This window comes from Hibiscus syriacus, unplaced genomic scaffold, assembly GCF_006381635.1.
Source record: "Hibiscus syriacus cultivar Baekdansim isolate YM2019G1 unplaced genomic scaffold, ASM638163v2 tig00001120_pilon, whole genome shotgun sequence".
Classification (NCBI taxonomy): Eukaryota; Viridiplantae; Streptophyta; class Magnoliopsida; order Malvales; family Malvaceae; genus Hibiscus; species Hibiscus syriacus.
The window spans coordinates 11257-124155 of NW_024061845.1; the positions used below are offsets into that span (position 1 = coordinate 11257).

The 112899-nt window shown below is 34.1% G+C and overlaps 4 protein-coding genes, 2 long non-coding RNA genes and 8 pseudogenes across 6 annotated transcripts; 9 read left to right on the forward strand and 5 right to left on the reverse strand.

Annotated features, from left to right (window-relative positions):
• Window positions 1–14920: 14920 nt before the first annotated feature.
• Window positions 14921–17549, forward strand: LOC120120966 (splicing factor 3B subunit 4-like). Its single transcript, XM_039140457.1, has 2 exons — window positions 14921–15692; window positions 17355–17549. Exons 1-2 carry the CDS (start codon window positions 15294–15296, stop codon window positions 17547–17549), a joined length of 594 nt encoding a protein of 197 aa, XP_038996388.1. The 5' UTR covers window positions 14921–15293.
• A 2721-nt stretch (window positions 17550–20270) lies between these two features.
• Window positions 20271–21913, forward strand: LOC120120974 (annotated as a pseudogene).
• A 4318-nt stretch (window positions 21914–26231) lies between these two features.
• Window positions 26232–39676, reverse strand: LOC120120984 (DNA mismatch repair protein MLH1-like). Its single transcript, XM_039140475.1, has 16 exons — window positions 39356–39676; window positions 39043–39215; window positions 38877–38949; window positions 38059–38193; window positions 37742–37952; window positions 36286–36434; window positions 35534–35635; window positions 34595–34664; window positions 34367–34502; window positions 33983–34077; window positions 33793–33901; window positions 31881–32046; window positions 28374–28535; window positions 28031–28205; window positions 26946–27109; window positions 26232–26503 (listed from the first exon to the last, which is right to left on the reverse strand). Exons 1-16 carry the CDS (start codon window positions 39581–39583, stop codon window positions 26459–26461), a joined length of 2193 nt encoding a protein of 730 aa, XP_038996406.1. The 5' UTR covers window positions 39584–39676; the 3' UTR covers window positions 26232–26458.
• A 765-nt stretch (window positions 39677–40441) lies between these two features.
• LOC120120994 lies at window positions 40442–41768 on the forward strand (annotated as a pseudogene).
• Window positions 41769–49508: 7740 nt separating this feature from the next.
• LOC120121025 lies at window positions 49509–51856 on the reverse strand (annotated as a pseudogene).
• Window positions 51857–57435: 5579 nt separating this feature from the next.
• Window positions 57436–59130, forward strand: LOC120120101 (annotated as a pseudogene).
• Window positions 59131–60132: 1002 nt separating this feature from the next.
• LOC120121035 lies at window positions 60133–63449 on the reverse strand (annotated as a pseudogene).
• Window positions 63450–70734: 7285 nt separating this feature from the next.
• Window positions 70735–73621, forward strand: LOC120121015 (pentatricopeptide repeat-containing protein At3g13880-like). Its single transcript, XM_039140498.1, has 2 exons — window positions 70735–72460; window positions 72895–73621. Exons 1-2 carry the CDS (start codon window positions 70767–70769, stop codon window positions 73256–73258), a joined length of 2058 nt encoding a protein of 685 aa, XP_038996429.1. The 5' UTR covers window positions 70735–70766; the 3' UTR covers window positions 73259–73621.
• A 465-nt stretch (window positions 73622–74086) lies between these two features.
• On the reverse strand, window positions 74087–74677 carry LOC120121044. The gene is made up of 3 exons (XM_039140521.1): window positions 74578–74677; window positions 74373–74499; window positions 74087–74294 (listed from the first exon to the last, which is right to left on the reverse strand). Exons 1-3 carry the CDS (start codon window positions 74656–74658, stop codon window positions 74107–74109), a joined length of 396 nt encoding a protein of 131 aa, XP_038996452.1. The 5' UTR covers window positions 74659–74677; the 3' UTR covers window positions 74087–74106.
• A 2074-nt stretch (window positions 74678–76751) lies between these two features.
• LOC120121081 lies at window positions 76752–99195 on the forward strand. The gene is made up of 4 exons (XR_005515957.1): window positions 76752–76764; window positions 86298–86305; window positions 97227–97239; window positions 99020–99195. It is a non-coding gene; the product is annotated as an uncharacterized LOC120121081 (long non-coding RNA).
• LOC120121074 lies at window positions 87193–87763 on the forward strand. The gene is made up of 4 exons (XR_005515956.1): window positions 87193–87276; window positions 87362–87403; window positions 87521–87566; window positions 87689–87763. It is a non-coding gene; the product is annotated as an uncharacterized LOC120121074 (long non-coding RNA).
• Window positions 95516–96131, forward strand: LOC120121064 (annotated as a pseudogene).
• On the reverse strand, window positions 97578–104684 carry LOC120121054 (annotated as a pseudogene).
• A 5636-nt stretch (window positions 104685–110320) lies between these two features.
• Window positions 110321–111469, forward strand: LOC120121127 (annotated as a pseudogene).
• The last annotated feature ends 1430 nt before the right edge of the window (window positions 111470–112899 follow it).

Here is a 112899-nt window from a genome sequence, read left to right on the forward strand (position 1 = left end):
CAAAGAACACTTCCAGAAGATGCTATGTTCTTCTAACCAGATCAGATAACTCAAAGAACACTTCCAGAAGATGCTATGTTCTGTCCAACCAGATCAGAACTCAAAGAACACTTCCAGAAGATGCTATGTTCTTCTAACCAGATCAGATAACTCAAAGAACACTTCCAGAAGATGCTATGTTCTGTCCAACCAGATCAGATAACTCAAAGAACACTTCCAGAAGATGCTATGTTCTTCTAACCAGATCAGATAACTCAAAGAACACTTCCAGAAGATGCTATGTTCTGTCCAACCAGATCAGATAACTCAAAGAACTTCCAGAGATGCTATGTTCTTCTAACCAGATCAGATAACTCAAAGAACACTTCCAGAAGATGCTATGTTCTTCTAACCAGATCAGATAACTCAAAGACACTTCCAGAAGATGCTATGTTCTTCTAACCAGATCAGATAACTCAAAGAACACTTCCAGAAGATGCTATGTTCTTCAACCAGATCAGATAACTCAAGAACGCTTCCAGAAGATGCTATGTTCTTCTAACCAGATCAGATAACTCAAAGAACACTTCCAGAAGATGCTATGTTCTTCTAACCAGATCAATACTCAAGAACACTTCCAGAAGATGATGTTCTTCTAACCAGATCAGATAACTCAAAGAACACTTCCAGAAGATGCTATGTTCTTCTAACCAGATCAGATAACTCAAAGAACGCTTCCAGAAGATGCTATGTTCTTCTAACCAGATCAGATAACTCAAAGAACACTTCCAGAAGATGCTATGTTCTTCTAACCAGATCAGATAACTCAAAGAACACTTCCAAGATGCTATTGAGCACATATAAAAGGTTGAATTGTTATAAACATGTTCAGGAAGTGTCGAATTGACAGAAAGGGTCTGTAAGGCTTCTGAAGCCTATGACAATGAGCCACCTTCGAGTATCCAGAAGTATGTTCTTGATGAGTTCTGAAAATGGAATCTAGTATGGGTTTGAAGGAATAAAGTTACTCCATTTGAACTGATGAGGTGGAAATGCTTCTAGGTTTCCTTAAAAACCATATACAAGGATTTGTATAGAAACATTTTCCTAGTGATATCAATGTTTTTTCTTTTTGCTGGAATCAATACTACAAAGATCATCTTCTACTGTTTAGTATCTTTGAAAACAGATGTGCAAGAACTGAATGGTGATCGGTTGGAGCAATTGATGAGTAGATTGGCGGATACGACCTTGTTGTTGGTTATATCTAGCATAACACCCTTATGTTCAAGATGGTGATGATTTGCTTATTTTGTATTCCATGTATTTAAAAGTATTAACATAAAGTGATATTCAGAAATCTTTAATTTATTTCAAAATTATGTTAATTCAATAGAAAAGAATAAATTGAATTTCCAAAAATAAATTGAATCTCAAATAAATTGAACTTGAAATAGATAGAATTGTATTCAAAGTTCTGGCAATCATAAGAATAATAAAAATTCAAATGTCTCAACAAATTATAAGCATAAGTATTTCTAAATTAATCAAGTTGACACAACTTAGAGTAATGATGTAAGCCTTTGTCTGGAAGATCTCAAACGTTGTTGAAATGCTTGTAGATGTGAAGTTTCTTCCAAACTACCAAAATCTTAAGAGAATTCAATTGCCGGATGCCTAATATCAACCTGCATTTGAGCCGCCTTTTCAGGTTTTCAACTCAAATCCTTCCTTTGTTTACAAGATGCCCTTTGCGGGTTTTCACCTTGACCCCTCTTTTTTCTTTTTTTCCTTTTCTTTTTTTTTCTTTTCTTTTTTTCTTTTTTCTTTTTCTTTTTTCTCTTTTTTTCTTCTTCAAGCATAATATTTCTTGACAGAATCTGAGTTTATTGGATTTTTCAGAATTTTTCCATCCATTTCTGCCAAGATCAACGCTCCTCCGGAAAAGGCTTTTTTCACAACGTATGGCCCTTCCCAATTAGGCATCCATTTCCCACGGAAATCCTTATGTATAGGCAAGATCTTTTTTAATACTAGATCACCCTCTTGGAATTCTCTTGGATGTACTTTCTTATCATGAGACTTCATCATCCGTTTCTGATACATCTGTCCATGGCAAATAGCTTTCAATCTTTTCTCCTCAATAAGGTTTAATTGATCAACTCTAGCTTGGATCCATTCAGATTCATCCAATTTTATTTCTCTCAATATTCGGAGCGATGGAATCTCAACTTCAATTGGTAAGACTGCTTCCATCCCGTAGACTAAAGAAAAAGGCGTTGCCCCAGTAGATGTTCGAACAGTAGTTCGGTATGCATATAGAGCAAAAGATAACTTCTCGTGCCAATCTTTGTAAGTTTCAGTGGTCTTTGTAATGATTCTCTTGATGTTTCTTATTTGCTGCTTCAACTGCCCCATTCATCTTTGGACGATATGCCACTGAATTTGCATGTTTGATCTTAAACTGTGCACAAAGTCGGTCATCATTTTATTGTTCAGGTTCAGAGCATTATCTGTAATGATCCTTTCTGGTAGACCATACCGGCAAATCTCTTTCTTTATGAACTTGCAGACTGTGGATCTCTTAATATTGGTGTATGAAGCAGCTTCAACCCATTTGGTAAAATAATCAATTGCCACAAGGATGAAGCTGTCCATTTGATGCTTTTGGTGTGATTGCCCCAATGACATCTATTCCCCACATAGAAATGGCCAAGGCGCAGTCATTACATGTAAAGGAGATGGGGGTACATGAATCTTGTCTGCATATATCTGGCATTTATGACATTTCCTTGCGTAATCAATGCAATCTGTGTACATGGTAGCCCAATAATATCCATATCTCATTATTTTTCTGGCCATGGAAAGACCATTTGCATGTTCCACATATTCCACTGTGTACTTCTTCAACGACATTTCGAGCTTCATTGGTATTTAAACATCTCAACAGCATTTGATCACTGCTTCTTCTATACATAATCTCTTCATCAAGAAAATATCCAGCAGCCATTCTTCTCAAGGTTCTTTTATCAAATTTCTGATGCATTGGTGGATAACTTTGATTTTTGATATATTGCAGGATATCATGATACCATGGTTTACCATCTACCTCTTCTTCCACACTATAACAATGTGCAGGAATTCATATACTTGCATTTTGATTGGCATCATATCAACCTCTTAGTTGCCTGAAATAGCAGCTAATGTAGCCAAAGCATCTGCCATTTGATTTTCTTCTCGAGGGATAATTGAAGGTAACTCTCTCAAATTCTTTCACTAATTCGAGTGTAAAATTTCGGTATTCCAATAATTTGGGATCTTTTGTTTCCCATTCTCCTCGCAATTGATACACCACTAACGATGAATCTCCATATATCTTGAGAAATTTGATTTTTCTTTCTATAGCTGCTTTCAATCCCATGACACAAGCTTCATATTCCGCCATATTATTGGTACAAAAGAACTCCAGTCTGCTTGTAAAGGGATAATAAACATTTTCAGGAGAAATTAACACTGCCCCGATTCCTCGTCCCAAAGCATTAGATGCTCCATCAAAATAAAGCTTCCAAGTTGCAAATTCATCATTTATTCTGACTTCTTCATTCATGGATATGCACAACAAATCTTCATCGGGAAAATTGAAGTTCAAAGGCTGATAATCATTTGATACACGACTGGCGAGAAAATCAGCTATGACACTTCCTTTTATCGCTTTTTGGTTGACATAGATAATATCAAACTCAGATAATAACATCTGCCATCTAGCCATTCTGCCTGTCAAAGCTGGTGATTCCATTAAGAACTTTAAAGGATCAAGTTTTGATATCAACCAAGTAGTATGGTATAACATATATTGTCTGAGTCTTCGAGTAGTCCACACCAAAGCACAACATAATTTTTGTATTGGTGGATATCGAACTTCACAATCGGTAAATTTCTTGCTCAGATAATAAATAGCTTTTTCTTTTCTTCCTGATCATCATGCTGTCCTAGTACACATCCCATCGAATTTTCGAAGACCGTCAAATAGAGAATTAATGGTCTATCAGGCATCGGTGATACTAAATGGGGGCATTGGATAAATATTTCTTAATAATATCCAAAGTTTCCTGACATTCTTCATTCCAGACTTCAGGATTGTTCTTTCGAAGTAATTTGAACACTGGATCACATTGTCAGTCAATTGAGAAATGAACCGAGATATAATTTAATCTTCCCAAAAGCCTCGAACTTCTTTTTTTGTATTGGGTGGTGGAAGATCTTGAATTGCTTTTACTTTATCTGGATCAATCTCGATTCCTTTTTTGCTGACCACAATCCCAAAAGTTTTCCGGAAGTTACCCCAAAAGTGCATTTAGCAGGGTTAAGCTTTAATTGATACTTCCTCAATCTCTGGAAAAGCTTCTCAAATTTTGAATATGTTCTTCTTCCGTTCTGGATTTGGCAATCATGTCATCTACATATACTTCAATCTCTTTGTGCATCATGTCATGAAACAAAGTTACCATAGCTCTTTGATATGTTGCCCCTGCATTTTCAATCCAAATGGCATCACTTTATACAGAATGTGCCCACATGGTTATAAATGTCGTCTTTTCCATGTCTTCAGGATTCATTTTTATCTGATTATATCCTGAAAAACCATCCATAAATGAAAACCATGCATGCCCTGCAGTATTGTCCACCAGTGTGTCTATGTGGGGTAATGGAAAGCTATCTTTCGGACTAGCTTTGTTGATCTCTGTAATCCACGCACATTCGAACTTTTCCATTTTTCTTTGGTACGGGAACAATGTTGGCTACCCATTCTGGGTATTTAGATGCCTGTAGGAACCCTGCATTGATTTGTTTCATTACTTCTTCTTTGATTTGTAACAACATTTCTGGCCTCATTCTTCTGAGCTTTTGTTGGATTGGTTTATATTCCGGATTGATTGGAAGCTTGTGTATCACTATATCTGTGCTCAAACCAGGCATATCTTGATAAGACCAGGCAAAGATATCTTTGAACTCTTGAAGGAGATTTATCAATTCTTGTTTTATCTGGACTGTCAGAGTGGTACCAATTTTCCCTCTTTTCTTTCTTCATCTGTTCCCAATTCACAGTCTTAACCTCTTCTTGTGGGTAGAATTTGTTTGTCTTCTTTTTCTACCAATCTTAATAGTTCAGTAGGAACACATTCCAGTTCATCCTCACAACCATTGATTTTCTTCCAGACATATAGGCTGCTCTAAATTTATCACTGGATTAAATCTAGGAATAAACATGCTATTAACACGGTGACACCTGCAAATTTAAGTCGGAACATTTCCGAAAGAATATAGTAAATTTATGAAAAAATGTAAGAAAATGTAAAGAATGATTGTTATCTGAAAATTTTAAAGAAAGTTCCTTATATTTAACATAATTTCTTTTACAAGATAACAAAAAGTTTTCATATTTTTGATCTAAACATAAAGATTAGTTCTGAATATTACTCTGCATTAATATTAAAAACTATAGGAAGATCTTCAGTGGTCCAATTGGTGAGTGTTTCTCCAGGAAGGCATGGTCGAATCATATCCAAGTACTTGCCAGTCTTGTTGTTATTCGCGATCATGTTGATAAATAATCCATTCATAGCTTCTTCAACTATGTCTTGGTCTTTCATCAACTTTTCTTCTTTAAAGGCTTCAACAAGTTGCTGTTCCACATTAATTGTTCCCCCTGATCTGAATGTTGTCCTTAACTGTGGGAAAGACATGTGTTTCCAAAGGATTTCTCCTCCTTTCAATTTTGCCTTTCTGTCTTCACATCTTCTTTTCATCTCTTTGTTCTTCTGCTGAAGATTGGGCTTAAACCCCAGCCCAAAACGGTCTTTTTTCATCTTTATATTGATGGGAAATGAAATCCCTTGAAGATTCTTTCCTAGACCTCTCCCAGTTTTAGCTCCAATGCCTAAAGTTTGTTGTACCGTCATCTTGGTGCAATCAGACAATCTGGGATATGGAATTTTCCTTCCTTCTGCAACAAAGGTTGTATTTACAAATTCAAGAGCTCGAAAAGAGCATTCAAGAGCTTCATCATTGGTGTCGATATATGGAACATTGCTTGTTATAGACGCAATGATTTCTTCTTCAGCACTGACACATATTAGTTGTCCATCCACAACAAATTTCAATTTCTGATGTAATGAAGAAGGAACGGCTCCTGCTGAATGAATCCATGGCCTCCCTAATAGACAATTATATGTGGGGTGGATATCCATCACCACAAAGTCAATATTGTACACTACTGGGCCGATTAACAAAGGTATTTCCATTTTCCCAAGCACTTCTTTTTGAGTACCATCAAATGCTCGTACCACATTCTGATAACTCTTCATGTGTGATTGATCCAGAGGCATTCTTTGAAGTGTAACTAGAGGCATCAAATTGAGGGCAGACCCATCAATCAATACTCCTGGCAACACATGACCATGACAATGTGTCGTGATGTTTAAAGCTTTTACTGATCCCATTCCGCCTTCTGGTATTTCATCATCTGTGAAGGTTATGTAATTGTCGGCGGCTATATGTCCCACAATTCTGTCAAGTTTATTGAGGGATATATCTTCGGGGATAAATGTTTGATTGAGGATTTTCATCAAAGCATTTCTATGTGCTTCTGAATTCATCAAGAGATCAAGAATAGAAATTCTCGCCTGTTGTTTGTGTAGTTGTTCAACCACACTATACTCACTATGTTTCAAGAACTTCAAAAATTCTTGAGCTTGCTTTTCTGTCACAGGTTCATTAAATGCTGGAAGGGATTCATCCTCAAATACCTTCTGAGGTATTGCCATGGCTTTTCCTTTTGCTTTCACTTGTTCTGAAGCATTAGATGTTTCGGGAGAGTAACATCTCCCACTTCTCGTAAAGAAACCGACTTCGCTCACTGCTTCAGATGTCGATGTTGTACTCAAACTCTGTTTTTCTCTTCTGTTTTATCTAGAGAATCAGATCCTCCTACCATTGAAACATTGGTAGTATAATTCCAAGGTACCCTGCGGGTATCTTTGTATGGAAATGGTAGAGGAGTGGTAATGACTACTTTTGGCCTTATTGGTGCCGGAATCACCGTGGATGATTTCACATTAATGATCACAGGATCATTTATTCTTTGATTTGGTTTAGAATCCTCTGATGAGCAAACATCATCTTCTTTTTTCCCGGGTTCTTCTTCAAAGAATTGTATTTCTCTGTTGTTCATCAATTTTTGCACCAAGTTCCTAAACTCAAGACATAATTGAATTTTATGCCCTTGCTCCTGATGATATTCACAATAATTCTTACCTTCATTCGGCTTTGGCCTGAATTGTTGTGGAATTATACCGGCTACAGAGAGTTGTTGGAATACCCAAACAAAAGGAGATTTAATTTCAGAAATGTCAGTCTTTGCTTTCTTTCTGTTCTCTTCCTGAATTGCATTCACGTTTTTATCTCCATGATTTGGCAATGGATGACTTGATGCGGATGGTGTATTGAATTCCAACTTCCCAGTGTTGATCAAATTTTGAACCACCCTTTTGAATGCTAGACAGTTTTCAATAGAATGTCCTGTAATTCCTTCATGGTAAACACAGTGTGCCTTTGTATCATACCAAGGAGGGAATGGTGGTTGCATGGGAACCAAAGGATAGGGCCTTATAACATCTGCTTTTAACAGCGAATCATAGATCTCTGCATATGGTACTGGTAAAGGTGTAAAAGATAACCTTTCATTTTCCTTTCGAGATCCTCTGGAATCTGCTCGATTAGTGTTTGTTTCCTCTTTCTTAACCCTTGGCTGGGTTATTGTAACACTTTTCGATGAATCCTTGCTGTAAGAATTGCATTGTTGACTTCATTCTCCTTTTCCGGTACGTAGGTCTTTGGAACTAGACCCATCATTTGATTCAATCTTGCCACTTTTCAAGACATTTTCAATTAATTCTCCAGAAATGACCAAATCTGCAAAATTTCTGGTTGCATTCCCCATTAAATGGTTTAAATAAGGAGCCTTCAATGTATGGACAAACATTACTGTGGCCTCTTTTTCTGACAAAGGTGGTTGAACTTGAGCCGCATGTCACGCCATCTCTGAGCATACTGTCTGAATGTTTCATTATTCTTTTCTCCAAGTTTTGGAGAGTCCATCTATCAGGGACCATGTCTGTCACATGGCGATACTGCTCTAAAAATGCTTTAGCCAAATCTTTCCAGGATCTAATGTTGGCTTTGGTCAATTGAGTATACCATTTTAAATCCGGTCCTGTCAAACTATCCTGGAAGCAGTGAATTAACAATTTCTCGTCCTTCACATATCCTGCCATTCTTCGACAAAACATAGTGATGTGGGATGAAGGGCATGTAGTACCATCATATTTATCAAATTCGGGAGCTTTAAACTTAATGGGAAGAATTAAGTCTGGAACCAACTCAACTCACTAGCATCAAACCCATAGAACGATTCAGTTATTTCCACGGATTCATTCGTTCTTCTAAGCTCTTGATCTGTCTGGTCAGTTCTTCATTTACTTTTTTTTCATTCAGCTCATTTAAATCTGGGATCAACTGATCAGTATTAAGATCCCCTACTTTCATATCTGATATAAGCGGATTTTTGCTTGAAGATGGATCCACTTGTTGATCTTCATGTGGTTTAGCTTCTTGTAATGCAGATGTACGAGCATTGATTTGTATAGGGGTAATACCAGAGTGATAAATTGGTTCTGGTGAAAAACCTAGAGGATATATGGGTTCTTGGTCGAAAGATACAGGATTTTCATGCATTTTTCCACTGGTAGCCTGCCTTTTAAACATGTCCTCTATCTTCTTCATCATACTGTCTTGAATTTGCAATGCTGGCTTCAATTTTTTCCAACTTCATTCTCATTTCTTCTTGTTCTTTATGATGTTGTTCCTCAATAGCTGTATTTTATCCTCCATAATTCTTTTAGTAGCTTGTCTAGTACCGTAGGATGTAGTATTTCTCTTTTGGCCAGAGTAACTGCGATTGAAAAATCTTTTAATATTATTTTTTCAAATTTAATTAATGAATTTTAACTTAATAAATAAATGATTCATAGCGAAAATTATGAAATGAATGATGAATGTATGCAAAATGCATGTATGTAAAAAAACATTGATCCCAAAAGTTAACTGTCATAGAACAACTTCCATCGGCATACAAAGTTCTTTATAATATTTCAAACTACAGATAAGGCATAGCTTTCCTATTAAGCTCTATAATTTCCTTCATTAACCATGACACCTTCTTTCCACACTTAGAAACTGGATCAACGTGATGCTCAATTATTTCGGCTTCAACAGCTAGTTCCCCAACATATCTGGCAACCTCGCTCATTTGCACATGGCCTCGAACACCATATTGCTTCTTTCTTCACTTCTTTCGACATAGAACTCAGTTGACTTTGCCATCGTTCAGTTGTTCCTTCAAGAGTTTGCTCTAACTCAGTGATTCTGACTTGACAATTGTGCAGAATTTTTTCAAGATCTCTAATGCGTCTTCGCAGTGAAGCATTTTCCTCATTACTTTCTTTGAGATCATTAGGTCCTAGACGAACCTTTTCTTGAAACAATGATTCTTCCAGTTGCAAAATGTAAGCATTAAACTCTGAGTTTTTGTTTCTAGACTGATCCAAATCCTCTTCAAGTTTTGTTCGTGCTTCTTGCGTTCTTTGATTAAGCTTCTGGATCTGAACATCTTTGTTTCTGCATCTTTGCATCCAATTGCTAGCCATCTCCTGTTCTACCTCAAGTCTGGTATTGAAATTTTTCCTTTCCAGCTCCCATTTTTCTTTTTCAACATTGGATTCTTCCATCTTTTGGCCTCTGATTTCAAGTTCAGCAATCAACTGGTTCATCTCAGATTCAAATCCCTTGAACATGCTATTTTTCTCGCCTTCAAATTTACAAAGATGTCATTCTTCATCTCTTCTAAATCTTTGGCTCGATCTCTTTCTCTTTGCATTTCATTCATGATCTCACGGTGTTCAGCCTTGTGTTTTATAATTCGCTCTCTCCTGTCAACCTCGAAATCTTCCATTTTTGCTTTCCTTTTTCCAGGTTTTTGAGTAGACAACTATTCTTTCCTTTCAACTCTTCAACTCGTCTTTTCTCAATATTCAATTCTCTGGTCATCTGTACCGTCGATTGGCTGGGTCCTGATGCTTTTCGGGATTTATAACTCCTGGTAATCTTTCTGTAAGGCTCTGTACTCATCCTCACCTTTTTCTTTATCTTTTCTCAATATTGCACATTGTGACGAATGAAAGTCAATGTCAACCCCCAACATAGCTTTATCTTGTCTCATTTGCTCTAATTCTTTCGACCAGCCATCTCTTTCTGCTTCAAACTCAGCTCTCAGGATTTCAATCTCTGATGGAACCACCTTGATGCGATCATCCATAGAAATATCCTCATTTTGATCTGGTAGAGGAATATTTTCATTTTTCCTGACAAATCTCCATTCTTCATAATCAGGAGTTAGCATTTCTTTTGCTGCTTTAGCTCGGATACAAAAAGTGTTTTCCAAGCTGTAACGGCTTCCATGATTTCTTTATAATTTTTGCTGTGGAATGCAAACTCAGATGACTGTAGTCCAGCAGTGACAGGTACAAATTGACGACCTTCATACTGCCTTATAACCAGCAGTGGTGCATATCCAATTCCTCCCCATAATCCGAGCAGCATTATCCAGTTGTAATCACCACATTTGTAAAAGAATTCCCTTTGTATTTGCCACGGGGCTCGCCAAACAATGTCATTGCTTTGCAGATTTCTAAAGGCATTAATCCACATATCCTTCTTAATTTCTTTCGGCCATTCCTGCTCTAGAAATTCTTTTAATGGTGAGTAATCCGTATTGAAGCGTCGGTATGAAACCTTTTCCGTCCTCCAGAAATGACTACGGATCCAAACATATAACAACTGGTACACCCTGAGAATCGTCCACCTCCTAGCCTTCTGCAAGCATTTAACGATCTGAAGGTCTCTGCTAGGATGGCAGAAACAGGGTTAATCTTCTTTGGCAGTTGTTCAAACAAGTCTACTACTGCAGCTTCAATATATCCCAATGCTTTTGGGAAGATGACCATACCATATATACCCAGAGCAAATAGATCGAATCGTACTTTAGCGTCTGGATGACTCTGAATAAGCTCTCTGATGTTGGTCCAAGCAATGCCTTCGCTTTCGCCTTTTTGGTTTGTACGGGATGCTACCCATTCTTCTCGTACCCCAGCAATCTTTGCTAATTTAACTCGAAAGGGCTGAGTTTTAATTGACTTTGAATATATTCGACTCTCCAAAGCACCTTCAAAATGTAACAAAGTTGTATATTCTTCAATAGTAGGGACCAAGTCCTCCTTATTGAAAGTGAAGCAATTGTACCCTGGATTCCAGAATTGAACTAGGGCTCTGAGTAATTCATCATCAACTTCAACATAGAGCAAATATGGGATGTCTCCGTAAGTCTGATAAAACTGCAATTTTTTGTTTGAATCCCAACTTTCCCAAATACCTCGCAAATCTTGCAGATCATTTCTTTTTAGTGAAACTGAAGCATAACTGGCCAAGTCAGATACATAATCATCTGGCAGACTATCTCCTTCTTGTCTTTGTAAATCTTCAGCCCACTGTCTTACTTCTGAGTTTAGAATTACTTGACTTGAACCCTTTTTATCCATGGATGAAGGTTTTCCAATGAGACTATTAACACAAGGATCAATGTCTTTTATCCTGTATGATGCTATGCAAACAGAAAAATAAAGAACACACAAAAAGAAAATAAGTTAGTTTAAAGGATAATAACATTTATTTAATTTAAACATGCTTTTCTAAATAATTTAAATAAACATGTAAAATAAATTAACAGGAAAGACATAATTCATTTCTCCTGTGTGTACACCTATTTTGGACAAAATTTCGGCATGACTTCTGATTGGAAGAGTTTCTAAGGTTTTTTATGCAGGGTTTCAGAACTAGGAGTAAAGGTACCCAAATTGTCCTTGTTAGTGCCCCCTTGGGTTGCTAACCCTCAATCCTAGTCCATTACAGACTAAAGTGAATCGAGTTCAATTCGAGGGGATACATTTCTCTATGCCTGACACGGAGAATAAATTCTCACGAAGACAGAGAGCATATGAACCCCGAAAGTTACTTGCTAGGTCTGACACGGAGAATAAATTCTCACGAAGACGTTGCTTTCACTTTCACTTAAAAGGGACAACTCAATTATAGAGCTTTATGTTATGCAATGCAAGTGTTGTGTGTGAGGAGAAATGTTAAACTTTTGACATAAAAATAAATACTGAAATAAAATACTTGCAAATAAAACATATAAATATTATAAAAATAATAATATAATAAAAAAAATTTGAAAAGAAAGAATTAAAAATTAAATATATAAATTTTTAATTTTTAATAGAGACAATTTATAATTAATTTTTAAAAGTTTGATCAGTCCCCAGCGGAGTCGCCAAGCTGTCGTAACCGGTTTTCGTCCGGGAACAAAATATTAAAATTTGGCGGGGAATTTAATAAATAATTTTGAAAATAATTTGTGAGTCGCCATCGATCTTTTGGATTAGGTAGGTCGAATACCTAAAAATTTTCTTTTAAAATAGTTTTTAAGAAAACCATATTTAAAAGATGAACTGATCTGCGTTTTATAACCAAAAATTCGTTCTTTTTAATAATAAAAAGGGATTCGTGGTCGGTTACGTTTAGGGAAGGATTAGCACCCCTACAACGCCCAAAATTGGTACTTTTTAATTATAAATTGTCTCTATTAAATGCAAAAATATATTAATTTATATTCTATTAAAAAAATATTAATTAAAAATATCCGAAAAGAACTTCTAGGTACCTTAAGACAGCTCTTTTCTTTGATATTGATAAATATTAATTTAAATAATATTGTTTACTTTTTAATTTTAAAATATCAGAATAGGACATCCAGTTGTATTAAGACTGTCCTTTTCTTCGATATTAAAAAAAACAAATATTTAAAAAAATTTATATGTATATTTATGAATATATATAAAAATATTTAACAGTATAAAATAAAAATACCACTAAAACAATATATTTTAAGCAATAAAATGAAAACATATAAAATAAATAACTAAATTATGAATAAGATAAAACTAAATCTAATTCCTAATTAATTGAAATCATAGGGATTAAATATATATTTTTTCTAATTTAATAATTTAATGACCAAAATAAAATTATCTAAAATTCAAATTTTATAATAAAATAAATTAAAAGTATGAACTAGGGACTAAAAAATTATTTATTAAAATTAAGGGATTAAATCTGTCATTTATCCTAAATATATTATTTTAATTAAAAAGACTAAAATGAATAAAATTAAAATTCAAAGACCGAATTAAAATTCTTATAAATTCAGTTTAGTGACCAAAATGTAAAGTTTACAAATATGAAGGACTGCGGAAGGGATTTAACTATTTTGTAATTACGCGCATAGTCCTTCCCGAAACGACGTCGTTCGGGAAGGACTATAAATGTCCAAATCGGCTGGCCCGAAGGGCCAACCATTTCATTCCTCATTTCCTTCTCTCTCTCTAAACCGAGAGAGTTTTAAACTCTCTGCCTTCTCTCTAGCTTCCCTCACCGGAGGGAAGCCGGTCACCGGTCGGCCACCGTGTGCCACCGTGAATGTCATCGCCGGCCACCGCATCCGGTGGCCGGAAAAAATTATTCTTATACTAATAGATAGATCGGACCGTCCTAAGGACGGTTCCGATGTTCTTTTTCCTTAAATGGCTCCCAATCGGAGCAGATCTGTAAATATACCTTCGGTATTTTTGGTTCTCCGGCGATGTTCAATGTTTCCGGCGACGGTCAAGGCTTCCTTGGTAAGTCTCTTCTTCCTTTTTCTTTCTCTTTTTTTTTTCCTTCTGGTTCTTTGCTGCTGAGATCGTTGGTATAGTTTGTTTTTCTCTGTATATTTTTTTTGTTTCTGTCTCTTCTTTTTGTCTCTCCGTCTCTGTCTCTTTTTTTTTCAGGTGGGTGGTGGCTTTTATAGCCACCACCGGTGTTCGTCTCGGACCGGTCCGAAGAGGGGGCTCGGTGAGTCACGGACTACCAGTGGTGACTCACCCTGTAGCCTTGCATGGACGGCTGGCGTTGATCTTCTGGAAGCATCATTCGGGACGTGGCAGCGGCGGAGGCGGTGAGGGCTTCTGGAAGCAGCAGCAGCGGCGGCCGCGTGGCCCTAGGGTATCATACCCTAGGGTTTGTGCTGGATGAGTGTGGGCCGTTGGATCTCTCAGATCCAACGGCTGTGATGATGAGGCGGCTGGGATTAGGTTTAGGAAACCCTAACTGGAAATCTACACATTTAGGGTTTCTAGTTAGTTTTGGACCGGTTCTGGTTGGTTTGTAACTGGACCGGTCCAGTTGTAATTGGGCCTGTAAATATTATTATGTATTTAATATATTTAATATAAATTAATAATAATAATAATAATGATAATAATAATAATAATAATGATAATAATAATAATAATAATAATAATAATAATAATAATATTAATAATGATAATAATAATAATAATAATAATAATATGGATAAAAAATTTAGTATCTTCACAGAACATCATAGCTAGATGAAGGTTGCAGCCATGGACACCATTGTTCCTTTGATGCCATACTTTCTCCACTTGGTAGATGTATACTCGTCTGTCGTTGTCATTTACTTGGTTTACAAACCAATTATAGAAAAGTCGTTCCACGTAACTCAGAAAGCTCCAAAGCTAGACTTGTTAACATTGAAGTCTTTGTCTTCTTATAAGGACTACTTGGTGAAGCTTCAGCCATCTTCAAAGTTCAAACACGACTATTTATGTATTAACAGACACTGGCAATCTACTGGAAAAAAAAAAGGCAATCCTTTGCGTAGATAGAGAGAGATGGCTACATTATCCAACGAAATCCTACAGCATTTTACCCATTGTCTCCATCCGTTAACACAAGTATCGGCCAACACGGAGTTCCTCTGCAAAGGTTGCCGGACTCCAGGTTCCGGCACAAGGTATCGATGTGAACCATGCGATTTAAATCTCCATCATCACTGTGCTGACTGCCCTATGGAACTCTCTTCTTTTATGCACCAACATGGTCTCGAACTAGTTGGTCGCAAGCCAGACCATGTGTGCTAATTGTGTGACGACCCTGTCGAAGGACTTTTCTATAGGTGCGAGCTATGTGATTTCGATGTGCACCCTATTTGTACACAACTACCTGAATATACAACGCATGCGATGCATAAGGATCATCTTTTGTGGCTGGAAATATCGGTGCCCATCGAGTGCATGGTCTGTAAAGATATGTGCTCGTCGTGGCGTTATAGATGTAAGGATTGCAGCTTCCATCTTTGCCTTGGCTGTATTTTAGCACCTTGTGAGGAGGAAACAACGATGTCAAGGACTCGATCGTTAGGAACACCAGCTCCACCACCACCATCAGCTTGGCTGCCTGTTTTCGATGCTTATAATTGTGGTTATGGTTATGGGGCCATACCTTATCCTCTTCAGTACATTGCACAAACTTCTTTTCCTCCTCATGTTCATGGCTATGGGGGCATAGCTCCTCCTCCTCCTCAATACTTTGCACCACCTCCATTTCCTCCTCATGTTCATGGCTATTGGGGCATACCTCCTGCTCAGTCATTTGTGTTGGAAGCGTAGATAGTACTCGGTAATTTATAACACTCGAACTTTTATTTATACGAGGCAAAATACGTTACAACGACGTTACCCCAATATTACAATAATACAACACTACAACATTAGCTGTGGCTAGTTTACAAACACAACCTCAATATTCTAAGCTTTGTTAAGCTTGACCTTTTCTCTCATAGCTTTGCTAAGCTATCTCTCATTTTTTGCTTTCTTAGCATTTATTTTTCTCACTTGTATTGCATATTAAACTAAAGTAGAACACCGGTATCTATAGATGTAATAAACCGCCTTGAACTACTCTGGATGCTTCTCAATTTCTCTATGCCGTCTTAATACTTGCTTGCCCTGAATGAATTTGTGCTGCCAATTTTGACTTTGTTGGGACTTCGTCATTTTGCTGCTGTCATTTCTCATGTGCTTAATGATTAAGCATACACATCTTAGTTTCTTTTGTTGACACGTTTTTTCCCTTACTTTTTAAGCATACATGTTGCTTAATAATTAAGCATATTCTTTTAGCCATTTTTTTTTTACTTTTCAAACTTCTAGAATTAAGTTTGATTTCCAACACTCCCCCTTAAACTTGATTTTCCATTCCAAGTTTTTCTCCACTTGTCATCTTCAATTATTTCTTCATTTCTTGGCAAGTGCACGCTGCTGCGGCTATGTATTCTTCTTTGTTTTTTCGACACCTTGTAGAGATTTTTGCAAAATCTCCCACGCTTGTTTTGCGATTTTCGCATCAGAAATTTTTTCAATGGTAGATTCGTCTAGATCTTGAAAAATAAAGAACAACGCTCTTTTATCTCTTTCCGGGATTCCTTCAATACCTTCTTTTCTTCATTGGTCAGGACTGCTTTTGTTGCTGCATTTTCAAGCTCGGTGTAACCATCCTCGATGATATCCCAACAATCTTGGGAGCCTAGTAACACCTTCATTTGAATGCTCCAATTTCCGTAATTTGTCTTTGTCAATCTCAGAATTTGAGGTTGAATCATGTTGGCCATATTCTCCACCACGTTGAACTCGAACCAAGCTCTGATCCTACTTGTTGGAAGCGTAGATGGGCACTCGGTAATTTATTACACTCGAACTTTTATTTATACGAGGTAAAATACGTTACAACGGCGTTACCCCAATATTACAATAATACAACACTACAACACTAGCTGTGGCTAGTTTACAAACACAATCTCAATATTCTAAGCTTTATTAAACTTTACCCTCTCTCTAATAGCTTTGCTAAGCTATTATTCATTTTTGTTTTTCTAAGCTTTCATTTTTCTCACTTGTGTTGCATATTAACTTGTGGTGCATGTTAAACTAAAGTAGAACACCCGTATATATAGATGTAATAAACCGCCTTGAACTACTTTGGATGTTTCTCAATTTCTCTATGCCGCCTTAATACTTGCTTGCCCTGGATGAATTTGTGCTGCCAACTTTGACTTTGTTGGGACTTTGTCATTTTGCTGCTGCCATTTCCCATGTGCTTAATGATTAAGCATACACATCTTAGTTGCTTTTGTTGACACGTTTTTTCCCTTAATTTTTAAACATGCATGTTGCTTAATAATTAAGCATATTCTTTTAGCTATATTTTTTTTGACTTTTCAAACTTCTAGAATTAAATTTGATTTCCAACAATTTGCACAACCTTCATTTCCTCCACATGATCATGGCTATGGAACCCCCTCTAACTATCATGCTCAAAGCAGTGGTAGTCAAGTTGAGGGACATGGTGGATTTGGAAAGGTTGGAAAGAGAATGTACGCGATTGTTCAGAGTTTGGCTCTTAGTGTGGTTGGCAACTTGATAACTGGAACCTTGATCTAATGAATAATGATCATTGGGCTCAAGGTAGCATAAGAGGTTTCAGTTGTTTTTCTTTGTGGTTTACTTTTCTTTCACGGTAAAAAAAATTCAGCTATCAGAAAGAAAAAAACTGAACTTTTTTTTTTGGAATTATAATATATTATTGCCATATACACGAAACAAATACGTTCATGGCTATCATAAGTAAAATATAATAGCGAACAACCAGTGACAGCCTGATGAACAAAAATGTTAACAATTAAGGCAACGACATACAAAAATGGATTACACCAACTAGACATAAAGAAGGAAAACCAAGAGACTATTCAAAGCGAACTAATTAAAAATGAGTCATCCTTTAACCGCAATCCCATCCCACACATAGCCCCTAAAACCAACAAAAAATCATATATAAACAAATGGAGAAACCATGCATCGAAAAAAGCAATAAAGAAATCCTAAAAAACCATACACCAAGAAGAAAACCAATAAAAGAAATCTACACCGATAATCATGAAATCATTTACTAAAAAATGGGTAAATAAACATCATTTTTATAAATACATTAAAATATAACCAAAAATTAACAAAATTGAACTACAATCAATTAAAAAAATAAAAATGACATAAAAGTGATCGAAAGAAGTCACCACCACAGTCCTTGACGAAAAACTTGTTGGTAACTTCCGATTTCCAAGTAACTGCAATAGAGATTTTTTTTTACTCGTTTGGTTTAATTTCAATTCACAATGCATGCTGTGTCTTGATTTTTTTTTATATATTTTTTAATTTTTATTAATAAAATGATCTCTTGATTATATGACGTTGTTTTGTTAATATTTAGTGCAAATTTTCTCCTTCATACGAAAAACATGTGTATTAACAATAAATTAAGTACAATTCCTTTGATTTAATTTTGCTAGTTTTTTTTTAAATGAAACATTCTTCTGTTATGTTGCTAGCGTATTTTAGTTAATATTTAGGGCAAATTTTCTCCTTCATAAGATTTTTTAATCTCTGGTAGAAGGAGATTCTTTAGCGAGGCTCGGATTTTTTTTAATTAAATCCACTGATAAAAGTAGATTGATGTAATAGATTATTTTTAGGTTAAAGTACACAAATGATCTCTGATTATATGACGTTGTTTTGTTGAGTTCTTTACTTAAAAATTATAAGATAGTCTCCGATTATAAAGTGTTGCTTTGTTGAGTCTATCAACTATTAAGAGTTATAAAATAATTATTTGACTATTCATATATTCTAAACTTGTATTTTTTGTTAAAAATTTGACAATAATCTGAACTAGACGTTAACTTGCTAATTGGGATATGATAAAATATGCTCTCAGAATCTCAAACGACTATCACATCCTAGTTAACAAGTTAATGTCCAATTCATTTTGTTGTCAATTTTTTTTAACGAAAATGACGAGTTTAGAACATATAAATAGTTCGATGACCATTTTGTAACTTTTAATAGTCGAGTGACTAAACAAAATAACATCATATAGTTGGAAGATTGTTTTATACTTTTAATAGTCTGGAGACTCAAAAAGTGCCCTATAATCATGGGGCTATTTATGTACTTTACTCTTTATTTTAAAATTTGTTGTTTTTTTATATTAAGTATAGAAATATTATACTTATAAGGTAAATGTTAAAATTTAAACTCACACTGAGATAATATAAATATTCTTGATTGTTTAATTAATTAATGAATCTTAAAATTAATTATTTTATATTTAGAATAATATAAAATTAATTAAGACGATGTACTATTTGATCAACATAATATGGAAAGTTATCCATACGATTTATGTGAATTGTTTTTTTCCCCGAAAGAAATTCTACAAAAGCATTTTCTAATGACTTGATTTGTTTTTCTTATTTTTTTCCTTTTATCTATTTCCATCTTGTTAGCTGGTGGGTTCTACAAATTAGTTCATTTATTATAAAGAAGAGTAATTTCTTTTTAATCTTTTAAATTATTTGTATCATATATCACTTTTTTAAATATCATTACTTGAAAAATATTATTAAAATAAATTTTTTATTATATATATATTATTAATAACATTTAATGAATTAAAATATAATTTTTTAACCAATTGAGTGGCATCGGTGTTAAAAAGAAATGATATTCTCTAAACAATTTAGATTTGAGTAATTGTGTATAAAGGGTGTGTATGTGTTGTAAGCGGTTAGGAAAGACTCTAAACATATATCATCTTATAAACATCCTAGACTATTAAAAAAAATACGAATAATTTTTTATCTTTAATATAGATAAATTTATAACAAAAAAAGTATTAAGATTTTAATTTTAAAGATATTAATTTTTATTTAAATATTCGAATTACGAATAAATTTAAATATTCGAATTACGAATAAATTTAGAATAATTGATTTCTTCGATGCCTCTACTCAAACTAGCTGAGTATAAAAGAAATTTAATCAATAACTATATATTAAAAACAATGTTAACAATGAATTAAAATATTAAATCTTTGTATATACACAGCTAGTTTGAGTAGAGGCATCGAAGAAATCAAAAATTAGGATCGTTGATGGGAATATTATATTAGGAAGATTTCCATTAAAAACCCGAGCCCAGATTCCAAACTTTGATGGAGTTTGAACTTGTTATCGTCCGTGACAAAAACGGGGATCGGTTATCCCTTCGGCGACTGATTATGATGAGTATAAATATACATGGCCACCAAATGTCACATGCATATCCACTAACAGTTTGAAGAACATCATAGCAAGATGAAGGTTGCAGCCATGGGCGCCATTGATTTTTTGATGCCATACTTTCTCCACTTGGTAGTTCTATACGTGTCCGTCGTCATCATTTACTTGCTTTACAAATACAAATCCAGCGCCACCCTCAATCTTCCTCCCGGTAGAAAGGGTCTTCCATACATCGGTGAGACTTTGGATTATGTGTTGGCGTCCAGATGGGGGACTCCCGAGAAGTTCATAACCGATAGAACTACCAAATATTCACCCGATGTGTTCCGCACATCTTTGCTCGGAGAAGACATGGCCATCTTTTGCGGCGCTGCCGGTAACAAGTTCCTTTTTTCCGGCCAAAATAAATGTCACTTCATGGTGGCCCGATTCCATCAAGAAAGCTCTCATGGATCCGGCCAGTGTCGACAATTCTTCCAAGGAAGAATCCACCAAACTTCGAGCCTATTTGCCTCCTTTTCTCAAGCCCGAGTCTTTGCAGCACTATACCAGTGATGGATACAATGGCTAAAGAGCACCTGAATCAACACTGGTTCCCCTATAATGAAGTCCAAGTTTTCCCGCTCTCAAAGAAGTACACGTTTGCACTTGCCTGTCGTCTTTTCATGAGCGTCACGGATCCAGATGAGATCGAAAACTTCGCAAAGCCTTTTTCTCTGGCAACTGCGGGTCTCATATCGGTGCCCATTGATCTTCCGGGTACAACATTCAACCGAGCGGTGAAAGCCGGGAGGCAGATTCGGCAGCAGCTTTTAGCCCTCATTACGAAGAAGAAAAAGGAGATATCAGAGAAACGAAAAACAGAGGCATCAGACTTGGTGGATAGCATGTTGATGGATGGAATGACGGAGGTTGAGATCGGCAACAAGATTGTTGGCTTCTTCATTGCCAGCCATGACACAACAAGCACTGCCATCACCTTCACTGTCAGCTATCTTTCGGATCATCCTGACGTATATAACAGGGTCCTTGAAGGTACCTATTTTTGATTTGGATTATAATCATTATGCACTGCAATCCTTGACACTACTTGTTGGGCAAGTGCAGAGCAAATGGAAGTGTTAAGAGGGAAAGAGGGAGGGGATGAGGCGTTGAGATGGGAAGATATACAGAAGATGAAGTATACGTGGTGCGTGGCATGCGAAGTAATGAGGCTGGCTCCACCTGCTAATGGTTCTTTTAGAGAGGCCATTACCGACTTCACTTATGCTGGTTATACCATTCCCAAGGGATGGAAGGTAATTAACGCCCAATACGTGTCTGATGTATGGACTACTAAATAAAGATTATTATATACACGGTGTTATTAATGGTTATTTGGAAGTGGTTCAGGCGTTTTGGACGGTACATACAACGAACAAGAATCCGAAATACTTTCCGGATCCAGAAAGATTCGATCCATCGAGGTTTGAAGGGAATGGTCCAGCGCCCTACACATTTGTACCATTCGGGGGAGGGCCTAGAATGTGCCCAGGAAAAGAGTATGCTCGACTCGAAATCCTCACTTTCATTCACAACCTCGTCACCTCTTACAAATGGCTCAAAAGCAATCCTAACGAGAAGATTTCTTACATTCCTTCACCCATTCCTGAGGAGGGCCTTCCCATCAAGATCCAAACGATACCAAATTAATTGTCATCACCAATACATGGATATTGGAGTTAAAAACCTCAGTTGTGCCACTTTTATTATTAATTGTTTTCTCCCCTTCTTTTTTCTTTTACTATACCTAAAGACGTGTTACCTAGTTAACACATCTTAGTTTCAAACTCCTTCTAAAATTCCCACAATAGTTATGCGATAATATCTTTTTAATTAATTATTTAATAAATCATTTTAAGTTTTGTTGTTTTATGACTCCGTGTTATAACAAATTCTGAAGAGCAATAATCCTAAAGCAATTACAAAGCCAGAATGATGAAATGAAGAAGAGGGCATAGGGTACCAAAAATGCCAAAACTTTGGCGTCTCCTTGGAACAGACTGATCCATTTATAAAAGGGCCACTCCATTTGAATTCATGCCATGCATTATGGGTTGAGCCTCCCACAGACTACAGTTGTACCCCACTCCCATGTGAGACCATCACCTTCGGCTTTCCTGTCCCTTTTTGAAAGGAATCACATATAATTTCACTAAATGCATTGTCAAACCACTAACTTATCCATGAAAGAATAAAGTAGAAAGTAAATAACACATCTCAATGAGGGGGTAGAGGTGGATACAGCAAGCTCCTTACCTGTTTTGCCATGATAAAATCTTAAATCGTTTCACTAACATTAGAGCCATCCATTTTGAATGGGTGGATTTTCTTAGAAGCCATGAGGTGAAACAATTATTGATTAAAAGTTTGCTCTAATGTTTTATTTAGCATGTTTATGTTCTAAATATATGTGCAACAAATATGTGTTAATTTGAGTGTTTTTTAGGGAGAAAGGGACGAATTCAAAACCCGGATGAAAAGTGAATCTAAGCAGATGAGTTTAAACTGTTATCGATGAAAGATGATAATAATCAACAATTATCGATTTAACCAAGTCTAATTATAGGGGCACACCGATAATTGACCCATTTTTAGGCCCTTCTTAGAGAGAAGTGAGAGGGAAATATGGAGAAATTGGGAAGAAAAAAAATGGATAATTTATAAATATCATAACGATGATGTTGTCACGACGAGCATAGGTGAGCACAGTTAATGATGAGCATCATTAAATTAATTTATAAAATGTTAAATTATAAAGTATTAAACGTATAATTATAAATTAGTTAAAAATCTAAATATAATTTAATTAAAATACAATATTTATAAAACATTAGTTTTTATAATCTTATTTTAATTATAATTAGATCAAATATTAATTTGGGAAATTTATAAACTCTAATTTATTTTCATAGCTTTAAAGACCTTGTTGTCGTCGCCATCGCCGTCACTGGTATCATCTTTCATCGCCGGAGAATGACAGACTAAATCGCTTGCAGTGGTTGTGGTGGCGGCGGTGGTGAGCAATGGCAGTGGTGGCGGCGGCGACAACGATGGTGGTTGTGGTGGTGACGACGACGACGAGAACTTTAAAGCTATGAAAATAAATTAGGGTTTATAAATTTTTCAAATTAATATTTTATCTAATTATAATTAAAGTAAGATTATAAAAACTAATATTTTATATATATTGTATTTTAATTAAATTACATTTAGATTTTTAACTAATTTATAATTATACATTTAGTATTTTATAATTTAACGTTTTATAAATTAATTTAATAGTGCTCATCGTTAACGGTGCTTATCCACGCTCGACGAACGTTGTAGAATTTTTCATATTATAAATAAAAACTTTATGAATTTGATTATAATACATATTTAATTGTTTGGTGTACTTATTTTTAAAAGAATATTAATGATAAATTTATTATTGTGATTTAATTTTAAAGGAAGTAGAAGGATCCTAAGCTAGATTTGTTGAGTTTGAGTCATTTTTCAATGCAAGGTATATTAGATTTATATTCAAGAGGCAAAAGAAATGAGTGAACTGTAAATTTTATGGACCAACGATAGTCGGTGTCGACGAAAGTGGTGAGTGTCGAGCGGTGACGAGAGACTTGATTGAATTCAATGATCAAATTGATATTTTATTTAAAGTGTCAAAATGACATTTTATCTAAAATTTAAGGTTAAATTAGTATTCTATCTAAAGTTCATAGGCCAAATTAAAAATTAACCCATTTTGACTAACATGTCGCATCATAAATTAAATCAGTAACCAAAATATAATCATCAATAACGAGAGTTACCAAAATTTAATAAATCAATAACGTAAATAACCGAATAACATTATTTTAAATTTTAAATCTAGTGAATAAAAATATACAAATATGAAATGAAAGTGATGAATCCAGTAATTAACCCACTCTATTATTTTCATTTACTCAAATTCTAAGTTTCACTATCAAGTGTTGTATGCATGGGGTAAAAAAAGTAACAAATCTGAAATCAATAAATTAGCGTAGACAAATGTTGGCTCTTTGGTGGCCTAACCAACCTGCTATCAAACCAGCGCCCGAAATAAAGTCCAATTCTCGAGAGAGCAAAGCAAATGCATGAATCATTCATAATTCATCCCATTTCGGCCACCAAACAAGACACAGCCATGGAGTTTCCAAAGTTATACGGTAGTCGACCTGTTGAATCATCAGAAGAAGGGGAGATATTCGGGGTGATATTAAGCAGAAGCCGTTCGGTTTCGAGTGCGTCCACCGTGGCCCTGAGAGCCGAGACACAGAGCTCCGCACTCGAGAACGCCGTGAAAAGGGCCTTCTCCATCAGGAGATCCAGATCCACATCGTCCTCTTCTTCTTCGTATAGTGTTCCACCGGGCAGGGGAGGATATTACAAAATATTCCATCATTTCGATGATCCTGATCAGATTGCTGTCGATGAATTTCATAATGTTGCGATCAAATCCAGAAGAAAGAGGGGCTCCAAAATATTGAAGCTTGCAAGCGACTCGTCGGGTTTTAACGTTAATCTAATCAAAATCTATATTTCAGCCCACCCGACCCGATTCTCTACTCTCGGATCCTGTAACTGTAAGCCTTCCATTTCACATTGTCGTTAAGCCCACTGTTCCTTCTTAGGCTAGGCTAGTCTTAGCTATTCTTCTTTGGAACACACAAAACAAATATCTGTTTGCAATTTTTAAAATTTTTAATTTTAATTAGATCCTATCCATATTATGTTTTTTTCATGCTATTAACGTGGATTAAATTAAAAATAAATAAAACGTAAATGTACCAATTTTAAACAATAAAATGAAATTATATTAATCTTGTTTAAATATATTGCGTGGTGTTTATTATATTATCTTCATATTTTTTAAAATACGATTTTAATAAGTATTATATGATATTTTTAAACAATAGGTTTTTAATTTTATAAAAAATAATAAGCTCTAATTTGTCCTAATTTATAATATTATAATGCATCTAGGTTTATCGTAATTAATAATATGAAATAAATAATTTTTTTATGGTATTAATAAACAATTTAATTGCAATTCGTCTGTGAGAATCTGTATTTAACATTTACACATTTTTTGTAAATATATATCACTTAGTGTTAGAAATTAGATATGCTACTTGTAACAATACTAGCAAAGCATACTATTGCGAGAAGAAGTGCATAATTTAGGTATAAATTAATTTGGATTTAATACTATTACAATATTTTTTAGAAATATTATTATATATTTTAAAATATACAATTATGGAACTTAAATTCAAAAGTATCCTAAAAATGCCAAACTTATTATTAAATAACTATGCAACAAATCACGAGTTTGAAAAATAATTACCAATATTATATTTGTGTTTTATCACATAGATTATACGCTTCGAAATTTAAATCCATATTATGAAATATAAGTTTAAGGTAATATTGTTTTGTTCATACAAATTTTGGAAATTAACAATGTTGGTGGATTCTTTGAACAAAGATCATTTTGGGGAAACTAAAGAAAGAATTTACAACTCAAAGGAGAGATGGTTTTGTAGGATAAGAGCATAGAACTCAACACACCAACTCCTCGTTTCAGTCAATATCCTATCTTTATGAAGTTCAAATGCATAGAATTGATGTGAGAAAATAAGTTTAGAAAACATTTTGGAAGTCCACAACATAAATCGTCATCCACAACATAAATCGTCATCCACATGTACATGCAGGGACAGACATATAATTTTATGTTTAAGGGACGAACTTATAAAATTTTAGAGGAAATCGATTATCAATAAAAAGTACACAGAAAAAAATCTAAAATATAAGAGAACTTAAAATTTGAGGGGCTACTGCCTCCACCTTCCTTTTCGGTCCATCACTGCCCAGGGGTCAACAAAGTTATTTATTGTTTTCCAAAATAAAACAGCTTCTGGGGGCAGTAGCCATCCCTAAAGGTCAACAAAGCTATCAACTCCTTTTGCCCCAATGTCAACAACTCTAGTCTTCAGTCCTTTCTATGCCCATCATTTACATGCAAATAACAGAATTCACAAAACTAAAAAGAGGTTATTGGTTCGAGGAAATGAGCCTTGCTGTTTTGGATTGGAGCAGACAATTTTTAAGATGACATATAACACTGCACTGATAGCCCTTCACGCAATACTTTACATACCAGTTCTTCGATTAGCACCGTTCGAAAAACTTGTACAGCTTCTCCAATGAAGCCACCTGAAAATAAAAATAAAAAAAGGGGGCAAGGATTACTGATTAGTGTGTGCTCAACTATTTGAAAATGAGTTCCTTGAGAGTACTGGAAAGGAGGGTGGGTCTAATCCACGGACTGGACTAAAAATTAAGATATATTATTTTAATAATGTTCTCTAGACGATCTTAGGCCTAAGATCTAATGTTCAAGGCTTCAAGCCTGGCCTAAGTTGGGCATAAGCGAGTGGCCTAGATCTTCAACGCCTATAATAGGAGGTTATTCTCCATCATGTAACCAATGGGCTTCCATAATTGCATAAAAAGAGAGAAATTGTGTTGGCTCAGATACAAATATAAAATCCCCAGAGGCACATCGTAGCTGTTAGAACTTTAGAACCCCATGGGTGGAAAGCCATAATAAACGAATCCACCTATAATAGAACTTGTTAAGATATAATCTGCTTACCCTGACAAATGTTCCATTAACAGCCATTGAATTTGGAGGTTTTAGAAATAGTCTCATGGATGGAAACAAGACATGTTGGATCGACCATTCACGCTGGGACCATGCAGTCTCAGCCTCTGATAGTAGTTCATGCTCAAATTCGTCCTCTATTGCAATGCCATCCCCTGTGAACACCAAAGAACAAGAAGGCTGACTATTAGTTGAAGCTGCCAAGGCTGACCACTATGCAGCGTTCACCACAAGAATATGAGCATTATGCCCCATGGACTGTAAATATGCTATGTTTTATAAACTACGATCAAATGTCAAATAAGGATTTATGTCATTTGGATGTCAATGTTGTACATTAATTTCAACAAAATAAGCATCAGACAACACAAATTTAAAGTGTCAAAGAAATGCCAGGCACTGTTACATTAAGGAAAAGTGAAAAGCTCAAGTAACATAGTGCATATATGATGGAAAAACACAATCTGGAAAACCTATTTCAAGTAACATAGCAGACTTTGAAGCCAAAAAAGAAAAAAAGAAATAATAGATAAAGTACTAGACAAAAAAATTATCGATTTATGCAATTGGACTCTTCTTCAATTGTATGAACACTCCATGGCCCGACAGTCAATAAACAAGAGTTTTACTAATTAGTAGACCAAGGACATATGATGAGTCTAAATTTTAGAGATCATTTGTGATTTTCTATCTCTACTGCATACTACCTGTAACAACTATATTTGTTGTACCTTAAAAACGGGCTTTATGGCACTCAGCAGCTATGTTAATCTAACTCTTCATCTTTCTTTAAGTGCCCATGTCCGGAATTCATGTCTTACACATGATATGGGAATATGACTTCCAAGGATCCTCCAAATACATGGAAAAACTTAAAAAAATCTAACCATACTTTTATATGTCACTACCTATATCCGAGACTCACACCCGATTCCAAGTAAAATAGGTTTGCAGTACATTTCTAAAACTGCAATTTAATAACCGAGGCCAACATCACATTTGCATTTGCTTTCTTCTAGTCTGGCAGAAATGGCCCTATCCTCCAGAGAAACAAACACAATGAGATTCACACATACCCACGTGAGAAGAAGATTTTTCCCCATCTTGAGGACTCTTCCCATGTTTCCTCTTTCTGTAAAATTCCAATCCTTTGCCTGAAGGATTTGGCAACAGAGGCGGATGCATAGCATAAAAATTCCCAAGAGCAGCCGCAAGTGATTGAAAGCAAGTTTTTTCTTCTTCCCAATCAACCTACAATAAATAGGAGAAATCAAGTCTATAGAATCAAGTATTCAAGATGCAACTTTTGCATGTATAAAGTTTCTGACAGTTATATGCAAATAGTATCGGCTACCACAACCAATATAAAGCACATCTCTGTGCAGTAGATGAAACAAGCTATAGAACAATGTTACATACATCGTTGCCCAAACATAGCACAAATTCAGGAAGACGATCCATGTCTGGAGTGTACTGGTCAAGTAGAATTGGTAGTCTTGATAAGTTCCCATCTGAATCAATAAAAATGCAGAAATACTCCTCTAGCATCTCAGCCTTTTTCTTAAGCAGCTGTGTGTTCATCTACAGAAGATCAAATATTTCTATAAGTGCAAGATAGTTGGTAGAAAAGCACATACAATGTGGCAGTAAAAGGGACCTATTATGTACTCAAAAGTACGTTTCTAAACTTCCATGAAACCAACTAATATATATATATATATATGACAAATGAGGACCAGATGCACCAATTGATTAAAGTAAAAAAGAAAAGAAAAGCAAGAGCAAAGCAAAGAAATTATGTTATACATCATTTTCACCTTTTTCCAATTTTCATTTTGCTAGTACCTTTCTCTTCTATCTAAGGGTGAGGATTCACAAGATTGTCAAACAAACAGGGACATATGGGGAACTGTACCTGTTCAGCAATTTAAATGATTTACAGACCTTTAAATTTTTTTTTATAGAAATTGAAGGCCTCGTTAAAAAACCCCTTCTTGATTAAAGGAGCTTGTAGAGAAGCTCCTTAATCAAAGGAAGGAGGAAAAGAGTGCCTTAAGATTTCATTAAACATAAGAAATTACAAAAGATACAATCCTATAGCCACCCCCAACATAGACAAAGCACCAAAAACAACCGAATACAACCTTCAACCACAACACAAACAGCCTAATCATCTCAGCTACAACTTTCAAATGACTAACCGGACTAAAAGCTCAACTTGGCCCGAAATACAACATAACACAATACAACTCTAAAAAAGGCCAAATATACCAGCTGACACAATCCATATAAACCAAATTCAAACTCCGAAGCCATGAGCTTCCACACGATAAGAGTTGAACAAAACAGACTTCGAAAAAACTCTATCCGCCCTTCTGCCACTAAATGCTCGACTTCACATCGAAGACCCTCCAAACGTCCAACTCCATAAACAAAAATCATATTCTAGTCCCCTAAAAACTATTCAGTACTTAATGATTCTGTCAATACTTCCACTGCTATAATGTTCCGAAATAAAAAACACTTGTGAGCCTTCAGACTCTAAACCCAAATCATTCCCGATCTGTAAGGAATCTTTCGCTTCCTTCTTTTGAGTCTGTCACCTTGCTCGTAAATCAGAATCATATAGGGATCTACCTTCAAGTTCAGGCCTTTCTTCCTCGCGTTGCAGCTTGCTCTGGAAATTCTTGCTACGGCATTCTTGGAGAGAGCTGAAATTATTATTTTTCCCCTTATTTGCTCTCCGGTTCTGCCTGGTCTCACCCTTGGATCTTTTTAATGCACAATAATTTGTAAGGCCCACAATAGTCCCATCCTCCACCACCTTTGACTCTACCCGACCATCCAATATGGGGAAATCTATTAAATAATCCTTAATTCCCACGTGCAGTCTCACCACTTTTCCTTATGTCATTTTCTGCCTCTCTCTCCGCGTGGTCCAACACTTCCTCGTGTTCCACAACTTCCTCAAAATTCGATTGTACCATCCCTGACCAGCAATCACATTCCTCAGACCCATAATTAATTCCTCCCCTATGTTCCTATCATCCTCATCCTCACCCGACAAGTTGCTGCCTCTAATTCTGTTCCCCAAATAACATAATATATTGTCTTCTTCCTCAGAAAACCGCTCGGAATTCTTCTCCACTGATGATTCCACTCTTCTTCATGCTTCCTCAGCACACTCCTCCATCGCGAGAGGCTTAATTGGCGAGTCACTAACAAGTTTCCCCACCGTGGATAACGGGTAGGCAACTCCCTTATCCTCCAAGGACGAATCTACCCAGACATATTCTGGGCTGAAACAAGGTTCAAACTCAAAAACATATACTGTATAGATCCGATCCCCATCTTTCAAATCTAAGTATTCTTCCACTTGAGCTTGACAGTTCGTAGTAATCTGAAACATTGCCCTATCAAACGAGCTGGGAATTAATGTCCCTTCCTCAATGGAGATAAGAACTCCCCATTTGTCTGCAATGTTGTTGAAGGTGGAATGACTCCACACAAACGGTGGGATCCCTTTGCACGAAAGCCATGCCCGACGGCTGCTGCACTGGAAATTTTCCGACCACACTTCCACTTTGTCAAAGCATTTTTCCAACGCCCAATCTGATTATTAAGAGCATAGTCCCTACTCTCTTCATCTTCGAAAATGATTAAAATTGATAAACCACTTAACCTCATAATTTTCGGACCTAAAATGCCTTCCTTGTGCATAAGAGCAACCAACTCTTTAATTTTTGAATTTTTTTTGCACCGACCTACCAAGCTATTTCTGAGAGTGATGAGCTTATCCTCGTCAACAACACCGACAATGGGAGCCTCTGAATGCTTATGAACCTCCACTTTACTCTTAGCCTCAGATAGTTTTGGGCCAGCAAACTTCTTTCTCCATAAAGCTTCACGAGGTTGAAATCTGGCCAAGAAAACTCTAACTTCATTACCTTGAATCTTAGATCTGTCGGCACAGTTGATAGCATTCCTTGCGTCCTCCAAACTGGAGAAGCGAACAAAGCCAAACCTACTTCCTCCCTTGCTTCTTTTGTTAGGGATGAAAAAATCAACCACCTCGACATATTTATCGAATAATAGCCAAAGACCTTGATGATAAAGAAGATCTGGAATATTAAAAATGATCACCGTAAAGCAATTTATCCCAACAAATCTAATCACCTTACTCGCCATCGACATAGCAAACTTGGACTCTCGTTGCTTATATTCTCTGGCGGAAGATGGGATAGGTTGAAGGAAAACAAAGTGAAAAAGGCTGGACAGAAACCGAATAGAAGAGGTTGAAAATAGATGTCGGCGTCTTTGGTTGAGTAACTGAATCTACGTATCACCACTTGTAGTTAAATCTCCAGAACAAAAGCTCAGAACTGACTCGGCAGTCGGAGGTGGAGAAAAGCAGAAGGATTGGAGGATTGTGCGTCTGTTCTTGCCGAAACTAGAGGTGGCAAAATAAATCAATCCCGTCCGAAATGGATCAACCCTTGACTGTTCATACCAAACTAGACCAAAAAGTTGACCGAAACACAAACTCAAACTAGACTACAAAAGCATGCTAAAATGATACATCTTTCAGAAAACCTAAAAATGATCTATTCCTTGAACCCAGGTTTGGTCCACAGCTGTAAAGGCTTGAACCTCCCAAAAAAAGATGAAACCTGAAACAACAGGAACTCAAAATGGCCAAATCCTAACCAAGCCCAACCAAACCAGTTGCCACCTCTACTTAGAATGACGGGATATTATCATGTTTATATTAAGAAAAAGAATTTAATATTGAAACATATAATAAGACCCTTCCACATATATATATGTATGTATTATTATTAGCCATAATTTATGACAATCTCAATCATGATAGAAAAAATATAGATATAAATTTCAATCAATTATGGCCAACAGAAAGGATGTTACATCTGCAATCTTCTCTTTGAGGTCATCATTTTCATTGCTTTCTAGGTCCAAGTCATCCTCCTTCAGGGCCAACATAATTAATTCATGCAAAGGAGCTGGTTCACTTAGTTGTATAGCATTAAAATGAGCAAACCGGCGAAGAGCTTGCTGATACATAAGTTCTTTGCTGCAAATGCAGACAAGGAAATTTTAAAATAATAAATATCTGCTTTCAGGGAGAACTTGGTGAACGGAAGCAATGCATGAATTTAAATCAAGTATAATTGGTTTCAATGTTTATACTATCAGTCCAACTTTGACCAAACTTTCAATAGAAAAATTCAACCTTGTAAAGATATTCCTCTTTTCCATCAAAACAAATAAACATTATCACATAGTGACACATGTTAGTCAGCCAAAACAAAACCCAAAAAATAACTACCATTTTAGAAGGCATTATTTTATTTTTGTTAATTTATTCTCTTTTTTAATTTAAAAGAGAGGTGAATAAAACCTTAGAGAAATCACTTTGACAAAAATAGAAAACGCACCCCAGGAGCTTTGTACATACATGATAAATTGCATTAGTTGCATTAGCTTTATTTTACAAGGCTACAGGACTTCATGGAACAGGCTAACAGCTGATAAAATGAGCTTCATACCTGAAGCTCATGTATGAATGATGTGCACAAGTCAAAGTCATACTTATATGTCTAAATGCTACATCAAATTTCCTTTGTTTAGTTTATTGATCTTTTAAACAGTAACATTTTTCCCTTTTGCAACTTGAGACAAAGGAAATGGTATTGGTAGATCAACAAATTTAATTTAGTGGTAGAACCTACTGAAACGCCCAAAAAGTGAATTTTCAACTGGTTTTCAACAGATGCCTTCCTCCCCCCACCTGAATTATATGATGTCTTGTAAGAATTGTGTACTATATGTTCAATACTTTTCCCCTTCAAAAATGAAGTTGCACGGCATGTCTCAATTGTATGATCATCTTCTGTGAATCGATTTAGTAGGATATTGACCAACTAGAAGTAGTTGGTGTTACTACCCTTAGTCCCTTACCATTTCCTTGGTGTTATTACATGAATCATTTGAAAACCATTTCGATTTTGTTTGAGATTGTAGGTCATAACTATCTATATGGGTGTATTCATTAACTTAGTTTGTTTCCCAACTGTTTTTCTTTTTACTTTTGCGCATGTCTCATTAGCAAGCATATTGTTGCATTTGGATTGGTAATTGATTTTTTCTGGATTCAAACTATTGCATGATCTAATATTTTAAATGTAATCCTTATTTCAAACTGCTGCAAGCTCTCAAGGAAAAGGTTTATTTTTGTTTCCTACTGAATATTCCTTACAATCCAAACAAATTCATCATTAGCACGCTTCTCAACCCATTTACATACCACTGAATACATACAACCAACTAATCTTTTCCTTTCAATTCTAAATGTTGTCTGTGTTCATGCAGGAGCTAGTTTCTTATTTTCATTTATGTTGTGCTCTGGATTGTTGCAATTTGCAAGATCATCTTCCAATGATGATTTTAAAGTGTTCCTATGTCATAAGTTCCAAGTTTTCCTTTGTTATTGTGATTTAGTATTTCTAATGATCTAAATGATTAAGATGGTGAAGACCTGTTGACTGTGTAAAATTGTCACAGTCAGTTATGTAATTATTGCTTTTACTTAACTGTCTTGATGCTGGGTTCTTTCATGAACTCTGTTCTAAATTCAATTTAGTTGCCTTAATGTCTGCTAATCTGATGAGCTGATTTTTATCCCAGCTTTATTCACAATATTATAAAATAAAAATAAGCACAGCAAAAGTTTTACCCTACAATTCCACAGGGAAGACATAGGTATAAGCACATGATTAAAAAAAACATGTAAGATTTCATGAACTTGTGCAAATATTACCTTACGTTCACCACATTAGCAAGAATTAGCTGCGTATTGTGCTGAAGCAATGCAGAAACATCATCTGCCATTCCAACATATGTGCATTGTCTCACAATGTCCAGCAGACCTGCATAGCATATTTTGGTAAGAACTACAGGATAAGTCCACCCAATCTAGTTTTCCTGCATAACAATTATTGTGAAATTACCAGAGTGAAATTTGCTATCAATATCATTAATAAGCTCCTGAATGCTAGTAAGATCCGCAGTTTCCTTCAGGTTCCTTCTTTGTCTAACAGATGACCTGTATGGGATATTAGACACAGATCAATCTATCAAAGTAATTTATTTTATGTAGAAACCTCTACAAATGCTGGGGAATGATTTAAAAAAGAAAAACTTTCTCTGAGTGGATGTGAAACAGATTAACTAAACATTTTGGCGAGGAAAAAACATCATAGGAAATGGACAATGAAACAGAGGCTAGGTACAAGGAGAACATGATTTGCCACCTCTTTCAGATAAGTTACAGTCAAGCAATCAGAAAAGAAAGAAAATTTTACTCCTCTATAAGCATGAACTACAGGTCCTACCTCACAGCTGTCAAGGTAGAATCTCTCTCAAGGTGTTTCTGGGTATTATTATATAAGTAGGCATGCAACCGTCCAGCTGGATCTGATGAATCCGTTCTCACTATTTTGTGCACTGGAACTTTCTGTGATTTTGATCCTGAGAATTAAAATATTATTGAACAAATATGTTCAGAGCTGAAATCCAACTGCATGCTACAGTTACAGGGAAACAGTTTACTATAACATTACCAGAGGGTGAGGGACCAAGATCTAAATCATTTTTTGTAACAGGGTGAACAGATGGAGAGGCTTCAACTCCCTGTCATAAGCAATAGACACAAGATGGAAAAAGAAAAAAAAAGGTTGGTCATTACATTTCCATAAAGAAAATCAACACTTGACTAACGTGTAGACAAGAACAACAACCTACACCGGAAAAAAAACTTGGATTTGACAATTTTAATGACCATGGACTTAGATATTATTAAATAAGGGGACTACAAAAAGAAATTAACCATCCCCCTGTGTCCCCCAATGAGAGAGACATGGTTTACTGAGTTTACCTCAAAATCTTTACAATTCTCAAAGAAACGAAGGATAAAAAAGGTGGAAAATAAGAATACAGACAAAAACTTCTAGATATAGAAATAATGTCATTTTTTTTTATAGGAATAAAAGGCCTCAATAAAACCCCCTTGGTGATTAACGGAACTTAAAGATAGTTCCTTAATCCACACAAGGAGGAAAGGAGTGCCCTAGGATTCATTAAACTCAAATATAACAAAGTAATACAAACCAATCTCCCTCAAGAGATACAAAACCAGAAAGAAACCGCCCTTAACAGAGCATAATTCAACCAATACCCGCCTTAGCTAGGACATCCGCCTCTATATTGGCTGTCCTACTAACCCAACTAATAGGTACAGAAAATTTAGATGATACAAGAACATATTATCACAGCACAAAGACGTGCACAGTGAACCAGCTATCAACATGAACATATCAGTTACAACATTCTCAAACTTTTCATGATAGGTTAAGGAAAAGAGAGAATGTGATTTTTTATTCATCGTTATGCTTTTAAGGCAGGTATATGATCTAAGATCTCCTAGGTGTGGAAAGCTCAGATACTGCACCTTAGTATAGAGAGGTACTCTAAAAAAACAATATAGATAGGGAAACATTTACCTGCTGTTCTTGGAATGTCCTTGACTCATTTGAGTTCCTCAACACTGATTCAACCACAGACTGTATCTTTTTGACAATGACTTCCTGGTTTAGAAGGCTTACCTGCACAATAACGTTTGCAAGAAAACCCAAAAAAAAGTGAGGTACTTAAAAAACAGAAAAACAGGGATGACAAGCACAGGAAGTAAAACATTCTATAAGAGCTGATTCAACAGGAACTCATGCGAAGTATAATGAATTAAGTTATAATGTTTCTCATGCTAAAAAAAACAGATTCAGGCATTTGATTGAGTCTTCTCGAGATGCACAAACAACCATTTGCTTATATCTGTTGCATACTCATGAATCGAGAAAATGAACACAAAGAAAGCTATCATTGCTTTACTATGTATACGACTATACAGTTTAATCCCTTTCCTTTTTTTCTATGGTTTAGTTACTTGTTTGGACATTGTTTCCAAATGCATGATGGATTTTCCATCAGCTTCTTGGTTATACCATTAAGAGATTCATAAGTGGATGATTTCATTCACTGCTGCCATCTTATTCATAGCGCTTCACCTCTAAGTTAGTTAAACGTGCAGTGAAGACATAGAAAGAAATCCTCCATATGTACCTCTCTATTCGGTTATACCATTAAGAGATTCATAAGTGGGTAATTTCATTCACTGCTGCCATCTTATTCATTATGCTTCACCTCTAAGTTAGTTAAAAGTGCAGTGAAGAAAGAGAAAGAAATTCTCCATATGTACCTCTCTCTTTGTCGGGTGCACGTTCACATCAACATGCTCAGGTGGCAATATGATTGACATATAAATGAAAGGTTTAGATGCTTTTGGTAAGGTTGCAGCATAAACAACTTCAATAGCTCTCTTTAAGGCGGTGCATTCGACCAATCTACCTGAGGTAATTGACAAAGAAAAAAAGAGGAATGTGAGATAAAAGATCAAATGAGAACCTACATACCACCTGTGCACCATTAACAAAAAGCTTAAGGACAAAAGCCATAAGATTAGTACAATGGAGGATATTGGTAGATTTAAATGTCCGTAACTTTCTAGGCCAATTAAATACAGGTAATGACATTTTGCTAGAAAAGTATTTGCAGCAGCAAGTGGAGAACTAGAATGAATTCCCAAACCATATGCCGTAATGAGCAACCAAAAGGAAAAGGGAAACTAAAAACAAGTATACGGACTAAAAATTTACACTGCACGTACACTCAAAAAAGAAGGCAAATTCCAGGCATGCCAAATGGAGCTGAATTATCTAGAATTTTGTTCTCGAAACATCAAACTGGCTCACAAGACCAGGTTATGAATATTTCTTAGTTCTCAACTAAAATTGTCCAATCCTTTATCATTTAGAGGGTTGGTTAGGAGGTATTGAAAGAGATTAATTGAATGCTCAAGATTTTGGCCAAATATTCCAAGTATGAAAGATCAGAAACCGAGGCTGCAGGAAATTTTTAGATAAAAATGGATGGATTATCGTCATTCATAAATGAAAAAGCAGCTAATTCAAGAGCTTACAAGGATCATATGACCCTCATTTGATTCAAACATTCCAGGAAGGGAAGGAAACATTAAGTGTAAATACCACACTTCCCCTCCCTTCACGTCTTCAAGAAACCCCTACTCCTTCCCAAAAGGATAGCTACTTACTCACTTTGGGTATTTACGTTTTCTGTTACCAACAATTGAAAAACCAGTAAAACATAGATCTAATATTTACAAAAGTCATGTGCAATGTAATTTTATTAGAGTCGAATTTACTCAAAAAAAAAGGAGTTAACACAGCAGGAAAATACCAAGCAGCTGAAATTCGTTCCTCGTCAAAGGAAAATTTTGACCAGCAAGGAGATTAAATTGATTGGGGCCTTTAGATCAACATATAACTTGTTTATGTGAATTTATTTCATTTTCTTTAGGGTATTTTCACGATTGAATTTTGATCTTCACGTAAAAGAATTGTTCCATCTCCAAACAGTATTTCTGAAATGTTAGGTTTGAGGGTGGTTTTCGGTGATTGTTAGATATTGCTACATGATTCAAGTTCTACTGTTTGTATAAATATTATCCATTATCCACTAACTCTGTTTATTGGATTCAGCTTCTTTCTCACATCCAGATAATATAGAAGCTAATCAAATAAAAGTAGAACATCTAGCCATATAATAGTCTCAAATATAGAAGAGTCAAAACATACCATTAATAAAAAGTACCATTGTGGTTTTCTTTGCAACATAGTTAGAGTTCGAGATAAAGCCATCCATCTCAAAGACCGAACTAGAAGGATCATTATCTGCAGCTTCAATTTTTATCAGGTTCTGAGCAACCGAGAGCCCATAAACAGATTTGATAGCATTAAGCCTTGATGTTGTTGCAACTGAGTGAACATCTGCTCTAGCAGCTCCATGCTGACATACAAGTTAAGGCTTTATAAATTCATACTATACAAGTATCAGACATGTCAATAACACAATTAACAATTATAAAGGGAGTATTACCAGTGGAGAGGCTTACCTTTCTACAAGAGAAGCTCACATCTATATGATAAATGGCAAAGCGGCTTAGCAAGTCTACAATTTTAGTATAATCGTCTGCAGAATTTTGCAGTGTCTTCCTCCTAGCAATCATGTTATAGAACAAATTCTCAATCTGAAATACACAACCAAAATTGAATACTTCAAATATGTAAAATAGCTAACAGGAAATAAGTAGGTCCTGACCCACATACAAGCTACCCATGACTAACCTAAAATGAGCTCTTCTATGAAAACACAAAAACTTGAGCTTATCTAACAAATGAGACAAGTTCAACAAAAGGGTGCTTCAAATGTTTTATGTTCACAATTATAGAAGTCAGAAGTAGCTTGTCAACTGAGCATGCAAATTGCTGGTGAAGAAAGCTTGATTATAAACCTACAACTCAAGAACAAATATCACTAAGTTGTATAAAAGTTTTGTTCATCTTTTCAGCTGGAGTAGTTTTAATTACTTCATTTTTCTGAGAAGTATGGACTAGATCACCTTTCCAATATTTTTAAGAACTCAAATAACGCTAAGTTACTTAATCCATTTAAATTCAAGCTGAATATACATGCAGCAAACACTCAAAACAAGAACATATATAAAATCACTATGAGCTGAGATTGCTTGGGATTCCCATTGGCTCATGTAATCCTCTACAAGGAAAAGAAGAAAAAAATTAAAATGTATGCAAAACATAAAGTAATATTGTTAAAAAAATAATGATTCATAGTTTTCTAATATACATTGAAACTTACTTAAACGAAATGCATAATAAGTCAACATAAATACAAAGAAAGCGTAGGTGATACCATTATTTGGGTTCCTTTGACAGCAGCACATGCCTTGGGTTCATGCTCCATCACGCCATCTCTATAAGACACCCTGCACAGCATAACTCAACGTTAAAAAATGGTTTAATACAATGAGGAAGAATAAGAATCCAAACATTTGGTAGAAGAGAGGAAGTCCAAGAACCTGTATCCATGCAATTGGCCCGGGGTAATGGTGGTTACGGTAACGTGGCCCACATATGTCATGCTGGCCAACGCCTCTCCTCTAAACCCCATCGACTTTATAGACTGTAAATCCTCGTATTTTGACAACTTCGACGTCGTATGCCTCTCGCACAATATGGGCAAGTCCTTGTACTATGAACGGAACATTAATAAAATTCAACAAAGAACAATTCTCTTTTTTTTTAATTTTTCCATTTGAAAAGAAAAAGGGAAAAAAAGAAGTGAAAATGTAAATTAACAAAAGGGAAAATAAAATAAAATGAGTCTATTACTCGAATGCCATGTCCATCGTCGGAGACTTGAATGAGTTTAAGACCACCATCCTTCACGGCGACGCTTATGGAAGTGGATGAAGCGTCTAAACTATTCTCGACCAGCTCTTTGACGGCGGAGACAGGGCGTTGGATAACCTCTCCAGCAGCGATTCGGTTGACCACAGATTCGTCCAGGCGGTGGATCCTGGGTGTTTCTTTAACTTCTTCGGTCGGTTCAAATTCCATGGTCGATGGCGAAGTTTGATGCTATGGCGGGTTCTGACCCACTCACACTGCTAGAATGTAGGGGTGGCGGGTTATCCGTCTATGGGTCCAATCCGATTGGGCCGGGTCTCCATATTAGTGAATTATATTTTTAATTGTCTAAATTTTTTTAGTTAAAATAGGCGCTTAAAATTCTATTTAATTTTAGAGAAAATTATACAAATGATCCCTATATTATATAAAACTGATTTTTTTATCCCTTAAACTATTAAAGCTATAAAATTGTCCCTAAAAAGTTATAAAATAATTACTCGACTATTCATATGTTTTAAACTTATCATTTTTTATTAAAAACTTAACGGTCGTCTGAGTTGAATATTAACATATTGACCGAGATATGATAATATATAATCTCATAATCTCAAGTGATTATACAATTCTGTGATCATATTTTATCATATTTCAATCGGAAGGTTAACATCTAACTCGGACGACCATCATTTTTTTAACGAAAAAAGATAAATTTGAAGTAAATGAATAGTCGGATGAACATTTTATAACTTTTAATAGTCGGAGACTTAACAAAGTAACATCTTATAATCGAAAGATCATTTTATAACTTTTAATAATCGAAAGTCTCAACAAAATATTATGATATAGTCGAGGGACTCAACTTATATTATGGCCGAATATTAATCTGTTGCAATGAATTTTCGAGAGATTTAATTATGAAAAGTAGCCTACAAAATTGAAATCAGATGAACAAACAAAAATTTCAATCTAAATTAGTTATTAAAGTATATAAATATCTTTTACATTAATATTCCAAATACATTTTGTCCACAAATACAAAATATCTTCAATAAATTCATCTGTTTCATATCTGTGTTGAAACAGTGCAACCGCTGTATCTCTTTCATCCACTCTCACACACTGGCCTGTCGGAAACACAAGACATGGGGCTGGCTTCCACTACCACCACCACCTCCTCCCTGCTATCCGACTCCTTTTGCACCGCCAGAAGAGGTTTTCCTCCGCCCCGCCATACCCATCATAACCACTTCCGCTTCCTCTCCACTTTTGTACTGTTCATCTACCCTTTTCAACTCTCTTATAACTGATCATATAAAATATCTGCGGATTCTGACTTTAAAGTTTCAGTTTGTGTTCAGAGAAAATGCAGTTTAAATAGGCAAGTATCGATAAGAAAGAATAGAGCTGAGAGAGTAAGGTGTAGTGCAGTGGAAGTGGAAGATGAAGCATGTGAATTAGTCAATGGAGTTGAGCTTTCAATTGGGGAAGGAGATGACAATATCCAAGCTTATCTCTTCAAGCCAGTGAAGAACAATAATGGAGCTGGTGTGTTGCTTTTATCTGATATCTTTGGGTTTCAAGATTCGGCCACAAGAGATTTTGCATACCAAGTTGCTTGCCATGGTTACAAGTATGATTCTTAACCTTTAAACACCAAAGATTTTCTTCTGCTTTTATCTTGCTCTGTGTTTACTCTCATATGCTTTGAGATTGCAGTGTCCTGGTTCCAGACCTATTTCGTGGTGATCCCTGGGCAAATAGCCGGCCAAAAACAATGTTCGAACAATGGTTGGCTAACCAAGACCCTCGGAGGGTTGCGAATGACATTGCGACCTCAACAAAATGGATGGTTGATGAATTTACAGCCGCCGTAATTTCAAAGAAACTCGTATCATCGGATTCTGTTTTGGAGGCGGCCAAGTGATAGACGTTTTAGCTGCAGACCAGGGTGCTTGTTTTAGCACTGCTGTCTCGTTTTATGGCACCAGGATGGATCCAACAGCGGCATCTAAGATAAAGGTGCCTGTCTTGTTCATTTCAGGAGACGATGACCCGCTGTGTCCGGTTAGTGTTTTGAGCGAGTTTGAGAAGATCATTGGCGAAGGGTCCAGGGTTGTAATCTTCAAAGGAAGAGGTCATGCCTTTTCCCATCAACCCGGATCTCTGGAAGAGGATGAAGATGCGGAGCAGGCGTTTACGTTAACGAGGAATTGGCTACATGATGCCCTAGTCATAAACAGCTGGGCGCATCTGTGTTTATGGTTATGTTGTAGGTTGTTGAAAGTAGAATTGGTGCATCACATATTCCTTGCAATACTCTGAGCAATCAATCTGTTCTCCAGGATATATATAAACTAATGTCATGTTTCATCTCATTTACATTGCAAGAATTTCCAGAATCACCTTTTCAGCTTAAGTGAAGGTTAATACATTATTAAGATTTAAGAGTAAATGAAAGGTTGCAGATGTTAAAATTCAAATCTAAACTTGCTAGACACCAACTAAGAATTGCCACATGAATCAGTTGCGATAAATCCGGGTATTTTCTCGGTAGATACAAATTAAGAAATATTAGGTGAAACTCAGACCTGAAGGGTAAGTGCAATCTCAAATGAACAGATTCTAAGATTGAGGCTTGTAACGTGAAGAGTTTATCAATATACACACACACATACTTACGCTACATTTGTGTAGAAGAGGCACGCATTTTTTACACCCCTTCGAAAAATTATTGGTGAAAATGCATACAACAATAAAAATATTATCGAAATGAGCAAGGAACCTAATGATGATACCGATTACCGAGTTCAAGAAATTGCAATGAGGCAGAGATTTTAATAAGGTATATAAGCCAGTGAAGAACGGGAAGTAGGCAATGTGGAACTTTTTATAACTTTGATGACATAAAGTCAGAAACACAGAGCATTTTCCATCTCTTTCCATAAGATTTTTTTACATAAGCAGATCTCTATGAACTTTTGTATTGTACCCGAGACAAAATGTGACCTACACACACATCCTTAACTTTCCTATGCAATGAAGCGTCTGAAAAGGAACTCTTGATATCAACACTCAGCAGACAAATCAAGTTGAACTACAAATTATTATCATGCAAAATTCAATACTGCAACAGGAGTTGTTACTTGTTATTCATTTTCCGCTTCAAATTCTGTTCTACTCAATGATAGAATTACAGGGGACTCATAACGAACTTTTGATACATGAAGTTAATTGTTTACCCACCAACATATGATATTAGTAATACAAATTCAGAATACACTCCCGGGGAAAGACTAAACAATATCAGCTTATGAAATTCTGAATTTAAACCTGTCAACTAGAGGAACTTCAAATACATCAACTCACTCCTCCTGATTCTGGAAACAGAAAGAGAACTAAATTAACTTTCTTATAGAGATTCTTGAAACATATAATAAGTATAATAATATCAAAATAAACTAAACTTTAGATGCATCCTTGATATGCTGATTTTTTAGAAAGTTAAAACTTAATTGACTGTAACTAAAAGTGGCAGAAAAATTGACAACATCATCTACTCTGGACAAGAAAAATTGACAAGCATCCTTGATACGCTGATTTTCATCAGTATCACAGTTTCACTGTATACAATATTTCTTTTCTTTTTTTTATTAAATCTAGTTATTGTTATAAGAAATTATCTTAAGAAAAAAATTCACTCATCATCAACAATTTTTTTATTCAAATCGATGACTCCTGCATGGCTATGATAGAGTTGGATGGGTGAATGTTAAAGTTAATGATCACAAAATCGGTTATCGGACATTTGTAACCTAACCCAGAATGGCCCCACTAGTGCTAATGCATATACTCTCATTTGAGACCTTGAAGTAACTGCTAGTAGGTTGAAGAAAATTTTAATATTTATATACAAAAATGATTAGCGCTAAACAATTAAAACATGAATGTGCAACCTAGAAAAGGAAGAGTCCACAATATTAAACCCATAGTACAATAAAACATTAAGGCCAACCTTCGGTGCAGGAGCATCGTCAAGCTTTAGGAGGAGCCACCTTAGGAGAATGCCCACCAAAAATACTGGAACAATCTGTGTATGCAGATCCAATTCCAACTCCGGCACCAAAAGCTCAGATGCCCATCGAGTCACTGGACTCCCTGGCATGAAAAATAAAAGTTATGAATTCAAGAAAGGATCAAGGAAGATAAGCAAACGAGAAAGCACAAAAATGGAAAGGCACAGTAGTGACAATGCTTGGACGTACAAATACTACAAGTAAACTCAATTTACTTTGTCTGCAGCCTAGATGAACATCTAGTAAAAGGTTAAATGCATAATCACTTTAACTGTTGAGGCTTTGTTTGGTAGAAATGATAAAAAAAATTATGAGGCATAAAATTAAAAACCTTTACTTTTCCTTCTTCCCTACAAAGCATAGCATTAGTCAAGTCCTTCATCAATTCTAGGCAACCTACAACAAAAGCAAAAAGGAGCTAGTTCTGGTACTGGAATATAAGGTGAATTAAAACCAACACAAAGAGATGAAAGGTTGCAAGAATATCTCAGAATAAGAGCCTCATACGATGCGGTGACCATAATAATTGTCTCCTTGAGAAAGCCACTTGATCTCAACCAACTAAATGAATACTAAAGAATACAACACAGAATTAAATAGCAGCCGTATTAAGTCTGCTATTTTGCAGTTCCAGCTCTCTTCACCATTAATATTCAAAGTCTATGTTTGCTGCGATTGACTCATTTCGTTCTCAAGCACAACAAAGAAACAATGCATCCAAAACGTGTTCGCTGACTGCTATTTAAATCCTACCTATTTCATGTACATGTAAAATTTGAAAAGCCAATGCTACCAAGTCCAAAACAGAATTGAAAGATAAATAATTAGAATCTGATGAAATAATTACAAGAAACATGGGGGGAAATGGTGGCAACCAGAAAATCAGAAAACAAAACTTTCTAGAACCAAATAGACCAATCTGCAATCCATAGCTACCACAAATCATAAAATTCATAAGTTTTAATCATCTAGCTGAATAATACTAAATTGTAGTCATTAAGTCCGGAGCAATCGCCAATCGGGCAAATCGAAAACAAAATCTGAAAAGTTGAAAAAATATATATAATTAGGGAAAGAGAGACAAACTGAAGAAGATGAGGCCACCGAAAGCGCCAGTCAAGGAAGAGTAAACGAAGCGACGGAGGCCGAGATCGATGCAGGCGTCCCATTTATCATTCATGTCATACTTTGACGCAGTCAATTCCTTGTTCTCTCCCATTTGAAAACCTTTTTCCCGACTATTACTCTTGGTCTTTATTCGGATTGTTGCTGAGATTTCCCTTCCTTTACTTCGCCTTTTGTGTTGTTGGTGATCTGCCACGATGGTTCGAGTAAAGGTAAGGATTCTCTGATTGATGTGTTTCTGACGGTGGAAATGCGATTTTCTGACTTGCCGATAGGCATCGTTTTACCAAATTGTCCTTGTGTTCCTAATCCAGCCGATCTCATGTAAAAGTTCAATCCTTTTATTGGTTAATATATGCTAGGGGTCATGAGCCCTTTGATCCTTTTGAACATCTATTGATTATCGAGTTTCAATTAGAGCTGAATTCTTCGAGATCGTTTTTTAATTTAACTCGAACCAAACTACTTTTATTAATAATCGTATGTGCTTATGGTGAATCACTTTTGCACTAAAAATGAGACCCAATGTTTATATTATTGGGGTTTCAAATGTAATCTTATGAGACTAAATTCTAACGATATAATCAGGAATATAAATCAAGCGATTTTAATAATTAAAGTTAGTTTAAATGTATCATTATTTTTTAAATTATATTATTTGTATTAAGTTATCTCCTAAAATATTTTTCATACGTTTTGTCACTTATCATTACCTCGTTTATCCTAAAATATTAAATTAACAAAGGTAAATTATATTTTTAGTCTGAGTGACTATTTTTACAATTTCTATTTTTGTCATCGGATCTCCCTGTTGCTTTCTCTTCACCCAGTCTTTTACAGATCCGCCATTTCTTGATGATTTTGTCACTTTCTCAGTAAACAAACACTCGCCCAGAAAAGGTGTAGTTTAACCAATCCAAATCCAACAGCAAATTAACAAGTGTTTCCCATTTGTTTCAAACTCAATCAAGAATCCAAAGCAAATGGCGTTTGCAAGAGATCATAAAGTTCCCATAAAGCGTCCAAGGGGCATGGCCTATTAGCATCAAGCCTAGCCCAAGGTTTTCCTTTTCCACTCCAATGTAAAAGACTAACCGAACCTGGATGTAAATCTCTGCACTGCACAACCTCTAAAATTATTGCCATCGAGGTTATGTTGATCCCATATGTGATCAACTGAAACGATATTTCCAGCAAAAACTAATAAAAATGGGGGCAAATAACCCAATCCGTAAACTCTCATTCTTTTCTGAAGCTCCATCCATTCTTCAATCTTCGTCGTGTAATCTCCTCCTCTCCATCGATCAAGGTTGATGATCATAACACCAGTGTTGAACTAACAGAGCTTTCGGTTCGCAAAAGTTAAGGATAAAGAAGGGTTTGACCAAAACGTTGGAGTAAAGTAGGCCGTACAGTTTGCATTACAATGCTCCGGTGCAGCCAATACTGAGTCGTTTCCGAGTGGGATTGCAGATAGTTTAGCTATGTCCTCGACCAGAACTAGGTCTGAGTAAAGGTAAACGATTTAGTGATGATTTTGAAAAACAAATTAATTTGGTGATCAAAATAAAATTATAAAAAAAGTTGAGTGACTAAATATTTAATTTACTCTTAACTTCTTAAGCATAAATAATGATAATTTAGAGCAAATGAGATGACGATCTAAATTTTAAAAGCCAAAACATCTCAAAAAATACTTTATGAGATAGCGTAGTACAAATCACATAATTTAAAAGACAATAATATATTTAAATTTAAATAAATACTACTTTATATATATTACCATTGGGCTGCCGAATGCCCAATTGGAATCAAGGTGCAGTTCGTAGCCCTATATTCTTCATCTTATTTGTTGGGCCTCAAAAGTTTAATGCTATAGTTTATATTTTTTATGTTTTATATTTACAGACAATATTATTATAACAGTAATAATATAATAAATATTATATATACTATTAAAATTAAAAATGGTTAGATTGATTTAATTAAAATAAATAAATAAAAGTTGAATAATGAAATATGTCTTGTTAACTCAATTAATTCCAAAAAATTTTAATTCGATTCAACTTGACTCGATCGAATGCTCACCCTTAATTTCCCATTAATTTAAAATTATTTTTCGATCAACTTAGAATAACATGTTCCACTACTACTATAGATTATCTATGTCATTTCAATTCCTATTTTTAACAATAAGCTTATTCAATTTAATTATTTTATTGTATTTTTTTTTTTGTAAATTACTTATTTTCATCAATTCCTTGACTCGTTTATATTTTCATCAATAATTTAATCTTTAATAATATTAAGAAATAAATATTTATATTTTATATGATTAAATAAAATTATTAAATTAGAATAAATATATGTATCATAATTTTATAAATAATCATAATTAAATTTAAAAAATCTAAATAATTTGATTAAAAAAACAAATAAATTTAAATGAAAAGTATGACTTATCAATTCGATCAACTTAAATTTTAAATTTTATTCGATTTAACTTGATTGAATACTCGATTATAATTTAAATATGATTATTATATTTTAACAATAATCGTGTTTTTGTTTATATTGCTAAAACATGTGGGGTGGGTAGGAGGGGCAATACAAAACGCCACCGTCTAAGGAAGGGTAAACTTGAGAATAGTGATCCCCAAATTGTTTTATTGATTCACAAGTTCTAATCTTTTGCTTTCGAGAGATGAGACATCAAATTCACAAAAATGAGGGAGTCCGTTCCAGATGTAAATAATACGGTCCATCTAATATATAAAATTAATTATCATTTAAATAAGTTATGTCTAAGCAACTAAGATAATATGAGTTCTAAGGCAAGTTTAAGTAGATCAGTATATAAAAAAAAGAGTTTATAGATTATTCAAATTCGACGTGACATTTTATGTCGAAGTCTAGCTCATTTAATATAAAAGTATATTATCCTAATTCGTATTGTGCTGCATAAATATATTTTTATATTTAATAAAATCAACTCGTAAAGTACTTAAAGGATAGTTATTAGCTAACTCATCCCTTAATTTAGAGTTTATAAATGATATTTATTTTCATATTCTAAAATAGTCAAAGAGTTTGTAATTAATGGATGAGGGGATTGAGTTGAGTTGATTAGCTAACTTAGCCCTTAATTTAGCTGTTAAGACAATGATATCTGCCTGATTGTCACGTGTTGAATATGAAAGCTTTTAAAAATGTCAATTAAATTCTCAAACACAAAATGTGAACACTGTTATTCAGGAGTAGTGGATAAGGATGATCCATCCCTTTATTTTTTTCTAGAAGCATTTGAAAGCATACATATCTCCCAAGTCCTATCCACTCTTCACTTCTACAAGACATTACGTATATCAAATCCCATTCTATCCAACTTGGATGGTGAACCCAACCGTCCATTTTATCGGATATTTCCTTTTATAAATATATATCTAATATTTATTATCGGTTTAAACCAATTTTTTTAAAAAATAATTATTTATATGAAATTGGATAATTTTTTATTAAAATTGAAAATATTAATATTGAATAAATCAAATCAAATCTGATAAAAATAATTAATGGTAGAAAGTAGGAAAATTCAATCTTGCTATGAGGGCAACATCCTGAATTAAGGTGGCGGGGCATATGATATGTGTACTTCTCTTACATTAAAAATCACCCATTGGACTCTCATGTGCTGACAATTAGTATTGTTTTTTTTTAAATTTATTTATTAATAGTATAGGGTCATAAAGGGATATATGATTTTATGTTAGGGAGATAAATTTCTAAAATTTTAAAAGATAACAAATTTATAAAATTACGGAAGATAAAAATAGATTTTCAATAGAAAATATATATAAAAATCTAAAATATATGATAATTTTAATTTTTCAATGAGCAATTGTCTCCACCTACCCCCTCTTTGTCCATCTTTGTCTTTGGTGATTATAAGGTAGTATATGTTCAATATTTTTCTTAGTTATTGACAATGCATACACATTATACAAACCAGCGGCGAATATAAAAAAAAATATTATTGGGTGGGTCAATATAAATATAATAAAAAGATTTATCTAACATAATCTGTACATACTTTTTAATTTAAAAATATAATAACTATATATATTTAAACTAAATCTAAAAAGTATATATCAATTATACAAATATAATTTTAACATAATATATATATTATATATATTTAAAACTATGTTTTATTTTTTATTTTTTACTTTTTGGGTTATGAGGTGAGCTATGGCTTAAGTAAATTTGTCCCTAAATATATTCTTTCTACATACACAACTACTTTAACGCAAGACAATTAAAGTCATAAAGAGTTATTTTTGGATTGATTTCAAAGACTTTTGGTATGAAAGGTGATACGTGCATGTTACATTTATATCAATTTTAAATATCATACATTTCTATAAATTTTCATACGTTTATAATTTATTTTATGTGTTTTTTTTTTTTGTATTTCTAATATTTTACTTTTTTAAATTATATTTCGTTTTATGTTTATTATTTTAATAGATTTTCATATGTTAAATTAATCAAGGTGGAGTAACTATCTATTTTATCTTCTATATTTAATATTCAATTACACGAACTAATTTATCTCAATAATTAAAGAATTGTTATTATTCATAGAGGTCATAAGTTCAAACACCAAATTATTGTTATTTATAGAGATCATGAATTCAAACACCAAATACTACAAAAATGATCGATAGTGCTTATACTATCATTCCAACAACAAAGATTCCTTTTCATGTATAGCACGGACACAACGCCCTTTTTCTCTCAGTTAAATATTCACTGCTTCTTTTAAACATTTCATCTTTTTATTTTTTAAAGTTATAATCGTAATATATTATACTCAGTTAAAAAATAGGCCTTTGGTTTAGTGTTTCACATTACTATTAAAACAAATAATAAAGTTTATAACAAATGATTAATGAACATACACCAAGAAATTTACACAAACTTTACAAAGGTCAAAAGAAGTATGAAGAATAACAACACTTCCTTTTTCACATTGCACACCCCATTCACATAGTCTTTTACTTCAATAAATATAAATAAATCCCCCCAACACTAAATTTATAGAATTAAAATTTTCAAACAAAAAGAAACCTTGCTATGTTCTGCAATCTGCCCATGACCAAATGAATTATTGAGTATTGAAGTAGCTTCAATCAGAATATGGTTTGGCCTTGGACCTATACAGAAGCTTCTTCTTCTTTGTGGTTTGATTATCAATTGTGAGCACAATTTTCCCAGCCTCGCCTATTTTGAAGCTGTCGGATATTACGGTTTCGTCGGCCGGACCTACTTTTCTCGTCTTCGATACGATCACGGTGTATCCATCTTCAGCTGTGGGCACGAATTCGGCCCCGTAATTCACGTCCCACCCCACAACTCGTACCTCCCAGACCAGGCTATATTTCTGCCAATTCAAAGACCAGATATCATTCATGTGATTTTAGATTGACGTTTAAATTAAGTTTCTAAACGATGTTCTCTTATCTTACCTCAGTTATAGGGAACTCAACAGTGTGCTTGGTTGCTGGTTTGATTATCTCCTCCGTCGCAGCATCAGCGTCGGCAAATTCTTGTTCACCCTCCCTGCTCAATCCACCATACTGAACTGGTACTTGTTCAGGGGCAATATATCTATTATATATAAACATAAAGTTATGTATTTTAATTATTTTTCACATATATTCAAAAATAAATAAAATGATTAAGCAAATTGGGAAGAGATGGAAATTATTGGAGTCCACTTGCCTGAAAAGGATATCGGTTGATTTGGATGGACTTGCAAACACAAACTTGCTCTTGGTTCTCTGTGTGAGGAAAGGACTAATCATCATATTGAAAGCCAAGTACCACCACGGAACATTGATGAACACCTTCAAAATCCAAAACCAACATTCAAAATTTGTTCAAATTTAATACCGTAATACAAAAAGATTAAGATATATATGTATGTATACCTGTTTGGCCACAAACTCTGGATAATTATCCTGAAGCAAGTTAAGAGCATCGTTGGTAGCTTGCCTGAGCTCCTTTTTGCTAAATCCTGGGGAATTCTTGAGATCATTAACCTGAACTATGGTAGAGATACCGGTGGGACTGAAGTCGAGCTTTCTGATACTTTTTTCCAGGAACTGAATTCTCCATCTCAAGAACTTGGATCGTTTTTCATCGTCTCCGAAAGTATTCTGATATAACTCTTTGTTTTGGAATTCTCCGTAAGCGTTGTAGCATACAGGATGGCCTTCTTTGTCGAATCCATGCATGAAAACCACTTTCTCCAATTCATTTCCAAGGTCTTCTTCGAGCAGGCCTTCAACTCCGAACTCCTTTCGCCAGATGACGGTGTTTTTTATCATGGTGAATGCGTCCTTCACTTTGAAATCCCTTGCCCTTAGGAATTTCAATAGGATCACGTCGCTCCTTTCGTCTGCGAGGAGCGGGATTCCCATATAGACACCTCTTCCGGCGGAGGTGGAGGAACTTCAGCTTCCTTTGGCTCGTCTTTCGGAAGCACCTCCGGTTCCACAGAAGAAGAGGCCGTTTCCTCTGGTTTCTCAGCCGGAGGAGTGGCCACTGCTACCACAGATTCCTCGATTGCTTCGAAAGTCTTGACACCATCGTTCTCGACGGCTGGAGCCTTTTCAACCACCTCAGTTTCCACCACAGTATCAGGTGCCGGTGCCTCGGCAGGTGGCGTAGTCTTCTCTTCTTCCTTGACTTCAACAGGTGCGGGTGCTTCAGTTTCTACTTTTTCAGGTGCTTTTTCTTCAGTTTCAGCAGCAGGATGATCTTCCTCTTTCTTTTTCTTAGCCGGTGATTTAGCATCTTTTTCTTTAGCCGGAGGTGGTGGGGGTGGAACACTGAATTCATGCTTGTTAAGAGCTTCTTGAATAAGCTGCTTAAGCTCCTCGAGAGCCTTCTTTTGTGCGTCAGGAAGTTCACCAACTATATTGGTTTCTTCTTTGAAAGACGCGGACTGAGTCACCTTGGCTTCCTTTTCTTCCACCTTAGGCTCCTCAACAGCTTCGACCACCTCAGCCTGTTTCTCTTCAACAACAGCAGGCGGTGCAACCTCCTCGGCTTTCTCCTTCTCCACCACCACTTCCTCGGCAGACGCTGCCGCTGCTACTTCGGGCGTTTGAGTCTCTTGGGCCATGGATCAGATAATACGATGATGATTGAAAAAAAAAAAGACTGGGATGAAAAGAGAAGAGAGGAGAGGTTGGGTTTTGAAAAGTGAAGGTGGGGCTTAAAATGGGGAGAGTGATAAGAAGAAATAGAGAGAACCAGACTGTCAGGCCCGTCTGCCAGCTGTAATTATGCCACTTTGTTATTGGACCCCACGTAAAGCTTATGCTTTCTCATCATAATTATATATATATTTTGAATAGTCTAATTATATATTTTCTTAAATACTAATTATCTCACGCAATCCAAAACTCCAGATCTACCTTGCTTTCCACGTACGCCAAATTCTAAACCCTTGTCGTTGCCACTTTCCATGTATGTGTAATTCTAAACCCTTGTCCTTGACGCTGGTTTTTCTTTTTCACATTTCCTAATTTTCTTATATGTACTTGACTTTGTTACCAACCCCGCCTTCACCATCTTGCTTTGATTTGATCATTTGTATCCATATATATATTATTTTTATTATTTGAATCTTATAACTCTACACTTCGTTATTCAAATTAACCATTTTATTTATACAAATAATAAAAATTTTAATTTCTCTTATATATTTATTTATAATTTATATTTTAATTTTAAAGTAATTAAATAATTTTAAGTTTTCTATGCATCAATATACTACCCCATTTTAAATCAAAAACTTCACATAATTTTAAATTAACATTAATTTAAATGATAATATTCAAATAACATATAGATATGTTTATGTGAACATATGTGTTACATCAATTGTTTTGGTGATTTATTTATTTAACTTGGGTGAAGAGTCACAGTAGGTACAAGAATGATTGTTAGTTGGTAAATCTTTATAAGATATAAGATGAGAAAAATGGTATGAAAGAAAAAATTGTTCTTGATTGGAGATAGAATAGATTCAAAGATAGAAGTTTTGTTTTCAATATTTTCTCAAGATATAAATATCACGGTTATAAAGTTGTTGGTATTAAGCCTAGGAGTACCATGTTTATTAATAGGTTACATATTATGAAAATATGATTGTCATCTATCAAATTTGACTCTATAAAATGTCATGTCAAAGATTAAGAAGTGTGAAATATGACTAGCAGCCCCGACTGAGGGTGGTTTCGGAGATGTTTTGATGTCTCTAGGAACTTCTAAAAGCTCTGGTCATAGGGTGTAGTTTTCAGGGATCTTTATTAGCGAATATTTGGTAGTTTTATGAGAATATCTCTAGAGATATAACATTTGTCTCTCCTTGATAGAAGAAATGCTATAAAATGGTAAGACTTATGGTGATAAATATAATGGTCTTCTCTTGACTTTTTTAACAGCAAAGGCATCTTAAAGCTCTCATTCTTGTGGGAAAGGCGAATCATTTCCTTTTTTTCATAAGATTTTTGTTTATAGATGAATCATCATTACGTTGAAAAAGACATCTCTTGATATAATAACAGTGGACAATTTCCTATTGTCGGGGCGGAGACCACTCAACTCTCTTAACTAGAGAGGAGGCAATTCAACATGTTCAGAGAAATCCAGACAATGAGCAGAGGTGTCTTTATGTCAATAAACAAATAGAAACATCTCAACGCTTGTGGAGTTCTTGCAAGGAGTTACAACTTCTCTTGAAAATATCTCCAGAAGACATCATGAAAAACATAAGCTCACTCAGAGGATAGAGACTTCTTGCAAAGAGTGATGTTTCTCGCAAAGAATAACATCTCACGTAGAAGATAAGAGAAATGATGTATGTATCTTGTATCGTTTGACCAGACATTAGTGGCACTTGCATAATCAGTACCTTTACTTTTATGGTTTGTTGTTTGAATGTGTCTTTAAATCTTGTGTTTATTCGTAAAGTTTTAAATTTTGTTAAATGAATATAGATATATCAACACTTATGTTACGGATATATCTACGTCTTAATAGACCCGTATTAAAATTTTATATTTGGACGTAGTTATCTCCGTGCCCATTATATTTCACGAATGAATTTTAACATTAAATGGTATAATAAAAAGATTGATATTATTTCAAAGGTTTTAGTAAAGGGCAAAGATAAGAGTCTCAACACTTGATGTGAAGTTGTTACTACGCTCCAACGAATACGAAGTAAAATTTTATTTACTTCATGTCAATTGCGAAAGTTAATTATGCTCGTAAGAGTGATTTTACAGCATTTATTCTTAAATAAAAAAATCCAACTTGAAAAATTCAAAAAAGAGTACAGAGTGACAGACCTGTCATAATAAGAATAAAATCACAGAGCCAGTTTTTCACGTTGGACCACATCGGACACAGCAATACAACGACGCCTCTGTTATTGACACGCGTCTCAGCCCTAGGAACAGGCTGCCATTTGATCACAACAATTATTCAAAAATTATTGTTTTTGGAATAAAAAGAAAATCTTCCTTTCTGAAAATTCTTAAGATACCCTGTTGACATTATGCCGAAAGGGGGAAAATAAAAAAATAAATGAAATAATTGGACCCACCAACCATTGGCCAAGTGTTCCCTTGCTTCTCAAGCTAACCCAAAGCTGTTGCTTGGTTTTTCTTCGCTGTCCCTTTCTTACTGTTCTGGTTTTCTGGCTTAATCTATTGTTTCCATTTGAAAAATAAAAAAACTGTTATTATTTATTAAAAATAAGAAAATCAACAATATGTTGTGCCGTTTGGATGGAGAGGACAACGGAATCCAAGTTAAGGAGAAACTCGGATCTTATGGCTTTAAGCATTGTACGAACTAATCATGAATGGATTGATAGAGAATGAGTGGGATTATATTTTAATTTTTTTTAATTTTTAATTAAAAGTATATGTTAATTTCTAAAATTTTATAAATTCGTTGTTACTTGAAATTTTATAAATTCATATCTTAATATAAAATAATATGTCCATCTTTAAAATCAATATTATATATATCCATTGTTATTGTACTACTAAAAATTAATATTTAAATTTAAAAATAACATTACTAAAACATAATCATATTTTAAAATGTAAAACTGCACACCATACATTAAATATATAAATATGATATATCCGGTATATATTGCTTTTATATATTAAATTTTATAATATTTATCGGTGAAGCGGTTTAATAGTAAGGTGATAGAGAATTTTAAGAATTAAATTTAAGTTAAATTATTTGCACTTTTTTAATTACGAATTTATGGAGAAAAATAAATATTATAGAGTTTGAACGGAACAAACAGTGTTGAGAAGGAATCCTCATCTATGTCGTATTCGATTCGAATTAATCGATTAATGAATGAAATATTGGTAATTATACAAAAAAGAGTTATATTATTTAACACAAAAACTCTTAAAAAGAAAAGTACAACAAAGCACTTGATATAAAATTTGAAACTTAATATAAATGTATGATGGTTGGTTTTTGGAGTATCTAAGATTGGGTATGTATTAACTGTGTAAATATCACGGTTTACATAGCACAGCATGAATGCCTTCACTAATCACTTGTCGGGCATTCTGGGAATGTTTCCCTCGACTCAAAGTCTCGGCTGAGCTCAACCCGATGGTTGGGCTTTTGCAGGACGAGATCAACATGCATTGGCTGTTGGCCCAAGACTAGTACGGTGAGTAAACAAATGAATAATAAGCAATCTCATTATTCAACTATACGTCAAAGTTAAGATACGATTTATCTCCATCAAGTTGAAAGATAACTAAAAAGTATTTTTAATAAAAACATAATTTATATCACTTTCAGAATTAATGTACTTAATTCATTTAATCCTAAGCAATATTAATATTATAACTTTCGAAATGATCATACTTGCTCCCAAGCCTTCATTTACTTTCTTCTTCTTTTATGTTAATAGCCAGGACATGTGGGTTGAATTAATGCACGCAATCAGTTTATGTATTATGAATTATTTATTTTATTCTCCCCAACAAGTTATTGTTTTGGGGGAATATTAGTCGAAGAATCTGTAGGCGATATTTTTTCATGTTAGTAGTGATGAGTGAACACAGCTGGATTCGACAAACATTGGAATATAGGTTCAATAAACAACCGTAGGTCAACCTATATAAATATTGTGCTTAGTGGCGAGACCATTATTGAATGTGACGGCTGTCAACTGCTTATGCATGTGATCATTTCTGGTTAATTTGTTTGTAATATGATCCTTCTCATGTCATGAACACAACTCTCATATTATTCTAGACTATAATTTCAAAAGAACCCTAATTAATCATTATTTTGAAGATACGTGAACGTTGGAGGTGATTATGTTAATTACGCTGTTGTTGAAGGAAAATGAGAAAACTAGCAAAAGTAAATGATGATCGTACTGTCCAGGTCCTCATCAGTGTGTAACGGACGTTCAAAATTGTAGCTAAACTTGTTCATGAAATGTTTTGTAATTGTGGTGATTTGCATAAATGGGTTAATAGATTTAAGGGTAAATTACCATTTAATACCTCAATTAGTACTTTTGTTCCATTTTAGTCACTTAACCGTGATGCTGATGTGTCATCATAAAATAATATCACATCATCATTGATTTTTTTATTTAAAAATGCTACATCAACAGTTCTATTACAATAATCTCTTAACTACTAAAATCTTTTGGTTCATGGAGGTTACCAAATTTAAATCATTATCTAGCCCTACTTAAATTCTGCTTCAAATATAAGAGATTTTGCTTGTTAGAATCGTGGGTATGATAAAGTATGAATTCAGCCTTGAACTACTTTTATTTAAACGCATTGTGCTTGGGCTGGCCTTTCCTCTTCCATGAACCGAGTAAACAGATAAGTCTGGACTCTGGAAGAGTTATGGTGCAACCGAAGAAGGAAGAAGTTGAGGAAAAAAAAACAAGAATTCTCCATAAAAGAAAGAAAGAACAAGTGGCTCATATGAAAATAAAGAAAAGGAGCTGTCACTTCAATTAAAAAGGAGTAATAAGTAATAACTATCTCGTACGAGTTTTTCTTACTCAAATATTTCTTATTCAAAAATAAATGTTCATTGTAACACTAATTTTAGATTATTTTTCAATCTAATATCCTTTGATGTCAAGTAAACGGAACATAATTTTTGCAGAAAGTGTCTCTCACTTACATAGTACAAAAGGGTCAGAATCCTTAATTGTAACCTGAAATAAAAGAGAAATAAAAAAATTTAAAAATAAATTATATGAATACTGATAAAAAAACAAATGTGTGCGATACGTGTCAATGATATGTAATTATATAAGCACGAGTCGACAACGACATACATAGGTTAGCATTTTATTCAATCGCTCAATAAATAAATATTTTAAAAGTTATATTCTAAATTCATTGAATCACTTTAATGGTTAAAAGAAGTGTTGTTATATCTTAAGGTCTTGGGTTCGAGTAAATACATCTACAAGGTGTGTAAGATACATTATTGCACAAGCACAAGCCGAACAACAGTAGTGACACTCGTGCATTAATCTCGTGTTCAATCATTTAATAAAATATCAATAAAATTATATATAATATATAAGAATTTAAAATTAAACAATAAAATAATACCTTATAATAGGTTATCATTTATCTACCTTACCCTATTGGTGAATTAAATATTCTTTTGATATATAGTCTCGCATATAATTTATACCTCACTGGTCACTATCTCCAACACTAAAAACTTCTACCAAAGCTTATGGCAATGTCCAACACCAATCTGGCCGCAGCTGAAACTCCACTTTTAGATGATGCAGTTAATGGTTTCTTTCATCATTGCCGTTGAAGTTGTTGAGAGGTTTGCTTATTATGGAATCGCTTCGAACCTCATAACTTACTTGACGGGACCCCTGGGTCAGTCCACTGCCGCCGCCGCCGCCGCACAAGTTAACGCCTGGGCAGGAGCGTCGTCGCTTCTCCCACTCTTGGGTGCTTTCGTTGCTGACACTTTTCTTGGCCAATACCGTACCATCATCCTTGCTTCCCTCGTTTACATTTTGGTAAATCATTTTTCTCTTTCACAAGTGAATGTTTCATCGTAGTTTCTCGTTTACCACAGATGCACTTGATTTGGAATGATTTTATTTACTGATAGGGGCTCGGCTTGTTGACTCTCTTAGCCACTCTTCCATCTGTCAACCACATTTGGTGCTCAAAACGCAGATAATGTCACATTAAACATATCATCAGTGCATCAGTTTCAAGTGATACTATTCTTCTTCTCACTATACCTGATTGCGATTGCACAAGGTGGGTACAAACCCTGCCTTCAAGCTTTCGGAGGCAGACCAATTCGATGCACAGGACACCGAGTAGTGCAAAGCCAAGAGTTCATTCTTTAATTGGTTGGTTTTTGGTATGTTTGCTGGTATCTTAATGACCCTTCTGGTTTTAAATTACATACAAGAAAACCTCAGTTGGGTTCTTGGATTTGCAATACCTGGTATTGTGATGGCTGTTGGACTGCTTGTTTTTTTGCTCGGAACGACTTACAGGTTCAGTGTCAAAAGGGATGAAGTAAGTCCGTTTGCGGGGATCGGTCGTGTTTTCGTTTCAGCTTCTAGGAAACGAAAAGAAGATATAATGGAGCAGGGAGAAGCGTGTAGCATCAGAGAGATTGAAGAATCAAAGGCTGTTCTAAGGCTTGTGTCTATATGGACTACAAGCTTGATTCATGCAGTTGTTCTTGCACAATCGTCGACATTGTTTACCAAGCAAGGTGCTACAATGGACAGATCAATTACAACAGGGTTGAAGATTCCTGCTGCCACTCTTCAGTGTTTCATAAGAATTTCAGTTCTTCTCTTAATTCCTATATATGATCGAATATTCGTTCCTTTAGCAAGATCCATCACGGGAAAACCAGCTGGAATCACAATGCTTCAAAGAATTAGAACAGGGATTGTTGTCTGTTATAGCAATGGTGATTGCTGCTTTGGTAGAGATGAAGAGGCTGAAAACTGCTTGGGAACATGGGTTGGTAGACAAGCCACAAGAGACGATTCCAATGAGTGTGTGGTGGCTGGTCCCTCAATACTCACTCTATGGATTATCTGTTGTGTTTGCCTTCGCTGGACTTCGAGTTTTTTTACGATCAGATGCCGAATGAATTAAAAAGCATAGGTGTTGCAGTCTTCCTGAGCGTCATTGGTGTTGGTAACTTCGTAAGTAGCTTTCTGGTATCAGTTATTGAGAAAGTGGGTTGGACGGGGGAGAGAGATGGTTTGCAGATAACATGAATAGGGCACATCTTGATTACTTCTATTGGCTGCTTGCCGCACTTAGTACCCTAGTATTGGTTCTCCACATACATTCTACAAAATCTTATATTTATGCCAGGCCCAGGGGAACTAAGCTAGAATTTTCTTCTCAGCCATGTTACTCGTGTCGGGTCGGATAAAGGGACATGTTTAGATAAATATATAATTAAAGTGAACACATAAAATAAATAATAAAATGTAATGTGATAACAATTAATAACTTTCTTAATTTGAAAAGACCCATATTCTTTTTTTTTTAATTTTTAAATATATATTTAGGGTGAACATATAAACTAACATTTTAAATAGATAACTAGCGATTATTTTTTAAAAAAAATTATACCTAAAATAACAAATATTTTTCTCGAGTTATACTTAAAGTTACATCTTGACAATAATATACCCACAATATAATAAAAATTTTGATTTATTTTTTATTTTTTCTATCAATACTAATGATTGTTTTGCAGTAACACATTATCTTCCAACAATAATATAATCTAAAATAGTTTGGAATTGAGATGAAGCAGGACAGAGGTGAAGTCAGAACTCCCAAATCCAACAAATCCCATAGGTCTTATTTTTGGCACTCAAGTGACGATTGCAGGAAAACTTTTCCTGAAAGATTAGATTTTGTGATGCAACAAGTAGGGAATTTCTTTACCCCAATCATGCCATTCACAAATCAACAACAGATTCTTAAAATGTAAATAAACACTTTCATTGAATTCAATTCATCTAGATATACAATAAGAATTATGAGAAAACAAATATTTTAATTAAAAATTGTAAATATTATATATAGCTCTGTAGTTAATAATATATATATATTAATTAATTAATTATAGTCTACGTTAATATTGTACAACTACAACTATACCAAGTGATGTTCGTGGCGCAGTACTAGGCAAGGCAAAGCATAACAGAGGTCCTGATATGAACTCTGTAGTTATTGTAGCTTCAGAAGCAGCCACATCTCTGTATTGCATGCTGAAGAAGGAAACACAGTAGGTGATAAACATGTAAATTGCTCTGTAGATATACCCAGCCAACTTTATCAGAAAACAACCGTAGTGTACTTCAGCAAAACGGTTATACAGCTGACAATTATGCTAAGCTCTAGGTAGCCAATCAATCCTTAGTTTTGCATGTGCATTTCGTTTGAAGTTCGGCGAGTTCCTGCAAAGGATCCAGGTTTCTCAATAGGCAATCTTTCTTCTTCTTTTACGGCAGCACCGGTCGTATACCATGGTGTTGCCTCCTTTCTCACTTTCATACATACATATTACCAACTAGCCAAGACAAATGGATAATTATTCTTTCCAGACAAATATTATAACTGAGTACCTGGATTCTCCTTTGAAGATATTTAACGTACTCTACTGCCTCTTCCAGCATGTCTGCAGTGTTGGTTTGCTGATAGTGCAAGAAAGGAACTTGCCAAGTTAAACAGGATAAGCTACAATTCCCAAAATTCTTCGAAAGAGTATTCACGTAACATTGAAATTTTAGAAAATTCCGATTTTTATTTTTGACATTTCGGATGATTCAAGATCGGCACTTTGATTAAGCATGTATTGATTGAGAAAATAGTAAAGCATAACGCCGAGTCCCTTTTCTCATGCCTAAGGTGGGATAGTTTCTACCTTTATTTAATGCCAAAGTTTCGACGAATCCAAACCCAAAACTCGTAAAATATCAATCTACTTGGTTCCAACTTGTCTTTAGAAGCCTCATCTTGTGAGGCCATACAAGTTTGTCCTTATTGTTAAGCTGGACGACCAATGGTCCTGAAAGCTTAACCTTATATTAAAAAGGTCCAACTATATATTGAAGTTTTAACACGAAACATCACGTGCAAGCAGATGAATGATTAATAAGCTTGCAGATGGACCGAAATGTAGAAGAAAGGTGAACAACAATGAATACCTAGATGGCCAATAACACTAGGTTAGGAAATATCAAAGGAAAAAACGATCGTTAAGAATTAAACTTAAGCTCTGATACAAATTATTAGTTGGTCTGGCGGGATGAGATGTTGAATCCCTTAAACAAGGAAGAAGTTTAAATCATGACATTATGAATAAAGTAAACCGAGTTGTGAGGATTGTCTTCATATTGATCATCTAAAGTACTCGATTCAAATTAGTCGGTTAATGGATTGAATACTAACAATTGTAACAGAAAAAACTCTTAGAGCTTTAATACGATGTTGAATTTGGGTAACCAAGTGTCCTAAAAGCTTAAGCTAATAGGAAAATGCTAACTATTTTATATTTAAGTTCTAACACGTATCATCTCCAACCTTGTTACAACTCGATAGTGGACCCATTCATAAATCTAGGAAGTTCCTATTGAGACATTACACCAAGCAGTATAACTATAAACCATCCAACCCATATATATATATATTCATCTCACCAAAGATTCATAGGATGTAAATAACTAAATATCATTAGTTCTGAAAAATTACTGAAATTCCCTCAGCCTTCATAAAAATGTAAAACTAATACGTGAATACCTCGTGTTTAACATTAGAAGATTTTGCATGATATCATGTACACCTGCACGCAAATTTACAGGACAGCCAATAATATATTAAGCACTACATTTTTACTCAAATTAGAGTTTATATATAAAAAGTTTCATTGCACATTTCACATGGCTCAAATAATATAGAGTTTATGTATATAAACGGAGGAAAAACTTTCCAGTAAATGATACACTAAACAATAAAGATCTAACCGCAACAGAATAATGAATCCATATACCTTGTATGTGTTTCCACAACCCTTTAGACCCTGAAATATTGAGAAATTCCTTTTGTTTTCTTATGAACACCAGATTAGATCATGATAACCTTACGATTAGTTAATTTATTTAGTAACAAAAATCTAAGACTGCAATAAATAGTGTTATTCTTCTGTTTTCGAGCTTGTTCCGACACAACATCATCCACCTAATTGAACTAGCTCCCTAATAAAAATACCTTAGCCAATTAAACATATAAACCTGGGAAGTAGATACTAGATTCAGAGCAAGAGTGTTTTAAGCTCCACTAAAAAAAAAACAAACAAATGCCCATTCTACCTAAATTACCTAATATGAATTGCTGTATAGTTGTTCTTCGATCTTATTTATGTGTCTTCCGGCCAGTGAGACAAAACAATGCCTTAGGATGATACACTAATATAGGTTAGAATTGAGATTAAAACTGATATCAAGAAGCAGCCTACCTTACTCATGTTGGGTACAAGCTCCTGAAGCTTTCTGATGCGGTCACTAATCCTTGTTCTCCGAACCTAACGAAAAGATCAATGAATTATTGGAAATCAACATTAGCATCATTTTACATCCTACCAATAAATAGATACACTTACCCTTTCTGCAATGCTTCTAGGATGAGTAGCGAAACCGCGCTTGGCGCGGACCCTGCAAGGCACCGAATCCTCCAAAAGTTTCTCCATATCTTCGTCTAAAAGATTAGATATCCCACCAGAAATCTGATCACTTGGCTCTCCTTTCTACCCAAAAATAGAAGGAAAAGGTATTGTAAATGAATTATTTTTCTACTAAAAATTGCAACTCAGCTATAGAGTTTTGCTCAAAAGAGCAAATTTATACTCCCCCTTTTGGCTAGACGGGTATGGCTATTAATTGGTCAGCTTCGAAAACTTTTTACATGCAATTCAAAGACGGCAAAAACATAAAGTCAAGGTAATCAAAAACCATATTATCCCTAAGTCTTACCAACTGGGAATGGAACTTTGTTGGTGGGAATTGCGTATCGAGCTCGCTATCCCTTTTACTCGAGGGAGAAACATCCATAGTTGGCGATAAATAGTCATAATTTGCAGCAACTCTAAAGCTAGAGAAGTAAGCATCATAGTTATTCCCGAGAAAATCAGCTGGAGAACTGTTTTGTCTTTGAAAACCAGAAGGTTCAAACAACCCAGCTGGATCGGCCGAGTTAGGAAAAGGCAATGGGTTTCGAATGGTCGGTATGGTAGATGAATTGCCCGTGAGAAGCTGAGTCAAGGCACTGATTAGGTTTTAATGGATCCTCTTCGTCTTCCTCGAGAAGAGCTTCCAACCAGGTGGCTGGCGCTGAGCGGAAGCGGGCGAGTCCACCTCGATTCCCTTCACCACCACCACCGCTAGAGCTGCTACTGCCGATAGGCGTCGGTTTCATCTGCTTCTCTGTTCAGTTCGGGGAGTTAGCTCTGTGAACAAAAACACATTTCCTCTTTGGTTTCGTTCCTGTCCAACGGCTTTCCTTTTTTCTATGTGGATATAACCAAAAGGCTAAAACATAATAAAATTTCCATATTATTTGAAAAAAACTCAAACCGTTGCATTAGCAACAGATGCTTTGAAGAAGAACGATCCAACGGTGATTAAGCTCGTTCTATCAGAAAAGGAAAATATGTAAGGCCAGAAACTGCAACCATGTCATTTTCTTTCAGATCAGACTTCCTCTTCACCGTAACCTCTGGAAAGTAAAGATGTATAGTCCGTTTCAGTTGTATATATTTCTCGTGACTGACACGGACCAATGAAAATTCAGTATAGAATGCACGTGGACCACACCGCTTAATAATTACGTGGTTGGTTCGTGTTAATTACGGAGTATATAATTTGGGTAATGTTGTGGGAAAAGGGTTAGTTGCTAGATTTGGCAAATTTAAGTAGCGGTCGAAGGGCGGTGTAGCTGGGATTGTCTTAGAAAAGGCCGGTTAATATATAGTTAATATACGGCGTTATCAGATACATTAAAAGATATTTAATAAATTCGGTTTAGCGCTATCGGAAATGTTGACTAATAATAATGTAGTAGGTTTAAGTCATGAAGAAATATTAAAAAATTGTGCAACCGATAAACTTAACTTGTCGGTTCGTGTCGATCCAAATTAAAAATGTGTCGATCCAAAATGATATAACAGGTAAAACTATGACAAAACCGATATTGAAATGATAAAACCGGTAAAGCGCTACCGGATACATTTAAAGTGTCGGTACTTTAATATAAGGATCGACACTTCGTGAATTTAAAAGAGAAGCAGTTTTAAATCCTATAAAGTGTCGATACTTTTAAAAAATATATCGATCCAAAACGATATACCAGGTAAAAATATGATAAAATCGATATCAAAATGATAAAACCGGTAAAACGTTACCGGATATATTGAAAGTGTCGATACTTTATATAAGGATCGACACTTTGTGAATTTAAAAGAGAATTATTTTTAGCGCCTATAATGTGTCGATACTTTAAAAAAAATATCGATCAACAACGATATAACATGTAAAAATATGATAAAATCGGTATCAAAATGATAAAACCGGTAAAACGATACCGGATATATTGAAAGTGTCGATACTTTCGTAAGTACGTGTTATAAATTACCGACACTTTCAAAGAAATAGGTAATTATCCTTTCGAAAGTATCGACACCTGACTTAAAAGTATCGACACTTTTGTATTTGTATCGATTAAATATAAATAACATATCCGATCGGCATGTATGTGATGATGTGGATGGAATCGATCGGTTCTACAGGGGCAACTGGTGATTTTGTAAGTAGAAAGAAAAATTCGTTTGTGATAAAATTGTTAAAAGTCGTAGATTAAATGTTGTAGTTTACAATACTTAACGTTCTGACAATTTGAATATAGGTTGTTGGAGAGTGGGATCGATCGCGAATATTAAACGATCTCGTAAACCACAATCAAAATCAACGAAGACAGGAGATAACAAAAGCTGCCATGATACATAAGAATAACAAAAGGATGCAATGATGTAAATGTAGGGTTAATTTTGTATAAGATTTATAATTTTGTATATGATTTATAATTTTGTATGTGAATATAATTATGAATGAAATGAGAAAAGTTAGTAGTATGTTGTTGTACATGTTTCTTATACACATTAAGGGTCATGTTGATACTTACGATATATGGAGATTGTTGTCTGTATTATACCAAATGTCATCATAATTGTCATCATGTGCGAGAATGAATGGCCATTCCATATATATTGAGGGTATGTACAATAACTACAAAATTCACTTTAAAGTAAAAGGTAATTTTACAATATGGCAAACAGGGTGCAACCATAAAGTGTCGATCCCATAAACATCGAAACCCAAAAGTATAATGTAATAGGTAATTTTTCAATCTAATCGGTACAGGTATACCGGTTTTATGAGAGAATAAGTCTAAATAATGTATCAACATTTTTGTAGTTTGTGTCGATATTTTTGGTCCAAAATGAATGGCAAACAGGGTGTAACAATAAAGTGTCGATCCATATATAAAAAGTGTCGTTCCGATAAACATCGAAACCCATAAGTATAATGTAATAGGTAATTTTTCAATCTAACCAGTACAAGTTTTCACACTTTTTAATATTGTGTCGGTACTTTATGTCCAGAATGGAAGAAAAATGTGTCGATACATTTTCAAAAAGTGTCGATTGAAAAAATATCGGAACCCATAATTATAATGTAATAGATAATTTTGTAATATAATCGGTATAAATATACCGGTTTTATGAGCGAATAGGTCTACAACCTATATCGACACTTTTTAATATTGTGTCGGTACTTTATGTTCATAATGGAAGAAAAATGTGTCGATACCTTGTTAAAAAGTGTCGACATTTACACATCGGAACCCAGAATTATAATGTAATAGGTAATTTTGTAATATAACCGGTATAAATATACCGGTTTTATGAGCGAATAGGTCTACAATCAATATCGACACTTTTTAATATTGTGTCGGTACTTTATGTCCAGAATGGAAGAAAAATGTGTCGATACCTTGTCAAAAAGTGTCGACATTTACACATCGGAACCCATAATTATAATGTAATAGATAATTTTGTAATATAACCGGTAAAAAATATACTGGTTTTATGAGCGAATAGGTCTACAACCTATATCGACACTTTTTAATTTTGTGTCGGTACTTTATGTCCATAATTATAATGTACTAGATAATTTTGTAATATAACTGGTATAAGTATACCGGTTTTATTAGCGAATAGGTCTACAACCTATGTCGACACTTTTTAATATTGTGTCGGTACTTTATGTCCAGAATGGAAGAAAAATGTGTCGATACCTTGTCAAAAAGTGTCGACATTTACACATCGAAACCCAGAATTATAATGCAATAGATAATTTTGTAATATAACCGGTATAGATATACCGGTTTTATGAGCGAATAGGTCTACAACCTATATCGACACTTTTTAATATTGTGTCGCTAATTTTAAGTAACGCGGTTTTTTTTCCTTCATTCAAAATATTTATATGTACATGTTTCTTATACACAATAGGAGTCATGTTGATATTTACGATATATGGAGATCGTTGTTATTCCATTCCGTCTTCGAAAAAATCAGTTGATGTAGGTTGTGTGCTTGTACTCAAACTGAGCTTGACTTGAGGACATGTTAGTTTGTTATGTCCCTCACCGTTGCAGTGGCAAACACAATTGTGTTATGGTGATGATTGACACCAACAATAGGCATAATTGGTCGACCATACAAATTATCTTTGTACGTTGTGTCGAACGTAATTACATCACCGAAGCATGTGTAATCCGATCTCGATGTAGAATCCGACTAAATAAGATTATACAATGCCCCCGATTCGTCTACCGAGTATGTCATAAAAAACCCGGGATCATCATGTTTCTTATAATCAAAGTAGGCAATAAGCGCATTCACATCCCCATCGACGATTTCCTTTGCTTTACCTCTTTGAAGTGCATTGTAGATGTCTTTATGTGTAAATCCAACATTATGATAGCCCCCTGCATGCTGCGTTAAATAGTTCATTACTTGTGACGTGCCAACACCGACCTCTTTCAATGTTGTTGTCTCATCGATATCAGCCTTACTTACAGCTCTATTAGAACGCATAAATGGTGTCATAGCAGGTGTGCACAATGCATGATTATGTTTCTGATCAGACTTACTTATAACCCACTGATCGTTTGTATTTGTTACTGTAACTACGACTCTAGCCTTACATCTTGTTCTTGTGACTGGCGTATGAGCACGTTGACGATCAACAATATTGACTTCTGATACTCGAAACCCTTCTTTGGAACAACAAAATTCTTGTGTCTTCACATTCCCTTCCACGTCAAGCCGTGTTGTTCCCTTACGTGCACTAAACCCATATTCCCGTGCGAATCCCTTGTAAAAGTACCAAGCTTGATCACGTGAACAGAAGAGCTGACCAACTAATCTGTCAGATTCATCAACATTATGTACTTCATAGCATTCCTCGGTTGGCTTAACATTGTCTACATCAGTATTATCCATGGCAAAAATTTTGTTGTGCAAGTTCAGTGGTCCAGGAGTTGATGGAGATGTAAGCAAAGGTTCATTTTGAACATGTTTCAGTCGTGCTGTTTTCAATAGGATATGGTATTGGTAGTGGTAGTTAAAGGATGGGTACAACATTAAATTCGCAGTACATATTTAGGTATGTACAATAACTACAAGTATCGACCCAAAAAACATCAAAACCAAAAATTATAATGTAATAGGTAAATTAACAATATAACAAGTATCGACCCAAACGAGGTGCACATATAATATATTAGGTCAACATAAAGTATCGACACTTATTAAAATTATCGATCCCGAAAATATCGAAACCAATAATTATAATGTATTAGGTAAATTTACAATGTAACCGATATAAATATATCGGTTTTATGCTAAAATAGGTCAGCATAAATGCTAATATGTTATTGTACTTGATAATATTTCCCGTTAAATGCCTATTTTATTATATAAGCGCTATCTATTACATTATATAAGCGTTACCTAATATGTTATTGTACTTGATAATATTTCCGGTTAAATAATATAACATAACCGGTCTAAATTTTAACCGGTCACTTGTTTAACCGGTCACACCGTATATTTGCCGTTTTTTAGGCGCCGCACCGCATAACTACCCCGGTGTAGCTCTCCGATTATCGACCGTGGGTTCGGTAATTATTCTTAGTTATCACATTCATTTTAAAATTATTAGGATTAACTACAATAATAGCCCTAAACTTTTAAGACACTTGTATTTTACTTACCAACTTTTAAAATTTATAATATAATAATTGATTTTTTTATTTTCTATTATTATGATCATTGTCGTTAGTTGATATGACACGTTAAATATTATTTTTTTTTCTAGAAGTTTCCAAAACTTACTTCTTTCAAAGTGATAATTTTTTATTGACTCACTTATTTTGTTATTATTTGACTTATTTTTTTATTATCGACGTTGATTAAATAAAACACTCTTCCCACAACCGTCAAATCACTTATCACCATCATTTAATCTAAATCTCAAACACAAACAAAAACTTTCTTATCTCTATGACCAAACCAATCAAAACTTGAATCATTATTCGATCATCGTTCGTAATCATAATTGTCGATTACAAAATATAGTAAGCAACAACAAAGCAAGCACATAAGTAAAGAGAAAAATTAAAACTATCTAATTCGACATTGACGGGTTGCCAATGTACGGAACAATCAATGGTCAATCTAACAGTAAAAATATTTCATTAATCAAAAGGTTAATAGAGTTTAGTTTCAAGCTAATCTGTTATTGACAGTGACAGTTGATTTTTCTTTTAACTTTTAACTTTGATCGAGATTTGAGGAGATTGTTCAACAAGCTTGAATTGAATGAACAAAAGATTAAAAAAAAAGAGTTAGTTAAATGATATTTTTGAACGAAAAGGCCGTTAAATGACAATTTAAACAATAATGAAAGGGGGTGACGGTTTCAGTTGACCCCAGACAAATCTAAATGGATGAACTGAGAGAGGAAAAGAACCATTTTTTTTAAATGACGATGGCGATCGATTGTTGATGGCACAAGTGATTTGAGCAACAAATGCTAATTTGAAAGAAAATATATTTTGGAAGTTCAAATATTTTTAAGGGTAAATTAAATAAAGAATAAATAAAATTAAAATTTAATAATTATATTATAAATTTTAAAATTTTAGTAATTAAAATACAAATGGCTTAAAAGTTTAAAGATTATTTGTTAATTTATTCAAAATATTATTAAGTTATCAATTACTATTTACTAGTGATTGATAAGGAATATTAGTGGCGTTTGGTTGGATGGAATCTCTTGGAATTGGGGGGAATTGGAATCCAATTCCACCACTTTCCTATGTTTGGCTCAAAATTTTCAACGGAATTGGAATCTCTCATTGCTTCAACTTTCCATCAAATGAGGGAAATTGAATTTCATCAAAGAATGGATGGAATTCAATTCCCTTGTTGGAGGGAATTGAAATTTGACCATACTATCCTCATCGATCTTTTGGTAACTTATTCATATATTGAATAATTTTTTTTTATTATTTCGGGTCGGATCGGATTTCTAATTCATATATTCGGGTCGGGTCGGTTGAAACTTTATTTTGGTCGGGTCGGGTCAGTTTTTTTAAGTGTGATATTCGGGTCGGGTCGAGTTCGGGTTTAGGGTGAAAAATACTCGACCCGAAAATATATATAATTTTATCTTATATATTTAGGAATAATTACAATAATACCCCTATATATATATTTTCAATTAAGTCACTGTTTTATTGAATAAAAATAATTTTTTTATTTCGGGTCGGGTAGGGTGGATTTCTAATTCATATATTCGGGTCGGGTCGGGTGAAACTTTATTTTGTTCGGGTCGGGTTTTTTTAAGTGTGATATTCGGGTCGAGTCGGGTTTTTTAAGTGTGATATTCGGGTTGGGTCGGGTTCGGGTTTAGGGTGAAAAAAAGGGGACCGACCCGAAAAAAAGAGAGTATAATTTTACCTTATATATTTAGTAATAATTACAATAATACCCTCTATATAGTTTTTTTCAATTAAGTCAATGTTTTTATTGAATAAAATAATTTTTTTATTATTTTGTGTATTGTCGGGTTTCTAATTCATATATTAAATAAAAATAGTTTTTGGTATGTTTTTTGGTAACTAATTAACATACTCCGATTGGAATGTATCAAAATATTACTCTATCTTTTGATAACTTATTAACATATTTTGATTGCGATGATTTTAATTTATGATGTTTATTAGCATGATTTTTATAATTTATTGAAATGAATAATCAATCAATAAAATAAAAATTTAATATTTTTTAATTTTTTATAATATATTATTACATGTTAAGTTGGAAAACAAACTAAAATAAAGCAAAAAAAAATAATAAGGGCAATTCTGTCATTTTACATTACTGAAATCAAATTCATCTGACATGTCTGCGAACCAAACAGAATATGAAATTGGATTCCAATTTCATTTCCTGCCAATCAAACAGAATAGAGAATTGTATTCCAATTTCTGACAAATTTCAATTCCTTCACAGATTCCAATTCCCTCATAAACATTCCAGCGAACCTAACACCACCTTAGTTTAGTTTAAGTACTAGATGATTGGATTATTATGGAATTTTAATTTTGTATAAAATTAGATGATTATAAGATAATTATATATTTTTAGTTTATAAAAATAAATATATATTTTATAAATACAAATGTTTGAATTTTATTTTTTAGAAAGAAGAATATTTATTTTATCGATATTGATGTTATTTTTATACATACTCAAATTTATGGTGGATTCCCCCCCCCCCCCAATATGGTCTATCGTGTAGTTTTCAACTTCAGTTATCGGGTTTGCCTTCATTCAGTCTACCCGTTTGTTACCGTTTTGGCTTGGCCATGTTACATGAGAAAACCAAGCTCATCGGCTTACCTAAGCCCCTTATTGTCAACCAGTTTTATCAAACACGTTACATGCATCTATCTCTCGAGTCAGTTACCTACACAAAACTCGTTCAACGCTCCACCAAATCCAGTTGTTTCCTCCACGGGAAACTTGCCCATGCTCATATCATCAAGTCTGCTTTCAAGCCATGCCTTTTCTTGCAAAACAATCTGTTGAACATGTACTCAAAAGCTGGAAAAATGGATGTTGCTCGCCGCTTGTTTGACAGAATGTCCCAACCAAATCTCGTTTCCTATAATTCTTTGATTTCTGGGTATAATCAGATGGGTGCTTTTGATAAAGCCATGCAAGTGTTCACTGAAGCTAGAAAAGCATGTCTAAAACTTGATAAATTCACTTATGCCGGTGCTTTAAATGTTAGCGCTCAAACGGGGGATCTCAAGCTAGGGGTGCTAATTCATGGACTGGTTGTAGTAAGTGGATTGATTGAGAAAGAATTTTTAACGAACTCCTTGATAGATATGTATTGCAAATGTGAATGCGTTGATCAGGCAAGGTATTTGTTTGAGAATTCCAAGCAGATAGATGAGATTTCATGGAATACATTGATTTCAGGTTATGTTCGTATGAATAAAAATGAAGAGATGTTGAAACTATTAATTAGCATGCATAGAAATGGATTGAACTTGAATACTTATACCATGGGAAGTGTCTTAAAGGCTTGTTGTACAAGCACGGATGTGGGGATAATGTATGGGAAAATGATTCATGGATGTATAATGAAACTTGGGTTTGACATTGACATTGTTGTTGGGACAGCATTGCTTGATATGTATGCGAAAAGGGGAGAACTGTACTGTGCAATCAAAATTTTTACAAGCATGTCAGATCGCAATATTGTCATGTATAATGCCTTGATATCTGGATTTATAGAAACAGAAAGGATTACCAAGGAATGCGCTAACGAAACCAGCAAACTTTTCCTTGAAGTACAAAGACAAGGATTGAAGCCCTCAAAATTTACATTCTCAAGCATGCTTAAAGCTTGTATTGCAGTCGAAGATTTTGTCTATGCCAAGCAAATTCACGGTCAATTATGCAAGTATAACTTGCAGTCAGATGAGTTCATAGGAAGTGCACTGATTGAACTGTATTCCTTGATGGGATCAACCGAAGAAAGTTTGAAATGTTTTAGATCAACTCCCAAGCGAGATATTGTCTTGTGGACATCCATGATTGCCGGATATATTCAGAATGGGCAATTTGAAAGAGCATTGAGTCTCTTTTATGAGCTGATGGCCTGTGGAGGAAGACCAGATGAGTTCACTATCTCAAACATTTTGAGTGCTTGTGCAGTTCTCGCAACTGCAAGATTGGGTGAGCAGGTTCATGGACATGTCATGAAAAGTGGCTTTAAGAATTTCAGAATTGTTCAAAACTCACAGATTTGCATGTACGCAAAGTGTGGTGACATAGATGCCGCTAATCTGACATTTCAAGAGACAGAGAATCCAGATGTGGTTTCTTGGTCAGTGATAATCTGTAGCTGCGCACAACATGGATGTGCTACATATGCTTTAAACCTCTTTGGGTTGATGAAGGAACGTGGGATTAAGCCTAATCATATTACTTTTGTAGGAATTTTATCCGCTTGCAGTTATGGAGGGCTTGTCGAAGAAGGATTAAAGCATGTCAATTTAACCCTCTCTTTAATCATTTCTAACTGCATTTGTATTTATGATGTGCATGCATGAGAATGTGAGGGGTTAGAGGGACAGGTTGCATCCATAAATTTCAAAACTGGATCAATCTTCATGCTACCCAAAATTTTCCAATGGGAAATAGACCATACTTGGAACTTAATGATGAACTAACTTTAGTAAGCCGGGGACTTAATTTAGCTTTATATAGAATAGCACTGTTATAGAATACTTGTAACTATATGCACTGGTTATGAAGTCCCAACGTCCTCTTTTCTATTGTGTTGTTGAACTGCTTTATTTCTCCCATGAGCATTCTGATTTTCTATGCCACTATCCTTAGAAGCTTCTGTGCAAGCAGATTTTATTTCTTTTCTTTTATTCATGACAACTATGCGGTTAACCTTTTGCGTTACTGCAGATACTTTGAAAGCATGAAGGATTATGGCGTTGAAACCAGCATAGAGCATTATTGCTGTGTTGTTGATCTCTTTGGTCGTGCTGGAAGATTAGCAGAGGCTGAAAACTTCATCCTCACCTCGGGTTTCAAGAATAATCCAATAATGTGGCGAGCCTTGTTGAGTGCTTGCAGGGTTTACAAGGACACTGTAACTGGGAAACGTGCTGCAATGAAAATCATTGAGCTTGAACCCCTAGAGTCTGCATCTTATGCTCTTCTTCACGGCATCTATGCTGATGCTGCTGTAGAAACATTGGCTGCGAATGTCAAAGAACTGGTGCAACAGCGAGGGGTTAAGAAGGAGCCTGGTCTTAGCTGGATTTAGGTTGGAAACATAGTTCATTTATTTCTGTGGTTGAAATATCTCACCTTTAGAATCAAGTAATCTAGTGAGGTTGGGAGAAGTTTTGGAAAAGACAAGGAATTTGGTTTTGTTAATGAGAGGACTGCTTCTAGTTCAAGCAAAACAAAACACAAAGGGAGCTCAGAGATGAACTATCGCACTATGAAACTTAAAAATGACCATTTGAAACGAGAGGGGCAGAATAGAAAAAGCTGTTTGGACAAAGAACCTACATTACCCAAAACTTGGGTGAGTGTGGGTATGCATCTGACACGGCTATATTTGATTTTATCCAAGTCTTTTCATGTATTTGGAGATCTTTGAAAGGCAAATTTTCCTACCCGTCTAGATATTTGATTTATGTTTTTCTTATGTGCTAAGATGCATGAGCTCCACATTTTAATTTACAAAAATTCATTCTTCGTGGTTGCAGATGATTTTTGGTCCAAATTTCCTGGAGGTTCATCTGATGAATCACCCATTCTGTCACTGTCAACTCTTGTCAGGAGCTATAATGCATCTCCCCTCGACCACCTCACTAAAGAGCATTTGGCTACATGGATCATGAAAAATTATTTCAGCATGGTGAAATTATAAGGTTTTTCTTTTTCCTTTCAATTTCACACATCCTTTGAAGCGTACCCTAATTTACTTATGTGCTTCGTTGGTATAACTCATTTTTATGGAAATTTTGGTATTATTTTTTGTATTGGTGAAACTAAAATTACAAGAAAGGTTGCAAAACCAAACTGTCCTAGACTAAATCTTTACACAGGATCAAGTAATCATGTTACAACACGAGAGAAAGCATCCATATATCATCTATCTCTTCAACAGGTTACGGTTAGGCGTTGGCCAAGGTAAACAAGATGCCAGGTGAGAGCCATCAGTGTGAGAATATTAAGCACCGATGAGTTTGTGTTTATCTTCTTCAGCCTCTCATTCAGCCTAGCCATTCTTGACTTTATCACTTCCTCTTCTGAACCGATGGGTGCTGCTGCCGGTGCCGGCAAGGGGCCTTTCCTGCTTATTTTAGCTGCTGGGTCTGCAACACTTGGTGTCTCGGTGGTCCTTCTCCCCTCTGCAACAAAGTCGCCTTTCCTGCTTATTTTAGCTGCTGGGTCTGCAACACTTGGTGTCTCAGTGGTCCTTCTCCCCTCTGCAAGAAAGTCAGGTCTTCCTCTCCCTTCTTCCTTCTCCATTTTCATCCTCTCAAACATCACCTGCAATGAAAATCCAATATGTTAAAAGTGTCAGAAAATGAACGTGCAATCAGGAGCATAAGAATTTAAGCAAGTTACCTTAGTAGCTTTAGGCTCAAAATACATTGCGTTAACCAGAACCATGAAAAGGGATGACAGAAGATTAAAAGATTGAAACATCTCTGGCCAGCATGAGATGGATCTTTTCCTGTGCCACATAAAGTGGCCCAACGAAGCTAACCCAATACTGTAAGCCATTGCCCTGAAGTAAACAGGGTATATCTTGCTTTGCACCATTCCGAACTGCTGTCTCGGTAGATGTTCTGCCAGTACATAGCTCGAAATGAATGTAACCCACACACTCATCCCATATGCTGTAGCTAATCCAAGTAAGTTACCCAAACCCATCACTATATTCAACGCCTCCATTGAAGTGATGTACTTGAAGCCGTCAAACAACTTGTTTGCACCAGTTTTAAACTTGTTCGTAGCTCGTTGTGCTTCCTCCTTGGCCTATTCTTTAACATTCTCCACTTTCTCTGCTTTATTTTTCGCTATATCATCCCCCATCCTCTTGGCAGTGTCTTTTGCTTCTTTCACAGTATCCTTTACCTTATCGATGGACTCCTTCGCTCTTTCTTTAACATCTTGTCCCGTTTGCACTACGGCCCCTTTTGCTTTGCCTATAGCATCGTCGACAGTCCCCTTTATTGGATATGCTGTTTCTGCCACCTTTTCTTTGGTTCCATGTGCAGTCTCCAAAACCATGTCTTTGACCTTCTCTGAAGCTTCGTCTTTAACCTTGTTAGCTTCATGTGCGGTCTCTGAAATCTTATCTTTGGCTTTACCAAAGGCAGAGGAGACCATGTGAGTACATTTCCCGAAAGCATCAGAGATAAGTTCCCCCGGTTAATGCTTTCGGGAACCATCTTTGTCACGGCCAATGTTGGGAAGCGCGGGCGCTGCTTCTTTCGTAGTTCCGTCGACAATATATTCTCCTGGTTCTGTCTGCTGCTGTAGCGACGGGGACGAGATCGAGACTCTGGTGTTATGTTGGCCATCTTCATCGTACTCAACAACTACGACCCTATGACCATCTTTCACTGTAACGGAATCTTTCACTGCGGCCGCCGGTGAAGCACTCAGTAGAACAAGACTCAAAGCCAAAACAGTTATCATCTTTCTCCTAATCATAGTGAAAGGAGATGTTATAGCAAGGTTGCATTTTTATTGGGAAGATTTTGGTTTTAAAAAATTAAAAGATTCGAGGGACGAAGAAAACGAGAAGTGTTGTGGATAGTCCACGTTGCATGTAGTAGTGGAGAAACGGACGCGTTTGCACTGACTCGACCACGTTTTGTTTCAACGTGGCGGCATTTCGGGGCAAAGCAATAGAAATATAAAAGATTTAGCAGCAGCCTGCTTCTTTCGGGAACGTCTTGCACTTTGTTGAAGTCACCAGTAACACACCAATTCCCGTCTTCTTTGGTTTCAGATCTTATCTCAACCGCACATTCAGAATTAAGCTCATTTCAACCACCTTCAATAATACGATTTTTATTTATTTATTTTACTTTTCTAAATGAATCTAAAGTAGATATAAGGTAATATATGTCCAAAAACTTTCAATCATTTTATATAAACGTTCATACTCACATATAAGTGATACTCAAACTTTAAATCTTAAGGGACAATAACAAATCTCTTAACCACTGAAAAATTTATTATTACTTTCATATACAAAAATAAATAAAATTAAATCATTTTAAATTTATATCGCACGTGTCTTATAATAAATATTTAAATAAAAATATTATAAATAGTTATCATTTATAAATATTAATTATAGTTAAAAGTTTATATATTAAATAAAATTTTAATTTATTTTATTATTAAGAGTTTAATGTCAATTAGAATTAGAATTTTATATGACATGTTCTCTTTATATTTATAAAATATAAAATTTGAAGGATATTGTATATATATATTATTCTATAAAGAATCATATATTATATTTTTATTCCCATTTTTTTTTTTGAAAAATAACTCATTAAGCATCACAAAATTTTTAAAAATTTAATTAGACTCTTAAATTGTTTTTAATTTTTTATTAAATTCCTCAAAAAATTTAAAACTTTTAGTTAAATCCTCAAATTGTTTTGTTTAGCGGTGCATGAAAGAAAAGCCAAAATATATTAACTAGTCAAACAATGTGTTGAAATCCTAATTGATAAGGGAAATCGATTTTCAAATTGTTTTCCTAACTACAATGAAACTAGGTTATTGGTGTATTTGTATATATGAACATCCAAAAAGAATCGGACCGTAAAGTACCATTATTCTTTTGGTTTCGTAACTGATTGGTTGTAGATACTTACTGCAAATACTGCATACGCCATTCACTTTGTAGTTGGTATCGTAAGAGACTACTGCTGAAAGAAAACAACAAGGTAATCTTCTTAGGGTTTGAAAGCTCCATTGATTCACCAAGGTTGGATAGAGAATCGAACATCATGGAGAAACCAAAGATGAATCAGATAAATGACAGTGACTTGCAATATACTCATATTCTTGAAAAACAGGTAATTGGGTAATAAGCCAGCTCAAGAATGAATTAAACTTTAGCGATTCATTTATTATTTAGTTATTGGATTAACCCTAATATAATGCGCAGGTGGAATCGGTTGATTTTGAAAAGTTTGTTGAACAAGTGTTGGAAGAGAGCAATAAGATTTGTGAGGAGAGATTGGAAGCAAAAAAGGCGATGGAGCTTGAAAAGTTCTACAAAGAAGCTTATGAGAATCTGGTTAACATGGAATGTAAAACTCCAGCTCACGTTAATGGCGAAGATGCTGAAGAACAACGTAAGGCTGTTGAGAAGTTCTTGAAAGATGCACACGACAACCTTCTTCGTATGTTTGATGGGGATTCTGAAACCACAAAACCAACTTCAGAATAATATGGAGTAATATAAGTATCAAACATATTATGAATGTTTTTTTATTATTAATTTGATGTTACTAGGTGGTATATATTTTAATTTTTTTTAATTATTGATAATGAAAGTTTAAATACATATACCGTCTTTAGTGTTTGAAACTCGAACTTCTAATAATAATAATCATTCATTTAACTACTGAGATAAATTAGTTTGCGACATTACGAATGTTTAAAGATTGAATTAAACATAATATAAATTTTCAATATAAACTTATATGTTCATATGGCTTAAAACTAATATATATTGTTTTTTCTCTCTCAAATATATCAGTTAAATTTATTTTAGTATAATAAAAAAGGTATAATTGACTATATAAGGTATTTTACATTTGATCAAATATTATCATATTAATTGGTTGAAACGATATTTCAAGGATTTAAATGCACAGTTCTAAGATAATATTATACTGTTGTTTCATGATTTTTATTTCGTTAATTTTAATATACAATAATAGAACCTCAATAAATTAATAATTTCTTTAAAATAATAATTTTTAGAATTAAATTCTAAACAACATAAGATATAGTTATTTTTAGGGGAAAATCACGTTTTAGGATTTTTTAATTAATCTAGGTGATTAGTATACATTTTAAATATTCTCAACTATTCGACAATAAAAGTTAAAATACCCGACAATCTCCGATGCTTGAACCTGGGACCTTTAAGAATAAAAATCACCCCTTTAACCACTAAAATAACTTCATTCATGTCATTATGAATGTTTAAATATCAAATTAAATATAATATATTTTTTACTATAAAATTATATGTTCATATAGCTTAAAACTAATATATATAGTATTTTTTTCTCAAAGACATCAGTTAAATTTATTTTAGTATGATAAAACAAAAGGTATAATTGACTATATGGTATTTTACATTTGATCAAATATTATCATAGTAATTGGTTGAAATAATATTTCAAGGATTTAAATACATAGTTCTAAGGTAATATTTTAATTTTAATATAATATTCTTTTTATATATATAATCTTTTAATTATAATATTTATTATGTCCATAATTAAAATAAAATTTGCCATTGAAATAATCACTTTTTACCATTGAAATAAAATGCATGGAAACGCGTAATTTGGCAAACCATCTATTACCAGACAAAATCTGCTCATTAATTGAAAAAGAATATACTAATTACATAAGGGGAAAAAAGCTCGTTCAAATTGGAAATCTTTCAAAAGAAAATCAAAGAGATTTTCGTCTTAATGCATTTAAAAGATTCGTTAACAAAAAATTGTGAAGAAATGTTGTTATAAGTGCTTCCTTCCGCGTAATTGGTTGCAAAGAAATCATATCATCTTCATTTTCATCCTCAAAAAGATTTTCAACAACACTAACTATATAATTAATTTATAAAACATTAACGATTTTCAACGAGCACAGATGAGCACAATTAACGATAAACATCATTAAATTAATTTATAAAACATTAAATTATAAAATACTAAATGTATAATTACAAATTAGTTAAAAATCTAAATGTAATTTAATTAAAATAAAATATTTATAAAATATTAGTTTTTATGGTAAACTATATCATTGACCACCTAATTATTTACCCCTTTTACTTTAATCACCGATTTTTCAATTTTGTCATTCGGGTCACCTAACTATTTAAATGTTGTCCCAATCAAGCCACCTGTTGTTAAATATTAACGGAATAGATGATGTGACAGTTAATAAAATTTGTATAATTATACATTTAGTCCTCATTACTTACACAATCTATTAATTTGGTCCTAACTTTTACTTAATTCAATAAATTTAATCTTTAATCGGTGACATGTGTCACCGTGTGATTGATTTTTTAATATTTTTTATTTAATAAATTTCATACAATCAAGTGGTGTCACGTGTCACCAGTTTTGAATGAATGAAAAATAAATCAAATCTATAACCATTGTTAGTGGGGTTTTGTATAATTATATGTTTAGTACTTTATAATTTAACGTTTTATAAATTAATTTAATGGTGTTCGTCATTAATCGTGCTCATATATGCTCTTCGAGCATGGCAACATCATCCATCAATAAATTATAGTTAATATTATTGAAAATCTTATTGAGAATGAAACTGAAAAGGATACAATTTCTTTGCAACCAATTACATGAAAGGAATAACTCATAGCGGCAACACCTCTACACAAATTTTTGTTGAAGTATAAGAACGTAACACCGAAACTTTTTGATGCAGTAAGATGATAATCTCTTTGATTTTCCTTTTGAAAGATTTCCAATCAAGTGGTGACACGTGTCACCAATTGAATGAAAAATAAATTAAATAAAAACCGCTACTGGTAGGGTTTGAACCTGGGACGTAAGCCAAAAAATTAAGCACCCTAACTACTAAGCTGGAGCACTAAATTTATCTAGTATACATAACATAACATATATAATTTATAATATAATTAATAATAAATAACCTTATAATTACTTAAATATTAAATAATTGAATAATTTGAAAATATAAAATATATATAAACAAATATTATAATTGATTAATAAATGAATACGCTTTATTTATATTTTAAATCACATTTAATGCAAAAAGTAAAATAAAAGTGAATTTAATATGTTATAATTGAAATGTATCATTTTACATATTTTAAATTAATAAATTGTCTCCATTATTATAATTTTATTGAACTCAAATGTATCATATATTATATTTTAAAATATTATAACATCGATCAGATTCTAATCTTATTTAACAAATCTATATTAAAATAGGCTAATTCAATAAAATCAAGTTTCCCCTAAAAAAATTTCAAATATATAGTGAAGAAATAATAAAATATAAAATTCTTACTCTAACCGGGATATAAACAAGTCAATGCATAAGTTAAAATGCTTACTACGATAAGCCTTCAACTATCACGAAAATTCTAAGCCAACTCTTCATTATATTTCAATTATAATATATTAAAATTATTTTTATTTTTATTTTTCATTAAAATGATTTAAAATATAAATATAAAATACATTCACGTATTAATCAATTATAATATTTGTGTATATATATATATATATATCATATTATCGTATTGTTTAATTATTTCATGTTGGGTTCTTATTAAGTCATTTTCCCTTTTTTTATTGCCATTAACTGTATATATTATGTCGTTATAAGTTTTTTATTTGAATGTTGCAGTTTAGTGGTTGGAGTATTTACTTCCTCTCCTCACGTCTTGAGCTTCAAACCTCATCAGCAACGGTTTTTGGTTCAATTTATTTTTTATTCATTCAATTGGTAACATGTGTCACCATTTGATTGGATTGAACATTTATTGAATTAAAAAAATATGGAGAAAAAAAAATCCAATCTCATAGTGACACATGTCATCATCTTATTGATGATTAAATTTATTGAATTAATAAAAAAGTTAAGACCAAATTAATAGAGTGTGTCAATAATGAGGACTAAATGTATAATTATACAAATTTCATTAATTGCCATGTCATCTCCTCTGTTAATATTTAATGGCAGGTGTCTTGATCAACAAGATTTAAATAGTTAGGTGATTCGATTGATAAAATTGAAAAATCGGTGATTAAAGTAAAAAGGGTAAATAGTTAGGTAGTCAATGATATATTTTACCCTAAAAACGAATGTTTTATAAATATTTTAATTTAATTTAATTACATTTATATTTTTAACTAATTTATAATTATACGTTTAATACTTTATAATTTAAAGTATTATAAATTAATTTTACACACTCGACGAACATTGTAGAATTTTTCTTTATCTATTAATTAATACCTCTTTTGTAACAAAAAAAAAAGTCTCTTTAAATTAATAAATTTATGTGGTCCTGACATTACTAATTTATAGAGATTTTATTATAATATTCTTTTATATATATATATAATCTTTTAATTATAATATTTTATGTACATAATTACAATAAAATTTATCATTAAAATAATCACTTTTTACCATTGAAATAAGATGTATGGAAACGCTTAATTTGGCAAACCATCTATCGCCGGACAAAATCTGCTCATTAATTAAAAAATAACATACTAATTACATAAGGAAAAGAAAAGGCCGTTGAAATTGGATATCTTTTAAAAGAAAAATCAAAGAGAATATCACCTTCATAATTTCAATGTTTGAATAAACCGGACTTATATATAAGAGGGAACCACAAGACAAAATGATGAGAAGCAGAAGTAGTGTTGCGTAATTAACAATGGCAAAGTATTCCCTCCAAGCATTCGCTCGTTTCCTGCTCTGTTTCATGATAGCAGCAGCAGTAGCAGCTGAGACTCGGCCTCTCCATTTGAGTTTTGTCCAACTCCAAGGCACAGTTTCAAGCAGCAATGGTGATATTCAGTACGGGCGGGCCATCAACAGGAAACTCGGTGCTTCAAAGGGGACTAACTGGGACCTTAAGAGACTCGTTCCGAGTGGACCCAACCCCGGTATATCTCCCAGCCCACCCTTAGCCTACTGAATAGGGCTACCTGCTTGCACGTTTAATCATTTTCCCTTTTCTATATAATTAATAAATGGGCCATTTGTTAAGATTATGTTCGGTTGCTTTTATTTAGTTTTCTAGATATTTTAAAAATAACCATTTGGTTATCATTATTTGTAATGTTAGTATTATTTCAGTCTTTGATTCATATTATCTCATTCTTATCTTTTTATTTATCCCTTTGCTTCAAGTTGAAAAATTTTCATCATTTATTTCTTTTAGATGTGTTTGATACATGATATAATTATTTGATACATGATAATTATATAAATATTTGACTTACTACAAAATTAAAAAAAAAAATTGAGTAGATAATCAGGTAAATAGCTAATTATTGTGTAATATTAAAAATTAAGTTGATTTTATATTTTTAAAAAATATTTAACATAAATTGTATTTTTAAATTTAGAGACCAAATTGAAAAGATGTCAAAAGTTAAAGGAAAAAAGATAAAATCATTCTCATTTATTCTTATTGGGATTTGATGAGATTTTCATGGCTTAGGTTAGGTGCAAAGTTATTGTGTTATAGATTTTAGTAACTGATGAACATTATGTAATTATTATATACTATTTTTTTTTTAAAAAAACCATTAATTTTTTTTAAAGGTAAAACACAATTTTTGGTGGTATTTGGAACCCATACAATTTGAGAAGTGAAATAAAACCATTTATCCTTTATTCTTCAAATTTCTTTAATTTCAATTACTGAATGTTCCAAAATCAAAGTAAAAGAAACTTTGAAATTCTTCAAATATTTTTAAGTATTTACAAAACCTAACCTTTAGTTTATAAATACTAAGTGTTAGACGTTCTTTGGAGCCCTTCATTTTAAATTCCAAGATTGGTAAGGTTAAGCACTAACCCCTAAATTAAGTTTAAGATTCATGCATGTTTTATTTTAAGTTTTGGTTTTCATTTTACTGCATTGAGGTTTTTTTTTGTATTCATGTGATTCAAAGAACAATAAATCATTAGAACCAGAAAAAAAAACCCTACATTAATGGAGTAATATGTCAATATGAAAAATTATAGGTTGAGATTAGATGAATATAATCAAAAATCTAGTTTGTATTCGTATTCGTATATTCATTAAGTTTGTACCCAAGAAGAATATTCATTATTTACATAATTACAATAAACTTTACCATTGAAATTATCACATTTTACTATTGAAATAAAATTTTTGGAAACGCTTAATTTGGTAAACCATCCATTTCCCGGCAAAACCTGCTCATTAATTGAAAAAAAATCCACTAATTATATAATTAAGGAAAAAAAAACTTGTTCAAATTGGAAGTCTTTTAAAAAACAAATCAAAGAGAATCTAACCTGCATCATTTTCCATGTTTGAACAAACTGGAGTTATTATAAGAGGGCACCATAAGACAAAATTGAGAAGCAGTAGTGTCGTGTAATTAACAATGGCAAATTCCAACAACTATTCTCTCCAAGCATTCACCCTTTTCCTGCTTTGTTTCATGGTAACGGCAGCAGGTGCAGCTGAGACTCAGCCTCTCCGTGTGAGTTTTGTCCAACTCGAAGACACAGTTTCAAGCAGCAATGGTGACAATCAGTACGGGAGGGGAATCAACAGGAAACTCGGGGTGATTAACTGGGACCTTAAGAGACTTGTTCCGAGTGGACCCAATCCTGACACATCTGCTCGCGGAAGCCCGAGCCCACCCTCAGGCTACTGAACAGCTATTTGCTTGCATGTGAAAGCATCTTTCCTTTTCTATATAATTGATAAATAGGCTATCAAGATTTGAATAATAGGATTACGTATCTCTAAGAAAGAAATTATTATTGGATTGCATCATATTGATACTTGGTAAACAAGTAAGATTTTAGTATTTATAATTATTAATAAATTATAAATTTAATTTAATTTCTCAATAAAAGGAATGATATAAATTGTTTTTCTATTAATAATAGATGAATACAAGTTAATATCTGTTTAATTTGAGATTAATTATTAAGCTTGATGATAAATTAAGTGATATAATTAATATTTAATTTAATTTAAAGATTGAGTGTTTAAACGTTTTTGTGAAATATAAAATCATATGGATAACTGCCTTTAACATGAACTGCTCGGACTTAAGTCGTTAACAGATTTTAATTTCTGTGTTCCTGTTTAAGAGAGGAAATTGTCAAATAACCCCATTATTACCAGAATTTCTTAGAATTTTCCCAAGTGGCTTTTGATATGGCATCGGGGATGACATTCACGCGGCGTGGTCATATTCCTGGAAAATGCTACGAAAATGACAAATATGGGTAGAAAATAGATTCAATCCATTTTGTCAAAGTCACTTTAGAAACGACATTGATCCATTATCTTTTTATTCTTATTACTATTGTTGAAAGGGTTTTAATAGTTGCTCCAACCCTATTTCATATCATTATTTTATTGTTTTCGCTCTTTTCTATTTAATGTTATAACATTGATCATGAATGGTCCATGATAATATTTATTATAAATCTACTCACTAGAGTGCGTACTATGCATATCTATTTAAGCTCGGTTGAACAACAAGAAGAGTAAGGGGCTGTTTGTTAAAATTGAATGGTTTAGCACTGAATGATTTAGCAGTCTGAATGATTAAGAGGCTCTGTATAATATAGTTCTGAATAGAAAATTTGTTTGATAATACATCTGAATGGCAAAAAATAACCATATTACCCTTCTGTATGATTTTGTGCCAAAATAAAATATATTTGTTTCTACCTTGTGAATAAATGCTAAGAAAATATTTTTTAGACAAATTATCAACAATCATAACACAATATAAAATCAAGTAACTTAAAAACACATTTTTTAGACAAATTATCAACATTCATAATAAACAAATCTACTAACATGAAATGACATAAAAGAGTGGTTTATGTTTTTGATGAAACAAAATACATAACAAGCATTCTTTTGTTCTAGACAATTCAACCCAAAAAAAATATTAATTTGAAGCATTTAAAAACAACTGATTAGCAATGTGATCACGTAGATTAGCCATATACTCATTGCTTTGAGGACCCAATTCAACTCCATTTATCTCGTCTTGTTCGTTTCCTTATGATATCCGGCTGACATTAACCTATTCACTTAATCATGAGGTTAACAATACCATCATTTCCTTCAAACATACTAGCTATAATTTTTTGCCCTGCTCAAGAGGTAAGAAACCTGTGGAAATAAATTTGCTCGATGGTTAAGGTCAAAAGACACTCCGAAAGCCACAACAAGACAATTTACTAACTTCACATCTCATGTTCATTTAACATGTTATATAATGAATAGATTAAAAGGGACAAAATGTAAGCATATAAAACTTACCAAACTTTAACTACAAACAGAACCATGAATTCGATTTCTAGATCTAAAATGTAAACCATAATTGAATAAGTAAAATAACATGGAAATAATAACCTCAGCATTTCATAAATCAAACAGGGTATATGCAACATCAGAGTACCAAAGTAACGATAGAACGCTTTGATTATTCAAAAAAGAGTTCGTTGAGGACGTAAAAATAAAACATGGCCATTCCACGCAGAGTGCAGCAATATTGATTCTTCAACTCTCAAGCAAAACAGCTCAACTCTTTCACTTACATGACAATATTCACAACTTTTGCAAGCATTAAATTTCGTAACAAATTTTGCAAGCAGATTGACATAGTGGCAGTGCTTAATGAAAGCAAAACATAGTTCCCTAGCTTTTTGTTACAAATGTATTTTAAATGACCCAAGTTCAGATTTATGTATTGAATAGAAGCCGGAGGACATTAACATTGTCTTATCGACATAGTTCTCAAACAACATGATCTATGTCAATGATTTATTCATGAACTAGAATGTTTAATTGCATATTTGCTACTTCACAAAAGAACACAGATTGACAACAAAATCTGTTCAAGACACAGGCTTATGAAGCCCATTTATTGCAGATTGAAACAAAGTCAACATCAAATTGTTTTAGGTGAGCATTTCTATAATCATCAAACACCGTCACAATACCATAACCACGAGGAATAATTTGAAAAGCAAAAACATGTAGGTGATGAGTATTTTTGCTATATTCAACCAACTTCTTAGAGTCAATAATTACATTTACACAATAATTAAAGTCATATATGCATAACTTCAATAATTACATTTACACAATACAATCATATTTTGTCTTTGCATATTGTATCCACTGCACCAAATCAATCATACTGACAATCAGATCTAAGAATCACATAAATAAAAACTCTTCCTTGGGTTCAGAAGGAACAATTTCCCTAATTTAAAATAAAAACTAAAATGCACTACAGCAAAAATAGTTTTTAGCGGCGGATGTACTGGCGTTTTTACTGCAAACGCCGGTAATTGTTTACATATAGCGGCGTTTTTGAACAAACGCCGCAAAATACTATACTTTAGTGGCGTTTGTATAAAAACGCCGCTAAAGAATCGTAATGTAGTGGCGTTTTTATACAAACGCCGCTATAAACTAGTATTTTAGTGGCGTTTTTATACAAACGCTGCTATAGACACGTACTTTATGGCGTTTTAATACCAAACGACGCTATAGACTCATACTTTAGTGGCATTTTTACACAAACGCCGCTATAGACACGTACTTTTGTGGCATTTTAATACCAAACGCCGCTATAGACGTACTTTGTGGCGTTTTAATACCAAACGCCGCTATAGATTCGTACTTTAGTGGCGTTTTACACAAACGCCGCTATAGACACGTACTTTTGTGGCATTTAATAACAAACGCCGCTATAGACTCGTACTTTAGTGGCGTTTTAATACCAAACGCCGCAATTGTCATAACCTAGTGGCGTTTACGTAAAAAATGTTGCTACTGAAAACTACTTTAACATATCGAAAAAAACCCTAATTTCATAGATTCAGTCTGGGCATCGAAATATATCTCCCCTCCCTTTTATCTCTTCGCATCCACTCTCATCCTTTGATCCTTCGATCTCCATTGTTCGATCCATCTTCCCCTTACATTCAACCCAGATATCTCCATTCTTTTCATTCCCCTCTTTCATTGCTTTTAGACATCTCTCTCTTCCATTTCTCTCTGCAGGCACAAGGCGCAACAATGGCTTCCAAATTTCTGCAGCTCTATGGTAAAATTCGGCTTTTAAATTCCTTCAGAAACCGTTTATTTCGTATTTCTTGAGTTTATTTACTTCTGGTTTTGATAGTCTACGATTTACTTCTGGGATCTGTTGCCGCGTTTTATGTGCTCATGGTGCCCTACACTAAATTGAAGAAAGCTTCAACATTCAGGTAATCTTCTTATTTGATTTCTTTCCGTTGAATTATTTTTTTCTTCATTTTCGCTAGTAAAATCTCATTATTATTTTTGATTAAGGCTATGCATGATATTCTTTATCATCGGCATCGTTTAGATAACGTAAGTTTACCTTCTCCATATCTTATTTTCTTTATTTTTCACTTTAAAACTATGCTTTCTCTGTAATATCTCTTAATTTTGTGCTTAGTTTTATGTTTGTTTTGATTCTGATATCAGTATGATCATTTGGAGTTTCCAGGTGTTGTTCCTCGCACTTTTATCGGTAAGCTTTGTTGCTTGTAAGAATGAGTGAGTTTAAGAAAATTTGCGTTTAAAACTACTTTGAATCAGCCGTTCTGATAAACTTGGACATCATTGTATGATGCTTATTTTTTTTTCTCTCAGGGGCATTGCTTGTGTCAATTTTCGCATCTCCAATTGTATTAGCAGTGCAACTGCTGAAGTTGCTAAAGATTTATAGTCTTATAATTGGTTAGTCATCTGAATACTCTTAGCTGATAGATCTTTGTTTGTTAATTCTAACTGAACTTTGTAATTCCTTATAATTCTTTTAAGACATGCTATGTCAAGGATGCCAATCACAGGATCAGCTAGCAGAAGAAAAAGGGAACATATTTTTGTTTTCATTCAATGAGATATTTGTGTATGTTTAAAATTTCTATCGAATCTGCATTGTTCAGTCGAAAGAATCGTGTTTTTCTTCTGCTCTTAGGGTTGTTTTGGTGATTTCTCGATTAAACTGTCTTCTTCATTATAGCTCTTTCATTCGTTACTTTTTAACATAAAAAAGACTAAAAGAGAGCGTTATTATTAATTAAATCATATGTGTATATAGTTCAAACCCTATTAAATTTACTAACATAGATATTATAATGTATATCTTTGCAAGCAAGAAATTGAATTCAATATTAGGTTCATTTAATCGAAACTTTGATGAGTGCAAATATGCGGTCGAATAGTATAATGAAGTATGAAATTTCGTGAGTTTGAAGGGAAGACCTATACTTGGGAATAACCCATCATGAGAACCTTGCTCACGCACGTTTGCTTTCTTTCTAACCTTTCCTTTTTCTGGAGTTTTGGAGCTTTTTCTGGGTACTATTGATTTAAAATATGTTGGTCCGATAATCTGTTAGAAGTTATCATGAAATTCAAGCTTGGATGTTCTGGACAATTATTAAGATCTATCTCTATATTTTGCTTATCATCATGAAGGTTGCCCATGCCATAGAGTTGTTGACTGCTGGGACTGACCATGCAGAATGTGTTGTTAACTTTTTTAACGTAAGATATAATGGATTTTCATATAAACTGATGATTATTTGGATATGAAACTAGAGATCAGGTTTGCATTGCCATGGATGGGGCCTTTTCAAGTGGCATGCCAATTGGAGTAAGACCTCATGAAGCAAATATCTGTGCAAGAAAATGACAGGACGATACTATCTCTGCATCATTGTTTTCCCATATAAACTGGATTTATCTCTTTGAATTTAAGCGCCTCATTGTGACGAAGAGTTTTGAAGAATGTGTAAGATTAGAAACAAAATATTAGATATTATTGTTTATTATAGTTAATAATGTTGAACTACATTATATTTTACGTTAATGTAAACTTTGATTTATTATTATGGATTCATTTTTCTTGTTATGGATTTAAGTTTGTTGTTATGGATGTCAAGTTATTGGAAAATGCTACAGGTTAAATTTGGGTAATAAAAGAGTAGAAAAAAACATTTGACAAATTAGTTTTAATTTGCAAAATCAATTTCTTTTAGCTATAGAGAGGTAATTAGCGGCGTTTGTATCTTAAAACGCCGCTATATACCAGATTTTGCGGTGTTTGTGGGAAAAACGCCGCTAAATATCAAGACCTATTGCGGCGTTTGTGGACAAAACGCCGCTAAATATCAACACCTATTGCGGCGTTTGTGGAAAAAACGCCGCTAAATCTCAACACCTATTGCGGCATTGTTGGAAAAAGCCACCAAATATCAACACCTATTGCGCGTTTGTCCAACAAACGCCGCTATATATCGTTACCTATTGCGGCGTTTTTGTTACCAAACGCCGCGAACTTTAGCGACGCTATTTGTAGCGGCGCTTAAAAACGCCGCTATAGGTATAAAAAAAACGCCGCAAATGTACAGTTTTGCTGTAGTGATGGCTCCTAAAATTTATGTAAAATGGGTTCACAGTACACGATAACTTTCAGGTTCAATCTCATCTCCAGAGGAACCGAACTTATGACACCATTGAGTGATAGAAACCCCATATCAAATGAAGCACAAACATCATTAAAGTTAAAAGAAATAGATATTGTTCACTTCGATTTCGATTTTTGAAGGTTTTCTCAATAATAGCTCCGTTCCATTTTATCTTGGAGTTTTCATATTTAAAAATTGCAACTTGAAAAAAGTCTAAAAGCAAATATATCCTGGCAGATTGAATGGGATGATAAAAGTAGGAAAAAAAAAACAAATCAATTTGCCAAAGCACATTAACACGGATCCAACAAGCAGGTAAAGCGAAGTAAACGTAAGAATTTTGAAGTAAACAAGCAAACAATGGACCAATAAATGACTGGAAACTCTAAGAAACAAGAGACGGAAAGAATCTAACTGAAATCAAGATTTGAAACGAAAATCTAACAAAAGATTTAACTGACTGAAGAAAAAGAGTTACTTATCAGTGGAGGAACAAGAAGATGGTGAAGAAGAAGTAACAACGAAAAGAACCGAATGTAAATGAATCCACGAAAATGACGAGGGAGGCGAGTTGAAGATGAAGACAAAGAAATAATTACCTGGTTGTGTTCTCTACGGTGGATGAATTGACCGAAGGAGGTGAACGACAGAAGAAGGATGAACGACCGAAGGAGGATGAATCGATTGCAGAACGTAGAGGAATTGATCTCTGTTTTGGGCTTGTAAACAAGAACGAGAGGGGTAAGAAAAAGGGTATTAGCGTAATGATAAAAAAACTGAATGATTAAGCGTGCTTTTTTAGTCTGAATCACTCAGCCCCTCCAAATCATTCAGAGCCATGATTTTGTGCGAACCAAACACGCTGAATCGGACCGATTTAGCGTTCAGATATGAATGATTCAATTCAGAGCCAAACAAACAGCCCCTAAGTAGAGGAGAAAAATGGAACGAAAGCTTCGATGCTTGATTTTGATGCGTCGGTGTTATGCATAAGCATGTTGAGCGGCGGTGGTGGCGTGATGGCACAAAGCGCGGCGGAGTGCAAAGAAGAGAGGAGAATACTTGTGAACGCATGCAAGGGCCTGATAACACGAAAGCCTCCGACATCATATTGTTGTGAGAGGTTGAGGGTTACACATGTTAACTGTGTATGTCCTGTAATAACGCCTCAGCTAGCAGCTTTGATCGATGTCAACTATGCTATCAAGGTTATTCAGGGCTGTGGAAGACAAGTACCCCGCCATTTCAAATGTGGAAGTAAGCTTCAAATATCTTATTATTGGGGACAGTGATGGACCAAGGGGATTTACGGGATAATCACGACTTCTGAAAATTTTAAATCTTATACAATTTTTATTTTTTTATTGATAATATATTTTAAAATTTTATAAATTCACTTGCAACATTAAATTCGTTGTCCGTTGAAAGAGTTAGTGTAATTACATGAATTGAATGATGCTATTTTCATTGTGTATGCAGGTATAACCACACCATGAGAAGATTATGCTGGGGAATAGTCCAGAATTCATTTCCTTTTATGGTATGATTATGGGCACTTTGTTGTCTGTCTAATAAATTTGTTTTGGGTACTGATAAGCTATGTTTGATGTATTCAATAAGTCAAGATTTTATTAGTGTTATACATTATATATATTGTGTTGAAACGATTTCTTAAAATTATTATTAAGTGATTTGTAAAATTTCGTTTTGATTAATTTAGTGCTTTTTTAAATAATAATAAAAACTCGATTCGAGGAATCACCACCAATCTTTGATAAGGGTGTGATTGGGCATCCAAAAATCGTCATTTTAATAAAAAAAATAATTTTAATATTATTAAAACATCGTTTTTAGGTCCACATTCCAAAAAATTGAGTTCGAGAGTCGATTACACATGAGAAATGGTTAGCTCCCCACAGCGCTCTAAATCGATACCTAATCTCTTAATTAATTGTCTTTGCAATGAAATTTACTAGTTACATTTAATTTAATTTAATTTAAGATCCCTTTAAATAACACCCTTGAATTTTAGGACGGAAACAATAATACTTGATTATTTCCTATCGAGAAGAAACGAAATCATGCCTTAAAGCATCCAATTCTTACTCCAATTGAAATAAAGACATATTACGTCCATTCAAAAATTATTATTGGTTCAAATTTCAAAATGCATGAACAATGATAAAATAAATCAATTTAAATTATAAATTACCAATCCTTTTAGAAAGACGAAAGATGTTCGATTATTTAAAGACGTCGAGATCGAAACTTTTATAAGTTCTAACGATTTTTTCGACGAATTTAAATAGATGAACATTTTTTCTCTCGTTCCCAAATTTTAAGCGTAATCAATTTTTAGGATTTCACTTAATGGGATATACTTTTATTTTAAAATTATCGAAAGTGACTTTCTTATAAGTTAAGATAATTACTTCACAACGACCTTAAAATGAAAGGGTATTACCCTTAGTCTAATTATTTAAACGAATCAAGTGATTTTATGGGAGATATCATACATATCAATGAATAAACAATAAAACCTAGATCTATATGTTCATGTGAATGCACACATATACACAATATTTTAGAACAAGCTTAGATGAATTAATACTTTGCTTTTATCCCTGAATTTGGCATACAATATATACATAGACATCTTAAAATAGAACTAACAGGTATATTTGGTCTTAGTATATCAAATAAAACATCATATCCCATTAATTGAAAAGAAATTAAGGACGATTAAACGTTGATAAATTAATATATTTTAAAAAAGGAAGGTGACCACCCTGTATGCGCATAGTGTTCATAAAATGTATACCTTGATCTATTATAAATTAACATAAACGCATGCACAGTGATGGTAGCAAAATCTGGAAACCTATTTAGGACAAACAAATATAAAGACCCATCATCAAATTAATCCAATAAACATCAGGACGTGAAGCACAAAACTCTCATATTCAGGGCACTAAAGTCTAATAAAACCAAAAGATGAGGGACTAAAATAAAATTAACAATTATGAGCCAAATGTACAAGCATGGATAAACTTAAGAAAAATGAGCTTAAGGACCAAAATGAAAATATCGTGAAAATATAGACAAAAATTAGAAATTAGAAAAGTCTCGAATTGAGGACTAAAATGAAATAAATTGAAAAAAAGGTGTGGCCCATACCCCCTCCCCAAGCGCAGAAACGGGTACCCTTACCCTGGACGAAACGGTTCCGTTTTAGCGTCGCTATAAAAAAGATATTTTGGGTAAAAATTTTCCCATAATTCATTTGCTTCCCCTTTTTTCTTTAAGCTTTTCCCTCTAGCCTAGCCCGCCGCTCTCTCCTTCACTACCTCATCTATTTCTTTTTCACACTTTTTCTTTGAAACCACGCGGCCACCGTGACCGCCACCTCTAAGGGCTCCGACGACGGGCCAAAAATCTTAAATCCTTCCAACCTGGTTTTTCCCACAACTTCATCAATCTCTCTCTGTGTTTTCCTTAGCACCTATGGGCTGTTGATGAGTTATGCAAATTCGCACTCGCACTTGTATCTGTACCGGCTGACGGCTGTTAGAAAGTCCTACATAAAATATTTGCATTTGTCACCGCGGACAAGATTAAAAAGACTGAAATAACACACACACACATATACTAACCAAGATTAAGGACTTGATATGATTTCTGGTTAATTGAACCTCTGAATGAGCATCTTCAAAGACGTCAAGCAACATATCCAGAAAATCCGGGCTTCATCATCATCATCTCGCTTCTTGTTTTTTCTTACTTGTTCTCTGTCACTTATAATCTTTTCCAACAATTTATCATACCTTCTACGGATATCCTCAAATCTCTTTCTGAATCCTTGTAGATCCAAGTGCTTGCAGAATGCAGAACCATATAACATCAGAGACATTGAATTCGCCGATGATCTGAGACACTTATCGCACTAGGTTTCGGACCCCATCGGCCTGTTCTCCGTTCGGACCGGTAACACCATTGGACCTGGAGGAAGCTTGGAACGTTTTTGATGGAAACCATTGTTTTAACTATAAGAAATGAAACCAAGAACAAGGTGACATACGAGAAGAATGTAGATCCTGGCCGACTGAAAAACCATTTGAAACACCAAAAGAAAATGATTTTTGATCATTAGAATCTCCTTCCAAACAAAGAGCTATGTTCAGATTGTATTTGTTTTAACAAGATACAAATATAAACAGAATACTCCAGCCGTCCTGCACATTTATTAAACATAATAACAATAATACGATACAAATATTTATAAAAAACTTCCGTCTTCAGCATTGGAACTAAGTGTCTGGCCATGACTTGCGATACATTTCTGTAAATTGACAACTGCACAATAACACCATATAACAAGCATAAACATGAAAAGCGCTGGACGGAAAGCTTATTAACAATATACAAGGGCGGTATAATTGCACCGAGTCCAATAAGTATAGGCTGAAATTTTCTCCTCTAATATAAATTCAACGCTAAAAGCTCTGTTCAAACACTCCAACTCAATTTACTCAGCTCATTCAGTAAAGACAAGGTTCGTGTAATCATCTTGTTAGGGTGAAAAAGAAAGATAAAATGGAGAAAATTTTGATTGCATTGATGCATACAACGACATATGAAATGAACAGGGATTTATAGAAGGTTATTTCGTTTTCTGACAACGGAGGAAGTTAAAGATTTTTTGCCATATTGTTGATGTTGTTCTTCAATTTTGCCTCCTCTTTAGAAAGAGATTTATGTTTTATTTTTAAACGAGAATATACTGGTAGTCAAAAGATATTGTGCATGAATAATGTAAATTCAATTTCTTAAATATGTCACATCAGATTTTTGTAACCGGAATAATGACTATTAGTAACTAAATAACGAATTTATTATAAAATAATAATATTAATAATCATTCCGTATTAATAAAACTTTAATACTGAAAAGAAATATTAATATTTTAGTGACAACCTGTATATTTATCTTAAAACTTTATGGTGCATATTATATTCATTCTAGGCCTAAGCCCAATAATATTGATTCGATCCAGGTGATTGTTAAGTGTTAAGCCTTGAGTTAATATGTTACTGCAACGTCAACAAACAACATAAAAATATAATGATATGAATTGTTTTACTTGAATTTAATTTTATTAGTATTTATGTTATATAAAAATTAAAATAATGAAAATTAAAATTTTATCCCACCCTCAATCTCACACTGTTTTATCTTTAAGACAATTGTTAAATATGCGTTTAGTACCTAAACTATCAGTTATTTTGTTTTAGTACATAAACTTTCATTGTTTAAACTCATACCTAACGTTATTTTTTGTTTATTTTGATACATCACCGTTAAAAACTTAGATCAATTGTTATAGTATGGCATTTTTTCATGGGTAAATTGCATCATCATCACTCATCTATCTTCTCACTCATATTTTAGTCACTAAAGTGTTAAAATTTTATTTTTGAAATGAAAAAGTGCCATATTGCAACAGTTTTCCTGAGTTTTTAACGACGATACCAAAATAAAACAAAAAATAAACATTAGATATGATTTTCAACAAATGAAAGTTTAGGTATCAAATAAAATAAAAAATAAATATTAGATATGATTTTAAAATAAATAAAAGTTTATGTAGTAAACGTATAATTTACCCTTAAGGCCGTAAACAAAATAAATAGAAAATAGGCATCAAAGGGTCTAGAACCTGCACGATTCGGTTGCTCTCTTTTTGATTTGCACAGTGCTGCCAGGTGCTGAGTTTGGTTGTTGCTAGAATCTTCCCAATTTTCCTACACCAGAAATTTCAAGAATTTACCCACTTTTATCCACATATAAATATCCCCTCTAACCTTACCATCCATGCAATAAAAATATAAAATTCAACAATAATCAACTAGCAGCTAGCTTTCCCTGTTCTGTCGTCTTTTTAAGTCAGTGGTTTACTTCCAACTTCCAACTTCCAATTCAAGAAGATTACATAACTCTCATTCTGTACATATACACCATGAGGCTCTTGCTGTTGCTCTTAGTGTGTTATATTGGCCTATGCAATGGGTCGAGTTTGCTGCCATTCATGGACAACCAATACCCAGTTGGTGGCAGTCTCTTGCTCCCTGATCCGCTCCGAGTGTTGGAACAAATCCCGCTTGCCCTCGAGAAGGACGAGAGCGTAGCACTGTCGCCGGCGAGGGTTGATTGGAAGGAAACACCGGAGGGGCATACGATAATGCTGGATGTGCCGGGGTTGAAGAAGGAAGAGCAAGATCGAAGTAGAAGAAAACCAAGTGCTGAGGGTGAGTGGTGAAAGGAAGAGAGAGGAAGAAAAGAAGGGCGACCATTGGCACCGGGTTGAACGCTCGTATGGCAAGTTTTGGAGACAGTTTAAGTTGCCTGAGAATGTGGATTTGGACAGTGTGAAGGCTAAGCTTGAAGATGGGGTGCTTACTTTGTCTTTGGCCAAGTTGTCTCCCGACAAGATTAAGGGTCCCAGGGTTGTCGACATTGCCGGAGGAGAAGCACTCAAACTCAAGGGTAATGATGCCAAGCAGGAGCTTTAGAGTTTTCTTGGCATTTCTCCAGGCAGCTTAAGTTAATGAATGTAAGAGAACAAAATATCACTATAAATAAAACATTTGTAATGAGAGACTTGTCCACTCGAAATTTGAGTTTCGTAATGCAATTATGGGTGTTTATAATTATTTTCTCTGTTTCCCTCCCTACGTTGATTTTGTTGATATGTTTATATCAATTAAAAAGTATTTTAGAATTTTATATTTAAGACATTATTTGATTAATTGCAAGAGACAATAAAAATAAGTAATGTTTTAGTATATTTGTCACAATCTTTTTTTTTTATGCATTTTAAATGATTTTTTAATAAAAATTGTTAATTGAGAAATGCAAGTATTTCTTTTATGCTTGCATTTCATAAAATGCAATGAAAGAATTAATGTACATACAATACAAGGAGCCTACTATAGATTATTTACTCTTTGATTGTTTAAAATCTGAAGTATGTCTCCACAAAAAATTAAAAACAATTCTAAGGGAAGAAACCTAAGGTTTATTATCATTTAAATAAAAATGAGGATTACTTAAAAAAGAAGTTATCAAATGCTTCAATTTTAATATATGTATATACATATATACACGTCATAATAGAAAAAAAAATTAATGGCTGTATATTTGAACAAATTTGTTAATTAATGTAAACAGATATAAATAAATTTATAAGAAAAAAATGTCTTAATATTCCCCTTTATGAAGAAATCTATCAAAGTTAAATTTTCATAATGAAATGATCCAACTAAAATGTTTGCCTGAGCGGTTTACGGTTATTGTTTTGTTGTTGGAGAAATAAATTAGGCAAAATCGGCCCAATCCAAATGGGTAAATTATTTAGCCAAGATGATCCGGAAATTATTTTAGATTTACGATATTTGTTATAGTGCACGTGAAATTCATCACGTCGGCGTGACGAGTTTTATAAAATATATTTAAAATTAAAACTCGTCACGGAGGCGTGACAACATTCAGTTATCATCATCCTCGTGGCGAAGAGGTAGGATAATATAAAATTATTAAAAATAATTTCATCAAGATGATAGAGAAAATAAATAGTAAGAGGTTCCAATTTTTGAAAGAACGTTCCTAGGCTCTACTAGATTCCGAGAGAAAAAAACTTCTACCAAGTTGTCAAAAAGAAATAAGCATCAAGTCCCATTTAGATTTTTCCCAATGATGGTTTGTTTCCCCACAAAAGTTTCTGTCATCGAGGCAGTGCCTATTCAATCTTAAAGTATAGGAGAGCTTTCAAGCAGCCAACTTAACATTTATAAAGCATAGCTGTATTTTAACACTAACATCACAAAATGGACATATACAGATTCAGCCAATTATGGACGTATCCAAAATGTCAAAAAAATTTAGGTATGTTGGCCCTTCCAAGGTTTACAGGCTGCTCAATGCATGCTATTTTCCATTCAATTTGAGGGAAAAAAGAAAGAAAAAAGAATGGAAGTTAGCGGAGGAAGAAGTTACTTGGGCAGGGATGTGCCTATTAGGGCAGCAGCCCAAGATCACTAGCACATTGCAAATGACCCAAAACAACAGCTTAAAACAACTAATCGATCAAAACAATACTGAGATGATTTGAAAAGATTTCGACCACAATTTACCTGATATTGGCGGCTATCAAATAGCAGTGCTAATTTCCTCTTGTCACGCTTAATTGTTTTAGCATGTCCTCCATATAAATAGCGTCGATGACCCATTAAGAAGTGGGGGAATTTCCCACCTTGTGTCGTGACAAATACTTCATTGTGAAGACAAGTGCTGCCAACCTAGATGAATGGCCCTACATTATGAACTAGAATATTACAAAATTTATTCATTTCCAGCTTTCTTCTTTCTTCCTCGTCCAAAGCAATTATTATTAGATTTTGCTCTGGCCGATCTAACAAAGCAACAGGTTAAAAGTGAAATTGGTACCTTGAATATAGCAAGTTCTTCTGGAGTAGCCAGTGTATCCTTTGTTTCTAGAAGTGGAAACATCTGCTTAAGGGGAGCCATGTATTTTTCTGCTTTGTAAATATTTCCAGCGGCAACAAACACTGATGTATTTTTATCAAAACCCATGCCCCTAAGCATCATTCCCACCTACAGGACCAAATTAATAGATCAATAAGTTAATGAATATTGATGAATAACTTATGCCCTACCACAAAAAGAAGCAAAACAAGTTATAGTTGGATACCTCCAGAGGAGTTAATGGGCATTTTCCATCCACACGATTTGCATCTGGCCTTATAACTCTTCCCCTTGGCCTAAATTTTCCTCTCCAACTTCTTTCTCGCGCAATATCCATCTCCTCTTTCTTCTTCCCACCATCATACTCGCATCATGAAAATGCAACCATATCCTTCCCAAAGAAAAATATCTTTAAAAAATAAAGCACAGTGGCTAAACAGAACTCAAGAATCGATGAATTATTCATCCGTGTACAAGGAACAAGAAGAAAACCATTTCAAACCGAAGATGCACTGAAACATAATTTCCTCCACTATGGGAGCTATTCTTGAGCATCCTCTCACCCATTTTATCCGCAAGCGTCCGTATAGGTTCAGAAAACCTCAGTGCCTCAAAATTGGATAAGCATCTAAGCTCCTGTAGGTTTGAAGGAACTGAATATGCCAACCTTTTAGAAAAGGGTGCAATGCGAACAGCCCTGAAAAGATGAAATCGCATAGCAATTAACTCATATCATGTTATGCGTTACAAATCAATGTCAACATATCATATTCCCTGTTGTTAGAAATTAAGCATGGGGAAGGGTAGATGATACCAAAGAAATGATAACCGTACATCTCGAAAATATTAGCAGCTCTAACTGAACATAACTAAGGTATTATAACATATAAAGATGTTCTATAACAAATATATGCAAGACTTGAGACTTAAACCAATCCAAAAGAATAAAATCCTCAAATTTCTTCAGATATATGTACATAAATATATACAGCATGAATTAAATAAGATTATGTTCTAACCATCACAAGACATGTTTAGTGAAATAAACAAAGTTGAAGAACTATAATGCTATCAATAACTGATTTCCTCTGAAAACGAAAGTTTTGATAGTAATGAGATCACCATGAGCAATCTAGAGATGAAATTGGTGTCATGTGTGGAATAGATAATGAAAAGACAAATTTTGACCCTTTGGAACTTTTTTTTAGAAGTCTACATGCTGCAATTTAAAGGCACTTCCCATTAGTTATTTGAAAATTGAACTTTTGTAAATCTTTCCTCCTTACTCAGAATGCTGAAATTTTCCTGAAATTCATTTAGCTGTCCCAGACCAAAAGGAATTGAGAAGGATCCTCATAACTGATCCAGCTAGTTCAGAAAGTTTTTACAGCATTAGACTTTATTCTTATTCATCATCCTTCAGTCAGAAATTGTGTTTCGTATAGAGGTGAATATACTTCGCTACACCAGACCACCTAAGTTTTCACCTGCTCCTCATTTACATTTTAAAAAGGAATTGCAAGAATATTGTCATTGATTTAATTTTCCCACAAGTTTGCTTTTCTCCAGGGAATGTATTAGGATATACCAGCTTGCTTCGTTGTTTTAAGTTTGTAATCAGTTAGCTCAGTTAGTTCAAGTTAGTTTATTAGTTAGCTGATTAGTTAACTGTTGTAATTCAGTTTATTAGTTAATTTTATAGTTGTATATAAACCAGCATTGTAACCTTTTCTGATATACAAGAAGCATTATTCATTTTCTGTGTTCTTGATCGTTATATGGTATCAGAAGTTTGTGTTTTTCTTCTCACGCTTCATCATGGTTGAATCGCTGAATGATAGTTTTGATAATGGGGCAAATCCTTATTACTTACACCAGTCTGATAATCCTGGTATGATATTAGTAAGGCAACTACTTTCCAATGATAATTTTCATAGCTGGAAAAGATCAATGATGCTCGCCTTATCTGCCAAGAACAAACTCGGTTTTGTTGATGGATCCATTCAAGCTCCTGATCCATCTATGGTAAACCAGTTCAATGCTTGGGCAAGAGCAAACAATTTGGTCAATTCTTGGCTTCTCAATTCAGTTTCCAAAGACATTGCTGCCAGTTTACTATACCATACGATTGCTGCTGAAATGTGGAATGATTTGGTCGATCGTTTCCAGCAATCAAATGGACCACTTTTGTTTCACTTAAAGAAACGATTGTGCGAGCTTGCACAAGACAAACTGTCAGTAAGTAATTACTATACTCAGTTGAAAATTGTTTGGGATGAACTGTTTTCAATTCGACAGTTATGTAGTTGTCTCCAGTGCAATTGTGGAGGAGTACAACGCATGCTTGCTGAACAACAGCAAGAACAAGTCATTCAATTCTTAATGGGGCTAAATGAGTCCTATGCTCATATAAGGGGTCAGATTCTGTTAATGGATCCTCTTCCTCCCATTTCAAAGGTTTTTTCTTTAGTTGTTCAAGAAGAAAATCAAAGAAACATGCAATCTCTTCCTCCCATTTCTGAGCCTGCATTTGCTGTCAAAGCTTATCCTGGAACGAACACTCGCAAGAACATAACTTTGTGCAGTCATTGTAACCTCCTTGGACATACAAAGGATAGATGCTATAAACTGATTGGCTATCCACCTGGTTATAACTCCAAGAATTGGTCTTCTTCGAATTCTTCTCGTGTTAAAAATTCTCAAGGTTCTCAAGTCATCCATACCAATTTTGTGGTTTCTCAACAAGGTTCTTCCACTGTCACTTAAGCTTTTACTCCTGAACAGTGCCAGCAGTTGATTGCCATGCTTACCTCTCAATTACAATCTGCATCCTCTTTGGACATTCCTACTACTTCAATCAATACTACTATGCAAGGTAAGATCATATCTCACATAACTGCTTCAGGTGCTGGAATATTTGATTATTGGATTTTAGACTCGGGAGCTTCAAGACATATATGTTGTTCAAGGAATAATTTTGAATCACTATTTCCTATAATGAGTTGTTCAGTCACTTTACCCAATGGATCCATCATTCTAGTAAGCTTTGCAGGCACAGTTCGATTTTCATCTGACTTTGTGTTACATGATGTAATGTTTGTTCCAGATTTTCAATTCAACTTGCTTTCAGTCAGTGCATTGTTGAAATTCTCTGATCTTAGTGTGTTGTTTTGCAAAACGGACTGCTTAATTCAGGACCTTCATCAAGTGATTGGGAGGGGTGAGCTGGGTCAAGGACTCTATTTGCTGCAAATGTCCTCATTCAAAACCAATGTCTCATGTAATAATGTTTATAGCATTTTGCCTAGTGACTGGCACAATAGGTTGGGTCATCCCAGTCTTCATGTTATGAATCTTCTCAAGGATGTTTTGGCTTTAAAGAATGTTAAAATGAAAGATTCTTGTCAAATTTTCCCATTGGCTAAGCAACAAAGATTGCCATTCCCAGTTTCTTGTTCTCATACTACTCGACTGTTTGAGTTAATCCATTGTGATATATGGGGACCTTACAAACACAAAACATATTTTGGCCAGACTCTTTTTTTAACCCTGGTCGATGATTTCTCAAGGTCTATCTGGGTATATTTGTTGCAGCATAAGTCCGATGTCAATACAATTATACATGCGTTTATATCAATGATCAAGAAACAATTTGAACTTGATATTAAGTTCTTTAGGTCTGATAATGCTCCTGAATTAAAATTCACTGAATTGTTCACTAGCTTGGGTATACTTCATCAATTCTCATGTGTTGAAACACCCCAACAAAATTCTGTGGTTAAAAGAAAACATCAGCATTTGTTAGTCGTTGCTCGTGCCTTGTATTTCCAATCAAAGGTGTCAATCAAATTTTGGGGTGATTGTTTACTCACTGCTACATACTTAATTAATCGACTTCCATCACCTGCATTGAGCAATAAATCTCCTTATAAGGTATTATACGGTCATCTACCTGATTACAGCAGACTACGAGCTTTTGGTTGCCTTTGTTTCGTTTCTACATTGAAGTCTCAACAGGATAAGTTTTCAGCTCGAGCTTTACCTGCGGTTTTTCTTGGATATCCTCCAGGTGTAAAGGGATATCGTGTTTATGTGCTGCAGAGCCAGAAGATTGTTACTTCTCGAAATGTCGTATTTCATGAAGGGATTTTTCCTTTTTGAAATACAAATTTATCTGACCATTCTGTTGATTGTTTTTCAGGATTTTTGCTTACCAAAAGCAGTACATGACATAATTGATATTTCACATGTACATGGGATTGAACAGGTTCCTCTTGAACCTACTGATTCGAATGGTGATGCTTCTTTTGACTCAAATGGCTCAACTAGTGGTGCTTCCTCTGAATGTGTTGATTCACATGACAATGTTCCCTTAGAACCTACTGACTCGAATAATGGTACTATCTCAACTGATGCTTTTTCAATACCAGTTCGACGTTCTTCTCGTACATTTCAAAAGCCATCTTACCTTCAGCAGTATTACTGTAACAATGCTTCCTCAAAATGCTTCTATCCTATTGAAGATTTCCTTTCTTCCTCAAAACTCTCAACTGAGTATGGAGCTTTTGTTGCAAATATCTCCTCTGTTGTTGAGCCATCCTATTATCATCAAGATGTAAAGTCCCTAACATGGAGGAATGCTATGAGTGACGAACTTCGAGCTATGGAGGATCTTAAAACATGGACCATTGTTCCATTACCTGATGGAAAGAAGGCAGTTGACTGTAAATGGGTCTATCGGGTGAAGTACAATGCTGATGGCTCGATTGATCGTTGTAAAGCCAGGCTGGTTACTAAGGGATTCACACAGGTTGAGGGAATTGACTACATGGACACATTCTCACCTGTTGCGAAGATGACTTCTTTTCGAGTCATGCTTTCTCTTGCAGCAACACGTAATTGGCATTTGTTGCAATTGGATGTAAACAATGCTTTCCTCAATGGTGTATTAGATGAGGAAGTTTACATGAAGCTGCCACTTGGATACAAATCTGAACTTAAAGGATCTAATATGGTTTGTAGACTCCACAAATCCATTTATGGTCTGAAGCAAGCTTCCAGACAGTGGTTTACTGTTTTTTCTAATGTTGTGATTCAACTTGGCTTTCAGCAATCTCCGTTTGAACACTCTTTGTTCACAAGGGGATGTGGAAATAAATTCATTGCTCTACTTGTATATGTCGATGATATTGTTTTGGTTGGGGAAGACTTACAAGCTCTTCATAACATACAAAGTCTTTTACAACAGCATTTCAAGCTAAAGGAGTTGGGACCCTTACGTTATTTTTTGAGCTTTGAAATTGCTAGGAATAGTTCTGGAATTATTCTATCCCAGAGGAAATATGCGTTACAGCTACTAGAAGATACAGGCTGCTTGGGTATCAAACCAACCGAATCACCCATGCCTTTTTCATTGAAGTTAAGTGCAAATGAAGGAACTTTACTCTCTGATCCTCAGGAGTATAGACGATTGATAGGCCGTCTGTTGTACTTGACTAATACAAGGCCAGACATCGTTCATACTGTACATTTATTGAGCCAATTTGTTTCCTCACCTCGCCTGCCTCACATGACTGCTTTAAAACATCTTCTGACATACATTAAAAGCTCTCCTGGTCTCGGTTTACTATTTCCAGTTCGATCCACCAATCATCTGAGCATATTTGTTGATTCATATTACAACTCTTGTCCTGATACAAGACGTTCCACAACAGGTTTTTGTGCTTTCTTTGGTCATAGCCTGGTTTCCTGGAAATTGAAGAAACAGGATGTTGTTAGCCGATCTTCCTGCGAGGCTGAATATTGAGCTATGGCTATAGCTACGTGTGAATTGGTTTGGCTTGTCTCTTTGTTATCTTCATTTCATGAGGATGTTGATTATGCTAGGCTATATTGCGATAATCAGGCTGCAATTAACCTTGCAACTAATCAAGTGTTTCATGAAAGAACAAAACATATAGAGGTTGATTGTCACTTTGTACGAGACAAGGTAAAGGCTGGGTTCTTGAAGCTATTTCACGTTCGATCCTCTGACCAGTTGGCTGACATTTTCACAAAAACTCTTCGGCCTCCTGTACATCGTGATTTCATTACCAAGCTGGGCCTTTTTAACATACATGCACATCCAGCTTGAGGGGGGTATTAGGATATACCAGCTTGCTTCGTTGTTTTTAGTTTGTAATCAGTTAGCTCAGTTAGTTCAAGTTAGTTTATTAGTTAGCTGATTAGTTAACTATTGTAATTCAGTTTATTAGTTAATTTTATAGTTGTATATAAAATAGCATTGTAACCTTTTCTGATATACAAGAAGCATTATTCATTTTCTGTGTTCTTGATCGTTATAGAATGAAATTTAGGTACTCATAATAAGGAGAGCAAAATGCCTACCCCATTGCCTTTAGTTTCGGGAGAACCTTCTGGAGATAATGAGCCGGACTTGACCAACCTTTTACTCTCAAGTTAACAATGTTGCTAATGTTATTGTCAAACCTCTGAAGTACATCTTCAGGGAGCTCTCTGACAACATTCACATGATTTCTAAGTGCATGTATAAAGAATTCTTCATCAAAGATATCTCCAAACTTGCTGCAATAAAATGGAAAACGACAAGGAAGCATATTAAAAGATTGAAACATTTTTCACTGTGGTCAGTAATATATATATATATATATATATATGGAATCTTTCAGACAAAATAAAGATATTTACACAAAATCTAAGGTCCTTTTCAAATAAATAATAAATCACTTCTGGTTTCTAACGACTTCTCAAATTCATTCAAGGAGGGGTCATTTCTCCTATAAGTCTAAATTAAGGCAGATTAAAAATTATGCCCTTAATTATGAAAAGGCATTTGGAGGTAGTTGATGAATAAAAAATACTAGCAATAGTAACTGCAGTCTCAGATGCGATTGGCTGGAGACCTTGGCAATTTCCAAGACAAGTAGCAGTTCTCCCATAAAATTCAAAATTTTGCAAGGAAAAGAGAGCTTGTTTTTCATTTTCATTTGAATGATACACTTTCATAACACTACTGAAAAGAGGAGAGAACACGATCACCAAAATATTAAAAATGTGTTATAACAAATTACGGCTTCTTAAATAGTGTGATTTTCAAAATGAACAAACTTCGAAGTATGGCCAGTCTAATATTTAGTTGGGGCTTGTGATGTAAAATGCATAACAGTTCTTGACTTCTTGGGAATGAATACCCCATCATATGCATCCAACGGTCCAACATACTTGCAAGTAGCAGATTAAATAGTTTCAGTAAGAAGAAGCCATGTAATATAGCGCACATTATGGCTATTAATAACATCACCAAGGGAGCATGAAGAAGCAATGGAGAGGAAATAACAACAATTCACTCCAGCAATCAATCATTTTGCAATAATATTATTGATTTGAGGTTTTAATAGGGGCAACCAAAATCAGTAACAACTAAAACCAACCGATAAGCGTCGTTGATTCAAGCCTCCACGTGCTTCAATTATAAGGAAACCATTAGACTCTGGCAATTCTGAAAAACCTTGAAAACACAAAGGCAGCAGTTAATTTCTAACCTTATTAGAGGCAAGAGATGGATAAATAGAATTGCAGATATCATCAATCTGACGACAACTAATCCCTTGACATAACAGATATGATGTTTCATTATTTACTAGTGCCACACTATGAAGCACAAACATGGACATGGACACATGATATGGATCTGATATAACATGAGCATGAGATGATAGTTTCTGAAAAGTGAGAATACTGGTACCAATTTATTATGTATTTTTAAAAATATCTGATGTGAATATAAATGTTATTATTTCTTATTAAATGTATAAATCAGTTTTTTACAAAATTAAGGTTTTGCTTGGTATGAAGGATGGAAATGAAGAATGATTAAAAATTTGTTAATCAAATGATCAAGATTCATTGCGCTAGGTGGGCCTAAATTTGCTGAAATAGGTCAAGGTGATTATCCCTTTTTTCTCCTCCTCCAAATACTGTGTTTCACACTTGGCATAAGAATGAAAGCTTCCCCTCTATGCGTTCGTTCCCATTCTTGCTAGGCACAGAGAAAGCCTCTGTTCCAGATATTTTAGCAACTATTCATCACTACAGGCCCCATTTTTCACTTCTCACTCTCAATCTAAGTTCTTATTCTTTCGGATCATCAGAATTTGGTCTGCCTCTCTTCTCTAGATTTCAGAAGTCTGTTTGTTACCGTCACCCGCGACACTGCTGTCATGTCATCCTCCATGTGTCAGAGCTCTTTTAGCCCCCAACCAAAAAAATATATATAATAATAATAATAATAATAACTCATCTCAATTCTCTCATTTTGTTTCCAAGCGTGATTTAACCTTTGGTTTTTATTTTATTTGTTTCTTGAAGTGTAGCGTATGTTTTTTGCCATGTTGCTTATATATGTGTGGGACACTGGAGCAACAGGTCCCTTATGTCAGTGCTAAGGATGGCAAACGAGCGGGTCGGGTGAGGATACCCTCTCCCCCATCCCCATATTCACATAATATTTTTCAATTCACCACCCGTTTATCACTCATGATGGGTAAAAAATTTCAAATTCACACACGCCCACGCGGGTACATTCTCAAATCTATCTCCACACCCACTACCCACTGGAAATGTACCCGGCTAGACCCGCCTGACAGCAAACTTAAGTTATACAACAACAAACATAAAACAAACACTCCCATTAAGAAACATAATAAAATAAATCAATGATTATCTTAGTTAAGTGTTAATATAGATCTTAAAGTACATAAAACACCATAATAAAAGACATAATTAAAGTCAAGAAACATAAATGACAAACACATAATGTTTTTGTTCTTTAGCACAATATTCTAAAATTCCAGGCAATACTTGTGACATCTAATACTCCAGTATTACAATCATCATTCTCAAAAAACACCATAATAAAAGACATAATGAAAGCCTAGAAACATAAATGACAAACATATAATATTAATCACACAGCCACAAACAGACAAAAGACAGTCACAACAATGATTCTTCAATAAATGCATGATGATTTCAACCAAATATGGGAATAAGGGATGCATCATATATGTATGGACTGTTTCGTATTTCAAGCTCAGGCCAACGATCGGTGACAAATCAGTATGGGCCTTACAGACCATGTTTCGCTTGAATAAATATGTTAGGCAATAAACTTCTCGTATCTTCGGTTTGCTTTAGAAATTATAGCCATGTTATCCAACAAGAAAATCTATATTGGAATAGAAAAGAAAGAAAACTATGTTTTTTAGTAAAACAGGAAAGGACAATTGAATTACACTCATATGATTCAAGGACGTTATATATTTATATTTCCCTGTCATCTGAGAATCATCGAATTTAACCAAAACAAAAGCTGAGAACAATCAAGTTTTGTTGAAGCAAACTAAGATGATTTAAGACCTCCTAAAAGTCAGTTTCAAAATTAGCATATTTAACCTTCGCAACTTTTTCCCGTAGCCAAACAGATTACTAGAGAAAGCACGAGTGAAACATTTAATTCTGGCGTTAAAAATGGAGGTTTGAGAAGCAACGATCTGACTCTGTTGGCCTAAAACGTGGGTGCTCAGTGAAAAGATACTGATTTGCAGAACATTAAGAAATTAAGCTTAAAACAAACATTGAGATGAATCTAAAAAATAATTAAAAATCAGTACGAGCAAATAAAAATTAAACTCTTAAAACGAAATGCAGAGGAACTTAAAACGAAATGACTACGGAAATAACTTTTACAAAAAATAAATTTCAAATAAAAAGGGAAAAAATGTACCTGAATAAGCTGGAGAGTAGAGACCAGAGGTTTGAAAGATCGACGCAGTAACGAGAGGTTTGAAAGAAAAAATTTATGCATAAACTTATCTCTAATATGTGGTTAAATTACAAGTTATATCTTATACAATATTATGATTTATAAATTATTCTCTAAAATTACACCTAAATTCATAATGGTCCAAAATTTAATGGATATTTAGCTGTGCGGGCGGATGTGGGGTGGGTAAGGTCTCAAACCCATTACCCGCCCACTAATACTCGCCCACTACCCATTAAAATTATACTTATCCCCGCCCCAATTAGAGTTGATACGGTACGAAATCTACGAAATTGTACCGTTTACCATCCTATTAAGTGCTTCATAGGTGCTACATGATGGAGAAGCCACCAAAAACTCAAATTTTGAGAGAGGCATCAAGTGCCGCGTTACGACTGGCATAATCCTTATTTTATTTTATAAAAATGCATTATGGAACTACTATTCCCAATTCTAAGATCTAGCCTAACTCGAACTCAAGATTTGATAGAATATAGGCCTAAGATTCTTTTAAGGAAGCGGCCTATTTCCCCTCACTTTCTTCTATTGGGCTTGTTGCAGTGTTACCTAAGATTGATAGTTTAATCACATTCTTTTATAGCCCAAAAACACTGCATGCACTTGCCACCAACCATGGCATTAGCTTAATTATGATCTTCGGAATGATATTTAATGAATTTATTGAGTGGAATAGGCGGTTAAAGAGAGTGTTATTTGTTAGAATCAAAACATAATTAAATATGAAACCAAATCAGGATTTAATCATGTTAAATCATCAAGAATAAAATACTAGATTTACGGAAGTTTACCTGAATTTGTTGTTAGAGGTTACCTAGAAGGTTGAGATTTTGAAGATTGTATTAGGGTTGAAATGTTCCAATAAGATAGGTTTCTTTTGAGTATAAACTCTAACAATTATAAGAGAGAATACAAGGAGATTGTATCAGGGTTGAAATGTTCTAATAAGATAGGTTTCTTTTGAGTATAAACTCTAACAGTTATAAGAGAGAATACAAGGAGATTGTCTTAGGGTTTAAATCATTTAATGAATTTATTGAGTGGTCTTGGTGGTTAAAGGGAGTATTGTTCGAAATAATAAGAATAAAATATATTTTTTAAGTTAAGATAATAATAAGAATAAAATATATTTTTAATTTAATATAAGAATAAAATATATTTTTATAAGAATAAAATATTATATATTTTTTAATTTAAAAAAAGAGTGAAATATATATTCTTATATTAAATTAATAATAAAATATTTAAATATATTTCAAGTTAAGATATTTAAAAAATATATATTTTTAAGTGATGATAAAGATAAAATACATTTTTTACATTAAAATAAAAACAAAATATATTTAATAAATTAAGACAAAAATTAAAATATTTAATAAGTTAAAACAAAAATAAATATAATTTTAAAATTTAAGACATATAACATATTATTAATTTTAAGTAAAACATTTACATATTAAGATACAATATATATATTATTTGTTGTCCAAAATAGTTATATGTTCGAATCCTCTTACTTGCTTCTTTGTTGCTTTATTTTCTATCAACCAGAAGGTGACACGTGTATAAATAAATCTATTAAATTAAAAATAAATTAAAATAAATTTAGTATTACAATCAAATGATGACATGTGTTGTCACATGTATGTAACCAATGACACATGGCACCTGATTCGTAGGTAAATTTATTTTAATTTATTAAAACTATGATCAAATTAAAATAATATATAAATAATATGGACTATTTGTGTAATTATAACATCTAGGTAAGCCTGTTAACGGTCCACGTGTGTTTTCCTTCATGCATGTTAACGGCGAGTGACCAATTTGTAACAAACGATAATGTTAGTGATCTATTTGTGACTTTTGAAATATCAGTGGTGAAAACGAAAAACTTACCCAAATATTAGTGACCATTGGAGTTGTTTACCTTTTTTAAAAAGTGATATTCGGGTCAGGTCAGATTCGAGTTTAAAGTGAAAAATACCCTACCCGACCTAACTCGGGAAAAATATAATGTTACCTTATATATTTATGAATAATTACAATAATACCCCTTTATATATTATTTTTTTTAATTAAATAATTAATTTTATTGAATAAAATAATATTCTTATTATTTTGGGTGGGATCAAATCAAATTTAAATGATCAAATTCAAATCAAATAGAAAGTATATATTTTTGAGTCGATTCAAATATGATAGAAGTATGTAAAATTTTTGGGTCGGACAACCCTATCCTTACATGAAACGAAACAAAGGGAGGAAAGGTAGCCGGGCTAAAACCCATGAATATGACGTAAAAGTAGAGCTACCTACCATATCTATCTCCAACAACTCGGTCAAATCTATTGCTCCCTTTCTCTATTATTACACACAGCTTTATCCATTTTCCTACAATCACTAGTTTCCCTATTTGCCTAATTACATAATTTTTCATTCTATAAGTGATTCTGATTTCATGGGACGATCACCTTGTTGTGAAAAGGTTCATACCAAAAAAGGTGCCTGGACCAAGGACGAGGATCAACGCCTCATCCATTACATCCGTCTCCATGGCCAAGGCTGCTGGAGTTCCCTCCCCAAAGCTGCCGGTTACTCCATTCTCCATTTACCATTTTTTTATTATTTCTTTCTACCTTGCCAATTCGGTTTCTTCAATTATGCTTCTTGTTGCAGGGCTGCTTAGATGCGGTAAAAGTTGCAGATTAAGATGGATAAATTACTTGAGGCCTGATCTCAAGAGAGGGAATTTCACTCAAGAAGACGACGACCTCATCATCAAGCTTCACAGTCTACTTGGAAACAAGTGACTTCCTTTTTCTCCTCTCTCTCTTTCAATTTCCTCAAATTTGATAAAAAAAAATTAATGTTGTTCGAATGTATTTGCAGATGGTCTCTAATTGCTGGAAGATTACCAGGAAGAACAGATAATGAGATAAAGAACTACTGGAACACACAATTCAAAAGAAAGATCATAAGCAGAGGAATCGATCCGCAAACTCATCGTCCTTTGAACGAAACCGCTGCATATACAACAACCAACACGGTTACACCCCTAAGGAACTAGATTTCATAAACGCACCTAAATCAGCTTCCAAACCCAGTTTCTATCTGGATTTCAGATACAATGAATTCCAATTCAAGCCCAACGTTGGTTCCATTGAAGAGCACAATTGTACCGCCAGCAGTGGCATGACTACAGATGAACAGCAACAACAGCTACAGAAGAAGAAGAAGAAGGAATATGATCAACCAAGTAATGGGCAAGAGTTAAATTTGGAGCTTTCGATTGGGATCCATTCAGCCGACTCATCTCGGGTTCCAAGAGCCAACTCGGCCGAGTCGAAACCAAAGCTAGAAAACAACAATTTCCAGTTGCTTGAACAAGCTATGGTGGCCACGGCAGTATGTTTGTGTTGGCAATTAGGGTTTGGAACAGGTGAAATTTGTAGCAACTGTCAAAATTCAAATGGATTCTATACATATTGTAGACCTTGGGATTCATAGGGTCATTTTTCTTTCACTTTTGGAAGTTAATTTGAGATAATCGCTTAACTAATTACATTACCATCTTTTTGCATGTTTTCTGTAATCAAAGCTAGTTGTAAACAAGACTACAAAAACCATTAGCTTATGCTCTCTGTAGATGTTATTCAAATCATTTGATTTGTTTATTACTTAAAAGAAGATGCCAGAAACATGCAATCCCCGTTGCAAGAAATCATAAAAATGTTAAAATTTTAAGTTGTAAGGTCTTCGAATTACTATCTTCGTATTACAGAACAAAGTTTTGGATTCGCACTCGAGCGTTACGTAATGGCTGTTGTTATACAAAGGAAAAATTTATCTTTTTTTAAAAGATAAATTTTTCAAAACTTTTTGAACCAAATAGAGGAAACGTTCTTCTTTAAAAAAAAAATTCACATAAACAAAGATTAAAAATTAATAAAATAAGATTTAGTCATTAAATTTTATAATTTAATCCTTAAATATTAATAAAAAGGTAGGTATTGATATCAACATGCAATGGAAGCGTGTGAAAGAGATGGTGATAAATCAGTTTGTTTAGGGCTGGCATGCATGTTTAAACCCACTAGCATCATAATATATATATATATTTTCATATCCGATACTAAATTACTGAAACAACTATATAACATGAATTTATCAAGTGATCATAATAGTATAATGGAATATTATTCTCTTTAGTAATATTGAATTCGAGCAATTACGTCTTCAAGGTGTACACATATTGTCGATAGCTTAAAAAACTTTTAAGCAAATGCTACATGTATATATGTATGTGTTATACAGTAGCGGAGAAGGAAACAAATCAATCTTTTTCATTAAGGTTTGGCTGGAGAACAACCACCATTCCTTCCGTTGGGAACACCAAATTTTGTTAACTCGCTTTTTTGTCTTTCTTTTAATGTTAATACATTTAATAGTAAAAATATTAGTTTTGATTTTTAATGAATAAATAAATAAGTGGGACAGAGCAATTAGGTAGAAATGAAAGGTCACCACATAAGAGAATCGTTTCCTAAATGGGAGTATCATTTAGATAAACACAATAAGAGAGTGTAATAATGAGATCGAGAGTAATGGAATCAAGCAAGAATTGGTATTATGAAGATAATTAATGAGGTTAAGTATTCTAAAACCATATCTGCATTCCATTTCGATCAGTCCCAGCAATAAAAGTTAGGCAAACGCAATGCATGCATGTATTAATGGGACACTGAAGAATATATCCATATTATTTAATTACGAACAAAATAATTCACCATCATATGTATGTAAGAAATTAGTGTGTATGAATGAAGGGTTATAAAATTGTTAAAGAGTACAACATACACACATATACAAGTATATAACCAAGGGTAATGAATAGGAAGTCAATGGCAATTGGCAATGCAATCACATGTGGGAATGTGAGAAGTTGGGTAAGTAGGTATATAATCACATATGGATTAAAGGAG

Excerpts from the sequence above, each read along its gene's own strand:
- LOC120120984 (XM_039140475.1), bottom strand. The coding sequence starts at position 39,583 with ATGGAATTTGAACCGACCGAAGAAGTTAAAGAAACACCCAGGATCCAC. Across the intron at positions 38,194-38,876 it reads TCAAAGGAACCCAAATAATG|ATTGAGAATTTGTTCTATAA; the intron begins GTATCACCTACG and ends TGTGTATTTCAG. Across the intron at positions 36,435-37,741 it reads AATGGTACTTTTTATTAATG|GTAGATTGGTCGAATGCACC; the intron begins GTATGTTTTGAC and ends CAATTACCTCAG.
- LOC120121015 (XM_039140498.1), top strand. The coding sequence starts at position 70,767 with ATGTTACATGAGAAAACCAAGCTCATCGGCTTACCTAAGCCCCTTATT. Across the intron at positions 72,461-72,894 it reads CTTGTCGAAGAAGGATTAAA|ATACTTTGAAAGCATGAAGG; the intron begins GCATGTCAATTT and ends GCGTTACTGCAG.
- LOC120120966 (XM_039140457.1), top strand. The coding sequence starts at position 15,294 with ATGCATAAGGATCATCTTTTGTGGCTGGAAATATCGGTGCCCATCGAG. Across the intron at positions 15,693-17,354 it reads GCTATTGGGGCATACCTCCT|CAACAATTTGCACAACCTTC; the intron begins GCTCAGTCATTT and ends AAATTTGATTTC.
- LOC120121044 (XM_039140521.1), bottom strand. The coding sequence starts at position 74,658 with ATGTTTCAATCTTTTAATCTTCTGTCATCCCTTTTCATGGTTCTGGTT. Across the intron at positions 74,500-74,577 it reads TTGAGCCTAAAGCTACTAAG|GTGATGTTTGAGAGGATGAA; the intron begins GTAACTTGCTTA and ends TTTTCATTGCAG. Across the intron at positions 74,295-74,372 it reads AGCTAAAATAAGCAGGAAAG|GCCCCTTGCCGGCACCGGCA; the intron begins GCGACTTTGTTG and ends TAAGCAGGAAAG.